At 35.0% G+C, this 144,179-nt stretch overlaps 1 pseudogene; it reads left to right on the forward strand.

The window, feature by feature from the left end:
* The first annotated feature begins 6,345 nt into the window (after positions 1-6,345).
* Positions 6,346-108,421, forward strand: LOC111187971 (glucosaminyl-phosphatidylinositol-acyltransferase PIGW-like; annotated as a pseudogene).
* The last annotated feature ends 35,758 nt before the right edge of the window (positions 108,422-144,179 follow it).

Here is a 144,179-nt window from a genome sequence, read left to right on the forward strand (position 1 = left end):
TTTCCTCAAACTGTAAACGTTGGAATCAACCTTGGGTGCTCTTCCTCCCTTATACCTACTATGATGGACTCAGAGATGTTCCACCTCCCAAATCTCCCTGCAAAGATGCTCTTGTTTCCCAGATACTAACAAAGGCTGTCACCAGACAGTCTTTGGCAGTTGGCCCCTTCAGGGGTTGCCTTGGCTTCAATGAACTGCCTCAGTCAAAGTCATGCTGTTGGGAGTGTGGCCTACATCCAATGATTAATTTTACAGGGAGTATAGAAACCGACTAATTTTAGCCCAAAGCAGGACATCTCTGACGAGGAATTTCAGCCTCAGGATCCCCGTTAGGTCTGCTGAGACTGTTTGGACTATATCACAGCTGGATTTCTCTCTCTGCCCATCCCTTACTTCTTCTTTCCCCTTTCTAAAGGTATTGATAACATCATCAACCCTTATAAACACCCTGAACACTAAACTGTCTCAAAGTCTGCTCAGAAAAACCTATATGCTATCCTTCCATGCATCACCCCTTAAATATTTTCAGTTGTACCTCTAATTATATAAAAAATGCATCTAGTTTTATCATCTTCATTGATTCTGCCTCACTATAGTCTATCATTTCTACATGAGGTCAAAGAGAGACCTCCTAAGGGAGGTCATCTTTTCTAGTCCTGTACCTTCAAGTACATACCCCACACAACCGGAAAGAGCTTTAGTGCAAAATAGATTGTCTCTTTCTTTATTCCCTTAGTGATCACCCAACAATTACAGAATAAGGTTTATATCCTTTACACTGCATGCCAAGTCTTCTATTTTTAAGTCATGGTGTACTTTTTCAATCGCAACACATTTTATTCAATCTTGTATACACTGGACTTCAGCCTGGCTCACTGTTTCTTCTTCCCTAAATGTCTGCTTCCCCTCAACCTTGTATGTTTGCATTGATTTCTCTTCCTGAAACATTATTCTTTGTCTTGTAAATTTTTCTTCCCAGATTCAGCTAAAACCACACTTTCTCTCTGATGCCTTTTTGAATTAAATCCTCTCCGATTTCCAAAACTGAGTTGAGTGCTCCCACTCTCTGCTGCCACAACTCTCTGTGCATATGTCAAAAGACATTGTTGGAATTGCCTGGTGGCGCAGTGGTTAAGAATCCGCCTGCCAATGCAGGGGACACGGGTTCGAGCCCTGGTCCGCGAAGATCCCACACGCCGTGGAGCAACTAAGCCCGTGTGCCACAACTACTGAGACTGTGCTCTAGAGCCCATGAGCCACAGCTACTGCAGCCCGCATGCCTAGAGCCTGTACTCCGCAACAAGAGAAGCCACCGCAATGAGAAGCCCGGGCACCGCAACGAAGAGTAGCTCCCGCTCGCCGCAGCTAGAGGAAGTCTGTGCACAGCAACAAAGACCCAACAACAGCCAAAAATAAAATAAATAAATTATATAATTAAAAAAAATGTCATGTTGTATAATTTTACTTTATCAATCCATTGCTTTTATTAGAATTTAGTTTCCTGATGGTTGTGAATGCCTTTACATCTCTATCAAAGGCACTGGCACATAGGTGTTCTATAACTTACATAGGCTCTGAATAACAAATGAACACATTAAATAAGTACTTTAAAATTCTTTTCTCAGTTGAAAATAACTATGGTTAGTAGAGAAACAAACAATATTGATATAGATGGGCTTTGATTTGTCTGATAAATTTTACATTCATCTGACAAACTTCACTTCTGAGGAGCCCTATAAGTGGATAATTTTCTATATAGGATTTTTATCTTTCAAGTATTGATTAAAAGAGCTTTGATGAAGATAACATTTAGTCGGATATGATTTAAAATTACTGCTTAAGTCCTTTTATAAACATTTGGCATTAATAATAAAGAAAATAAATTTTGTAACCAAAGGTTTCCTCTCTTAAAATATGAACTAATTTAACAAAGAGGCTATAAAATGACATATACTGTGTGCTCAACATGTGTGGGTTGTTTGCATATTTACATTTATCTTACATGTATACAATTTAAAGAGATAAATCACATTTATTTTCATATTTTATATATATGTGTACAGATATAGATTTTAATGCTCTACAGTTTTAAATTCAGAAGGACAAATAAAGGTCAAACTACAATTTCTCTGGTTTATCTTATTTTTTCAAGTTCTCTTTTTTATCAATCTTACCTTTAAATTAATGTGTAGGGTCTAAATCAATATCCTTCCAGGGCTTTTGTTACCTTATCTTGATGTGGTGTTTCTGAACTAATGATAAAAATGCAGCTTATGTTTAGGTTTAGCTCTTCAATTTGAATCTACTGAAGGGCGAACGTACTTCTTTGAACTATCACAACATTTTAGATTAAAAATAATTATTTTCTGTTTTAATAGAACAGCAATATTGTTGTTCTTTTTCTTCTCCTTCTTCTTTAGAAACTTTTAAATTTGTTTTAAAATTCTTTCCAGTGTTATTACTCTTCTTTGTAGATTCTCCCTGCAGGAAATTTAAACATTCAAAAATAATTTTCCAAAAATTATTGAGGGATCTACAAATGTCATTCAGCATGATTTTCTGTGATTACTTGCATCAGACTCACTGAGAGTATGTCTGTGGGGTTCCTTTTATTCATTCAAAGTCACACATCCTTTAAAAAAGAATATATAATTTTCTTTAAATAATATAATTCTGCCTTCAGAAAAATACTTATAATAATAATAATAATTATTATAACAAGATTTTCTTCACTGAAAGAATAGACATTTTAGATTTCAGAGAACTTGTGTTCCATTTAACTACTTTTTAGACTAAATATTCATCTCTTTTTAACAGTTTTTCATACATTATTTAATCTAGATCCTACCTTCTCTGGGTCACACTAACCATTCACGTGCATTTTTACCTAGGTGAATACTAAAAGATGGTATGCAGAACTTAACACTAATGTTCCAGTAGGCTGATAGTGCAGAGTTGCAATGAAACTACCATTATTTAGGTAGGCTAAATCACTTTAGCTTTTGAACAAATCATGCTGGAACATATGATTCATCTGCCCATCAGAAACTGCAGAAATGAAATGTTTCATTCTTTTTCAAACACTAGTGATTTTCTTTCAGTATTTTTCCCCTTTTTCTGCCTCCTAAGTCTCCTTCATGCTTCTCTTACAATATTTTGTTCTCCATTTTCTTTGTAAATATTTGAAATTGTTTTTATGATACCCATAGCATGCTTTTAGGTTTTTTGTTGTTCTTTTTTTGTTTTTAATAAAAGAACTTTTGTGAAAGATCTCATTAGGTCCATTCTCTTATCCCAAATACCCACACTTGATACAATTGAATTGAGTGTTGTTTTTTACTGTTTCATTAATTTTTTGTAGTATTTAGATGAATGTCAGTCACATAATAGATGCTCGATTCATTTTTGCTATAAATGTCTGCAATAAAAGAAAATAGATTGCAGCATGATTTTATCAATTGCAACCCAATTTAAAAAATTAAAAATCAGATAAAACACAATCATCCAAAATTTTCAGGACTGAAAGTTAAAAATATCATAAATACCCAACCTAATTAAACAAAAATATATAAACCACTTTAAATATCGGTTTTTTAGATGATATTATTATTGAGCTACATAAGGAAAAATTCAAATCATATATTACATATAAAAGTAAGATAAAACTGTGTCTTAAGGCAGATTAGAGCTACATATAAAGCAATTTGGAGGAATACTTTCAAATCTCATTAACTCATACCCTTGGGGTTATTTGAGGTTATTTTCAAAGCTAAAGCTCCAAAAGAGAAACAGTTGACAGCCTCAGGAGGTTCTTAGACATTTGAGTGCTTTAGGAAAAAGAAATCTTATTTTAATATATATATATTTTTTGCGGTACGCGGGCCTCTCCCTGTTGTGGCCTCTCCCGTTGCACAGCACAGGCTCCGGACGCGCAGGCTCAGCGGCCATGGCTCATGGGTCCAGCCACTCCGCAGCATGTGGGATCTTCGTGGACCGGGGCACGAACCCGTGTCCCCTGCATCGGCAGGCGGACTCTCAACCACTGCGCCACCAGCGAAGCCCAAAATCTTATTTTAAACAAATGTTTTATTAGTCAAAATTTTAAGGAGCACCGAATAAGTGAAGTAAATACACCAATATTTAAAAGTGATTGTAACTAGTTGAGGAACTGATGGATATTTCTTTGTTTTGCTGTATGTCTACATTTGCTAAATTTTATTTGATAAGGAGATTATGCTTTTTAAGCTCAGCAGCAATTTATTTGCAAGCACATGAAAGATAATACTTTAAATATAAATCATAAAACCTTTTAAAATTAGTCCAGTGATAGTTATGTATCAATTTTAGATACAGTAGTATAGTAAATGGCATTAATGAAACATAAAGTGCATATTTTAAATATTATAACTTATAATATACACAAGTTTTATCAAAATCCGTATATAATCAAAATGTATACTAAATGAAAAACATGAGTACATAAACAGTGAAAATAGAAAATATTAATGTAATTAAATTCATAGGTACAACAAATATAGTAGATATTATTGGGAATATGAAGGTAAAAGTATATAACCTTAAGTTAATTATCTGTATATTCTTAACATGACCAAAATTGGGCCAAACAGAGAAAGATACTGGGTGGGCCTAAAAGTGCCTTCAATTTTTTAAGTAAAAATAAAAGACACATTTTTCATTTTCACCAAGAACTTTATTGAACAATATATTTACCTTTTTGTTCCACTACCTTCTGCCATTTTTCAGGCAACTTCATAATTCCATCTTCCCAAAACTTTTTATCTTTTTGAGCAAAGAACTGTTCCATGTGCCTTTTATAGTCTTCCAAGGAATTGAAATTTTTTCCATTAAGAGAATTTTGTAAAGACTGAGATGAATGGAAATCTGAAGGTGCAATGTCTGGTGAACATGGCAGATGAATCAGAACTTCCCAGACAAGCTGTAACAGTTTTTGCCTGGTCATCAAATAAACATGCTGTTTTGTGTTATCCTGATGGAAGGTTTTGCATTTTCTGTTGACTAATTCTGGGCACTTTTTATCGAGTGACGCTTTCAGTTGGTCTAATTGGGAGCAGTATTTGTTGGAATTAATCATTTGTTTTCTGGAAGGAGCTCATAATAGAGGACTTCTTTCCAATCCCACCATATACACAACATCACCTTCTTTGGATGAATATCAGCCTTTGGTGTGGTTGGTGGAGGTTTTTTTTGCTTGCCCCATGATCTGTTCTGTTCCACATTGCTGGACAGTATCCACTTTTCATAGGTCATCACAATTTGTTTTAAAAATGGAACATTTTCATTACGTTTCAGTAGAGAATTGCATGTGGAAGTATGGTCAAGGTTTTTGTTGCTTAACTTATGTGGAACCCAAACATAGAAGCAATGAACATAACCAAGCTGGTGCAAATGATTTTCAGCACTTGATTTGGATATTTTGAGTATGTCATCTATCTCCTGTGTGGTACAATGTTGATTGTTCTCAATTAATGTCTTGATTTGATCATTATCAACTTCAACTGGTCTACCCAACCATGGAGTATTGTCCAGCGAGAAAACTCCAGCACAAAACTTCACAAACTACTTTTGACACATTCGATCAGTCACAGCATCTTCTCCATACACTGCACAAATCTTTTTTTGCATTTCAGGTGCGTTGTTACCTTTCTTGAGATAATAAAGCATAATATGCCAAAAAATGTTATTTTTCTTCCGTCTTCAATATTAAAATGGCTACCCCCAAATTCACCAATTTTGATGTCTTTCTTTTAAATGCACGCTGATATGACAGCTATCACATACAATCTAACAAAACTGTCTCGAATGAAGTTAAAGACAACTAAGTGCTACTAGAGCCATCTTATGGAAGAAAACGAACGAACCTTTTGGCCCACCCAATACTTTAAAGTCCAAATATATAAAATAGAGCCTCAATCTGCCTTTTAAAGTATCTTTTATATTATTTTGCATTTGTTCATTGTGTATTAGAATGTAAAATTAAGTTGGTGAAAACATCAGATGAATTAGCAAAATTACTTGAGATGCTCAAAAACTGAAAATAATGTTTATGAATGAAATATTAATATAAAGATTTGGAAACTATTATACAATTGATCCAATAGGGCACATATATACACAAACACACAAAAACATATATAAATATTATGGTGAGCCATTAGCACTTGATCATTGGGATTATTTATTTAAAATATTTAGGTTGTAGGTAAAGACACTTGAGGAAAACTGGCTCAAAATGTTGGAGGAAAAAGAATCTCTAGATCTGAGAAACAAGCTAATATAAGTGAAAAATTATAAAGATAAGAAAATATGGAGGGGCAGAGTCAAGATGGTGGCGGGGGAGGACGCAGAGTTCACGTATCCCCACAGCTAGGGCGCCTGCTGGATGATGGTGTGGGACCTCGATGCCCAAGGAGATGGGAGGAACACCCAAGCGACCGAGTAGGATGTGGGGGGCATGAGGGAGAGGAGAAGTGGAGGCTGGACAGGACTGGCGCCCCTGAGGGGTGTCTTGGAGGGGGGATGGTTTCCCACAACTGGAGGGACCCTCAGGGGCTCAGAGGTACAGGGGGGAGCATGCTGAGAGTTTTCCCTGCCAAATCAGGCCCGGGAAGGCTGTGGGGCTCCCGGGCCTGGTCCTCCACCCTCCGAAGTCCCCTCTGGGCCATGATGGTCCTAGGGGCATAGGAGGGAGGTGGGGGGAGAATAGGAGAGGCAGACAGGGAGGGGCTCTCCAGGATCAGAGGATCAGGGGAGGCATGGTGGGAGTTTCCCCTTAACACTCAGCCCTGGGAAGCCTGCTGGGCTCCCAGGCCAGGTCTCCCGCCTTCCAAGGCCAAAGGCATGCCTGGGCCCCTTTTTGCTCCTGTTGAGCCTAAGCCCCACCACCCAACCCAACCCCCCAGGGCCTTTTCCAGACCCGTGGGTCCTAAGCATAGGCCTTGCCCACCATCTAAACCCCGGCCCAGCCTAAGCCCTGACCCCCACAGCCAAGGCCTTTTTCAGCATTTTTTTTTTTCCTCTTCTGTTTCACTATTGTGGTTCTGTTCTACCTCCTGGTTGTTTTTTCATCTATATTTTTATTTTTTTAATTCTTTCTAACATATCTCTTAGTTTTCTAATTTTATTTTATACTCTTTGTTATTGCACTGCCCCTTTTTTATTTCTTCTCTTTTTCCTTTTTTTTTCTTGCTACCCACGTGGCTTATGGGATCTTGGTTCACGAGCCAGGGGTCAGGCCAGAACTCCTGGGGTGGGAGCTCCAAGTCTGAACCATTGGACTAACAGAGGACCTCAGACCCCAGGGAATATTCATCAGAGTGAGGCCTCCTGCAGGTCCTCATCTTGGCACCAAGACCCAACAGCCTACTCAACAGCTTACAAACTCCTGTGCTGGAAGCTTCAGGCCAAAAAACCAGTAAGACAGGAACACAATCTCACCCATCAAAAAAAAAAATGATGACGAAAAAATGTCATAGATGAAGGAGCAAGGTAAAAACCTACAAGACGAAATAAAAGAGGAATTAGGTGGTCTACCTGAAAAAGAATTCACAGTAATGATAGTAAAGATGATCCAGAATCTCAGAAATAGAATGGAGGCATGGATTGAGAAAATACGAGAAATGTTTAACAAAGATCTAGAAGAACTAAAGAACAAACAAACAGAGATGAATAACACAATAACTGAACTAAAAAATACACTAGAAGGAATCAATAACAGAATAACTGAGGCAGAAGAAGAAATAAGTAAGCTGGAAGACAGAATGGTAGAAATAACTGCCAAGGAGCAGAATAAAGGAAAAAGAATGAAAAGAATTAAAGGCAACCTCAGAGACCTCTGGGACAACACTAAACGCACCAACATTCAAATTATAGGGGTCCCAGAAGAAGAAGAGAAAAAGAAAGGGTCTGAGAAAATATTTGAAGAGATTATAGAGGGAAACTTACCTAACATGGGAAAGGAAATAATCACCCTAGTCCAGGAAGCACAGAGAGTCCCATACAGTATAAACCCTAGGAGAAACACACCAAGACACACATTAATCAAACTAACAAAAATTAAATTCAAAGAAAAAATATTAAAAGCAGCAAGGGAAAAGCAAAAAATAATATACAAAGGAATCCCCACAAGGTTATTGGCTGATTTTTCAGCAGAAACTCTGCAGGCCAGAAGGGAGTGGCAAGATATACTTAAAGTGATGAAAGAGAAAAAGCTACAACCAAGATTACTCTACCCAGCAAGGATCTCATTCAGATTTGACAAAGAAATCAAAAGCTTTTCAGACAGCAAAAGCTAAGAGAATTCAGCACCACCAAACCAGCTTTACAACAAACACTAAAGGAACTTCTTTAGGCAGGAAACACAAGAGAAGAAAACGATCCACAAAAACAAACCCAAAACAATTAAGAAAATGGTAATAGGAACATACATATTGATAATAAACTTGAATGTAAATGGATTAAATGCTCCAACTAAAAGACACAGACTGGCCAAATGGATACAGAAACAAGACCCATATATCTGCTGTCTGCAAGAGACCCACTTCAGACCCAGGAACACATGCAGACTGAAAGTGAACAGATGGAAAAAGGTATTCCATGCAAATGGAAATCAAAAGAAAGCTGGAGTAGCAATACTCATATCAGACAAAATAGACTTTAAAATAAAGACTATTACAAGAGATAAGGCAGGACAGTATGTAATGATCAAGGGATCAGTCTAAGAAGAATATATAACAATTATAAATATTTATGCACCCAATATAGGAGCACCTCAATACATAAGGCAAATGCTAACAGCCATAAAAGGGGAACTCAACAGTAACACAATAATAGTTGGGAACTTTAACACCCTACTTACACCAATGGACAGATCATCCAAAATGAAAATAAATAAGGAAACACAAGCTTTAAAGGACACAATAGACCAGATAGATTTAATTGATACTTATAGGACATTCCACCTGGAAGTGGCAGAATACACTTTCTTCTCAAGTGCACACAGAACATTCTCCAGGATAGATCACATCTTGGGTCACAAATCAAGCCTCAGAAAATTTAAGAAAACTGAAATTGTATCAGGCATCTTTTCTGACAACAATTCTATGAGAGTGGAAAACAATTACAGGAAAAAAACTGTATAAAACACAAATACACGGAGACTAAACAGTGCACTACTAAATAACCAAGAGATAACTGAAGAAATCATAGAAGAAATTAAAAAATACATGGAAACAAATGATAATGAAAACACGTCCCAAAAGCTATGGGACACAGAAAAAGTAGTTCTAGGAGGGAAGTTAATAGCAATCCAAACTCACCTCAAGAAACAGGAAAAATCACAATCTAACCTTACACCTAAAGCAACTAGAGAAAGAAGAACAAAGAAAACCCAAAGTCAGTAGAAGGAAAGGAATCATAAAGATCAGAGCAGAAATAAGTGAAACAGAAATGAAGAAAACAATAGCAAAATCAATAAAACTAAAAGTTGATTCTTTAGGAAATAAAATTGATAACGCTTTCGTCAGATTCATCAAGAAAAAAAGGGAGAAGATGCAAATCAATATAATCAGAAATGAAAAGAGAGAAATCACAACTGACATCGCAGAAATACATAGGATTATGAGACTACTACAAACAACTTATGCCAATAAAATGGACAACCATGAAGAAATGGACAAATTCTTGGAAAGGTACAATTTTCCAAGACTGAACCAAGAAGATTTAGAAAATATAAAAGACCTATCACAAGTAATGAAATTGAAGCTGTAATTAAAAATCTTCCAACAAACAAAAGTCCAGGACCAGAGGGCTTCACAGGCAGATTCTATCCAACATTTAGAAAAGAGCTAAAATTGATCCTTCTCAAACTCTTCCAAAAAGTTGCAGAGGGAGGAACACTGCCAAATTCATTCTATGAAGCCACCATCACCCTGATACCAAAACCAGAAAAAGATATCACAAAAAAAGAAAATTATAGACCAATATCGCTGATGAACATAGATGCAAAAATCCTGAACAAAATACTAGCAAACAGACTCCAACAACACCTTAAAAGGGTCATACACCATGATCAAGTGGGATTTATTCCAGGAATACAAGGATTCTTCAATATACACAAGTCAATCAATGTGATGCACCATATTAACAAATTAAGGAATAAAAACCATATGATCGGGGCTTCCCTGGTGGCGGAGTGGTTGAGAGTCTGCCTGCTGATGCAGGGGACATGGGTTTGTGCCCCGGTCCGGGAAGATCCCACATGCCACAGAGCGGCTGGGCCCATGAGCCACGGCCGCTAAGCCTGTGCATCCAGAGCCTGTGCTCCGCAATGGGAGAGGCCACAACAGTGAGAGGCCCACATACCACAAAACAAAAAAACAAAAAAACAAAACCTTATGATCATCTCAATAGATGCAGAAAAAGCTTTAGACAAAATTCAACACCCATTTATGATAAAAACTCTCCAGAAAGTGGGCATAGAGGGAACCTACCTCAACATAATAAAGGCCATATATGACAAACCCACAGCAAACATCATACTCAATGGTGAAGAACTGAAAGCATTTCCACTATGATCAGGAACAATACAAGGATGTCCACTCTCGCCACTCTTATTCAACATAGTTTTGGAAGTCCTAGCTATGGCAATCAGAGAAGAAAAGGAAATAAAAGGAATACAAATTGGAAAAGAAGTAAAACAGTCATTGTTTGCAGATGACATGATACTATACATAGAAAATCCTAAAGATGCCACCAGAAAACTACTAGAACTAATCAATTAATTTAGTAAGGCTGCAGTATACAAAATTAATGCACAGAAATCTCTGGCATTCCTATATACTAACAACAAAAAGTCAGAAAGAGAAATTAAGGAAACAATCCCATTTACCATAGCAACATAAAGAATAAAATACCTAGGAATAAACCTACCTAAGGAGGCAAGACTTTTACTCAGAAAACTATAAAACGCTAATGAAAGAAATCAAAGATGACATAAATAGATGGAGAATTAAACCATGTTCTTGGATTGGAAGAATCAATATTGTGAAAATAACTATACCACCCAAAGCAATCCACAGATTCAATGCAATCCCTATCCAACTACCAATGGCATTCCTCACAGAATTAGAACAAAAAATTTTACAATTTGTATGGAAACACAAAAGACCTTGAATAGCCAAAGCAATCTTGAGAAAGAAAAATGGAGCTGGAGGAATCAGGCTCCCTGACTTCAAACTATACTACAAAGCTACAGTAATCAAGGCAGTATGGTACTGGCACAAAAACAGAAATAGAGATCAATGGTACAGGATAGAAAGCCCAAAGGTCAACCCACACACATATGGTCATCTAATTTATGACAAAGGAGGCAAGAACATAAAATGGAGAAAAGACAGCCTCTTCAATAAGTGATGCTGGGAAAACTGGACAGCTACATGTAAAAGAATGAAATTAGAACACGTCCTAACACCATATACAAAAATAAACTCAAAATGGATTAAAGACCTAAATGTAAGACCAGACACTATAAAACTCTTAGAGGAAAATGTAGGAAAAACACTCTTTGACATAAATCACAGCAAGATCTTTTTCGACCCACCTCCTAGAGCAATGAAAATAAAACAAAAATAAACAAATGGGATCTAATTAAACTTAACAGCTTTTGCACAGCAAAGGAAACCATAAATAAGATGAAAAGACAACCCTCAGAATGGGAGAAAATATTTGCAAGTGAAGCAACTGACAAAGGATTAATCTCCAAAATATACAAACAGCTCATGGAGCTTAATATCAAAAAACCCCAAACAACCCAATTAAAAAATAGGCAGAAGCCCTAAATAGACATTTCACCAAAGAAGACATAAAGATGGCCAAGAGGCACATGAAAAGATGTTCAACATCACTAAATATTAGAGAAATGCAAATCAAAACTCTGAGGTATCACCTCACACTGGTCAGAATGGTCATCATCAAAAAAATCTACAAATAATAAACGGTGGAGAGGGTGTGGAGAAAAGGGAACCCTCTTGTACTACTGGTGGGAATGTAAATTGATACAACCACTATGGAAAACAGTATGGAGGTTCCTTAGCAAGCTAAAAATAGAACTACCATATGACCCAGCAATCCCACTACTGGGCATATATTCTGAGAAAACCATAAGTCAAAAGGACACATGTACCCCAGCGTTCATTGTAATAGCCAGGACATGGAAATAACCTAAATGTCCAATGACAGATGAATGGATAAAGAAGATGTGGTATATATATACAATGGAATATTACTCAGCCATAAAAAAGGAACGAAATTTGGTCATTTGTAGAGACATGGATGGCCCTAGAGACTGTCATACAGAGTGAAGTAAGCCAGAAAGTGAAAAACAAATACCATATATTAAAGCATATATGCGGAATCTAGAAAAATGTTACAGATGAACATATTTGTAGGGCAGGAATAGAGACATAGACGTAGAGAATGGACATGAGGACACAGGGCAGGAAGGGAAGGGTGGGACTAATTGGGAAATTAGGTTTGACATAAATACACTACCATGTGTAAACTAGATAGCTAGTGGGAACCTGCTGTATAGCACAGGGAACTCAGCTCAGTACTCTGTGACGACCTAGATGGGTGGGATAGGGGGGTGAGAGGGAGGCCCAAGAAGGAGGGGTTATAGCTATACATATAGCTGATTAACTTCATTGTACAGCAGAAAGTAACACAACATTGTTAAGCAATTTTACTTCAATAAAAAAAAAAGAAAATATGATGTAGACATCTTAGCCATATTTTACATTAAAGTCTGAATTAAATATTACAGAGCAGATACATCTGAGTTTTTCTTAGTCTGAAAATGCTAACAAGACAAAAGGAAAATTCAAAGATTTCAGTTTCAGCAGAAAGAATATTCTCATTTTCTTCCTGGTCCAATTAATGGGTGTATTAGGAGTGATATTTATCTAATTTTAAGAGCACAATAAATATTTGACATATGAAGCCTGCTGGAATCATATCCAAGTTAAAGCAACTAGGCTTTGCTTTAGTGAAGTTATATAAAATTTCCAAAGCAACTCAGTGGTCACATGAGACAGTATAACACACCCACCAGAATGATGAAAATTTTTAAAAATTAACAATGTCAAGCAGAGTGATTTAAGTAACATTGTTATACTAAGGGAATGGAATTATGTACATTAATAAGAATAAATGAGTGGACTTTTTCACAATCAACGAGTGACATAGGTGAATCTCACAAAAATAAGTTTAACTAAAAACAGCCAGACAGATAAATGATGTAAAACTGGTAAATCTAAACAATGGTGATAGAATTCAGGATGTTGGGTTCTTAGGGAAGAGGGTTGACTGGAAGGATGCAAGAAAGGAGCATCTGGGTACAGTAACTATCTATTTCTTATCAAGCTTGTGGTTCCAGGGTACATTCATTTTGAGAAAACCCATTGAGCTGACCATTTGTGATTTGTGTATTTTTCTGTATGTGTTCCATAGAATTTTACTTTAAAAAAAAGAATTATGTTAGATGGAATAAAAAACTATATTCATATTCTACAGATTGGAAAAGGAGCCACATTGAAATCTTTGTTTAGGATGTAGGGTTTGAAAGCAGTAGAATCAGCTCTTAGACAATGATTCCTAGAAAAGCATCACGTTTGCTATAGAGAAAAGAGTGGGGGTAAAAATTCACATGACTTAAAAGGTTGAATTCAAGATCTTTGTGACTGTATTTTAAATGCATGCTTAAAAATAAATACCTCATTTCTAAACATAAGTGGAAATTGAATGCATTCGATTCAGAATAACTGAGAACTATATATTGAAGTTGGAGTGACCTCCTCTTGGATTGGGAACACATTTACTCAGTCTTTCCCGGTTCATGGACCAAGAACATCAGGAGAGAGAAAAATGCAATATCTTTTTAATTACAATGCTACTTTTTAACAGATATAATAAAATTAGAGTTTTTATTCATGACAAAGCCATGGATCTGATAAATTAATGCCCTCTGGTTTTGTCCTAAATAAAATGTCTGATTTAGGAAACTGCTTTAATCCAGGTTATATTTTCATTCACATGAGTCTAAAATTCAAAGGCAAATGAATGGGGAATAAATAACTAGTTAATTAAGCCTAGCACAAAAGTGGAAGTGATTCTTTGTCCACAAAATGGGGAAGTGAAAAAGAAATGATATTGCATTACAAAGGAAATGATTTCATGCAATAAAACATCCACTATTACTTGTTTTTGTGTTTTGGTGGGGTTTTTTTCTTTTTCCCATTAATTTACAGGGACAGGATATAACTTTTAGAGTGGACCAGAGAAGCAAAGTTTTCTCTTATTTCACTTGATCTGAAGTTGACTCAGATAATCAAGTCCCTGGAGAGTGTGAAAGGACAAGAGTTTAAAATGCAAGGAGTGGAGGAGACAAACTGAAGCTACACAGGGGTTACAGTAACTTAAGTGGAACAAAAGGCATTCCTAAACTCAGACTTAGGTACAGATTTTCAGCTTCCCTGTATCATTTAGTAGCTTTCAGTTTACTTATGGCAAACACTATCAAACTTTTATTGCTACATTCTTAAGGGTCAGGGAGTTTTCAGAAATCTTCATCTTAGACATTTCCAAGAGTCTGGGCATAAAACTGACAGATGTCGTTTCGGGGGGCTCTGAGGAGCTCGGGTCCTTTATGTCTCAATGCAGAAAGAATTCAGTGAGAGGAAAGGTGATAGATAAGAAGTGATTTATTAGAGTAGGGTGCTTGTGAGGCTTACAAGTGGGCAGGAGAGAAGGTGCCAGGCTGAGAACTTAGCGGGCTACAGATTTATAATCAAAGGAAAAGTGGGGAGGGGGAGAAGACCACCTTCTTCCTCATTCTTGAGTAGACGTCACGCTTCCATCATCAGCTCCTCCTCCAGGTTGGGCAGGGGAGTTTTCTTTCCCCTGCATGGTCAAGCTAGGACTGTCATGGCACTGTGGAAAAATTATTTTAGGTCTCAGTACAGTGAGGATCTTTCACTTTGAAATGTCACCTTTCCATAAATTATTGGTTTTTATGTGTACAGAGAACATGTCCTAGGGGTCATTAACTTACTGAGCTTACTGGGCAGGATGTGGGTCTTATGCCACCATTGTTTTATTGTTTTGGGGCACATCTCCTGCTTCTATGGCATGGTTTTGCTGCTAAGCAGGCCTGCTTGGTTTTGTGGTTAAGCCAACCTGCTTTCTTGAGTGATCATTAACTTACAGGGGTCTCCCATACTTTTTTCTTTACTTACAATCCCCTAGTGGGATTAACTATTTAATCACCTACTTTGTCCCTTTACTCTGTCCCTATCAGGTAGAGGGAAATATAATGGGCCACCAAAGATGGCATTTTCTACTTCTAGTTAACCATGGAACTCATGGGAATGTGAGCATTTGGGGGTTTTGAAAACTGACTTCTATTATGGCTTATTATACAAGCATGAATGCAGAGAAAACAGAATAGTTTTAAATGAATGACAGTAGGCATCAATTTCATGCTGATGCTATATAGCTGACCTTATTTATAAATTTTAATACATTTAATTCTGTTTTGGAATTAAATATATGGCTTTCATGCAAATGTCCGCAGCTTATGAAAGGCGATAAGTTCATAAACTGTGCCTGTTAATAAAATTATTTGTTATAGAAAATATTCTCAGTTTAAAAAAAAAAACTCAATACTTGCTAATGTGGAAAGTACACATATTATGTACAGTTATTTTAAAAACTACAATATAGAATTACTTATGCAATGAAATAATATTTCTCAATGGCCTGACATATATTTCTCTGGTCCTGCAGTGTTTACAGATTCTTGAAACATACTCTCTACACATCTGAGACACCTGGCCTTTAACTTGCAGTAGCCTCTGTCCACTACCTCTAAACTCAGCTATGAAGAGAGGCAAAATAAATTTTGAGCCAACACAATGTAATTTGTTACCTAGTGCAATTGTTGCTGGTCTAGAAATCCAGTTGTGGTATTTGGAACTCAACAAAAGAAGCAGAACAGCAGGGTGACAGAGATTCTGGACTCTACAGCTAAATAGCCAGATTTCAGACCCCAGTTCCTCCTGTCACTAGCTGTGTGGCTCTGAACAAGTCACTTAATCCCCTCTACCCAGGCTTTCTCATTTGTAATCTAGGGATACTAATAATAATGCTAACCTTACAGGGTTATATAAAAATGAAATGGATTCTTAGTTGTAAACTGCTTAGAATCAAGTCTGGCACATTCATATTCATAAATTTAAAACATAAATATATAACTCTAGTCTCCACTTGGTTCGTTTCAATTCACTCTGGGCCAAAATCACTGCCCAGGTGATGGCCTACTTTCTTGAGAGATGTAATATTTTCCTTTAACTCTAAATGGGTAGGCCAGGCTCCACTATGGTGCTAATGATATGCACGATTGCTCACTAAATGCTTCCTGAATCTGTATTACACTGTCATCAAGTTCTTCCTGTCTTTTAGAAATTCTATTACCCCTATTTTAATCTCCCACATGTTTTCTGATTTGCATGATTTACTGATCTATCAAGTATTTTATGCTGCCAAGTAAACCTATCGATCTATCTACAGTCTTTTTTTGAGCACTCTCCCCATGACAACCACTGTGCTAAGTGCTTTTCTCTCTTATTTAATCCTCATGGTAGCGTTTAGGGGGTAGGACCTATCATTATCCTTATTTTGCAACCGAGAAAAGTAAGGCTTATAGAAGTTAAGAAATGTGCCCAAAGTTATATAGCATGGGTCAGGCAGAGCTCACATATGAACATATTTGGTGACTATGATATCAAGTTTTCCTTGGAAGAGGGAAGTGGGTAAGTCTGAAACAGAGACAGACACCTTAAGGGTCTATTATTCCTCTTATAGAAAAGCTCTCCCCCACTGCTTATTTGTTCTGTTCCTCCTATTCCTCCTCCTACTCCTCTTCAGTTCAGCATGGATATTTCAGCCACGTTAGTTTGGGGAAACTAAGCTAGTACCTCCTGTTTTGCTACCATCAAACTTGATTTTCCTATTCCCCTAACTATAGCTGAAGAATGCTAGCAGATAGCCATGGTTAGTTCAATAATTGATTCAGTATCCATTAATACAACATATTATTGAATGCTAGGAATTGTTTATAATGTGGGAATATAGCAGGGAATAAAACAATAACAATAAAAAGCCCAATTTCCTTAGAAGAAAAGGAATAAAGACTGTGCATCTATATCTATCTATCTACCTATATTTACATATGTATGTATGTACATATGTATACATATGTACACAGTGTAATACCAGCTAGAGGCATTATTTAAAAAAAAACTCTTACATAGCAATTGATAGTTTTATATGCTTTTAAAAAATATTAATTGCCTTAATGTCATGTAAAATAATTACAAGGTAATTAGAGTATACTTTAAACTGAAACTTCAAAACATTGCTCATGATACACTGGGTCTACTATTATATGCAGACACAAGAAATAATCTTATCAGAATCACTAAACAGAGGTGGTTAGATGTAATCATACTCATAATCCACAGAGAAATTTCATGGATATTTAAAGTATGAAAAACCCATCAAATAGAAACAGAGGAAGAAAATGTAGTGAACTAGTTTCAGATCTAACCTAAATTATGTTGATATCCTTAGATGGTGGCACAGAAAGTCACCTAGCCAAAATAATTAATGTGTTTATATAAAGATCTGTCAAATGGATGAGTTTACTCTTCTATTCCTGGGGCAACATGCCTTAAATGATTCCAAAGAAATATAAAAAAACATTTTTCTTCCCATAGGTGTGTTTAAGATCCTCAAGTACTTGTATCCTAGTCCTATTGAAAAGTTAAAATATTCATCTATTAACTGAAGATCTAGGCTAAAGCTTGATGATTAGCAATTCAATTTATTTTCTTAAGACCCATAATAAAAATTCCTAAAAATATATGACCAAAACTACAAATTAAGCATCACTGTCTTTTTGGCATAAAGGAGAATTGTTTTTTCAAATAACTTTTTATTCACATTTGAACAATCAAATGTTTTAAATTATTGTTGCTGAAATAATAGTTTTATACATATATAGATATGTAAAGTCCATCTTTGTCAGTTCATGTGAAAGAGGGAAAAGTAATGTTTGTAGAGTGTGGACTGTAACATGTTATTCAGAAAACAGAAATAACCTCTATGTCAAGGTTTAGAGGAGGCAATGTAATCTTAATGTCCAAAAAGAAAGGGAATGAACGAAAGTAGTAGGAGTACCAATAGGATATCAAAGACACTTAAGGGAAAAGAGAATTCTTAACCTTCTCATGCTTCCCTCTTAAATCTGAAAATGGGTTAAAATATGTGTTATAAATTCAATGTTTTGTATTTATGCCCAGAAAGGAAATTACATTAAAATACATACATCCAAGTAAAACTGCCCAAGAAGGGAGGAGAAATTTGTCTAGTTTGCCACCTCAGCTCAGAATCTGTAGCCTCAAATCAAGGTGAATCAAAATATCATTCCCCATAACTTGAATTTTGGATAAAAATTCATAGAAATTCACTATTCTCTGCAGATTTCAGATTGTCATTTAGGTATTCCTGTTAGTCTCAAATCCAGTCACTTACATCTGTTAGTTTTAATCAAGCAAGATTGGGTGCATCTAAAACAAATATTTGCCTGAACACAAAAATAAGTGACCTATAACAACCTAATATATATAATAATATAACTGACTTGTTCTAAAACCATTTTACTATAGTATAATAGCAACTTGGAAATGGCACAGTTTAAGGTATTTAGATTTCTCAAATGTCCTTATCAAATATCCCACTTTATTTGAGTTATATGTTTTAAGTGAATATTTATAAAGGAATTTGCTTAATTTTTACAACAGGAATTTTGTGTTACTAAGTCTTGTTCACACCTAAGTACTCTGTGCTCTCTGATCTCTCTCAATGATAATTTTACACAAATCAGCTCTCAAAACTTTCATACATTTTGAAGTCTTTAGGGTACTGTTGCTTGCAAGGAAACAGATTTAGTGCATGCATTTCACAGCATATTTACTAACCATTTAACAACTTGAGTGAGACAAGCCCAACACTCTGGCTTATATTCCTTTTTATAATTTTCCCATACTCCACATTATATTTTAGCTAAATTTTCAGGGAAACTCAGCAAAGACAGACATTGTTTCTTAACTCCACTATCACCCTCCCCCACTACCATCCTCCTTCTACTTCTAAAGCCTTTGGCATCTATTCCACATTCTTTGTTTTTGTAGATATCACTGACAATACACAAGATTTTACATTCAGCAAAATTCCCAAAGGAGAGAGTCTTTTGTAAAGAAGCTGGTCCTTTATCCTCGTTTTCAAGGAGGTTGTAGGGAAGGAGGTGAAAAGAGGAACACTCTGCCAGAAGTTGTGAAAGCCCCATGCTGCCGACCATTACTGTTCCTGTACAGCTCAGTTTTGTCCCTTGGGATTTCACTAAGACTATTCAATGGTAGCTGTGACACAGTAAATAGAAAAATCTACATCCAATTGTTAGAGTTCTCACATAACTCAAGTTCAACCAGCCAATGGGAAAAGACAAAGAGCCCTTTCTCCTGTTTCCTCGGGCCTTTTTGCAAGCTTGACACAACTCAACTGAGTCAGAAGTCTTACCTGGCTCTTGTTAATTTCCCTACTCTCCTGGCAGTCAGTAGGAGGGAAACTTCAGAAAGACCTTTTTTTTCTGGATTCCCCACCTTTCTTGATCTGTATCCCCTTCTCTAGGGACAATTCTTGTTTGAAACAAAAAAAGATTCTTGTTTTAATATCAAGATTTCCTCTCCTGCATCTGGATCTTCAGTAAAAGAAATGTGTATTGGACTGGGTGTAGGAATATTTTGAAAAATTCCAGCATGGATCATTAATCTCATTAATGGTAACTGTAGAAGACCCTGTCTGATCCTAGCATGTTTCCCTAGCAGAGGGTCGACTGAGCTATTCGAGGAAGTCCCCTTAGGGACTACACTCTACTTACTGCTCCAAGCTGTGAGCTCACCTGCCCTGCCAATCCTGGGGTTTTCAAGCAACCAGAAAATGACATGGGATACCAGTGAAACACGGCCAGTCCACAATCAACTTATTTATAATGGCTATGACCAAATCTGTAATATCTCAGTAGTTCCTGAACATGCAGTGGCAATAATTTATTGTGTTTTAATTATTATTTTTTATTTTAAAAAGCCCTATTTATTAAGGAAGATTTTCAAACAAATACAAATAGAATAGTATAATGAACTCCCAGGTACCCATCACCACTCAGCTTCAACCCATGAACACTCTTATTTCATCTAAATCCTCCATTCCCCCCTCCCATATTATTTTGAAGCAAATCTCAGGCCTCATACTATTTCATCCATAAATAATTAAGCATGTATCTCAGAAAAATAAAGCCTCTAAATAAAAGTACACAGTACTATTGTCATATCTTAAAAAATTAAAAATAATTCTTTAATATCATCAAATACCTAGTCAGTATTTTAATTTGCAATTGCCGACAAACTTCCTATTTTATTTTGTTTTTTTTAAAATTCCATATTGGAGTAGAGTTGATTAACAATGTTGTGATAGTTTCGGGTGTACAGCAAAGTAATTCAGTTACACATATACAGGTATCTAGTTTGGGACTGACATGTACACACGGCTATATTTAAAATGGATAACCAGCAAGGACCTACTGTATAGCACAGGGAACTCTGCTCAGTATTATGTAACAACCTAAATGGGAAAAGAATTTGAAAAAGAATGGATACATGTCTATGTTTTAATTATTATTTTTTAATGTACCTATAAAGGATTGACTTAATTATATAGTTCATGGAATATTATAATTATTAATCTGTTCAAGACCTACGTCATTTTTGTGTTTTCAATTTCATTTATCTATTCATCTTTTTTTTTTTTTTTTTTTTTGCGGTACGCGGGCCTCTCACTGTTGTGGCCTCTCCCGTTGCGGAGCACAGGCTCCAGACGCACAGGCTCAGCGGCCATGGCTCACGGGCCCAGCTGCTCCGTGGCATGTGGGATCTTCCTGGACCGGGGCACGAACCCACGTCCCCTGCATCGGCAGGTGGACTCTCAACCACTGCGCCACCAGGGAGCACTTTTCTCTCCATTTACGACTTCCCTGATCTCTAACCACCCCCAAAGGCAACCATCTAATGTGTTGATTGTGTATCCTTCTGTTGGTATGTGTCATGCTAAAACAGGTCCTTTTTTAGTTTAATAAATTTTTTACTAACACAAATGGTCCTGTATAATAATTTGCAAAATTTTTTGTTTACTTGTTTCAGTCTACACTGTATTGCTAAGTTCACCTTGTCTGTGGCTTTGGTTTTACTTTGTTTCACTTCATTCTATATTAACATATGTCCAGTTGTCATGTGGTATTCAATTCAGTGCATCAGCCACAGTTTCCTAAGTAACGCCACACTGAGGGTCCCCTGCGTTACATCCAACTTTCTGTCACAACATACATCACTGCAATCAGTATTCTTGTTCATATCCTCCTATGTTATCTGTGGCGACTTATTTGGGATGTATACCTAGCAGAGGAGTTGCTCTGTTATGAGGAGTATGTGCACTTTATTTAATGAAGAACTACCAGTTTTTGCTCCAGAAAAGAGCAGTGCATGAGACTTACTATGTCCCTGGTTCCAAAACAAAAGTTTGCATTATTCAGCTTTCTAACTTTTTGTCAGGCTAGTAGGCATAAGGTGATACTTAAATGTTTTTCAGCAGTTTTATTGATATCTAACTGACATACAAGAAACAGAATATATTTAAATTGCATACCCCAACCAAGGATCAAACCCAGGCCCTCAGCAGTGAAAGTGCAGAATCCTGACCGCTGGACTGCCGGGGAATTCCCCCCACCCACCACCTTTTTTTAAAAAACTAAGGTGGGGACAGAGTGGGATTCTGGGGAACAGCAATGTCCCCTCCACTTCCTTCTGGGAGGTGCAGGGCTGGGTGCCTACGTGCCATGCTCAGGGTGGGCAGGGTGCTGTGGCTCCTCCATGGGTTCATTTATTTTATAGTTTATTGTTTTTTAATGGCTTATGTGATAGGTTTTGACACATGAAACTATCATCACAATTAAGATAGTGAAAATAGCCATCACACCTAAAAGTTTTTTTCATGTCCTTTTTGAAATTTTCCCTTTCTTAGCTGGTTGCTTTCATTTAGTTATTTTTTCACTTATTAGAATGGCTAGAAACTCCACCACAATGGCAAACAGAAGCAGTGAGTACTGGCATTCTTTCGTTGTTCCTGATCTCAGGAGAAAGCCTGCAGATGCCTTTACCAGTCTGAAGAAATTCCCTTCACTTTCTAGTTTACTGAGGCTTTACCAAGAATAGATGTTGGGTTTTATCCATGCTTTTTCTGCATTTGTCATTTATATGATCATATGACTATTCTCTTTTTTAGTCTGTAAATATGATGAATTATATTACTTGATTTTTTAAATGTTAACCAACCTTACATTCCTGGGATAGATGCCGATAAATCATTATGTATTGCCCTTTGTATATATTGCAGGATTTTGTTAAAATTTTAAGATAATATTTGCATCTATGCTTATAGAGATACTAAGATTTAGTGTTCTCTTTAGTATCTTTGTGTATAGGTGTTTCACTATTATTTCTTCCTTAAATATTGATGAATGCTTAAGTGAAGACATATATGGTCTTGAGTTTCCTTGGGGGAAGGCTTTTAACTAAAACATCAACTCCTTTGTAAGATATAGGGTTACTATATCAGTAGACACAGTTATCTGTGTCTTCTTGAGTAAGTTTTGATAGTTTGTTTCTTTCAACGAATAGGTCCATTTCATCTAGGTTATGAAATGTATTGCAGTAATTTTTAGGGGCTTGAGGTTTATCAATTTTAGTGTGGTCTGCAAATAATTTGCTGTTTATTTCATTGGGTTTCTCTATTGTTTTCTGATTTCTATTTCACTGATTTCCAAACTTTGATCTTTCTTGTCTTCCGTACTTTGCATTTCATTTTGCTCTTCTTTTTCTAGGTTCTTAAGATAGAAATTGAGGTCAATAATTCCACACCTTTCTGTCTCGAAATACAGGCACTTAGAGCTATAAATTTTCTCTTAAGTACTGTCTTAGCAGCATCCCATACATTCTGATAAGTTGTGTTTCCATTTTCATTCAGATTAATATGTATTCTAATTTCCCTTTTGGTTTCCAGTTTCATTCAGATTAATATGTATTTCTAATTTCCCTTTTGGTTTCTTCTTTGACACATGACTTATTTAGAAATGTGTACTCTAGTTTGCAAATACTCAACAAATTTTCTAAAGATCTTACTGTTATTAATTCCTAATGCAATTCTATTGTGGTCAGTAAACATACTTCATGTGTGACTCTATTTTTAATTTATTGAAGCTTCTTTTTTTTTTTGAAGCTTCTTTTGATTCCCAGAATATAGTTTTTCTTAGTAAAATTTTCATGTGCATTTGAAAAGAATGGGTGTTCTGCTATTTTTGGTGAAGTGGTCTATGAGTCAAAAAGTTAATTGATAGTATTATACAAGTCTTCCATATCCCTGCTGATTTTCAGTCTACTTGCAATGCCTCTTGCCAACTATCCAGATCATTGTACATATTATTTATTCATTTTAAATTGTTCTCCTGTTCGCATTGCAAATTGTGTATCATTTGATTTTTTTAGTTGGTTATTGCTGACATATAAAAATACTATTTTTATTTGATCATGTATTTGTCAATATTCCTGAATGACATAATTATTTCAAGTAGCTTTTACTATTAATTTTACTGGGTTTCTTTTTTTCAGGTAGTTGATTATATCACTTGTAAATAATGAGAAACTGATCTCTACCTTTCAATCATTATAGCTCCTTTTTCTCTCTTTTCTCATGGAAATGTTGACAGTGAGTTCTTAGAGACATTTTCTTTTATCATTCTTTACTAGATCTAGTTTTGTCATCCATAAAACACATTAAAAGTAAACTGCTACTAAGTATACATAATGTATATAATTATCTTTACTTAATTTCTGCTACCCTCTTCTTGAATTTATTTCTCTTCTTCTTTGAATAGCTCCTCCAGGAGTATTTTCAAACTATGATTGTATGACAATCTAAGGCATTCCTTGTCTGAGAATATTCTTATATTACTCTAGAATTTTAATAATATCTTGGCTGAATGCAAAATTGTAGTTCTAAAATATTTCTAATTGTCTGTTTTTAGATTTTCTTTAAATATTTAAAAATATTAATCCATTGTCTTCCTTCCTCCAGGAGGCTCATATCGATTTTGTTTTTAGGCTATCTGTTATGTCCAGTGTGTTGTTTTTGCTTTATTATATTTGCATTCTTCAGTTGATTATAATTTTTTACCTGTGAGTTCATTGTCAGAGGCAGTAACCTGGTAAGCCAGAAGTCTTTTTTAAAAAAAGTATGATTTGAAGTGTTTTCTGATTTTTTTTCTTAAATATTTCTACCATGTCCAGTAACAAACTACCAAAGTGTTGTCACTGAATTCAGAGTTGGGAAGAGAGGTTCACAGTTGGCTATCCGTAATAGGTACAAACTGATTCCAACACACCACCAGATCAGCTACTCTTACATATAGAATATATTGAGGAAGGGATAAAGCTAGGAACACATCTTACCCTTCCAGTTGAGTTGGAGGGGAGAGGAAATCAGTCTTAGGATGAGGATCCCAACCACCACAGATTCAGTGAGGATCATATTCCTTTGCTTTTACTCCAATAGACAATTTCTCTGTTCATTATTAAATTCTTAGAAATATGAAGAATTGGAAGGAAACAGTTATCTTAGATTCTAAACCAGTGTCCCTGAAGGTGAAGGAGAGATAATGCATTTGTGGAATAAGAACTCAAGTCAGTTTGATCAGTCTTCAAATGGTTTTAAAAATTGTGCATTCCAATGTGGTTTTACCCTGCCTGGTAAGTTCTACATGGGAGAACTGGACTGCTGTTACCAATTTCTGTGGTGAAGAGGGGAAAAATTATTATTAGATGACAATGATGGAATGGGGACATGGCCAGAACCAATCTTTAAAAATTACCTTCACTCGGTACTCTCAGTGCTGCCCCTAGGTGTCTTTCACCCCAGGCTGCAACCATGAACATTCCCCTCTCTCCCCTGCACACACACACACAGAAGTTCACAAGAACATTTAGTTCCCCAACAGTTTCTAATATTTTGTCCTTTTTGTTAATTACCTCTTGCATACTTTCTCTCTCATTTACTTAGTTTCATCAAGGTCGATCTTGAGGAAGGGAACTTGCAACCCTTCAAAACTTCTCCCCAGAACATCCTATAATTTAGACTACTGTAAATTGCACTATGATATGAATTTAAATCAGGCTATCTGTGAAGAGTCTAGATAATTAATTTATCACTTTTTCATACTGATTGTTTTCTATTCTAGGGATATTAAGTTTAAATTCAATTGGAAGATAAATAAGGAATTAAATCCAATTCAGCTGTTATATAACATTTTAGAACAAACAAATAAACCAAAAATGAGTAAGTCTTGACTGTCACAAGTAAGGAAAATACAGAGAAAATGTCTCCTTTTTCTTTTCCCAACACTCTTACACCCTAAAGCTGCCTGTGTATTGAAAAGGAAATAATTTATTCTAGACTGAAATATAAATCTAAGAAAGTTTTACAGCAGAGGTCTACCAAGAGCTCCTGTATGTAAATTCCTTTAGCAGTTTAATTGGGCATCTAGAGGTATGTGGCCATTGGGAACAACTGAAAGTATTTATAAAAACTGAAACATATGAGGAAGATAATTATGAAGCCTACATGCATGAAGAATCAAGCTTCATCTTTTACTTGAAGGACAATTTACTAGAACTTGAAAGAATCTTGAGACTAAGTGCTAACAATGTGTTAACACTGGATCATTATATGCAAGGTTGGATTTTAGAGCTCTCCTCTGAAATTCCTCACGAATTTGAAAGAGGAATAAGTTACTTCCTGCAGTAACAAAATGATTCAACTCCTTGACGACAGGTGCCAAGTAAAATTGCTGAAATTGGTAACTTTGAATATCAGACTATTCTGCTTAATTTCTTTGAAATAAAAAGTATATTTTTTATAAATTTCATTACTTGAATTACGTGTTTCCTTTAAAATAATGAAGTAGCAATATTTGCTATTTATTAAAAATTTCTTACGTGGACAGGGAATATTGCCTGCCATTCCAGAAAACAAAAAATGTTGCCTACCATCCCAGTTCTACAAGGATCAAGTCATTAGCCACTGCAGCTGCCTACTTACAGTGGACCCTGAGTGTGGAGAAAAACAGGAAGCATTCTGTGCACTGGATACTGGCCCTAGATAGTTGCGATGCATATCTAAGGAATAATTTCAATGAACCCAGATCCTCGCCTCTTCCCATACACAGAAAAACACTAAAATCATTAACTTAAGATGTCTGTTCATGGTGAGTAGCAGTAACCTTTTGATGTTCAACTAGGTTCCCCCCCACCCCGGGCTACAGCTGTCAAGAAGATCCCCAAATAAAACTTAACTAGCAACTTTCAGGTTGTGCATTTTTCTTCAGTAAGCACTTATGAACATCAATTGATACATTTGATATAAGAGGAAAGAATTATACAGCTACATAAAATTAGGCAAAGTGATGTGTTCAGGAATGAGAGGGTACCCAAAGGTATGTTTGCATTCCCTTGTCTTTGCATCCATAACACCAAACACAAATCTCCATTGACCTAATTGTAACTTTGACTGACAGCAAGTGATTAAGCAGTTTCCCCTCACTGATGAGATCTACCCACTCACTTTTATATCTTCAATATTTCAGATAGCTGGTCGGATAGGAGGATCTCATTAACTATTGCCTAAAATGTATTTAGCACCTAATACTAGGGAAAGAAATCAGTGATCAACAAATTGAAGCGGATACCTGAAAGAAAAGCTCACCATTTATAATTTTTCTTTCAGAATGAAGTCAAAATTAACAAAAATAGGTTTTACATTTCAAAAACAAAACCATTAATTAATATGATTCATATTCTGTAAGAATTCAAAAGTTGCCAAATCTAACCACTTATAAATAATTATACTTTTATATTTAATTCCTTAAAAGTTTTAAGTGCATTAGCTTGCTAAAGCATATATAAGTTAAATGATCCTTTCAAAAGTATAGAATTTCCATTTTTTAAAATGATTCATTTGGTCACAGATTGATAGCACTTTAAGATTAATGACTATGGCCACACATGTTTCATAATTCAATAATTTTCTAATCTTGTTAAAAGCATCATTTTAGACACCACTTCATTCAGGTACTACTTCATTTTTCTTCTTTATAATCTAAAGTGAATGTAACTTTCTTGTTCATAAATTTTAAACTACCCCAATTTATTTTCACAAACCTAAATATTCATACCTGCTACATGTCATTGTTTAATAAACTTGAAATTGCTTTAAAGAATCCCACCCACAAAAATAAACTCCTCACATTGTTTATTTTTTATATGTAAAGAATGTCAGAATATCATAATTTCATATTTTAGTCAAATTTTTACATTAAGAAAAGTACACTAATAAATCCGTTCTTCTGCAGAAAAAAAAATCCTTCTATTTGGAATATCTACACCTCCTACGTGGGGGTGGATCTCAGTTTATTTTCATGCCATAGAGGAAATAATGCTTTATGTAAACTAGGGAATTCTTCTCCGGCAAAGTACAGATTTAGTTTGTTAGAGTTACCTTCACTCATAAAATATATTTTAGAAAAACAGAAACTATTTTGTCTAAAAGTAGGAAGAAATCAAACCAGTAACAATGACAAACAGGCTGATTAACTTTATCCAAGGGTAATGCCCAAACTTGTTCTTATCTCAAGGAAGAAGTGTTTATTATCAAATCCGCAGCCCCATAGAAGTGACAATTTTTTGAGAATGAGTAATATCCACATAAAGATGGAAAAATATTTAATATTCTCCCAGGTTCTTTTTTCCCTTCACTATAGAGATTCTATTCAGATTTTTATACCATTAAGTAATGTTCACAAAATGATGGAAGCATCACCAGAACTATCTTTTCCCACTGCAACACATTAAATCATATATTTTCAAAGTGGTCTAGCATCTATTGCATCATGGAAAAAGCTTCCTGGGAAAGAGTCAGACCCTCCTGCTTAGTAGCAGAAACACCAGAATTTAAACGCATAATGTGTCATATGTATTAATGAATAATATTGGAATTAATGAAGGAAAATTATAATCATTTCTTGGACTATCATGAGTTTATGCTCTTGCTTATAAATCTAATATCAGTAATTCCTAGTTGTTTAATGACCAAAAATGTCCATATTTACACCAAAATGTTTAAATGATTAAAATTTATAAAATAAAATTAAGTTAAAGATAAGACAACTTACTTTAAAATGTAATAAATAGAAGACTTATAAGGTGGTGGCATGAATTGCAATCAAGCACAACAGAGTGATTTTCTATGACTTCAAAAGATTGGTTAAGCACACCATAAACATATGAATTATCATCATAGTGTTATAAGATCTCAAATTGAAAGTTTTGATTGATGCCTGAGACGCATTATATATGAGGTATCAGTGAGACGGGAGGTAAACCAATATGCACATTTATAAAGGAAATAAATTAGAACTCTTTAGATGGCTCTTGAAATCTCTCACTAACTTTAAGCATATACAAAGCATTAAAAAGAGATTTGGTGGGAGAAAATGAATGGAAAATGTATTTTAAGGAAGAGTTGCTACTTTGTTTTGAGTTTCAACATTCACAAGAAGGAGAGAGAGGGGTGTGTGGCCCTCGCCTCAAACCTGAGAACAGCAACAGTGAGACAACTCAGAAAGAGTGGTACTTGTCTCTATTTAATGGGTCCCTTTGGGCTTGTGTTTGATATACATGCCTGAAGAATTTAAGACTAGATTCTATCCCTATTGGCATGTGGTAATATGGAAGCAGGTGAGGAGAAGGAGAGAGAGGGAGAGAGAGACAGAGAGGGAGACAGAAAGAGAGAGGAAGAGAGAGAAAGACAGAGACAGAGAATGTTTTAGGAAGTAGTATTGTCAACAGCATGACAAACTGTATTTCCCAAGGACTGAGATGGGTCATTTAAGAAAGATATTATATTTAGTCCCCTAAGATCTTCAGATGACAAGGAAGAATGTGGAAACTCCTAAGGAACTGAGGAAAGAGCAGCAGCTAGAGTAACAAAATCTTTATTGCCTGTGAAATGGAAGTTGTAAGGAGTTTACAAACCCATAAAATGCCCTACATGAGAATCAGGTTTAAACCCTTGCCTAGACCAGAGTGTTTGAGGCCATCTTAAGTTATTATAAAGTCAAAGAAGTCTTTACTTCCCCTTATTTTCTACCCATATTCTTAACCCTACAGGGGTCAAAATTCATGATAAGTAAGCCAGAGGAAGAGGAAACTGTCTACACCCTTCATCACAACACACTTTAGCAGAAAATATGTCCTCCATAAATATGACCCATTAGTGAACGTGGAGAAGATTTAACTCTCAACCAAGATTGTAGTTATGATTAGTTGATGAAATTAGGAATTTAATTACTTAATTGCAACTTGTTTTCATTACTTGAGAGTAACCATAAAGTCATGATTCTGTACAGTATGGTGACAATAGTTAATAATACTACATTTTATGTTTGAACGCTGCTAAGAAAGTAGATCTTAAAAGGTCTAATGATGAGGGGATTCAAGATGGTGGAAGAATAAGATATGGAGATGACCTTCCTTCACATAAATACATCAGAAATACATCTACATGTGGAACAACCCCTACAGAACACCTACTGAACGCTGGCAGAAGACCTCAGACCTCCCAAAACTCCCCACAAACCTGGGTACGACAAAAGAAAAAAGAAAAAAACAGAGACAAAAGAATAGGGATGGAACTTGCACCAGTGGGAGGGACTTGTGAAGGAGGAAAGGTTTCCACACACTAGGAAGCCCCTTTGCGGGCAGAGACTGCGGGGGGTGGAGGGGGGAAGCTTCAGAGCCACAGAGGAGAGCATAGCAACAGGGGTGCGGAGGGCAAAGTGTGGGGATTCCCACATGGAGGATCGGTGCCGACCACCACTCACCAGCCCGAGAGGCTTGCTGCTCATCCACCGGGATGGGAGGGGCTGGGAGCTGAGGCTCGGGCTTTGGTCGGTTGTGAACACAGCCTGAAGGAGGCTAGTGCGCCATAGCTAGTCAGGAGGGAGTCTGGGAAAAGGTCTGGAGCTGCCAAAGAGGGAAGAGACTTTTTCTTGCCTCTTTGTTTTCTGGTGCACGAGGAGAGGGAATTCAGAGCACCGCTTAAAGGAGCCCCAGAGACGGGCGCAAGCAGCGGCTATCAGCACGGACCCCAGAGACGGGCATGAGACACTAAGGCTGCTGCTGTCACCACCAAGAAGCCTGTGTGCAAGCACAGGTCACTATCCACACCTCCCCTCCTGGAAGCCTGTGCAGCCCGCCACTGCCAGGGTCCCGTGATCCAGAGACAGTTTCCCCAGGAGAATACACGGCATGCCTCAGGCTGGTGCAACATCATGCTGGCCCCTGCCACTGAAGGCTCACCCCTCATCCGTACCCCTCCCTCGCCCTGGCCTGAGTGAGCCAGAGCCCCCTAATCAGGTTCTCCTTTAACCCCATCCTGTCTGAGTGAAGAATGGACGCCCTCAGGCAACCTACATGCAGAAGCGGGTCCAAATCCAAAGCTGAACCCCAGGAGATGTGCAAACAAAGAAGAGAAAGGGAAATCTCTCCCAGCAGCCTCAGGAGCAGTGGATTAAATCTCCACAATCAACTTGATGCACCCTGCATCTGTGGAATACCTGAATAGACAACGAATCATCTCAAATTGAGGAGGTGGACTATAGGAGCAATGATATATATATATTTTTCCCTTTTCTCTTTTTGTGAGTGTGTATGTGTATGCTTCTGTGTGATTTTGTCTGTATACCTTTGCTTTTACCATTAGTCCTAGGGTTCTCTCTGTACGTTTGTTTGTTTTTCTTTTAGTATAGTTTTTAGCACTTGCTATCATTGGTGGATTTGTTTTTTGGTTTGGTTCTTCTTGTCTTTCTTTCTTTCTTTTTCTGTTTATTACTTAATTATTTTTGATCTTTTATTTTAATAACATTTTATTTTATCTTTTCCTTTCTTTCTTTCCTTTTTTCACCCATTTATTCTGAGTTGTGTGGAAAACAGGCTCTTTGTGCTCCAGCCAAGATTCAGGGCTGTGCCTCTGAGGTAGGAGAGCCAATTTCAGGACATTGGTCCACCACAGGCCCCATAGCACCATGTACTATCAAATGTTGAAAATCTCCCAGATATCTCCATCTCAATGCCAAGACCCAGCTCCACCCAACGACTAGCAAGCTACAGTTCTGGACACCCTATGCCAAACAACTAGCAAGACAGGAACACAAAACCACCCATTAGCAGAGACGCTGCCTAAAATCATAGTAAGGCCACAGACACCCCAAAACACACCACCAGACGTGGACCTGCCCACCAGAAAGACAAGATCCAGCCTCATCCAGCAGAACATAGGCATTAGTCCTGTCCAGCAGGAAGCCTACACAACCCACAGAACCAACCTTAGCCACTTGGGAGAGACACGGAAAACAACAGGAAGTACAAACCTGCAGCTTGCGAAAAGGAGACCCCAAACACAGTAAGTTAAGCAAAATGAGAAGACAGAGAAACACACAGCACATGAAGGAGCAAGGTAAAAACCAACCAGGCCTAACAAATGAAGAGGAAATAGGCAGTCTACCTGAAAAAGAATTCAAAATAATGATAGTAAAAATGATCAAAAATATTGGAAATACAATGGAGAAAATAAAAGAAATGTTTAACAAGGACCTAGAAGAACTAAAGAGCAAACAACAATAATGAACAACACAATAAATGAAATTAAAAATTCTCTAGAAGAGATCAATAGCAGAATAATTAAGGCAGAAGAATGGATAAGTGACCTGGAATATAAAATAGTGGAAATAACTACGGCAGAGCAGAATAAAGAAAAAAGAATGAAAAGAATTGAGAACAGTCTCAGAGACCTCTGGGACAACATTAAACACACCAACATTCGAAATATAGGGGTCCCAGAAGAAGAAGAGAAACAGAAAGGGACTGAGAAAATATTTGAAGAGATTACAGGTGAAAACTTCCCTAATATGGGAATGGAAATAGTTAATCAAGTCCAGGAAGGACAGAGAGTCCCATAGAGGATAAATTCAAGGAGAAACATGCCAAGACACATATTAATCAAACTGTCAAAAAGTAAATACAAAGAAAAAATTTTAAAAGCAGCAAGGGAAAAACAACAAATAACATACAAGGGAATCCCCATAAGGTTAACAGCTGATCTTTCAGCAGAAACTGCAAGCCAGAAGGGAGTGGCAGGACATATTTAAAGTGATGAAAGGGAAAAACCTACAACCAAAATTACTCTACCCAGTAAGGAACTCATTCAGATTCGACAGAGAAATTAAAACCTTTACAGAAAAGCAAAAGCTAAGAAAATTAAGCACCAACACACCAGATTTATAACAAACGCTAAGAAACTTCTCTAGGCAGGAAACACAAGAGTAGGAAAAGACCTACAATAACAAACCCAAAGCAATTAAGAAAATGGTAATAGGAACATACATATCGATAATTACCTTCGATGTAAATGGATTAAATACTCCAACCAAAAGACATAGACTGGCAGAATGGATACAAAAAAAAGATCCATATATATGCTGTCTACAAGAGACCAAATTCAGACCTAGGGACACATACAGACTGAAAGTGAGGAGATGGAAAAAGATATTCCATGAAATGGAAATCAAAAGAAAGCTGGAGTAGCAATTCTCATATCAGACAAAATAGACTTTAAAACAAAGACTATTACAGCAGACAAAGAAGGACACTATATAGTGGTCAAGGGATCAATACAAGACGAAGATCTAACAATTGTAAATATTTATACACGCAACATAGGAGCACCTCAATACATAAGGCAAATACTAAGAGCCATAAAAGGGGAAATTGACAGTAACAAAATCATAGTAGGGGGCTTTAACACCCCACTTTCACTAATGGACAGATCATCCAAACTGAAAATAAATAAGGAAATGCAAGCTTTAAATGATACATTAAACAAGATGGATTAATTGATATTTATAGGACATTCCATCCAAAAACAACAGAATACGTTTTTTTCTCAAGTGCTCATAGAACAATCTCCAGTGTAGATCATATCTTGGGTCACAAATCAAGCCTTGAAAAATTTAAGAAAATTGAAATTGTAACAACTATCTTTTCTGACCACAACACTATGAGAATAGATATCAATTACAGGAAAAAATCTGTAAGAAATACAAACACATGGAGGCTAAAGAATACAATCCTTAATAACCAAGAGATCACTGAAGAAATCAAAGAGGAAATCAAAAAATACCTAGAAACAAATGACAATGAAAACATGACGACCCAAAACATATGGGATGCAGCAAAAGCAGTTCTAAGAGGCAAGTTTATAGCAAAAAAATCCTACTTTAAGAAACAAGAAACATCTCAAATAAACAACCTAACCTTACACCTAAAGCAATTAGAGAAAGAACAAAAAAACCCCAAAGTTAGCAGAAGGAAAGAAATCATAAAGAGCAGATCAGAAACAAATTAAAAAGAAATGAAGGAAACAATAGCAAAGATCAATAAAACTAAAAGCTGGTTCTTTGAGAAGATAAACAAAATTGATAAACCATTAGCCAGACTCATCAAGAAAAAAAAGGGAGAAGACTTAAATGAGTAGAATTAGAAATGAAAAAGGAGAAGTAACAACTGACTGTGCAGAAATACAAAGGATCATGAGAGATTACTAGAAGCAACTATATGCCAATAAAATGGACAACTTGGAAAAAAAAAAAAAAACCTGGAAGAAATGAACAATTTCTTAGAAAAGCACAACCTTCCGAAATGGAACCAGGAAGAAATAGAAAATATAAACAGACTAATCACAAGCACTGAAACTGAGACTGTGATTAAAAATCTTCCAACAAACAAAAGCCCAGGACTAACTGGGTTCACAGATGAACTCTATCAAATATTGAGAGAACAGCTAACACCTATCCTTCTCAAACTCTTCCAAATATAGCAGACAGAGGAACACTCCCAAAGTCATTCTACGAGACCAGCATCACATTGAGGCCAAAACTAGAAAAAATGTCACAAAGAAAGAAAATGACAGGCCAACATCACTGATGAACATAGATGCAAAAATCCTCAACAAAATATTAGCAAACAGAATCCAACAGCACATTAAAAAGATCATACACCATGATCAAGTGGGATTTATCCCAGGAATGCAATGAATTTTCAGCATACGCAAATCAATCAATGTGATACACCATAATAAGAAATTAAAGGATAAAAACCATATGATCATATCAATAGATGCAGAAAAAGCTTTAGACAAAATTCAACATGGATTTATGACAAAAACCCTCCAGAAAGTAGGCATAGAGGGAACTTACCTCAACATAATAAAGGCCATATATGACAAACCCACAGCCAACGTTGTCCTCAACTTTGAAAAACTGAAACCATTTCCACTAAGATCAGGAACAAGACAAGATTGCCCACTCTCACCACTATTATTCAACATAGTTTTGGAAGTTTTAGCCACAGCAATCAGAAAAGAAAAAGAAATAAAAGGAATCCAAATCAGAAAAGGAGAAGTAAAGCTGTCACTGTTTGCAGATGACATGATACTATACATACAGAATCCTAAAGATGTTACCAGCAAACTACTAGAGCTAATCAAGGAATCTGGTGAAGTAGCAGGATTCAAAATTAATGCACAGAAATCTCTGGCATTCCTATGCACTAATGATGAAAAATGTGAAAGTGAAATCAAGAAAACACTCCCATTTACCACTGCAACAAAAAGAATAAAATACCTAGGAATAAACCTACCTAAGGGGACAACAGACCTGTATGTAGAAAACTGTAAGACAGTGATGAAAGAAATTAAAGATGATACAAACATATGGAGAGATATACCATGTTCTTGGATTAGAAGAATCAACATTGTGAAAATGACTATACTACCCAAAGCAATCTACAGATTCAGTGCAATCCCTATCAAACTACCACTGGTATTTTCAACAGAACTAGAACAAAAAATTTCACAATTTGTATGGAAACACAAAAGACCATGAATAGCCAAAGCAATCTTGAGAAAGAAAAAGGGAGCTGAAAGAATCAGGCTCCCTGACTTCAGAGGATACTGCAAAGCTACAGTAATCAAGACAGTATGGTACTGGCACAAAAACAGAAATATAGATCAATGGAACAGGATAGAAAGCCCAGAGATAAACCCACGTACATATGGTCACCTTATCTTTGATAAAGGAGGCAAGAATATACAATGGAGAAAAGGCAGCCTGTTCAATAAGTGGTGCTGGAAAAACTGGACAGCTACATGTAAAAGAATGAAATTAGAACACTTCCTAACACCATACACAAAAATAAACTCAAAATGGATTAAAGACCTAAATGTAAGGCCAGATACTATCAAACTCTTAGGGGAAAACATAGGCAGAACACTCCATGACATAAAACACAGCAAGATCCTTTTTGACCCACCTCCTAGAGAAATGGAAATAAAAACAAAAATAAACAAATGGGACCTAATGACACTTTAAAGCTTTTGCGCAGCAAAGGAGACTATAAACAAGACAAAAAGACAAACCTCAGAATGGGAGAAAATCTTTGCAAATGAAGCAACTGACAAAGGATTATTCTCCAAAATTTACAAGCAGCTCATGCAGCTCAACATCAAAAAAACAAACAACCCAATCCAAAAATGGCCAGAAGACCTAAATAGACATTTCTCCAAAGAAGATATACAGATTCCCAACAAACACATGAAAGAACGCTCAACATCATTAATCATTAGAGAAATGTAAATCAAAACTACAATGAAATATCATCTCACACTGGTCAGAATGGTCATTATCAAAAAATCTACAAACAATAAATGCTGGAGAGGGTGTGGAGAAAAGGGAACTCTCTTGCACTGTTGGTGGGAATGTAAATTGATATAGTCACTATGAAGAACAGTATGGAGGTTCCTTAAAAAACTATAAATAGAACTACCATATGACCCAGCAATCCCACTACTGGGCATATACCCTGAGAAAACCATAATGCAAAAAGAGTCATGTACCACAATGTTCATTTCAGCTCTATATAAAATAGCCAGGACATGGAAGCAATCTTAGTGTCCATCAACAGATGAATGGATAAAGAAGATGTGGCACATATATACAATGGAATATTATTCAGCCATAAAAAGAAACAAAATTGAGTTATTTGTAGTGAGGTGGATGGACCTAGAGTCTGTCACACAGAGTGAAGTAATTCAAAAAGAGAAAAACAAATACCGTATGCTAACACATGTATATGGAATATAAAAAGAAAAAAGAAAAAAATATGGTCATGAAGAACCTGGGGGCAAGACGGGAATAAAGACTCAGACCTACTAGAGAATGGACTTGAGGACACGGGGAGGGGGATGGGTAAGCTGGGACAAAGTGAGAGAGAGGCATGGACATATATACACTACCAAATGTAAATAGATAGCAGTGGGAAGCAGCCGCATAGCACAGGGAGATCAGCTCGGTGCTCTGTGACCACCTAGAGGGGTGGGAGGGAGGGATACCCAAGAGGGAAGTGATATGAGGACATATGTATATGTATAACTGATTCACTTTGTTATAAAGCAGAAACTAACACACCACTGTAAAGCAATTATACTCCAATAAAGATATTAAAAAATAAAAAGTTCTAATGACAAGAGAAAAATTTGTAACTATGTATAATTATGGATGTTCAGTAGGCTTATTGTGGTGATGATTTCATAATACATACAAATATCAAATCATTATGTTGGACTCCTGAAACTAATATAATATTGTATGTCAATTATATTTCAATTAAAAAATTTTTGAAAATCATGATTCTTCTCACAATTTTCATGCACTGTCACAACAAAAACTTTCTCTACTACATGAATTTTATGTCACTGGGAAATAATGATAAGTTGTTTTTTATTGATATCCCATGATTCATGCTTGTCCAATATGCTGGTTACAGTAGAAAAGAAAACTCCATCTGTGTATTAAAATACATACAAATATCCTTGAAGGTAAATGTATTTTTAACAACACAATAGATAGGTTTTCTCTCCCAACTTGAATTTTTAAATCTGGCTGACAACATTGATGGCAGAAATCCTGAATTCTTCAAAACAAAACAAAATAAAAAATCCAAATCTGCCAAATATATCCATGATGTCAGGAAATCTCTAAGCAGGTGACGTGTTCAGTGCAGAAGGAATGTAATTTAGAGGGGAACAGAATCAAAGCAGATGCTCTTTTATCTGTAGAAGTCAGAGGGATTTTTGTTTTTAGGCATGCATGTATTTTCTGTTCAGTTTCACAACTATCACAAGAGTCTAAGCAGTGTAATATAATGGATTTCACATGTAATTGTGAAACTGAAACTTTATAAGAGCACTGACTGCAGTCCTGTTAATCAGTTCTTTCCTATATTAGAGGTTATAAAAACCAACCCACTCTTTTGACATCTCATTTCAAAAATAACAAATTGTCATTAAACCAGAGCTATAAATTCAAGTTTATTGATATCTCTATTGACACAGTGGCAAGAGAAGCTATAAATATTACTTACATTCTTATTACTAACTTGAAATTCCAATTGAGAAGGAAGATAAATCACTCTTAGTTCTTAGAAGATACTCAAGAAATGGACAAGGAGATTATATAGTTTCCTATATAGTGGAAAATTGGATTTAAAATGAAGTTGTTCAAATTTTTACTTAATTCAAACTTAACAACTTTCCTGATATTCTAATTTCTCAATCAATAAAAGGCACTTAAGGAACTTACACCGATAGTCTTCTCAATTTCATGCAACATTTATGTAACTGGTAAAATTCTAGGAAATAGAAATACAGTAGTGAACAACATTAGATACAGATGCCATTTCCATAAAGAAAACATCCTAGTGAATACAAGCCAGTATATTTTTTAGGATGGCACAAAATGATTTTCTTGTGGGGAATTCTCTAGTGGTCCAGTGGTTAGGACTCTGTGCTTCCACTCTGGGGGATATGGGTTCAGTCCCTGGTCAGGGAACCAATGTCCCACATGCTGCGCAGTGCAGCCAAAAAAGAAAAGAAGATCCCTTGCGGTGCAGGAAGAAACTACAACTTTAAATTCTATTCTCAACTAAAAAATACTCCAAATTTTTATGCCCCAAATTCTTCTGAACTGTCCTTGACAAGATCATTGATGATCCCACAGTGCCAGACTCCACAGATCAACTCGCAATCTGCATTATATTCAAGTTCTCAGTGGTCATTATTATAGCTGGCTACTGACTAATTCTTTAAACACTTTCTGCACTTGATCTCTGGGCCACCTCACTGTCCTGGTTCCCCACCCAATTCTGCTCCTGTTCAGTCTCATTTACCAGGTCTTCTTCTTTCCCATTTCTAAATGTTGCTGTGCCTTTTTTTCTCTGTTCTCGATAACTTCTCTCTTTACATCTCTCCCTAGGTTATCTCATTCATTCCTTTAAGTTTAAATACCATCCACACTTTGATAACTTTCAATTTTATTTACAGTTCTGATCACTCTCCTGAAATCCTGAATCATATATCCTAGTACCTGCTTGACATCACCATGTAGATGACACAAGTATCCAAGAATTACTAGGCGAGAGCTAAAATACACATTTGTACCTACACATCTGCTCTTCTCTACATGACGCCTCCTCTTATCCAGATGCTCACCCAAAAAACTTTACAGCAAGCTTGAATCATCTCTTTGTCTCATAGCAAATGCATCAGCAGTTCCTCTTGCTTTTCAGTCACAGGTTCCAGTCAATATCCTTTGCTGCCTGGACACTGTTACAGTCAACTTATCTCCTGTTTCCACTTTTTCCCATACATAGTCTCCTTCTCCACAGATTCTGAATGACCTTTTGAATATATCATTCTTACCATACCATTTCTCCATCAAACACTTCCATTAGTTTTCTGTAACACATAAGATAATATATGACAACCTTACAATGGCTACAACATATGAACTTGTACCCCTCAAACTCCCTGGCTTATCTCTTTCCCTTGCTCTTGTCATTTCAGTCAAGACTGCTTTCCCTATGATTCTTTGAATCCACCAAGCAAATACCTACTTCAGAGTTTTGAGCTTGCTCTTTCTTCCACTCTTTTCCCAAATATTGGCATGGCACCAAGTCACAGTTAATTCAGATGTCACTTCATAAGTCCTTCCCTGACCTATCTTATTAAAGATACCTAACACATATCTCATCCTGTGCTCATTATCTGTATTTTACTTCACAGCATTTATCACTAGCTTATATTATATTATATATGTTTGTTGTCTATGTACTACTAAAATGTTGTCTATGTACTACTAAAATGTAAGCTTCATTAGGGAAGGGACATTGTATTTTACTCACTGCAATACAGAATCTAGCAGAGCGTAAGTACTAAAAAATGCATTAAGCAAAGGAATGATTGCTACATATGTTACCATGATGGAAGAGTGTTAATTCCATAATGTGAAATTGGTGCAAATATTCATCTTCAGGGTGATCCAACTGTAGTGCTCTGCAGTGTACCTGTTCCCAAATAACTGAAGTTAAAAATGTGTGTTATGTGTATGTGTGTGTGTATATATATATATATACATATATATATATAAAATATGTGGATTATTATATGTATTTGAAGTTAGAAATATTCATTAGTTTCAATAGGTATTAGATATATATTAGTTTAATTGAAGTTAAAATTTATACTTATTATATATTATATATCTAAAACATATTTAGTATATAAATATAATTATTTTATATATATATTTACTATATCTTATACAATACATTTTAACTTTATATGTAATATATATTCAATATATAATTATTCATATCATTATATTTTATACAAATAATAATTCTATACTTAATGTATAATATATAATTATTAATATATGTCTAGCTTCAATTAAACTAATACTAAAAAATAGGAAATAGTTTTTTTAATATTTCTTCGAAAAGCATATATTGAAATATTACTAATAATAAACCTCCAGGAGAATGAAAAACTGGCAAACCAGATATTTAATCCTATCAAGAGTATACCATAAGTCACATTAAGGAGTCAAAAAAATGATAATAAAATCAGATATGACAAAAAGTCAGAAAATTTATTTAAAATCAGTACAGTGACTATTTGAAGTAATTATTTTGATCCACTATCATTAATAATAAATTTTATCCCAATAGTAGTATATTATGCTTTGAGATAAGTGCTAATGGTTAGTAACTAGAATGTGAAGCCACATGTCTACCATTTGGTTCATTGATATTTAAAGAAATATAATCCTCATTCCAATATTTCACAAATTTCACTAAATTTAACAATATTTGAAAAATTCATACTTGAAAAACTCCATTGTCATTTATAACCTAATAACCACAAACCATTGAGAAAAATTTCCCATTCCAACTACACAAATGAATAAAATGATATATACAAAACAATACGGGAATAAACTAAAATGCATCCCTCTCTTACCGAATGATGTTAAGAGAGATAAAGAAGACAAACATCAGGAAAATGATGGAAATCTCTCAAATCTGTTTAAAAAATAAATGCCCCAAAGCTATAATTTTTATAAGTCAAAAGAAGGTAATTCATAAAAGATACGTACTCAACAATAAATTATTTTTAAAAAACTAATAGGATGCTTTATGAAAAAACTGGGAGAATGTAACCATTGATGTGTTGGTTGATTTGACTGGCACTATAATGGCTCAGCGATAAATTTACTGAATTTATACTACGTGCTTCATTCACTAAATGATTCACAAATGAAATGATGCTTCTGAGAAACTGAGCCAGCATTCTCAGAGTATTATACATTGTCATCGGTGTTACTGATTTTACATACTCAAAACATTTAGAATGGAATATAATCGTGAAAATACTTTCCCTGAAATGGGGATGAACCATAAAACAGTTGCACTGCACAGCACCTGTTCAGTATTCCATTCAAAACAGTTGTTCCAAATTTGCTGATATAGTTGGTGATGAAAAGTGACTGACTGTAGGTAAATGGTGCCAAGCACCTTTTTAGTAGAAAAAATAATATACATATAATCAGTTTACAGCACTGTCAAGTTAAAATCACTGTTTTAAAAATGAGTGAAAATGTTTTAAATGAAAATTGTACTACAATAAGAACATTTGAAAAGGAATAGCTGAAAATATTTTTACCATCATATAATTGTTACAAGACATGAGGTCCTCCACATCCTTGCCAATGCTTGGTACAGTCAGTCTTTTTAACTTTACCTGCTCTAATATATATGTAGTAGTTTCTTATTGTGAAACTAATTTACATTTCCGTAATGACTGATGATGCTGAGCATGTCTACATATGTTTATTTGTTATCCATATATCTTCTTTGATGAAGTGACTGTTCAAATCCTTTGCTTATTTTTTGATTGAATTGTTTATTATTGAGTTTTGAGAATTACTTATATATTCTGGATACAATTCCTTTAATAGAAAGATGACTTGCAAAAAGATGATTTTTCAGAAGTCTGTGACTTCTCTTTTGATTGTCTTAACAGTTTTGACCAAAGAGAAGACATTCAGAATTTTGACAATTTTGACAATTTTGACAATTTGTCCTTTTCTTTCATTTATGGTTAGTGCTTTTGGCATCCTATATTTAAAAAGTCTGTCCCTAACTTAAGTTTACAAAAACTGTCTCCTATATTTTCTTTTAGAAGTTTTATAATTTAGGTTGTCCTTTTTGTTCTACAATAGATTTTGAGTTAACTTTTGTGTCTAGTGCAAGATATGGACTAAGGTATTTTTTGTTTGTTTATTTGTTTTATATAAAGATATACAAAGGTCATGGTAACCTTTTTTGAAAAGACTAACCCTGTTTTTCACTGAATTGTCTTTGCACCTTTGTCAAAAATCAGTGGTCCCTTATGTGTGGATTTATGGACTTTGTTTCATTCATCTACTTTTTTTAAAAAATAATTTTTAATACATTTTTAAAAATATTTTTTTAATTTATTTATTTTTGGCTGTGTTGGGTCTTCATTGCTGTGCACTGGCTCTCTCTAGTTGCAGCAAGCAGGGGCTACTCTTCCTCATGGTGTGCATGCTTCTCATTACTGTGACTTCTCTTGTTGCAAAGCACGGGCTCTAGGCGTGCAGGCTTCAGTAGTTGTGGCATGCAGGCTCAGTAGTTGTGGCTCGTGGGCTTAGTTGCTCCACAGCATGTGGGATCTTCCCGGACCAGGGATTGAACCCGTGTCCCTGGCATTGGCAGGTGGATTCCCCACCTGGGAAGGCCCTCATTTGTCTGCTTTTGTATTTTTACCCCAATACCGCTCTCTCTTTATTATTATAGTTTTAGTTACATAATAATGTTGATATCAAATAGTGTTACTCCTTCACTTTTGTTTTTTTTTCAATGTTGTATTCGCTATTGTACGTAATCTTTTGGACTTCCAAATAAATATTATAATCACTTTGCAAACTTCTACTAAAAAAAAACTTCTACTAAAAAAAAAAAGCCTGCTGTATTTTTTCATTGAGATCGTACTGCATCTGTAGGCAATTTGGTGGAGAATTAACATCTTAACAATATTGACTTTTCTGACACATAAACACAGTATATATCACCATTTATCTAGACATTATTTTATTCATTAATTTCTCCCAGCAGTGTTTATAGTTTTTAGTGTTTGGGTCTTAGAAATATGTTATCAGATTTATCTCTCTTGTGAAGTAAGTCAGAAAGAGAAAAACAAATACCGTATTCTAACACATATATATGGAATCTAAAAAGGTTCTGAAGAACCTAGGGGCAGGACAGGTATAAAAATGTCGATGTAGAGAATGGACTTGAGGACACGGGAAGGGGGAAGGGTAAACTGGGACAAAGTGAGAGAGTGGCATGGACATATATGCACTACCAAATGTAAAATAGATAGCTAGTGGGAAGCAGCCGCATAGCACAGGGAGATCAGCTCGATGCTTTGTGACCACCTAGAGGGGTGGGATAGGGAGGGTGGGATGGAGATGCAAGAGGGAGGGGATATGGGGATATCTGTATATGTATAGCTGATTCACTTTGTTATAAAGCCGAAACTAACACACCACTGTAAAACAATTATACTCCAATAAAGATGTAAAAAAAAAAAAAAAAAGACCAACACAAGGAATAGTTTACACATCATGAAAGGAGAAGTCTCTCTCTTCAAAAATGTAAGTTCTAAAGATTTGATGATCCTAATGTTGGAAGAGGTATGTTGCTAAATTTTTTGATGCCTTTTCACCCTGATCAAATATGTTCAAACCAGGGTCCTTATTTAACATAAACCTTGTAAACGCGTTAAATAAGCAATCCACTCATGGTTACTTGAACACTGAATCAGTAAATTGCTTCGTTTAAGAAAAAAGATTTATCTCTCTTTCACATTTTGATGCTAATATAAATATTGAAATGTTACCACTTAAAAAAGCTTCAAAATTGAAAACTAAAAAAGAAACAAATCTAACAAAGGATATGGAACAACTTTCTGGAAAAGTATAAAACCTTATTAAAACTTCATATAATAAAGAATGCCAAGCAAATAAAGATATATTCATAATTAGAAGTTCCAATACCTAAAGTCCTCATCTTTGCCCAAATTGATCTATAGATTCAATGAAAACAGATAAAATCCTAGCAAATAATGGTGTGGGTTTGTGTGTGTGTGTGCATGACTAAAACTTCAAAAACATGTTCTAAAATTTTATGGAATGGTAAAGATTAAGGAATAATCAAGGCACCAATGAAAACAATATGTGAGAACAAGACTGAATTTGTGTAAACTTATAATAATTTAGAAAGCACAATATTAGAATAAGAATAGATTAAGGATCAATAGAACTTAATGGAAATTTTACCATACAAATAGCATTGCAGTTTAATGGAGGAGGTTTTTAATATTTAATAAATAATGCTGAGACATCCAAGAGAAACTGGAAGCCAAACACACATACACCAAAATCCTTTCCACCATTACCAACCTATATGAGAAAGATAAAGACATAAAACTTTTAAAAACTTTTATTCCTCAGAACATACAATAAAGCAAGCGGAACAGCAAGATAAAACTGGAGGAAGACATCTGTAACACATAATACTCCTAATGGATTTAAGTCCATAAAAATAAACGATGGCTACAAACACTAGTGGTAGCATTAAAATATATAAACAACCTAATAGAAAAAAGTAAATGTTTTGAAAAAGTACCACATAGAAGAGAAAATGCAAGTAACTAAGTGAAAGAATATGCACAGCTTGACAACCAGAAAAATCATAAGTTTATACAATCTTAAGATATAATTTATACCCATGACATTGTTAGAAATTTTAAAAAAACAAAAAACTTGACAATATCAATTGGTGGTAAGGGTTTAAAGCAAACTGGACACTTAGATTGATGAGAGTATTAAACACTTTCACAAAAACTCGGCATCCCTCATCTATTACAGTTTAAAAAACTCATTCCCTATAGCCCTAGGAATTCTACTTCTGTATATGCTCAGGGAAACGCTAAACAAGTGTATTAAGAGGTATTTGCAAAATTATGTATAGCAATAATGGCCATCAACAACACTACCCTCCGTTGCATATCTTCATAAATTTTCTCATATTTGACTTTTCATTTAACTTCTGTTAGCACCTACTCAAATGGCATATATTAAAGACTAACGTGTGGGCTCCTATAATGGGGATAATATTCTTAATGTCTGAAACAAATGTATTTTAATATCCTCTTACTTTATTCCATCTGTAAACTGAGCCATGATGCATATGTACCTAGGATAATTTTTAAAAATTGAAAGATAAACATGGAATTCATTAAACATGGGATTCTAGGTTGATGTTGCATCATGAAGTTGTCATTATGTTTATTTTGTCATCCTCTGTTTATGATAAGAAGCAGATATCATTGTTCCCCTGAATGTGAATTGTCTTTTACTCTGCCAACTTTACAGAATTTTTTTTCTTTAGTTTTTAGCTGTATGACTATGATGGGCCAAGGTATACATTTTTATACTGTTTATCCTGACTGAGGTTCCTGAACTTTTTTCACCTCTGCTTCCTTTGTGTTCGGCTGTTTATTTATTTATTCCTATTTGGAACAATTTCTCCACTATCTCTGCAAATATTCCTCCTTCCTTGGTCTCTTTCTTCTTCTGGAACTCTAACTGCACATATGTTAATCATATGGTATTTTCCTTCAAGTTGCTAAATCTCTGTTTAGTTATTGGTATCTTTCTCCTTCTTGCTGTACTTCAGTTTGGATATTTTCTATTGACCTGTCTTTGCATTCAATGGCCTAGACACAGAAAAATGCTGTATCCAATCTGCTATTAAGTTTGTCTGATGAATTCTTCAATTCAGATACTGTCTTTTTCAATTCTACAATTTCCCTTTGGAAATTGTAAAGATACAAGTTGCTGAGTTGAATCTACATAGCCAGAAACTGAGCTGTGCTTTAGTTCTGCTCTGCTTACACTTACTCTCAGTGCATGATAAGCTTTGAATTCTTCTCATACCACCTTGAGCCTGGAATGTGGGCTGGGGGGATTTTCTCAGTCGGCTCCCTCTTAACTAAAAGACTTCCCTTTACACTTGTGCCTCAAAGAGGTCTCTCCACGCTCTTATCCCTACTCCCGTAGTATTCTGATGTCAACTGTTACTCAGAGTGCTAGCCTGACTTGTGGCTGAGAGAGCAAACTGGTCTGGCTCACCTCAGCGGTAGGGAGGCACTGTGTTCCTGGCTCTCAAAGAGGGTGGTTCAGTTATCCTGCTCTCCTCCAAGTAGTAGGCGATCTTTAATGGTCTGGAAACATGACGTTTTCCTATCTCTCCCCCAGGCATACAGGATTTTTTTGTTGCTGTTGTTCGATTCTGTTCCTCTAGCTGCAAGTAGTCTTCATTTGTGCCCTATCCCAGAAAATAAAAAGCCAACTAAGAGCACTGGATACAGTGCTGTAGGGGAGACAGAACTGGGTGGGGCAGTATGCCTTTCCAATAGTGGCTGAGTCACACCGCCCTCTCCTGGGGGAAGCCTTTTCCAAGCTCTCACATGACCCTATCTCCTGAGGACCCAGACAGTCTGTGGAGAAGAGCCTGCTAATGCAAACACCCCTTGCTCGTGCCTGTTGCATACCCATATGCTACCCTGCAATTGCCTTCAGCAATATGTTACAGCATTACTGAATTCTTATCAATTAGTAATTTTCCCAATGCCTGTCCCAGGGAAGAAAGCATTCACGGTCCATCTCTCCATGGAAGCACCTGCCTTTCCTTGGATTTCAGATGAGTTGGTTGTCCTGTGATCTCAGCTCTGTGAAGTGTTCAGGAAATGTCGTATTTTATAGAGCATGTGGATTTTACATTACAATAAAAGCAGCATTCTTTCCAGTTTGATATATCCTAAGCTGAAGCTGAGAATCTATTATTATTTTAACTGTATTACAGGGTCACACTTTCTTGTATCTTTACATGCATTTTTATTTTTAATATGTTCAATTTTTTTTATACAGGTGCGATAAATATTGAAGCATTTAGTATGTTTGCCTTTATTCTGTTTTGGTTTTCCCAGTAGGGGCTTGTCCTTTCCTCGTGCAGGGAGCTAAGATGAAGCTAATCATAAGTCGAGCTGAGCTGGGACTGGGTTGAAGCTTTATTTAATTTCAATTCAACTCTGAATTGAATTCCAGCTGCACCCTTGAACCTAAATTTCTGATAGCATTGCAATATCTATGTTTTCTACTCTATACCCACAGATGCTTACTTAGCAAATTCTTATGGGTTATAACTGTCTGGCCAAGAGATTTAGTTTTACACTGGGGCTCTTCCAGATTCCAAACAGTCATACCTGGGCTTTTTTTAATGAAAGTCCAAGCTTTCCTTAAAATTTAGTCTTGTTTCTCCTTATTCCAGAAAAAGTCTCTCTTTCTATGGCATGCCTCCTCCTTTACTCTCTCTTATCTTGTAGCACGCAGTCATTTCTCATTTAGGAAAAGATCACTTCTCTTTGGAATTGTGTCATTTAGATATTGTTGCATCCAATACACTCGGAAGGCTTTAAAGTTAAGTGTTATTTTGTTTGCTTATCCAGTGTTTTCTTGTATGATGAGCACAATCTCACATCATAGCTGGAAATTAGTATATCAGGCCCTAATTTTTAATTTCATAAAAATCAAGCTCAAGAGTTTCTATTTCAGTTTTACCTTAGAGGGTTCATGTCTGTGTTTAAAGTACAATTGAAAGATTTTTTCCTTTATTGTCAATGGAAATAATAATTCCCCACTACGCCTAAGTCAAAATGTTGATGAACCAACACAACTTTCCTGTCACACTAACATCATTTCCCATTTAACAATCACATATGGCTGGTTGGTAGAAACACGCTGCAGCAGAACAGAGAGAAATTGCAATCTCTATGTTAGAAATTCCTTTATCTCCATAGTAGGATTCAGGAGCCAATTTTTTAGTAAGGTACATTCCCTAGAGCTGATGGGGAGTTCATATTTTGCTATACTTGGTAAAAAATCACTTACAATTTAATATTTTCCAAAATATTTGAGGATGTATTCAACATAATTAGGTTAAAATAAAGCCAGGTTATTTTTGCACTCTTGTGGAACAGCAATTATTCCATCATTTTACAACTCTCTTCATTAAAAAAGATATTTACCCCTTCAAATATGCCCATAAAATATACAGATGATTTTAATATGACTCTATTAATAAGTATGAAATGAAAGAAAATTACTATAATACATGGGTAAAATCACATACCTGTTGAATTTACATTTAATCTTGGATTTTTATCAAACTTCATTTGGTTCCCTATAGGTCACTTCAATAACCTACATTAACAAAAATATTATTTTATAGCATGTTCTTTGTTCTAATAAGAAGCATCCTAAATCAGATTCTTCTTTAAATATTAATTTTCCTAACAGGTAAAGTTTTAATACTTTTAACAATTTAATCCTCTAAATGCCTCTAAATGGCTTAAAGTTAGATTGTAAACATATATTTTTCTATAAATCAATAATCAAAACTCTGTGAGCTGTAATAAGAAATATTCATGTGTACATACTGACTTTCCATTTTTAGTGGAATGATCTTTAAAAGAAAGTACTTTGTTGATCCATTAGTATAGACTAACAATCTTTTCAATATCTGAAAAGTAAAACATTTCATCAGTCAATTAAAATTTAGTTGATGTGATACCATGATTGTACCTACTTTAAAATATCTAAGTGACTAAAATGTTTCAAATTTATCTGAATGTTTGACATAATCACAAAAGATTATTTTACTCAGTCCCTATTAATATTTTAAATAGCTAAACCTATGTGCACTGCAACCCTTTAGGTTGAGAGAAAAATACTGAATATAAAGGTAATTTACTCTTTTAAAAAAGTCTATATTAAATCAATATTTTGCTTCCTTCTAAGAATAATTTAGTTCCTTTGTTCTTTGCACTATGACTAATAATTTAAAACTCCTATATAGAAGTACTAATGTTTTTATTGTCCCTTATTAATTACTCTCTATGAGATGAAAGCTAAAATATTTCGGGTTTAGAAGAGATCTCAGCACATAGTGGGAGACCAGGGTAACAGTCAAAATGAAATTATTACTATAGCATTCCAAACTTTAGAATCAGTCACGTATAATACTATTCATATGAGAATTGCTTACAATTTGTTTATCAATAGATGAGCCTTTAATTTGTGTCATGAATCAGCACTGTTATGATTCACAGATAGTGGAAAAGTAAAAAAGAGAGAGAGAGAGAGCTAAGCTATATGTACCTTCTGCCAGAGTAGGGAAACCTGCTCTAACAGAGAAATTAGGCTCTGCATAATGAAGCCTTTAGGGGAAGGAGATGCTACAATGTGTTTAAACCCAAAACCACAACCAGTCTCATGGCCAAAATAGACTTGGGAGAGCATCTTTGGGCTTGTTGGTATTCTGGTGTTACCATTAAGTCAGAAACTGCCAACATCTTAGCTGTTTTCTTACTGCCCTTGACCATTTTTCCCAGAAGCTGTTACTGTGCATCTCCTTCTGAGGTTCTGGTCATTGTTATCTTTGAATTTCTCATGCTAACCAGAAAAATGAGATTTTCATATAGATTTTTATACTGTGGGGTCATGTAAAATAAGGCCAGGTTATGTCAGTACCAAGGAGATTTGCTGGATAGTTTCCTCTTCCCATTCTCTCCTAGAAAAAGATAATAATTAGACTATAAAGAAAGAAGAAAATCAAGACTTTCATAATATTTAGTCAAATACTGAACATGTGAATGAATACAGCAGTGGTTTTACATTACCAGATTGACCCTATGCTAGCATTAGCTCACTACATGAAGAATTAAACATTTAAAGAAATGTGATTAGTTGCAGAACTCAAGGGGAAAAAGATTACAGATGCTACTTTTTTTCACCCTAATTTTTTTCTTATTACCTTAAACAACAATTCAACTGTTGTGTCAGCGATGATTACTTAGATAACAAATAACTGAAACCCTCCTCCCCCTTGGCAACCACAAGTCTGTTCTCTATGTCTGTGAGGCTGTTTCTGTTACATAGATAGTTTCATTTGTGTCATATTTTAGATTCCACATATAAGTGATATCATATGGTATTTGTCTTTCTCTTTTTTACTTACCTAGCTTAGTATGATAATGTCTAGTTGCATCCATGGCATTATTTCATTTTTTTATGGCTGAGTAATATTCCATTGTACATATGTACCACATCTTATTCATCCATTCCTCTGTCAGTGGCAGGAATGGATAAAGGTTTAGATTACTTTCATGTCCTGGTTACTGTCAATAGTGCTGCAATGAACACTGGGTTGCATGTACCTTTTTGAATTATAGTTTTGTCTGAATAGATGCCCCGGAGTGGGATTGCTGGATCATATGGTAACTCTATTTTTAGTTTTTTGAGGAACCTCCATACTGTTTTCCATAGTTGCTGTATTCCCACGAATAGCATAGGAGGGTTCTGTTTTCTTCACACCCTCTGCAGCATTTGTTATTGCAGACTTTTAAATGATGGCCATCCTGACCAGTGTGAGGTGGTACCTCATTGTAGTTTGGATTTGCATTTCTCTAATAACTAGTGATGATGGCTTCTTTTCCTAATAGCTCAATCATATCATTAAGAACATATGCAATTTCAATCTCCCTTCTTTTCCAATAATCCAAAGCAAACTTTCCTTTAATATCACTGACCCACTTTACATTAGGAGTCCTTTCTATGCAATCTTTGTCAATAAGAAATACCATTTACTCACTGAACTGCATTTGGAGTTGCTATTACTCTCCCAAACAGCATTACTGATCAACAGTTTCAACTCTGAATGTTTCAAAAAAAGGAAAAATTTGCCAAATTATAGTCGATACAGTTATAATGTGGTATGCTCCCTTAATCTGTCATTTAAATTGAATGTTTCTGTCATCAGTTATTTTTACTTGACTTTTATTTGGATTCTTCTAGCTTTTACCCTGAATGGAAACCCCTCACTCCTTCTCCCTCCCTCCCCAATTAATACCTTTTTGGCCAAACAGTATTATGTAGTATTGAATTCTCTCACTGGCATCTCTTTGACAATGGGAATTTCATGACGAATTTGAAAAATCCTCTGGTTATGATTAATGTTTTTCAGATTGAGAATTACATTAATGGTACATATAGAAGATTGGAATGTCCCCATCCAGGGACTGTGTGTTTGGGGAAGAGTGGGTATATCCAAGCATTCTCTCTTTCTTTTTCTCTTTCTTACCTTGGGACTGTAGGTTCTTAAGAGAATTTTTTTCGCTCTGTGAAGGTACATGATCATTAGAGTAATCCCCAAATATTCTAATCAATTTGACTTGTAGATTTTATTGTATTCTGTTCTCAATCTTTAATTGTCAAGCAAAATCTAATTAAGTAATCACAGATTGAATTCTAGCCATACAGTATTACCATCACAAACACACATAAGCACACACACATATGTATACACATGCATTCACACATTCATGCATGCACACACATGCACACACACACATATGGCCACCCACCCACATATATTCTGCCTCATGAAAACCTCTTTGGAGAAAATTATTAACAAATTACTCATTTTATGACACTTTAAAAATATCTTCTCTGCTAGTTATACAGTTTTATAAAGCTTTTCCTGCTTTCTCTCTTCTGCTCCAAGGTTATAGACTTGTTTCTCCTATACTCTTTATCAGCTTTTCTGAACGATGCTCTTATTAACTTTATAGTATTTGTTTCTCCTATACTCTTTATCAGCTTTTCTGAACAATGCTCTTATTAACTTTATAGTATCTTTGCTCTTGTATTTGATACTGCTAACAGTAAAACTACAATTGTGTCTAGAAGAGCAGTGACAACTATGATTCCTTCTATAGAGTTTAAAGATCTACCTGACACTTGATCTGTAGTACAGATGTAAGGCTTAACTAAGGAATGTGATGTGTGTGTGTGTGTGTGTGTGTGTGTGTGTGTGCGCGCCCAAAACTATAAAGGCAAAGAGGCTGCATAACACGTGTAGGGTACAATTTTAGACTTACTTATTTTTACTCAACTCCAGGTCACTCTGTACTTCCCCCCTCCAAAACCTGTCTCAGTGAATAAGCCACTAAAAGTATCAATGAATATTTAGTAAAATATTTGCACTAGGTTGGCAAACAGTGCTTCATACTTTGTCAACACATTTATACTCTAAAATCTAGTAAATTCCTGAACTTGACCTGCTTAAAAATGTATTTCAAAGTTTAGGGCCACCCACAAATTTTTAATACACAGAGATGCTTGCTCAAATCTGCAGTCACATCCCAAAAGCCTTCCATCCGAATTCTGGGGTGCAGATTGTACAAGTAACTCTCAGTGTAAAATCACGAATATAATGACTGCAAGTGAATCATGATGAATTCTATTATATATTACACAATACCAAATGACAGGATACATACAATTTAGTATCAAAACACAGAATGTTAAACTCTGAAGTCCAGATAACAGGCCTTCTACTCTGAAGAAAGTAAATCTCATGCTGGTGTTTAATGATCCCAGTATTTGATATACTGAAGTAGCTGGTTAAAGGTGGTAGAAAATTTTAAGTTTTGACCAGAATTGACTCCCTGATACAAAACAATCCAATATGTATAAAATGAGGATAGTGATAGTCATGAGAATAAAACATTATGTCTAATAAGGTTTGCTATCTCATTATTTCCCTGCTTATCGTTTTCAGATTGAGTATATCTGAATGTCTATTGAAAATACTTGGGAAATACAAAGTGATAAAAAATTGATAGAAAATATATGCTTCATTCATGGATTAAAAATTGAATAATTACATGATGTCAATTTTTTACCAAGTGATTTACAGATTCAATGCAGTTACAATTGTAAAAAACCAGTAGGTCCCAGCAAACTAAAAATAGAGGGGAACTTCCTCAAATTTATTTTTTAAAATCTATAAAAACTCTACAGGTAACATCATACTCCATGGTGAGAAACTAGAAGCTTTCTCACTAAGGTCAAGAACAAGGCAAGGACGCCCCCACTCACCCTCCCTTTTCAATATCATACTGAAAGTCCTCGATAATGAAATAAGAAAGAAAAGGAAAAAAACATACAGACCGGGAAGGAAGAAACAAATCTGTCCTTGTTCACAGGTAACATAGAAAATGCATAAGAATTGAAAAAAACTCTTAGAACTAATAAGTGATTGTAACAAGGTTGCAGGTTAACATCCAGAAGTCAATTGCTTTCCTATACACCAGCAAAGAGCAACTAGAACTTGAAATTTAAAAAATAACGTTTACATTAGCACCCCCAAAATAAAATACTTAGGTGTAAATCTAACAGGATAAGTACAAGATCTATATGAGGAAAATTACAAAACTCTGATGAAAGAAATCAAAGATGAACTATATAAATGGGGTGACATTCCATGTTCATGGTCAGAAAGACTCAATATTATCAAGGTCAGTTCTTCCCAATCTTATCATAATACAGGTTCAATACTATCATAATCCAAACTTTGTGCATTTTGAAAAACTGACCCTAAAATTTATATGGAGAGACAAAAGAATCAAAATAACCAACACAACATTGAAGGAGAACATCAGAGGACTGACACTATCCAACTTCAAGACTTATTGTAAAGCTATAGTAATTAAGATAGTGTGGTATTGAGGAAAGAATATACAAATAGATTAATGGAACAGAATAGAGGGCCTAGAAATAGAACCACACAAATATAGTCAACTGTTCTTTTACAAAGTTGCAAAGACAACAAAGTAGAGGAAAGACAACCTTTTTAACGAATGTTCCTGGAATATTTGGAAAATGAAAAAAATGAATCTACTTATGAATGGATTGTACATGAATGGATCACAGGTATAAATGTAAATCACAAAACTATAAAATTCCTAGAAGATAACATGGGAGAATACGTGGATAATCTTGAATTTGGCAATGACTTTTTAGAAACAACACCAAAGGCATGATCCATAAAAGAAATAATAGATATTAGATTTCATTAAAATTAAAAACCACTGCTCTGTGAAAGATACTGTCAAGACAATGAGAAGACAAGTTAAGGTGGGAGATAATATTTGCAAAAAACCCATTTGATAAAAGATAATTATTCAAAATATATAAAAACTCTTAAAGGTCAACAATAACATTAAAATTTGGTGAAGACATGCAGCAACTAGAACTTGCTTACATTATTGATGGAAGGGTGAAATGATACAACTACTTTAGAGAACTGTTCAGTAGTTTCTTAGGAAGTTAAACATAGATCTTCCCTGGGATCCACCAATTCCACAGCTGGATGTATTTACTTAGTAAAAATACTTATATAGGAATGCTCATAGCATTATTATTCATAATTTAAAAACTGGAAACAAAAGAAATGTTATTAATAAGAGAATAGATTAAGAATTAATTATAATATAATCATAGAATACTAATCAATAATAAAAGATGAATTACTGACACAAAGTAAGCTCAAAGAACATCATATTAAGACTCTCAAAAACATTATATTAAGCAAAAAAGTCAAATACAAAGAGTGCATACTTTATAAGTCCATTTATATGAAATTCAAAAAGAGACAAAACTAATCTATAATGATAAAAATCACAAAGAAGTTACTTCTTGGGAAATAAAGTTGAAGTAGAACTGTCTGGAAAGTGGCACAGAAAAACATTGTGGTGCAATAAAAACACTCTCACTTGATTCAAGAGGTGTTTACCAGGGAATATAAATTGTCACTTAATTTATATTTATGTTATTCTTTCAGCTGAACACTGAGATCTGTGAATTTTTTTGCACATTAATACTGCCTCAATAAAATATATAACCAATATATATAATAAAACTAATAAAATACATCTACATTATTAACATGTTCCTAGGGCTTATAACTACATGAAGTATTTCTTAAGAATGAATAATTCATTTAAATACTATTGTTTAAATACTATATTTTTAAACTACATGTTTAATGTTTATTGTATAAAGTTTTAGCTTTGTGGATAAAGTGGGATACATACAGAGGAGTATTATTATTATTATAAATATCACAGAATGTTTGCTTATATATAAGGTATTCTGTTATAATCATGTCTGTCTGCAACAAAAGTAATGATATGTTTTGTTTGTTTGTTTGTTTTTTTGCGGTACGCGGGCCTCTCACTGTTGCGGCCTCTCCTGTTGCAGAGCACAGGCTCCGGACGCGCAGGCTCAGTGCCCATGGCTCACGGGCCCAGCTGCTCCGCGGCATGTGGGATCTTCCCGGACCGGGGCACGAACCCGTGTCCCCTGCATCGGCAGGCGGACTCTCAACCACTGCGCCACCAGGGAAGCCCAATGATACGTATTTTTAAGATAATTTCCCACTTTAGAAAATTATAAAAATACTATGAAAGGAGGAAAATGTGTACATTAAGAGGTTTTCTTCCAAAAATGTTAAAAACTATTCTTTCTGTTTGATAGCATCTGTATCACTAGGATTATCTCAGTAGTACAGTTCTAGCACATCCCAATCCTGGAAACAAAGATAAACTCAGAGAAAGAACTGGTAGTATATAGTCTCTGGCACTTTGATGCTAAAGGTTGTGATATTCAGGGAAACTTTCATGATAGGGACTGAGGCATTCAAATTTTTTTTAAAGAACCATAAGTAGTTGGAGCACTGTTAACTTGGGAGATTTAACTAGGATTTGGAGAGCAAAGATTCATTTACATGCACAAATCTTGTGAATGTAGAACTCTCAAAAAACCAGGTATTCAATATCTACTCTGCTAGTTCTTCAAATAAGACAAATAATGACTCAACACTACTGAAGTAGCAGCTATAATCAGCAAATAAATAAATAAGATGATAAATATGGTAGTTTTCTCAGGTCACATTTTGTTTTCCTTTGCTGAAACACAAATGTTGACTAACCTTAAATTACTTTTCAAAAAGTGTAATGCTAGTCTACCAGTGGAATCTCAGATATGGTACTACCTTAATAATGCATGCCAATATTTCCAAAAATTCAATTATTTTGTCTTATATATGTTACACATTAGTGTGAGTTAAACATTATTTATGTTATCCATTAATGTATAAGTTAAGCTCATGGTATGTCCTGTTGGTTGAGTGTGTCCTCCCAAAAAGATACATTGAAGTCATAACCCTCAGTACCTATGACTGTGATGTTAATTGGAAATAAGGTTTTTGCAGATGTAATCAAGGTAAGATGAGGTCATACTGGATTAAGATAAGCCCCAAATACAATGACTGATGTCAGAAAGACAGATAGGTGCACAGAGTAGTCAGCTATGTGAAGACAGAAGGCATGGAGTGATGCTACCACAATGCAAGGAGTGCCAAGGACTGCCTGCAAGAACCAGAAGCTAGGAAGAGGCAGGAAATATTCTTCTCTAGAACCAGCAGAGGTAGCACTGGCCCTGATGACACCCTGATTTCAGACTTAGCCTCCAGAACTCTGAGAGAATAAATGTCTTTGCTTTAAACCACTCAATTTGTGGTAATTTGTTATGGCAGTCCTAGCAAAGTAATACAATATGTTTTTTTTAAATTATTATTGCCTAAGGAAGTAAGACATATACATTTGTATAAATAATTTCACTTCTTGAATTTGGCTCTTTTCTTAAGTTTGCCTGATCTTTAGCAACTTTGTGAAATAGTTTCTAAAAATATATTGGTATCACTAAAATAAAATTTGAATGTACTTTTATTTTAAAATATGAAGAAGAAATTAATTATGCCTAACAATGCAATAAAATCATTACAGGACATTTGGTCCTGTCCAAAACATCCATTGAGACATTTGGTCCATGCCAAAAAGCTTCTTGAAATTTGGTCCTGTCCAAAAAATCCACTAAGTCCATGCTGAAAGGTCCTTGAAATTAACTTCATCAAAAAGTCCTTGAAATTAGATCCTGTCCAAAGTGTCCATTGAGACATTTGCGCCATGGTTCATTAAATAACACAAACATTTAACTTTGTTAAAATTTCATTTACATTATTTTTATTGTAATTTATGGAATTTGAATTTCACATTTATTCTTATTCTTCCTCATAATGAAGTTTTACAGGGTTACACTCAAGTCGATGAGCAATTGCTATCAAGTATGTATGACCTGTTATTAGCTTTATATTCATTATATCTGTTAACAATTTTGGTTCTATGAATTTACTTTTGTCAGTATCATTGTGAAGTTGGTGGCTATATTTGAGTGTGACCACCAAGAACCTTAATTTGTTCATTGTTTTGCTATTAATCTTTTAACACTTCAATAAATCTTCAAATTGAAGGATAATGTACTACCACCAGCTTTTGAAATTTGCTATGCCAGCCTTCCACTGCATTGTTCATCCTGTGATTGTCATCCAGTACTGATGTAAAAACATTTCAAATTTCTGGTGAAAATCGTGGAGCTTCTGTTCTGCCTCTGCCACATCTACCATGTACATACATTCTGAAAACATAATCCATCAGATCATCCGAATTTTCTTCTGTATTCTCCACAAGGTACTCAAAAATTTCATTTACATTTTCCAAAGATGCAAATGGAAATCCAAACAATAAGTATGCACACTTATGTGTGTTACTTTCCATTGTCAAATACTCATATGTTAGAACCAAAGAAGATATTTTTAGGCCCAGTGATTGTGAAAAGTGAAACAAATATCCTTTTACTCATGCATTTGGTAGGAGTAGTCGAATCACATTCATATTTGCAATTTTAAAATCCATCATGCACAATGAAGGGTTAATGTTGAGATTTCTTTCCCATGCAAATGCGAGTACTTTCATATATATATCTGTAAGTGTCTTCTTGCTTCTTCATTGTTAGTGCATAAGTCTATGGCATAGTATAACCTCATACTACACCATGCAGAGTAAGTAACTGAGTGAACTGTGTTGGTGCCATCTTGAAGGTGCCATCACTGAATAATGTGGAACTGGTACTTATAAAATCAAATATTTTCATAAGTTGTATAAATAAGAATTCTTCTCTCATCTTGAGCACTGGAATTGTTTATAAGAAATGATTCTCCATATCTGGTTACTTTATATGCCTCTGGAATTTCAACTCCATGTAATGAAGTTGGGTTTGGAGATCAACGTGGGCTTTTAATTCTTTTTACTTGCCTCTTTAATGAGTTTGTTTCTGCTAGCATTAACAGGATCTCTTTATCATGAATATCATGGAATGTTCTTCCAAGTACCTGTGATGATGTTCCATTTGGTTCTTCTTCTGCTATTTTAACCCATTCAGGGTTTTCCTTACTTCCCCTTCAACACCAATGTTGTGCTGATGTTTTCCTGTCCTATCATGAATGACTGTAATCTTATCCAAATCCTGATTAGTTGTACATCAAGCATTGCAGATTCTCCTCTCTCTGTGGTACCAGTACCTTTTACTGCTATCTTTGTTAAAGTAATAAAAATGGTAACAAAAATATTAATAATGTAGCATTGCCTTTTTTGTGTGTGAACATACTATTTCTGACATATTCCACTGAGAATTTTTAAATAAAGATGTATTGCCAAGCAACAGAAGGGTTTTTTTTTTTTTTTTTCTTTTGTAGCCATCAGACCAAATATGCTCCTGGATATTTTGGATAGGAACAAATTTCAAGGACCTTTTGGTGTGGGCTAAGTGTCTCAGTGGACATTTTGGACAGGACCAAATGTCCACTAGTTGATAAAATTTTCTATTTTATCTGTGATTCAAAAATATAACATTTGGATAAATGCTTTTGAGCAAAAAAATCTTATATGCTCATTTCTGTCACATCTACTCTTCTCAGAGTAGTAATTTTCATGTTAAAGTTCAAAAGCCATGCCTTGTAAGATAAAGTTTGCTCTGCATTATTTTGGATGAATTGCACAGAATTTGATTAGCTTCTCAGAATGTGGTTATTGAAATTATTAATTTAATTGACTTAAAGGCCATCAAGAGAAGAGCTAAATAACAAGATATATATATTCACCCATTTCTTATAAAAATAGCTATTTTACTAAATATAATTATCTAGTACCCTATGATATTGCTGGATTATCAAGGCCAAATCGGTCAAGATTATTACTACAAGTCAAGGCCTTGTTAAATTTAGAGGTAAATGCTTATTAACATGCCTCTCGAGCTTTATATTTAGAAGGGATGAATAGAATAAATTACTGTTGATGAGCTAATCTTCAAACGATCTATTTAGCTGCCATGGACACTGTAGCCATAGCTCGTGGCTCTAAGTCTAGCACACTCTGGGCAGATGAGTGCTGGGGTGATAAATGGTGGAATGCAAATTTAAGCTGGGGTTACTGAAAATCAATGAGCAGAGATAAGGAATGTCCAGAGACAAGGACGTTCCAAGCAGAGACAAGGAATATGTCTTTTTATACAAAAGATCAAAAACTTTCACAACTTGAATAAATAGTATTGAGATTTAATCTGAATAAAAACCAGAAATTATGACCAGTTAATTAGTTCCCTGCAATTTATTTATCAAACTATTTTTCATTCATGTTCTTTTAATGAAATGATTTATAATACTATAGTTCAATTTATTTTAATAAATCATTTATGGATTTCAGTATTTTCTGAACATTTGTATCCATGTGTTTTCCTGTTTTACATACTATTCTTATACATGAATTAATGAAGCAAAGTATAATTTCTCAACCATTGAGTACTAGAAATAAAAAATATATTAATTAAAATAGTGGACTTTATGAAACCAAAGTCACTATACAACTATGAAATACTACTATTATCATTCTCATATATTTAAATATGTTTAAGTTCTTATATGTTCATCTCTATTATCATATTAGTTTACTATTATAAATATTAGGAAATTTTTAGTAATTATAATAAAATTCAAATAACAAAGATTATCAAAATATCATGGCCTATAATGAGTACAGATAAAAAGTCATAGTTCTATATACACCCTAGAACTTGTGTTCCAGATATGAATACTAATTAAAAATAAAGAACAACCTACTTTTTATTCTAGGAATCTATGATTTTTGCACCCATTCAGAATTCAATACTTAACTGAGCTACTCATTATATTACCAAGTAATATCTAGCAGAATAAATAATACATGTTCAGTGGCAGCCTTTCCAACATAATGGATTTAAAAATATATAAATATTAATAAAAATATCAACTAACATTTAAAACATATTCATAGAATGTGTACAATGCAAATATGTACATATAAATGCATATGACTTATAATGTTTATAATATGCTGCCAATTTAATACATTAAAAAAGAGCATAATCAGACTACATATTTAATATAATTTGTTATTACCTTTAATTAAGAAAAACCCATTTAAAATTTTTAAAAGTCAGTTAGAATTTATTTAAAAGACGATTCTGATTTAAAAGAAGTTCTCTCCTATTTAAAGTACCTTAAAATATCCTCAAGATCCACTTTAGCTTCTTTAAGAGACAGTTCTACATTTTAGATGTCAGTGTTAGAACCTGATGAAATAATATTTTGTTCAAACTGACATGTGCAATTTGAATTAATTGATGGCTACACCTTATAAATTACTGTTGATGAAGCACAGTTAAGAGAAAATTGGTCTACAATATTTATTAACTACTCAGGTAGTAAATACCTGCTGTCATCTATCTATTTCTCAAGTTACCCTGCCTGAGATTCAAGAGATATGCAATGTTATCCTGCCTGATATTCAAGACAGCCCTGAAGTTCATTTAAGAAAGAAGTGAACCCAAAAACCCACCCCAGAAAATTTTGAATATAACTCCACTCAGTAATACAATATCTGAGTCTGTAAAACTTGATTAACTTTCACATCGCATCTATGACATATTTTGAGAGAATTAAATGAGCTAAAATAGACAAAACAAACAAAAGCAACAAAAGTTAAAATATAAGTACAACCAGTCATGTTTTTCTCTTTGCACCAATTTGTCATATAACTTAATTTGATCTCCAGTGAGTCAGATAATATTCCTCTCTTAATATTCCCTTAACAATTACAATAACTGAGCTTGCCAATATCACCAAATGAAGTGAACCAATAAATTGAATTGCCTCCACAATAGTTTACTCTTAAAGCAATATCTATTATATTACTATTTGGAAACTGTTATCAGAAATAGCATAAGCTGAAGAAATTTCATATTTCAGATAAAGGACCGTACATAAAAACTAGATTTCTTTAGCTTTTTGCACATGAATCATTATTTCTGCTCATTCTCACTAGAACCTTTGCAATTCCTGATGTCCCTGCCTGCAGTGATATTCTCTAAATAGTTGCATGGCTGGATTTTCCTTGGACTTCATGTCTTACAAACATCAAACATCATCACCTAAAAATGTTTTCTTTGACCTAAACTAGCATAATCTTCATAACACTTAGGGTCTAAAATTATCTCTCTGTTGTATTTATTCACCTTTTCCTTTTTAAACTATCTCGTGTAAGCTCCACAGAAGCAGAAATCTTTTTTTTTTTTAATTAAGACAATTTTTTTAGAGCAGTCTTAGGTTCACAGCAAAGTTGAGGGAAGCCTGAAAATAAAGGAAATCTCATTTCCAATGGGGTCAGGAAGCCCTAAGGGGGAGCTCTCATGCAGGACCACTCATCACACAGCTTGCTTACTCCAGCCGGAGAAAGTGTACCTTGCATCCTCCACCAGGAAGAAGTTTACTTTACAAATCCCAACAGGAGGAAGAAGGATTTTCTCTTCACCCAGCAAGAGCTCAGCCAAAGAGAAGCTGCCATAATTCAGCCAATGAGAAGCCACCAGCATCCTGAATTCTCGATCACATCCAACAAACTTTCACTCAGAAAAGCCCCTCCAAGATCCCCTTTCCCCTACAAAAGAACACTCCTCTCCTTTGTAATCTGAACTTGCCTATGCTTTGCCATCGTTTGCTTGTCCCGAATTGTAATTCCTCTACTATTCCCAAATAAACTCATTTCACTGATAGAATAACTGGCTATTTTTACAGAAATTTCTCATGTACTTCCCTGCTCCCACACATGAATAGCCTCCTCTATTATCATCATCCCCCCACCAGAGTGGCACATTTGTTACAATTGATGAACCTACATTGACAAAAAAGAATCACCTAAAGTCCACAGTTTACATTATGGTTCTCTCTTAGTGTTTCACATTCTGTGGGTTTGGATGAATGTATAATGACATATATCCATCATTATGGTAACATACAGAGTATTTTCACTGCTCTAAAAATCCTCTGTGACCGGCTATTTATCTTCCCTTACCACAATGCCTGATCTTTTAACAAACTCTGTTGTTTTGTCTTTTCCAGAATGTCATATAGCTGGAATCATACAATATATAGTCTTTTCAGACTGGCTTAGTTCATTTAGAAATATGCATTAAAGTTTCTTACATGTCTTTTCTTGCCTTCAAAATTAGGCAAAATTTCTTGCCTAATTTTTTTTCTGAATAATAGTAATATGTATTAAAGGTTCCTCCATTTTTTTTTCATGTCATGATAGCTCATTCCCTTTTAGTGCTGAATAATAGTGCACGATCTAGACATATCATTTTCTTTATCCTATTGAAGGACATCTTGGTTGTTTCTAAAATTTGGCAATTATGAATGAAGCTGTAAGAAATATCTGAGTGCACACTTTTGAGTGGACATATATTTTCAACTGGGTAAAAAAATTATTTTATTTAGATAAATACCCAGTAGCATGATTGCTGGTCTATAATAAGAGTATGTTTTGTTTTATATGAAATTGCCAAAATGTCTTCCAAAGTGGCTGTACCATTTTGTATTCCCACCAACAATGAATAAGAGTTTCTGTTGCTGTACAGCCTCACCAGCATTTGGTGTTTGTCAGTGTTTGGGAGTTTGCCATCCTAATAGGTGTGTAGAAGTATCTCACTGTTTTAATTTACAATTGTCTAATTACATATAATATTGAGTGTGTTCTCATATGCTTATTCAGCATCTATATATCTTCTTTGATGTGGTGTCTATTCAGATCTTTGGCTCATTTTCTGAGTGGTTCCTTTTCTTATTGTTCACTTTTAAGAGCTCTTTATATGTTTTGGATAACAGTTCTTTATCAGATGCGTCTTTAGCAAATATTTTCTTCCAGTTTCTGGCTTATCTTCTCATTCTCTTGAAAGTATATTTTTCACAACAGAAGTTTTCAATTTCCATGAAGTCCAATTTATCAATTTTTCCATTCATAGATCATATGTTTATGACTAAATCTGATCATAATTCACATCTCTTCTAAGTGGATTTCTTTTTTCTTATCTGTCACTCCTAAAGCCTTTTAATCTTAATATCACAAGAACTGAGTAAGGAATGAGTTATTGAAAATTTTCAAAATAATTGTAGTGATATCCAGTAGGCAAATAATAGTTGTATGGGTGTTAAATATATTTATTTTTATTAGTCTTATTGAGATGTAAATTAATACTAAAAACTGCACATATATACAATTTGATGGGTTTGAACATATGCAAACACCCATAAAACCACCATCACAATCAAATTAATATATCCATCCCCTCCAAATATTTCCTCTTGTCCCTTTGTTTTACTTTGTTTGTTTGCTTTGTGGTAAGTACACCTGACTTGAGATCTACCCTCCTAACAAAATTTTAAGTGTACGATATGGTTTTGTTAACTACAGGCACTAAGAGATATCTGCACTCCCATGTTCAATGCAGCATTATTTACAACAGCCAAGGTATGGAAGCAACCTAAGTGCCCATCAATAGATGAATAAATAAAGAAGATATGGTGTGTGTGTGTGTGTGTGTGTCTGTGTATAAAATGGAATATTACTCAGCCATGAAAAAAATGTAACCTTGCCATTTGCAACAACATGGGTGAATCTAGAGGGCATTATGCTAAGAGAAATAAGTCAGTCAGAGAAAGACACATACCATATGACTTCATATATACATGGAATCTTAAAAAGAAATGAACAAATGTAACAAAACAGACACAGAGTTAAAGATACAGAAAACAAACAGGTGGCTGCCAAAGGTGAGGGAAGTGGGCAAAGGAAAGAAGTAGGTGAGGGAGATCAAAAGGTATCAATACAATCTTCTAGTAGCAAAATAAATAAGTCACAGATATGAATTGTACAGTGTGGGGAATACAGCCAATAACTATGTAATATCTTTGTATGGTGACATATTTAACTAGACATCATAGTGATCATTTTGAAATGTATAGAAATATAGAATCACTACATTGTATAACAGGAACTAACATAGTGTTGTAGGTCAATTATACTTCAAAAACAAACAAACTCATTGAAAAAGAGATCAGATTTGTGTTCACAAGATGAGGGGTAGGTGGAGGGGGAATTGGATGAAGGCAATCAAAAGGTACAAACTACCAAGTATAAGATAAATAAGTAGTACGGATATGATGTACAACATGATAAATATAATTAACACTGCTGTATCATAAGAGTTCTTATCACAAAGAAAAATATTTTTTCTATTTCTTTAATTTTGTAACTATATAAGAAGATGGATATTCACTAAACTTTTGTGATAATCACTTCATGATGTATTAAGTCAAATCATTAGGCTGTATACCTTAAACTTACATGGTGCTATAGGTCAATTATATCTCAATGAAACTGGAAGAAAAAAGTGTTGGTATATGCATACAGCCTTAAAGAAGGAAATCCTGCCAAATGCCACATATGGATGAAACTGGGGGGCATTATGCTATCTGAAATAAGCCAGTCACAGGAAAAATACTTCAGGATCCCCTTTGTATGAGGTCACTAAAATAGGCAAACTCACAAAAGCAGAGAGTAGAATGATAATTGCCAGAGACTGGGTGGGAAGAGGAAACGAGGAGTTGTCTGAAGGGTATAACTTTTCAGTTATGAAAGATAAAGGCATTCTAAATGCATATATTGAAGCAGCCTTAGAAATTACAGTTTGTTAGTAACCTATCCTTTCTCTAAAAAGAAAACTATATGACTTCTTTAATCCTACATTCCCCAAATCCAGGGGTACAATCCACTTGAGGATACTTTAATTCTTTAATCACAATTATTATTTAATGTTTAAAGTTATCTAGAGCAGTAGAAATGGAGACATGCTTGTAGATATACTAAATATACTAAAAGACCTAAACCATTATATTTCATTTCTTTGTGAATTATATTCTTTAGTAAAAGATAAATCTGTACCAACAAGTAGCAAATTTACTTACATAACTTCAGGGACTTTTCTTTCCCAAAACATGTTTGTTTATATGGTGTTCTATCCCTCTCCCGAGACTGTTTTACAGCCTAGAGGCATGAGAAATGTTCTAGATGAGATGGAAAGATTTGTAATAAGGGAACTAGAGGAGACTGACAATTTTCTTGGCAAGCAGACCCTAAAATCTAAGGCAACTGTATACAGTAATATGACATTACAGTGGGAGGTAAGGAAGAGTTAATGTTTCTTAAGAATGGAATTCTAGGCTATTAATTAAACAATTTTTCAGGATTGTCACTTTTTTATGGATGTGAGTCAAAGTGCAATTTAATGAAAAGGTGTATCCTCTGCCTTCAAATCAATTAAATACATATTTAAAAATCGTACACTAAAGTTCTCAAATTCTTGTCCAGCACTTGCAGCCCTCCATACTGCCTCACTATGCTCTTTTATCTCTGGGTATAATATTTATTTCTAATAATTGCATTCCTTATCTTTGAAATGAGGTAACTGTGGGGGCATAAGTTTATCATGCAAAATATATTAATCACCCTCCTAGGTCTTAGAAGTATTTTAGTGCATGTCAAGCCTCGAAAATATCCTGGGGGTGTAATGGTGTCATTATGTTCACAGTTTGAGTTATATCCCATTGCTTAATATTTGCTTTGAAAAAGACAGCCTCATCAAATCACAGGCTGCTCACTTCACATTGCAGTCCATACTCACAAAATGTAAGGAAAATGGAACAGAGTTGCTGGTTAACTTAGAACAAAATGTTAATTGATCTCTATTTATTTTACCTAAACATACTTGCCTTGTGAATCTACCCAATCAGATGTTTCTATAGCTCCTGAAATAATTGATATTTGAAGTAAGGTCAGTAATGCAACAAGATGAGGGTTACATTTATAGCCTGGCTCCGTTGTTTCTTGTTTCCCTACATTTATATCTTGAACTCCTAAAGAATAAGCTCTAACTTGATGGAACAAAATTATTCTGTGCTTCCACAGCATAAAGTGCTTTCAATTTCCTTCTCCATTTAAGAATTGATAAAACTTCAATTATTTTTCTGCTTTATTTTTTCAGAAAAAGTGATAATTTTTTAAACTGAAATTTTATTTATACATTGCTTTTTGTTATTATTTCTTAGGAAAGTATCAGATCTCCATCCCCAGATGGGGATGAAAAGGCTCACAGCCACGTGCAATTTCTTGAAAGCCTATTTAGAATACAAGGGAAGAACCTGCAAACTCTCATGATTTCTTGCTTTGAGTTAAGAGAGGGATGGTATTTCTGAGAGGTAATATCTTGGGAAGTAACTCCTCCAAGTATTCAGATACATCATCTAGGGACATATGTATCAATCGAAAGTGGATAGGAAAGCAGGGGCCTGGGGTATGAAACCAAAGAAATAAAAACCAAAAATCGATACCAAACAAAATACTCAACAAAGGATTAATATAATGGACAAGACTTCAAAGAGGTCAAAATGACCTGGGCTTTTTCCTTCCCTCCCTCCTTCCCTCCCTCCCTTCCTTCCTTCCTCCCTCCCTCCTTCCCTCCCTTCCCTTCTTGAAGGCCATCTATCTATCTATCAAACAGTATTATACATATTGTGATCTATTTTAATATTTATATAACAACATGCAAAACCAAGCATGCATGCAAACGTGCAGAGCTGGGCCTCATTCAGAAATACTGTCAAAAGTCTGCACTGTAAGCTCTGCATGATTGAGAAGCTAGGCAGGGCAAAATAACCTCTCAGAATTCTCCTGTGATAGTCACTGGCAGGTGATAGTAGTCAGTCCCTGGAGGTACTTTAGGGTTGCAGCTATTCTCTAGAGAATATCTTGTACTCTGAGATGGGTTGGGAAGAATCATCAAGGAAAGAAAGCAAATAGTATAGAATTCTGAGAAAGATGCCTCTTTTATTCTTGTGGTTGAAATAGATTCATGCTTTGTCATAAGCATAAGCCCACAGTATACATAAACACTAATTTTTAAAAGGATGTTATTTATATAGATAAGGTTTTTACAATCAAAAGCAAAAAAGGATTCGTAAATTATATTCCAAAAATAATTTTAGAAGTGCAGATATCAGCATGTAGGCAGGTAAACACGTCTCTTTTTAGAGGATGGACCTGGGTGGTTTCAGAGGCACCGCTGGCAGCCTGTTAATTACTAACAGTTTATGGACGACCTGTACTGCTGGCACCTTCTGAGAAAAATCCATAAACTTTCCTCCCCAAAAAGTGTTAAGGCATGGCAAATAAATAGTTTCTACAAATGTAGTTCTCTTTTACAGGTGTTATAAAGAGTATGTTTTCATTTACAAAGTATTTTTCAACCATAGTATAAATGGTTTTTGCACTGGCAGTTGGTTTTATATTATGTTCATTTATTTCCTTTTTAAAAGAAATCTTTCTCTCTTTTTAAAAAACAAAGTCCAAATCAATATTCACATGAATAAAAGCTGGTTTAATAGAATAATGGATTGGAAACCAAAACAAATGAAATGCTGCCATTATAAAAGGTTTTTCTTTCCCCTTAACAATTCAAAATAAGAAAATTGAATTAATATTTAACCTCTCATTACTATAGCCAGTTCAAATATTAATTGCTTGAAGAGCACCAAATTTGCTCTTTATAAACCTTACGCCATTGCTGAAAACTGCATTGCCAAGCAGTCTGTATTTTTTCTTGGAAGGAAAAAAAATGTTTGCCCTCTAGAGTCAAAGAAAATACAGCTAGTAATTTTTAGTAGGAAATCTCCTGCCAAACGGTTGTGAATGAGGGTACAAGGGACAGCAGGTAGTGTTTAACAGAGAGCCATTTACAACCATATTGTCATGACCATCTTCTGTATAGATGGGACTTTCAGTCTTTACTTCTGAGTTGTGACACACAATTTTGACATTTAAATAAACTATTGGAGCAGAGTTAGGAAAAGAGAGAAATGAAGCCAAAATTACTGAAATCTAAAGAATGCATCTATTTGTTTAAGCCCTGATTTAGGCATCACTGCTCAGAAAAAAATTGTTGAGCCTTACTTTAAACAAGAACAAATTAAGTACTGAATTTACTCTCCAGAATTTTCTTTGATAATTAACAAATTGTTACTCTTTCATATATATTGCTTCTATCAATCAGCTGAGCAGGACGGTAAAATTGTGATGATAAAAGTATTTTAATAACCAAAAGCCATAGGAATCACATTAGCCTGGAATAATAAAGATAGGTAGCAAAACTTCAGGCAAGGTGAGGCAAGGCTCTTCCTTTTTTATTAGCTTTGCTTGTACTGATGGAAGATTAAAATGGTAGAGGGAGGTTTTATTTGCTATACTTAAAGCTTTGGCAAAAATTATCATAGCTCTACAGTACAAGCAAATTTTAACGGCCATAGTCATGATTTAGGACAGTTTTGATTATCTATTCCTTTAAGACCAGTTTTGGAGGTTACCAATCAATGATCTATGACCTAGACATTCACTGAGTCCTCTTTTGTTTGATATGAGGGGTGGTAATTTTTTAAGCTGTTTTTATAATTAAGAAAATCTCATTTAAAAATTCCAAATTTTCAGTTTTTCTTGACAAATTGGAAGGTCTACAGCCAAACCTCCATGTGCAAGGAGATTAATAAAGGTTACACCCTTTAGACAGGGCATTTTCTCTCTTGATTGTCACAGTTTACATCTGTTCCTATCAGTTCGTACCAGTAAGACTGGGTTTTGATTGGCATACACCGTCTTTCTTGTACACTTGCCCCTTGAACAACATAGGTTTGAACTGTGTGGGCCTACATATACGTGGATTTTTTTCAATAAGTATATTGGAAAAGTTTGGGAGATTTGTGATAATTTGAAAAACCTCACAAAGGGCACAGCTTAGACATATCAAAAAATGAATAAAAAGTTAGGTAAGTCATGAATGCATAAAACACATGTAGATACTAGTCTATTTTATCATTTACTAACATAAAAAATACACAAATCTATTATAAAAGTCAAAATTTATCAAAACTTATGCATGTTAGCACTTACAGATGATACCATTTGCAGGTGAGAGAAATGTAAACAAATGTAAAGATACAGTACTAAATCATAACCTCATAATTAACTGCAGTACATACTCTGCTACTGTAATAATTTCGTAGCCACCTCCTGTTGCTCTTGTGCTGAGCTCACATGTTGAGAGTATCAGCTTAAAATGCCAGGTGACAATAACCATCTCCGAGTGAGCAGTTCGTCTCTCCAGTAATTGCATAAAAAATATTTCATGATGGATAAAGAAGATGTGGCACATATATACAATGGAATATTACTCAGCCATAAAAAGAAACGAAATTGAGCTATTTGTAATGAGGTGGATAGACCTAGAGTCTGTCATACAGAGCGAAGTAAGTCAGAAAGAAAAAGACAAATACCGTATGCTAACACATATATATGGAATTTAAGAAAAAAAAATGTCATGAAGAACCTAGGGGTAAGACAGGAATAAAGACACAGACCTACTGGAGAACGGACTTGAGGATATGGGGAGGGGGAAGGGTGAGCTGTGACAGGGCGAGAGAGAGTCATGGACATATACACACAAACAAACGTAAGGTAGATAGCTAGTGGGAAGCAGCCACATGGCACAGGGATATCGGCTCGGTGCTTTGTGTCTGCCTGGAGGGGTGGGATAGGGAGGGTGGGAGGGAGGGAGACGCAAGAGGAGAGAGATATGGGAACATATGTATATGTGTAACTGATTCACTTTGTTATAAAGCAGAAACTAACACACCATTGTAAAGCAATTATACCCCAATAAAGATGTTAAAAAAAAAATGCAAAGGGCCATCTTCCCCCACCTCCTCCAAATTTGTTACTGAGATAGGAAAAAAATGTTGTTGCTTTCTCCCATGTTCAAAACACATTATAGAATTTTACCCTTGCTATAAATATACATTTTACGTTTGATTTTCCTAATGTTTACTGGCAAACTTCTGGGTCACTGGAAGAATTGATTCCATGGCCTCACTGGCAGCAGGGCACCAAAATTTAAAAGCAGCCTGGGGAACTGGATGTCATTGGCATCCTCATCCTAATGTCTCCTCAAACTATAAACTAATCATTTAAAATATTAAAGCAGAGTACGTTCAGATGCACAAGCATAAAGGTTTAAGCTAGATTTTTATTTGATGACTTCTTCCCTACTTTATTTATTAAACATACAGGACATCAGTTTTAAGTACTGGTGATCCAATTTTGCACAGTGAATGAGCATGAGCTTTGGAATCAGACAGGCTGGGGTTCGAGTTTGGGCTCAGCCAATTATTAACTGTGACCTTGGGCACATTTCTTTGTATAGCTCAGAGCCTGAAGCCTGTTAAGCATTGTCAGTAAACTTTGCTTGTACCAGCAATTCAGTACAAGCAAAGTATTTAATCTCTTGTCTATTCTTAGTGATCATAGTCAGAATGAGTTCAAACCACAAAAATCAATAATGATCTTTAACAGGGGAATCTTCTCCCTCTTCCCCTTGGAGAGAGGGGGCAGTAACAAAATTCCAAGTTGATTGAGGCTCCACTACCTATGAGATCATGGAAATGATTTTTCCAAGGGACCCAACAATTTGTCCTGAAAAAGCTAAGAAAATAAAATATAAAAGGTAAAAAAAAAAAAAAATTTCATGGTTCTTACATATTTTTCATTGTGTTTAGTGCAATAGCTTGAATAACACCATGGGACCCATATGAAATGCCACTAGTGATGCTGGAAGTGCTCCCAAGAAGCAGGGAAAAGTAACAACATTACAAGAAAATGTGAATTGCTTGATGTGTACCATGGATTCAGGTTTGCAGCTTCAGTTGCCCGCATTTTAAGATAAATGAATCTAGCATAAAGACCACTGTAAAAAAAGAAAAGGAAATTCATGAATCTGTCACTGCAGCTATGCCAGCAGGCAGGAAAACCTAGCACTTTTTGCAAAATAACTTTTTATCTCATATTGAAAATGCAGCTTTTATGTGGGTGCAGGATTGCTATAAGGCATACATATAGATTCCAATATGATTTGAGAAAAAGCAAAGGCATTATATGACAACTTAAAGCAAAAAGAAGGTGAAGGATCTAAAGCTGGAGAATTTAATGTCAGCAAAGGATGGTTTGATAATCTTAGAAAGAGGTTTGGCTTTAAAAATGTCAAGATAACAGAAGAAGCAACTTCTGCTGACCACAAGTCAGCAGACAAGTTCCCATGCCATTAAGAAAATCATTGAAGAGAAAGAATATTTGCCTGAACAGGTTTTTAATGTAGATGAAAATGCCCTATTCTGAAAAAATAAAGCCACAAAGGACATTTATTAGTAAGGAAGAGAAGTGAGCACCAAGATTTAAGGTAGGAAGGGACAGACTAACACTACAGTTTTGTACAAATGCAGTCAGGTTTATAATCAGGACTGCCCTTATCTGTAGAGCTTCTAGACCCCAAGTCTTGAAGGAAAAAGGTAAACACCAGTCTTTTGGTTGTACAACAAGAAGCCCTGGACAATGTGAACCCATTCCTGGATTGGTTCCATCGTTGCTTTGTCCCTGAAGTAAGGAAGTGCCCTGCCGGTAAGGGATGGACTTTTAAAGTTCTTTTGATATTGGACAATGCCTGTGGCCTTCCAGAACCCCATGAGTTCAACATCAAAGGTGTCAACGTGGTCTACTTGACACAAACACAATGTCTCTAATTCAGCCTCTAGATCAGGGAGTCACAAGGACCTTTAAGGCTCATTGCACACAGTACAAAAGGATTGTCAACAGTATGGAAGAGAAGAGAGAAATGAAAATCTCATAACTGTCCAGCAAGAACTGTTTGAGCCATTTTTGTGTCATCATCATCATTGCCTAAGTATCCATCAGGTGGAACATCATGTGTAAGCCTTGTATTGAAGTGAATAGCCTATCCTTATATAGGCATTAGGTGATAGTTAATAAAAAACTAATAATGTGTCAGTTTTCTTACTATTTTACAACTTTGCTTTCAAAAGACTGTATTACCATATAGTATATGCCTCTCTCTTTCTGGTAACTGAAGAAAATGCATGTTGACCTATTGTCACAGGTAAATTGTTTTTTAAAAATGTAACAATGTTTCCAATACTGTATTATCAGTATGACTGTAATACTATGTACCATAAAAATGTTATAACAATCATTCATTAGTATATAGGCTAGGCTGCAGTGAATCAATCACATTGCTGCTTCTTTGTTATCAATGCATGAGTCATTATACCTGTAAATAAATATGAATTTATTTTTCACATTATTTTTTCATTTTTGATGTCTAGCGTTAGAAATATGTGTAACATCTACAGTGTTTTGAGTTCTATAGGTATAGATTATATAAACTCACCAACAATGCTCTAGGCTTATTCATAAACATATTCATTTATATTCCACTTGTAGTTATTTTACACAGCTAGATAATACTGCAAGTGTTATATTCAATATGCAATACAAGACTTGCTAAGATGCTCAAAAGAATGTAATTCTTAGCCCAAAACCAGATATGAGTTTGAGGATAATATATGATCTTCAGATCAAGTAAGACTTTTCTTGACTAAGAAAAATCAATTTTAAGAATACGTGCTAATAAGGAAAATAATCAGTATGTCCACACATGTCCTTTGAGATTCTTAGTGCTATTTATTAAAAGCTTCAGTTTTTTCCGATTAATATAAAAAACTAAATTATTAAAGCACAAATAAGATGTGAAGATGTTTTGTACATGAAACAAAGCATGGGATGAATTGTACTTGCTTTTAAATTTTTATATATATTAAAAATTGAGAATGACTATTTGCTACCACGATACCAAGGACAGTGAAACAATAAATTCTGTTCTATAAACAATTTAACTTGTGGAAATTTAATCTTCTTTAAATATAATCATAGTGAGTTTTCTCAGAATCATTTCATTCTCTCCCCAGTCTTCTCTCTCTTGCTGTGATCATTATTATTATATTATAATGTTGTGTTGGTTTTCCTCATGACCAAACAGGCTGATGGTCAAATAATATCCCGAATGATATTAACTTTGAGCCCATTGTTGCATTACACCTTGCACTGTCCCAGAATGGAAATAAAATGGACCACAGGGAAATATCTAAGCTGGGAAATGATTGAATTTTAAAGACAGATACAGTTTATGAAAGTGATCCTTTGTTTACAAGTTTTTCCTAATACAAACTGCTTTCCTTACCAGACTAAACTTCTGGGAAGTCCTCATTTATTTGTACTGCAATTGGGTTCATTTTTGAAAAAGCCATAGAGAGATCATTACATCAACAATATCCATTGCCAGTACTAAACTGCCAAATAGACTCAATAAATAATTGTGTTGTTTTTTTCCCCCTCATCTTCCTATGCTGTCCCTATTATGTACTCTTACTCTTTCATCCTAGATTTGCAATGCAGCTTCAAGGCCTCATGTTATACATCAGCCTAAGGTGGGACTATGCTGTACACTCCTCAGGTACTTAACACCCTCCTGCCACCCCCACCTCCATCTGTTATTCCTCAGGCTCACTTTCATTGATCCTAAAACTATGTCTGCTCTCTAACCAGCTCCATAAACATTAAAATGCAAACAACATGTTCTACTGAAATCTCAGAAACCTTCTCCATTTCTTTTTTATAAGCTGCCCATTTCTCTAAGGAAGCATGTTTATAAAATACTCCATGACATACTAAGACAGACTGCTTTAGAGGAAAATCAGAAGTGTATCCAGGTTGTGAGGCTTAGAAAATTTGATGTGTCCTTTGTAAAAGAAAGCATAATTACAACTTTTAAATTAAGTCCAAAAGTGACTATATAAATCACAAAGAATAGCAAATTTCAGAAAATTACAAATAGTGGATCACAAAATCCAGAAAAATATAATATTTTTATCCAATAACTATCTCACCACCTCTATAATACTTTTTTCTTATGTTTTGATTGTATTATTTCTGATCACCATGTCAAATGAAAAGCATTTTGTAATACCATTGTCAATGTAGTAATAAAAAATATTATTCAGTCTTTCTTTAGTATGGTTGATGGAAACTTTTATTATTAGTTATTACCTAGAAAAGTTTCTTTCAACTTCAAACTTACTATTGGAAATGTTATATAAATTCCAGGGTTGTTTCCAAATTTGTTAAAACCTCTTTTGAGTTTCTTTCATGTGTGAACTTTAAGGTTTCAGGAATTTTTTGTTTGTTTTCCTGTGCAGTGTTTATGATAAGAAGCAGATATCATTGTTCCCCTGAATGTGAATTGTCTTTTACTCTGCCAGCTTTACAGAATTTTTTTCTTTAGTTTTTAGCTGTATGACTATGATGGGCCAAGGTATGCGTTTTTGTACTGTTTATCCTGCCTAAGCTTCCTGAACTTCTTTCATCTCTGCTTCCTTTGTGTTGGGCTGTTTATTTATTTTTTAATTTTTTTCCTATTTGGAACAATTTCTCCACTATCTCTTCAAATATTCCTCCCTCCTGGGTCTCCTTCCTCTTCTGGAGCTCTAATTGCACATATGTTAATCATATGGTATTGCCAAATGTGGAGGTTATGAGAATGAGATAGTTCACATAAGCACAATACTTGGCATGTACTATCTAGTCAATAAATAGTGCTACCTTTCTTATCTATCTCACCCCAAAACGTTCCTGTAATGCAGATGCTTATTGTGGAAAGCCATCAAAAAGACGTGATCTCTAGTCTGGCCCACAGGCTGGACCCGACAGTCAGAAGCTACCCCAAGGACACAGTCTTGAGATAACAGTGTAGTGATGAAACGGTCTGGACTGTGTACGTGACTAAACCCAGTTAAGGCCTCTATATAATCTTTCGAGATCCTGAACAGGCAGGTTCAGAAATAAACTTGTCTTTCAATAATTTCTCTTGCTTATTAAACCTACCACCTACCAATCTGGAGAGTTTGCCTGTTTCTTAGATCTCTCCCTGCCCTCCGTGAATGGGGCCAGTTTCAGGTAACAGGCAGGAAGCTCTGGAGGAAACTGCAAATCAACAATGCTATTATCGTCACTTTATAGATGAGGAAATTTAGGAACACAGCTAACAAATGGCAGGACCAGGCTAGGTTTCATATATCTGCCTCCTCACACTGTAGTTTATTTCTTTTCAGTTGGCACAGTGGCAGATTAACTTATCTCTCAAGGTTGACCCACAGGCACAGAGAGGGACAGGGGCCACTGGCCTAGAACTTCTCTAAAAAGTGCCCCTCTAAAGGGAATCTAGAGTTAGCACATGGAAAGAAGCTCTGTCTCACCACCCATATCAGGACTTAGCAATAACCCAATGTCCCTTTGATCCTGGTTTTTCAGAAAACCTGGGAGCACAGGGTCACACATCTATCAGCTAAATTCCAACAGTTATCCTGATGTGATCTTTAACAACAATAAAAAAAGAAAATAACATACATTGCTTTTTTAAACTTTAAGCTATTGACATTTAGCGATATGGAGAGTTACAGAGTGCTATAGCTATGATGTTACACTTATGGAGAGTTGCTTCAGTAACAGCTGTTATTCAGAAATCTACCTGGGAGAACTGATTAGAAACATGAGACAATTTTCTTTGATGCCAAACCTAGTTATATCTCCACATCTTTAGTAAAATTATTTTTTAATGAAATGGAATAAGGTTAAACAGATTACCTGTGTTATGCCTTCCTTTCTTAACAACAAATTCATTCTTTTCCTTGGAATATGAAAATATGGACCCCACATGTATTTATTTTTAAAACCATTTCTAAAAGAATAAATAAAACTAAGCAAAAACTGATCTCTTCTGATAAATTTGACAGCTTTTCTGAAAGAGAAATATCCTTTCTCCATATATGATCCAGATATTCAATTGTAATAAGAAAGTGAATATGACATGACTCAGAGCTTGGTTACTAAGATGTCAGGGAATCCTGGGCTAAAATTCTGACACTATCACTTTTTTAAGCTCACTAGTGCATCTTTAAAATGACAATGATATAATTAGCTCATAAATTTGTTGTGACGAATAAATAGGATAATGCCTTCGTTGAGCAATTAGCATAGAGTGATCACTCAACATTATCTGCTATTAGTTGTAGCACGGGTAATAAGACAGCTAAAACATTTTCATTATAAAATAGTCCTCACAGGTTATGGCTCTAGGTAGCAAAAGATTATGATTTCCCCAAAAAGCTCAGCACAAAAGGATTCCAGATTCATCCTCTTAGAAGCCTGAAACTTGTGTAGCTCACCCCACACTCATCCCCAGGTCTGCATTTTCAATGTAAGGTTGTACTTGGCTCTTTCATTGTTCAATAACCACTGTTCTTAATAAAGAAAAAATTAAATAAAAACAAAACAAAATGCCAGTTTAGAGAATGCTAGCTACATTTTATTGTAAAGAAAGCATTCCAGAGCAATATCCAGGGCATTTCTAGCTTACCAAAACAAAGCATGACAGAAGGCATGGGTTACACCAAAGACACATTCAGTGCTTACAAATTAGGTCAGCAGGAGGGAGTGTCTACACTGTCCTGGGCATGGGACTAGGCTTTTCATATCTGTCACTCACTTTAATCACAGAGAAAGGTTCTGGTGTCCTTTTAACAAATAACAGAGATAACAAGACTCAGAGAGGTCAAGACTATGGAGGACAAAGGTCATACAATGGCAGGGCAAGCATCCTAACATGTCTTTCCCTGACTCCAGAGACCAAGCCCTTTCCTCTACACGAAACTGCCAGTAAATTGTCTGAAAATGGTAAAGGGGTATTTTCTTTATATGGAAGAACTTTCCATCTAAAACTTGGAAAACTTTCACAGCAAAAGAAGATATATGGTATATTTCCCATTGCAATGTTAACATTCATTACACTTTCTGAAAAATGGGAAAAGAAACAACGTTTAAGTCATGATTACTAGGGTCTCTTATTAAAATGGGAAATATTAAGTTTATTATTTCCCCGAACTATAAAGGGTGTGTTTACTTTAAATGAAGTAAACGTGTCAGTTTTGTAAGTCAAAAGTTATCAAATATTGGCAGTTGTATACAACTCAATCAAAAATAGATTGAGAATCACTTTTATCCCTGTTAATTTGACAGACATTTAAAAAATTTTTCAAAATAAATTACTTACTAGATTCATCACTTATTACTACTTGCCATGTGATACACTTGAAAATGTGATTGTATTCCTTTAGCAATTAAAAAATAGAATAAGATTTCTCATAGTTAAAGTTTAATTAAAACATTTACCTGTTTTCCTAAAGGATGTTGTCTTTTTTATACATAGATGTCTCTGCACATGCTGGCTAAGAATTTAAGGGAAATTAAACACAAGTAAAATGATATTTAGGGAAAAGAATCAGGAATGTTCAACAAGGACTTGTTAGTATTTATGACACACAGCAGGGCCCTGTGGGGCTCCTGGGCACAAAGCCTTTCTGTGTCCCCCAATTCTTTGATAACAGGAAATAGCCTTCATTCAGCCTCCATGACCTTCCCTGAGTTCCAATGGGCAGATTCAAGCAGTTGTTAATTAGGGAAGGGAGGGGATGTGAGACAAGGGAAAAACAGTCAAGAGAAACAATAGTGCAGCCTTGGGGCAGGGTCCTGGTTCCCCATCAATGGATACACACAACAATTTGAGCTGTTTTACAGATACTGAAACCCCCTAATTTTATTCGTGTTTATTTTCAATTAAAAAGTGTAGAGTAAATCTGCCTAAATTTAATGTATCTCATATTTGTGAAAAATCTCAAAACAATAACATGCTCTGTGGTACTTTATCCCATGAATTGATCATGTCTTCTGGAAGCAGAAAATGTTTAATTATCCTCAAACTTGATCACTGGTTTCTGCTAGATAGAACACTGTGCTCAGAGCTGGATAAGGAATTAGACATGTAAACAATCTATTTGCATCAGCTCTTCTTAATCTGATGTGTAATTTAATTCTCTTACAGTCTCTCTCTTAAAGTACTGTTGACTTTCTCAAGGGGCTGCTAACGGCAGGAGAAAAGTCCCTGTGCCCAACAAGTAAACCAGTGTTAAGAGTTGCTGGTATTCCAGTAGTTCTCCAAACCCTTTGAGCTCGTGAAAAAACATTCTATCAAGGGCCTGAGTTACCTTTCTCTATTGATTCTTTAACTTTGATACTGATTTTCAAACGTAGCAAGACAGAAACTAGGTGAATTCAGTCATACCTTCAGGATATCCAGATATTTAATTTTGCAAATGACAATATTTAGATACATAACTATAAATATCTAAAGAGGCTAGAAACAAACAAAAAAAACCCCACAGACCTTCTTTTTACCTTTTTTTATTTTTAATTTGGGGCACAACTGAGTTTCAGAATCAATCTGCATCATTTTACAGTAAGTCCCCTACCTATGAACCTTAAAGTTGCTAACTTTCAAAGAAGCTAACATGGGTTCCATCAACATCAGGCATGAGTGAAATTGCAGCTTGCCCTCTGTCTCCTATTGCTGACAATCCTTCAGCTCTATCATCTCCCACCCCAGCTCCCTCCTCCCGTCAGTAACTCTTCTTGCCTTTTCACTCAATGCCAGCCCCATGTATGCCAGCTGTTGTGCTGTACCACTGTACTTATCAAGGTACTGTACTGTAAGATTAAAAATGTTGTCTTTATTTTTTGTATTTGTTTGTTTTTTATGTATTATTTCTGCGAAAAGTATTATAAACCTATTACAGTACAGTACTATATAGCCAATTGTGTTAGTTGGGTACCTAGGCTAACTTTGTTGGACTTATGAATGCACTCTCAGAATAGAACTCGTTCATATGTAGGGGACTAACTGTACTTTGCTCGTTACTTACACTCAAGTGGAAAAAATTAAATCTTGAGAATTAAAATATATTTCTTAGATTTATATTCACAAAAAGCTGAAACTAATTTGTTCATCCTAGCAACTTTTCATTCCTGATCTCTACAAATAGCAGACCATGCAGTCCCTTCATGTTTCTTGGAAGCCTCTACTCAGGTACCTCAGAAAATTACAAAAGCACATCCCATTGACAGAAAATTACAAAAGTACATCCTACAGGGGCCATTTATAGAAACTCATAGTGACAAGTAAAGTTTGAGCCAGCAACTTAATGATGCTATTGAGATACAAAATATGCGGGAAACGTTCCTCAACTCAGGACAGAGTAAGATGTGCCTGGTGCTTATCTGAAGGGTTTATTATAAGAACTGCTAGAAGGTCCTTCTTAAAATAAAAATTAATATCATGATATTAATATGAGACCACCATTCATCTTTAATGACAGTCATGATACCCACAGTATCAACAGAGAGAGTTTTAACTGGGTGGGGCTCATATAATTGTAAATGTAGGCATCTAATTTGAATCATAATTTGATAAAATAAAAAATTATATTCAAAACCTCTCAGGATTAATTCAGTTAGAACTTGTTATAACTCTAAGAAGGTGAATATAAATAATCCACAAATTTCTGTTCTACAAAATGCAGAGGTTATTTCTTAAATTTGATATGGATGAATTAAAACATGATAATGAACTAAATGAAGAACTCATGCTAATGAAAAGCAAACAAAAAATATTGTGCAAAGGATGATAATCCATCAATCGTCCTTATCAATGATCTCTACCTCAAATCTTTATCATAATATGTAATCATTCATTCATTTGGGCAGTCAAAATTAATTTATTGAGTATCATCTCTGAACTCTAAGCACTGGGAATAGAGATGTATATACATATTCCAGGAGCCCACAGGCCATAAGGGTGATAGACATGCAAGACACTCTTTATGATATTTCATGATAAGTAGCTTAGTTATACTATGCATGGGGTGCTGTCATACCACAGAGGCTGATCAGACTGATCATACTCAGTCTGAAAGAGGAATGTTCTAAGAGTTTTTACTAAAACTGAGCCAGGTCAGAAAAATAAGAATAAGATCTAGAGTGGAAGGGAAACATTCTTTTAATAGAGAGCAGGATACATATTATACCTGTTCAAATTTTATATCTTCTAATAGACAACTGAGGTCAGAAATTTTGTCATTTTAATTTTTATGTCTATGATTTTATAAAACTCTTGCATGCAGTTGATGTTAAATTAAGATTATTAAATGAATTAAATGTTAAAAAAATAAATTCATCTGATTAGTCACTGAATACACATGCAAAAACTGAAGATTTATACTTAAAAAGACACACACTGAATGCAAGTAAATTATCAAATAAAGTCAGAAGAGATTGAAGACAGAAAAAAAATAAAGTAATGAAGAAGTGCAGTATGCTAAATAAAACTGACTTACTAGAAGTGATGTTGATATATGCCAGTAATAGGGGTCTGAAGGAGCACCAAAGACATTTGAGTTGAAATAAAAGGAGAGGGAAAGAGAAGTAAAATCACAATATAGGACTAAGCTGTAGGGACTATATACTGCATTCCTGCTATTGATGAGGAATCTGAAATAGCATAATATCAATGATGAAAATTTTGAATACAGAAAGTGATGGTGAGTCTCAGAGGCAAGATAGACCATTGTAATTAACATATAAAAGATTAACTGGAAATTTGAAGCACATGATGAGTTACCCTCTTAGAAAGCAGTAACATAAGGAATTCATCTGCCTGCAGCTTGGGATAAATGTTGTAATAGAAAGGAACAACAGAGAAAACATAATTAATTCCTCAGCTCCCGTTTCATTTCTGACTATTCCGTCCAGATGAATAATCATAAAGCTATAAAGGAGATAACAAGTGGTATTTGGTAGAGCTTAAGACCCAAGAAAAATAGAGGGCCTTAAGAAAAAGACATGTGGATTTAAATACTTGAACTTGGGCACATTACATTCCCACAGGATTATTATAATGTAGAGATAAGATGCCTAAACTGATGGCAGGGAACTAAGAGGACAACAGGGAATGGAAGAGCTGAAGGAAGATTGGAGATAAAAAAAACAATTCCGATGAAAACAAAGTATAGCCTCCAAAATACAAATGTAGAGATTTCCATTATTCTCAAGGAGAATTCTGTAATGGATAAATTAAAATATTCTTCTCTTTAGAAAGGGTTCAGTTATGGAGGGAAGCCAACATGGTTTTATCTGGATGTGGTCATGGAAAACTATTTTTTCATTACTTCACCCATTCACTTCTGCAATGTCTACTGAAGGCTCTCCATGTGCTGGCAAGAGTAAAGATTTGGAGTTCTCAAAAAAGAAAACTTGATTCATGTGAAGTACCATATTTTGGTTTAAGCAATCAACTATAAGCATGCAGTTTTTTACTAGTGGAAGTGGAAAAAAAATTTAGACAATGTATATTGTACCAAAAGGCCACTGATACACGCTGTTACACTGAAAAAGACTCTTTATATTAAAGATACTTGAAGTGGTTGCTGGAGATGTAGCCTAAAGAATAGAAAGAAGTCTTCAGAGGGAACATAACAACTCTTCAAATAGGTAGACGGTTAACAAGTAAAAAAGAGAGTAAAAGCAGAATCTAGGAACCAACAGGCAAAAAGTTTATTTCATTCATTTAGAATTGAGGAAAATACATAATCCTTCATTAAACAATCCACGCAGAAGCTAGAGATTACTTATTGATTGGTTGGTGACAGAACGTTATTCTTAAACCTAGAATTATAATATTTTGTTAAAGTTTTAAAGTCCCTTATTAATCTTGTGTTTAAAGGGTTTTTTGGAGAGAACACTGACAATTAGTAGAATAACAAAGCTCTTTATAGAAAATAATTCAGATTTATATAATCTTGAAAAAACATAATCAAGAGATCAATAATTGTCTATGATTTTCAAAATGGTTTCTTCTGAGAACAAAGACTGGTCATTGATATTTCCTATATGACAATGGGTTCAAACAATATGAAGAGTATTCTGCTAGGACAGACTAATAGACTTCTATTAATTTTTAAGTGCTGGACAGGCTAAGGAGAGAGGTTGTGAAACTTTCATAACAGGGAATCTTTTATGATAGTATAGCATCTCCTTTGGATGTTTTAGAGATTCATCTTGCCATCCATGTTTCAGACAGTATCTAATATGGTATCTCCATGGGTTCCTCTTCCATTCCTATGGTCTGAAAATTTCCTCGTGTGTTCTAATAGTTTCTGTCTCCTACTGCTTTTGGAATAGCTTCTCCATTGGTAAGTAATATTTTGCACAATTTAATTTTATGATGGTAATTAGTGTTCTATCGGTTCTTCTCTGTTAAAGTCACTAACTTATCCTTTTTATATTAGTTATGCTGGATTATTTCAATAAATTAGATATCTATATATTCATTTTAAGTAATACACATCCTATGCTTTTATGAACAATGTTCTCAAAAATACGATATCTTTCCTTATTATCAAGTATCATTAAAAACACAACTGAAAACATTTCTGTCTTTTTAACACTCTCTTTACTGAATCAAGCTGAAATCATTTAGACATATGATTTTCTTTTGAAAATTGTAAAATAAATTTTGCAATTTCTATTTCTATTAAATGCACTATTAACTAAAACTTTTTTTCCTGGTTTATTTTCATGAAATAGAAACATGTTTAATCCAACTGGATTTATTTGGCTTACCAAATAAGTGTATAAAACAGCTCAGGGAAGATATGGCAGCTTTACAATGCAGGCTTTCATCTTCCTACTCAAATATCTTTAACTACAAGAAGCAAAAACCCAAACCAGCTGATTTTATCTTCCTTTAAAGTGATTTCTTGAGCTCTAACTAACAATTCCTGCTTACATGCCAATGTCAAAAATGTAACACAGGCCACCCGTGTTGCACGAAAAGTTGGGAGATCAGGAAACTTATCCAGACACACAGCTGCCCCCCTCTGAATGGGTCCATATTATTAAGAAAGAAGAAAATGAACATCATTTATGCAAATAATTTCTGCCACAGGACTGAAAGGACAGAAATTTCAAGGAAACAAAGAGTATGTGAAGATAGTATCTTGCAAAATAGGCTAGAAGAGTGTTCCCTTATAGGAAAACTGTCTCTTATATATGTACAGCCACTGTAGTCCACTGCTCTCTAATTCACAATATTTTGTTCAATAAGAAACAAAGGCATTCACAGAGAATGAACTTATGGTTACCAGGGGGGAAGGGTGGAGGGAAGGGATAGATTGGGAGTTTGGGATTGACATGTACACACTGCTATATTTAAAATAGATAACCAACAAGGACCTACTGTTTAGCATAGGGAACATTGCTCAATATTCTGTAATAACCTAAATGGGAAAAGAATTTGAAAAAGAGTAGATGCATGTATATGTATAACTGAATCACTTTGCTTACACCTGAAACTAACACAACATTGTTAATCAACTATATTCCAATATAAGATAAAAATTTTTTAAATAATAAAGAAACAAAGGCATCAGTCCATTCAACAAATATTAATTAAGCTCGCTATTATGGGTCAACAATACTTCAGGAAAAGTCCTTGAAAAATGTTCATTGTTTCAGGTACAGTTCACCTTGTAAATGAAATGAATACATGAGCAAAGAATGATAACATAATACCCTTGCCCTCAACAAGTTCACCCTGAAACAAGTGACAAAAGAAGACACACAAATGATTATACCACAGTGACATAAACACAAATAGAAGTATCAATAACATTCCATTGGAATAAAAAATAATTTATTCTCACTGGCATGGGGGAAGATCAAACAAATTGAAGGTAATGCAGGAACAAAGAGTATAAGAATTTTTCAAATGGGTCAAGGTTTTACAGAATATCGTTGGCAGAAACCATTCATTTTTCTAACAGATGTATTTAGACGTGGTTTTATAAACTTTTTAAAAGAAGCTTCAAGAGGGTAATTTAAAAAAATAGATTTTATGGATCAGTGTTCACTGATCCAAAAAATTGCTTAGTCTTCCATGTCCCATGACTTTGTTTGTCATAATTTGAAAAATTTCTTAAAACACATAGAATAATATTATAGTCCTGGAAATGATAACCCTCAAGTAGAAGATTATAGCAGAAGGCTGGCAGATGATTCAGGGGTTGTGAACTTTGCTAATAGAATAAGTCAACTTTCACATCGAAAGACATAAAACACTAAGTGCTATCAAAGGGACATATGAACTCTTTAGCTAATTTTCCACCCTGTAATATTTTACCATTATACACCCTACATCCCAAACTGACATCCCTGAAATCAAATCCCATTATTAATTCATTTACCTATTAACACATAGGAAGCATCAGAACAAAATTCTTCACAGCACCTTGTGACTGGATTCAACTTCAGTGATTAAAGAAGAGACTGTCATTTTTATTAAAAAGGTTTTTTCAGGTATTGCTATCTGCATAGTAAGTTAAAAAAGAAATTAGTGAACTACAATTACCATTCTAAAAATATCCTTAGAGTTGAATATCCATTTCAAAAAGAAAAGAAGGAAAGAATATTTTGCTCAATGTACAAACTAGGTGACATAAAAGTCAAATATGTCCAGATATGACATGATTTTTAATCAAATATAATGGATTTGTTTTTCAAATAATATTCCTGGAGGCCAACAACATAAGGAAGTAAGAGTTACAGTGAACAAAACATGAGGTTACATTGGTTAACATTTCTTTGCCTACATCCCTTCAAAGACTTGAGAAAAATGAAGTTAACCAGACAAGAACAAACTGTGTATAAATAAAACATTCAATGAAAATCAGGAACTAAAATCTCTAAGAAAAGTAAATGTGTTTTCACATTAATAATAACTTATTAATAAGTTATTGATTTACTTAATGTGTCAATGTTTATAATTACAATGCATGTGAAAATAAAAATGATGCAAATGTTTTCCACTGAGGAAAAGAAATCTATTGCTATCTGCATTACACACTCTCATTTTCTTAGATATTTATGAGAGTAGTACAAGATTTAATAAGAGCTATTTGTTTTTAAGCCATTTGTCATGAAATGAAGAAGAATCTCATCAAAAAATATGTTTTCCAAGTTTTATTTATTTATAATAAATAATATATATTATCTATTATATAACAGCTCAACTATTAAGCTAATTTTGAAATTCAGTTTTGAATTAGCTTGAACGTTTTTAAAATTTATATTTAAGTATAGTTGATTTACAATGTGTTAATTTCTGCTATACAGCAAAGTGACTAAGTTATACATATATACATAATTTTTTCATATTCTTTTCCATTATGGTTTGTCATAGGATATTGAATATAGTTCCCTGTGCTATACAATAGGACCCTGTTGTTTATTCATTCTATATATAATAGTTTGCATCTGCTAATCCCAAACTCCCAATCCATCCCTCCCCCTCCCCTACTCCCTCTTGGCAACCACAAGTCTATTCTCTATGTCCGTGAGTCTGTTTCTGTTTTGTAGATAAGTTCATTTGTGTCATATTTTAGATTCCACATATAAGTGATATCATATGATATTTGTCTTTCTCTTTCTGACTTACTTCACTTAGTATGATGATTTCTAGGTTCAACCATGTTGCTGAAAATCACATTATTTCATTCTTTTTTATGGCTGAGTAATATACCAGTGTATATATGTACCACATCTTCTTTATCCATTCCTCTGTTGGTGGACATTTAGGTTGTTTTCATGTCTTGGCTATTGTGAATAGTGCTGCAGTGAACATATGGATGCATGTATCCTTTCGAATTATACTTTTGTCTGGGGTATGTCCAGGAGTGGGACAGCTGGATCAGATGGCAACTCTATTTTTAGTTTTTTGAGGAACCTTCATACTGTGTTCCATGGTGGTTGTACCAATTTACATTCCCACCAACAGTGTAAGAGGGTTCCCTTGTCTCCACACCCTCTCCAGCATTTGTTATCTGTAGACTTTTTAATGATGGCCATTTTGACCAGTGTGAGGTAGCACCTCATTGTAGTTTTGATTTGCATTTCTCTGATAATTAGTGATGTTGAGTGCCTCTTGGCCATCTGTATGCCTTCTTTGGAGAAATGTCTATTCATGTTTAGCTTGAAGTTTTAGTTGAAAATGAGCAACTAACATTTATCTTTGTGAAGGTTTCTTTTAATACTAACCTTCATTCATTTTATCTTTATTTGAAAACTTTGTGTATTTAACCATTCTTACAAAGGCTCTGGAAAACTGAATAGACCTCCTGGTCTCTGCCGCTGGCCTTGTGCTCCTAACCTCAACTCCATCTTCTTCAGTTTAAGAAACAGGATATTCTATTTCATATACAAGAGACAATAAGGGTGAGACACTTTAAAAAGCACCTTTTCTTTTATTATTTTTCCACTGTACCCAAAAGAAATGGAACAGATTATCTTGCCTTTCATAAAGCTTTGGGTAGCTTCATAAGTTACCTACAAATATGATTTTTTAAGCTGAGTTTGTATAAATCTATTTGCTGTTTTAATGCCCTTTGAATGTTAGTTGTTAACTATCATAACCGTATTTGGAAAGTATGGCTTCAAGTAACCCATTGTTCAAGAAACAATCCTATCACTCCCAGTTATAGATACATCCTTTTGAACAAGTGACTTAAGTTTTCTAAGTCTTCATTTGTTATCTGTAAAGTGAGGATGACATTTATTTCACAAGATTTTTTAAAGAGCCAAATAAGATAATAAATGTAAAGCATCATAATGACTGACCCACTAAATATTAAAATGTTATTCACTTTCTCTCTTGGCAGCTAATATGTAAGTTGTTCTATTTGTTAGGCATCATTTTGAATTAGAAATTAACAAAAGTATATTTTAGTGATTTCAAGAAATCAACTATATATATCGTTTTTTGCAGAAAGTTAAAGGTAGCATCTTGACGTTATAACTCTAATAAGTAAGCAAATCTAAGAATCAGATGATGCCTTATTGACTGTGTGATTATACTTAGTCACTTTCTGGGGTTCACTGTTAGCTTTCTTAACTCTAAAAGTTAGCACAATTTATATAGCTTTCTAAAAAATATTTTCTTCAAAAAAATGAATCTGATGGAAAATAAAATAGTAGGAGAATTATGAATAGAGCTGAAAGAAGATAAAACTCACTTAGATAAATAGCTATTTGTTTTGGTGTAAGAGGAAATGTATTTTTTTGTTGTTGTTTTAAATATTTCAAATTTTATTCTCTTTTGATATAAAACTATGGAACACTCATAGTTTTTGTCTAAAACTATGGATCATCTATACCTTGTTAGTAAGTACAAAAGAAAATGTATTAAACAGTATTTAGAAAGCAGTACCAGCAAACTTTATTAGAAGCATTAGATGTGTTATTAAAGTTGATATTAATTCATAATCTGCAATTGTTAAATGTGCATAACTTAATGTTAAAATCACACCTTTATAATCTACAATTATAAACACAGATTTTCTGTAGGCTTCATAAACCAGAGAAGTAGCTCAAATGTGCAAGAGCCAAGGGATAAATAATATTATAAATATACGTATCTATACATATATATGCATTATATTTATGTGTAAATATTATACACGTAATTATAGGCATAATGTTATATTATATGTGCATGTGTATATATGTGTATATCAGTTATATTACCTAATTAAAACCATAACCTATAAATAGTTACAAATTTATTTCAAATATTCAATCAAATATATTACTAACAGTGTAGTCATTGTGTTTTCAATGTTGGTAAAGTTATTCAAATTTTCCACTTTCATAAAGTCCAAATTGAGCTGCCAGATGCTGAAACTCTCCTTCTAAGTTAAAAGCTTGTTTCACATCCAAACCTTTCAAGTGCTAAATATTTGCTGAAAATTGGTTGAATCCATAACTGCTTAGGAGTTGGAAGAGTTTTAGGTATTATATGCAGTCATTCATTAACTTAGCTTGTAGACACTATGTCACCCTGCATCTTCCTTATTTATATCTTTTATCAGTAAAGTAACTAATTTAGTTATCATGCTATCAGCCTATTCAGTCAGTGCTGAACTGAACCATTTCATGATTTCTTTTCCAGAGCACCTTTAGTGGAGGCACAGGTGAGATCTGGCATTCTAGCTTCACTGAGTCTCCCTCAGAAACTTCTTTGCTCTGTGGTTTGTAGATAAATATCAGTGTTCTTCTATGTTCTTTTGCAAGGAGCTACCTTTCCTGAATGTTGATTTAGTATAAACAATTCTAGGTGCATGCATACATATTATCTTATTAATGAATATGTATAATACCATGAAGTAGCTATTTTTAATTCCCATTTTCACAAATAAAAGGAAACTAAGAAAAATTTACTTTTCTTACAACAAATGCACATTTGTATATAGGAAAGTTAGGGGAGTTCATCTGATTTTTGTATCATCATCTTGAGTTGAATACTGACTCTTCATCATTTTTATAATGCATGCATTTTTTAATTTAACCATACCAGAAAAATAGGTGTGTTTCTTACTCATATTTCACAGATGAGAAAACAGGGCACTAAAGAGCTTAAGTATCTTATTATCAAAAACAATATTTAATTGATAAAATAAGGATTTATCCCCAAGATCATGTGACACAAGAGCTTCCACTCCTAACAACTACTCTTATTAGTATAGCTCAAGGTGGCAAGGTTCACAGATTAAGTGTGATCAGAAATATGTAACTACAAATCATCAGGATAAACAAAGGGCTCCTTTCTAATCTTAAAACAAATGAATTAATCTCCCTGATATTCAAAGGAATTCAGGATTTTGACTCCTATTGCATTGAAGTATAATAAAGTCATGACTATTACAATAACTATATTCTGTTATTTACATAGATTCAAAATTAGCCAAAGATATTTTTTCCTGGCATAATCTAGAGGAATATAATTCTAATTCTCATTTATTTTAGGTACTGAATATTAAATTTTTAAAAACTTAAACTAGTACATTTTTGTTCAAGAGTCTTACTACTTTCATTCCACATTTCATTGCCCTTTATTGACTCCTTATTTCAGAGTGTAAATTTTATTGTCACTCTTGCCAAAAATAATTTTTAAAATTTTACCATGGAAACAATTATGCACACACATACAACTGATTATTGTTCATCAGGAATATATCATGGTATGAAAAGAGGAAAACAGAATGCCTTGATCTATGAATATATTGAAATTTTAAGAATATGTTGATTATTATATCTAACATTCAAATGGGTAATTTAAGTGTCAATATCTATCTTTTCCTATTGATCTAATCTATATAACCATCTGTCTATAAAAACACATTTATACACACAAGCACACATATATATGTGTATGCATATTGTTTATGTGTATTTACATAGGTACATGCATGCACACACACACACACACACACACACATACATATAGACAGAGGAAGAGAGATGACATACATTAATTTAACCCCAATAATAATTAGATACCTAGAGTAGTAAACTGTATAAATGCTGCAAAGGAAACAATGTTATCCTATCCTTACCCTACAGAGTATTATAATGGCGATAGGAAGATTAGGAAGATAACAAAATCCTTACTATCAACACATAAAACACATGTGATATAGGCAATTTCTAAATTCAAATGAATGTAAAGATTAAGTGTAGTTAATTAGAGAATACATTTTCAAGGCAATGAGTCTTATGCATGGAAGACCTCAGATGTAGAGAATATATCTAAACACATGAAGTAAATTTGAGAATAATACTACAGAGTGATAAGCACAGAACACAGTTGGCCCTCAATATCTGCAGGTACTGCATACATGGTTTCAAGCAACCATGGATTAAAAATATTTTTTTAGGGCTTCCCTGGTGGCACAGTGGTTGAGAGTCCACCTGCCGATGCAAGGGGCATGGGTTCGTGCCCTGGCCCGGGAAGATTCCACATGCCGTGGAGCGGCTAGGCCCGTGAGCCATGGCTGCTGGGCCTGCGCATCTGGAGTCTGTGCTCTGCAATGGGAGAGGCCACAACAGTGAGAGGCCCGCGTACCACAAAAAAATATATATATATATTTTTTAAAAATCCATAAACTTCAGTAAAGCAACTATACTCCAAAAATATTTTTTAATTAAAAAAATTAAAAATATATATACAGTTGGGATTCAAAAAGTGACAGTTATCAATGACCAAAAAAAAAAATCCATAAACTTCCAAAAAGCAAAATTTGAATTTGCCACACAACAGCAACTACTTATGTAGCATTTATGTTGTATTTACCACTCTTTACACAGCACTTACATTGTTTTAGATATTATAAGTAATCCAGAGATGATTTTAAGAATATGGGAGGATTTGTGTAGGTTATACGCAAATACTATGCCATGTTCTGTAAGGGATGGCGCATCCACAGATTTTGGTATCCAAGGGGTGGGTGGGATGAGGGGGGTCCTTGAGCCAATCCCCTGTGGGTACCAAGGAACGACTGTACTACATGAAAACACTATATGAAAAACACAGAAAAACCTGGGTTTTATAAGAGATTCTCAGGGAATCTACTTTTGGAAAGCAGAAAGGCCACACTTAGAAATATTTATGTAGAAGACTTGGATGTTAAAATAACTTAAACTGATAGAAGTAGAACTGCTGAACATCAGTGTATGGTGCTCAGAATGAATCTCGCTAAGGAGACACAAGAGATACTTATGTTGAGCCAGAGGTGACAATGAAGAAGTTTTGGGAAGACTGGAAGAGCACTATACATACATCCATCCTCTGAAGCCTACTTTTGTTCGTAGGACACTTCATTTTCAAGGAACAACCTCACCAACAAAATTTGTTTCCCAATGTGGAATAGTAGATTGAAAAACTGGCTACAATCCCTCAGTCTTCCTTATGTTCACACCTTTTAAATGTTGCTTTACATTTATTTCTATCAAGGAGTGAAGTTTCTTTTTCCATCTCTTGAATATGGGCTGTCTGTGTGACATGGTTGGCCATTAGAATGTAGTATAAGTGACAGCATGCCAATTCTGAGTGTAGGGATCAAGTCCAGAGTCACTTCCTCTCTCTTCCTTGAAATCCTTCTCAGTTGTCATGTAAATAAGTTCCAGCTTGCCTGCTGAAGAATGAGAAAGAACAGGGAACAGAGACAACCTCCTGGCTACAGTAATTCTACTTAACCACTTCCCAGTTGACCATCCTGTTGAGCTCAGACACATGTGTGAGCCCCACCAAGACAAGAACAACTGCCCAGATAAGGCCAGCCCAACTGCCAAGTCATAGACTCAGCAGTTAAACCACTAAGATTTAGAGTCATTTGCTATACAGCAAAAGCTAACTGATACACATGGTCAATATCCTCCTGATGAAGGAATAAGGTTACTGTAGTTTATCACACAGGCAATCTAAATGCATTCCTATGTATATTAAAAAGTTTAATTGACACTTCACTCAATTATAAGATAAACTTCTTTTTCATCAAAATATATTAGACAGGGCTTCCCTGGTGGCGCAGTGGTTGAGAGTCTGCCTGCTGATGCAGGGGACACGGGTTCGTGCCCCGGTCCGGGAAGATCCCACATGCCGTGGAGCGGCTGGGCCCGTGAGACATGGCCATTGAGCCTGCGCATCTGGAGCCTGTGCTCCGCAACGGGAGAGGCCACAACAGTGAGAGGCCTGCACACCGCAAAAAAAAAAAAAAAAAAAAAAAAAATGTATTAGACAAGTCAGAGGTATCAGTCCTGCTTCTTTAAGTTATAATTTGAAATGAATATGCATTGTGATTTTTTTTTAATTTTATTTATTTTTGGCTGCGTTGGGTCTTCATTGCTGCGCGCGGACTTTCTCTACTTGCGGCAAGCAGGGGTTACTCTTCCTTGAGGTGCACGGGCTTCTCATTATGGTGGCTTCTTTTGTTGCAGAGCACGGGCTCTAGGCATGCGGGCTTCAGTAGTCGTGGTGCGTGGGCTCTAGAGAGCAGGCTCAGTAGTTGTGGCGCACGGGCTCAGTTGCTCCGTGGAAAGCGCGATCTTCCCAGACCACAGATCGAACCAGCGTCCCCTGCATTAGCAGGCAGGTTCTTATTGCCTGCCATTGCGCCACCAGGAAGTCCCTGCATTGTGATTTTAGTCTCCGGTGAGTTCTGCATTACTGCTCTTGCCATATGAACACCAGGAGCTTTGTTGATTGTCCAGTTCACTTCTGGAATAATCACTATATAACCAACTTCTGGCTTTAAATCATTTTACATTAGAATGCCACACAACTGTCTAAAACATCAAAGAGAAGAAAGGAATTATTCTGCAAAAACATTTTGTATATTTTTAGTTAGGCTTAGTGTAACTCCAGATTGAGAAGCTTTCTAACATTTCACATAGTTGCCTTTCTTTGCAGACTCTGTATGTATGTATGTGTATGTGTGCATCAAATAACGAATGGTAATATAAAGTAAATTGCCCTTCTTATGGTCCAATGTTAATTAAAACCAAACATCCCTTCCACAATGAGCTAATGTACATTAATTATTCTGTCTTGTGCAGATGTGACATGAGGGAACATGTAATTATTAAGGGGAAAAAAAGTACACATTGTAACAATAATTGTCCGCAATGTGAAATACTATTGCTTTTCCCCTATGAGTAACTTGAATACTTGCCAAATAATCCTCTCTCCACCATTTAAATAATGTAAATTGTTCTTTCACAATAATATATACTTAGAATTACCTTTTTATAGAGTTTAACTGGAACATGTTTATTTCCATTTACCTTCCTTCCACAGTTTTAAACAATGCAAAAATCACAATAAGTTTTTAACGTTTTCTACTGGCATAAATTTAAACATAAAAAATGAGTGTTATTTTATAGAAGAAAGAGCATTGATGGCAGTCATAATTAACTTTGAATGCTACCCTTTTCTCTTTAAACTTGAGAAAATCTTTTTACTTTTCAGAGATTATTAAGTTGAAATACGAATACCTACAAGGGTAGTAGATGGAAAGTGCTTGAAAAGATTATGAGATAACATGTATAAAGTGGCCAAATCACAAATGATCTTTCCCAAATTGCTCTGTTATTAGGAACAGAAATTAAATCCATTGAGATAAATTTAGATTTTCAGATATCTAAACTCTCAATCTCAAATTATCTTTATCTGTCTTTTAAATCCTTTACCAAAGGACATTTTCTCTGCTTCTAAATAAAATTATATGATAAACATTTGAGGACCTCAATCAAATGCTGATACATCAGAAAAAGAAACTTTCTGAAGGACAACCACTGTCTCCCAGAAACTTTGTATTCCCTCCCCAAAGGAGAAACTGGTGTTCCCCAAAGTGATGATGAAAAACATGACTGAAAGGCAGAAATACAGCAGAGACCATTTTCGGCCCAGCACTGGTGGTACTTTCTCTGCAGCTCTGTTCCATATAGCCCATTTTTCAGTTTTCTGAAAGTCAGGTGTCATTTCTGGTAGGGACTTTTGATTCTGACATTAGCTTCTGTGGTGGCTTCAGAGGAAGAGGCTGCCCTAGTGAATCATCTCTTCATTGTGGAAATTATTCCTGGACCCTGAGTTAGAATCTGGTTTTTGGCCTTCAGCATTTCCATCAGTTTTGGAGTCACTTAATTTCCTGTACTGAATATCTTTCTTGTTAGAAAACCTAGAGATTTTTCTATCTCTTGGATTAATCCCTGACTGATACAGCTTCAAAATATTTTTGATAAGGAATAAATTTGTCCAACATAGAGTGATTGTAAGAGAGAAATAATGATCAAGGGCTAGGTTAGATTTAGATTATAGAGATTCTTAAATGGATTGGTAAGGAAGTGGAATTTATTCTAAAATTCATGAGAAACCATTTGAGCAGAGAGATAGAATGATCAATATGTATTTTAAGAAGATGATTCTGGAACCTATGCATGGAGTAAATGGAAGGATGATAGGCTGGAAGCAAGTGCTTTGATCCAATGAAAGCTGTTGGAGCTGACATCAATCACTGCATAGAATAAAAGACAATCCTCTGAAATAACAGCTCTTTCACAAACAACAGGCATACAACTGTTTTTAGCACTATCAGAAAAAGAACCAAGAACAACCCTTATAATTTTTTCTTCGTATTACAGCTAACAGCTGTCATTTTGTTTAATGCTTTAAAGTTACACTTACAATAGGTTTCCCAGCTGACATGGGCATGGCAACATGCAAATGAGTGGATATGAGATGCACACGTCAAATATCATTTTCTCTGACAGGTGGTTCCTGGCAATATATATTGTTCTGGCAATATATATAAAGTTCTTAAAGCTTAAATATACCGGTTGTTTTCATTAAAACTATGAAACACTGGAAGAATAAAAAACAACTTGAGGACTTCCCTGGTGGCGCAGTGGTTGAGAGTCCGCCTTCGTGCCCCGGTCCGGGAAGATCCCACATGCCGCGGAGCGGCTGGGCCCGTGAGCCATGGCCGCTGAGCCTGCGCGTCCGGAGCCTGTGCTCCGCAACGGGAGAGGCCACAACAGTGAGAGGCCCGCGTACCGCAAAAACAAACAAACAAAAAACAACTTGAATATTTCTCAGTGATAAAACCAAACACCCAGCTTTGAATAAGTACTCAACAACATTAGTTCTCTTACTTTCCATCATACCTACAACACTGAAAACACCCTGATATTCCAAGCCAAAGCCAGGTATGCTCTGAGACTAAAATGTCCCCTTTGTCTATGGAATACCCAAGCAATTCTGTGAGCATTGAACAAAATGACTTAAGTGTCACTTGAGAAGGTAAATATCCCCTGGTGCTTCAGGAAAAAGGAAAGATAAAATCCAAATATAGGGTCAGGGGGAAAAACAGCTTTCTGAAGAATAAAACACTTGAGATGGGTCTTGAAACAAACATGGAAGAGTAGATGAAAGTGGTATGATGAAAGGTACTTGCAAACATGGGAAAAGAAGGATATAAGGATTTAATGGAGGTTGTACCTATATTGTGGAGGAGAGAAAATGGCTTGCTGAGAAATCAGTATTTAATTGGTGGACTACAGAAAAACTTTAAAAGATTTTAAGTGGAGAATTGATCAAATCAATAATTTATAATAAAATGTTGGTATCAACACATTTACTGATGGAATTCCTCTGAAAGATATGTCTAACTTTGCCTCCATAGAGTTAGTCTATACAAAGGTTTTCCAAAAAAATTTTTTGCCAACATTTACAAAATTGGACATATCACAATTACAAAGTGCAGACTTATGACTTTTTCAGGGTTTATTTGAAATCAGAAGATACATAAGCAGAAAGCATAAATTCCTACTCAGCAATTGTAGTAGGTTTACAGATAAAGACTTAGTATCATATTTTGAGACACTGGAATTAGCAGCTGTGGCTCCCTCTGCTCTGCATTTATGCCTTCCACCAGTACATTTCATTTATCCATGGCTTTGGTATATCTGAGACAGCTGAAATCTAATAGCTGTATCCCCATTCCTAGAATACATCCTACCCCATATAAGTCCACAAAGTACCTTCAACAGTCCAATACGTTTGTCCATCACAGGATTTTCAGTACAGGCATACTTTGTTTTACTACACTTAAACTCATTGAAGACTAGATGACGGTTAGCATTTTTCAGCAATAAAGTTTTTTTTTTTTTGCGGTACGTGGGCCTCTCACTGTTGTGGCCTCTCCCGTTGCAGAGCACAGGCTCCAGACGTGCAGGCTCAGCAGCCATGGCTCACGGGCCCAGCCGCTCCGTGGCATGTGGGATCTTCCCGGACCGGGGCACAAACCCGTGTCCCCTGCATTGGCAGGCGGACTCTCAACCACTGCGCCACCAGGGAAGCCCAATAAAGTATTTTTTAATTAAGGTGTGTACATTGATTTTTTTAGACATAATGTTCTTGCACACTTAATAGACTATGGTACAGTGTAAACCTAACTTTCATATGCACTGGGAAACCAAAACATTTGTGTGACTTTCTTTAACTCGATGTTTGCTTTATTGTGATGGTCTGGAACCAAACCTGCAATACATCTGAGGTATGCCTGTTCTATTATCCACATAAGTTGATAAAATGTTTATTTCAAGTCTATTTTCTCAGGCAATTGTTCTGGTTAACAATAAGCGAGCATGTTTATGGATTAAAAAATTTAAGTTTAGAAGTCAAACTTTATATTTGATTATGCCTTCATATTTATTATTTTAAAGAAAGTTTAAATTCATTTCTTGTATTATCAAAGGAGAGGGAAAGACTCTCATTTAAAAGTTGTATACTCAAAGGATGCTAATTTATTACATTGATGAGTTATAATAAATTGTGTCTACATGTTTATTTAATTTCACTTCATATTTAAATATTATATGAATATTTATTTTATCACTATAGTAAAAAATTTTGCATTAAAATAATTACTTTTTGATTATAATACATAATAATTTAGCTAAATGAGTGTCTCTGTATGAACGCACTTGATTAGGCATATATATGTCCTTGATCATAAAAATAGGGGGTTTTTGGAAGTTTGGAGGTGCATAGCTGAGACATTTAGAATACTACAGTTTTGACACTGTTGGGGTTATGTGATTGATTTCTGACTAACTATAAGGTAAAGTCAAGGGAAAGGCAAAAATGAAAAGGGACACAGATGGGCATGATGCTCCTGCTGGCTGGAAAATCAATTCCTGGCACTTGAAGGGAACAAAGGAGGAGAAGGGACTTCCATATCTTAGAGACATGCTGTGTCAACCAGAAGCTCAAGAAAACACAGGTGGTATAAAAGTAAATCTTTCTGGATTTTGTAACTTTCAAGTTCTAATTTGGTAGGTTTGCACCAACTGTTTACATAGCCATTGAGTCAGGCCCACAAGCTTAAAAATAATTATTTGCTCTCCGAAATAATTTCATAAAATAAACCAAGTCTTCAGCCTTTAAATCAAAAAATAATATAGTGTTAAAATTATGCCATTGCTAAGTGTTCATGTACAGTCTGTAGAATTAAGGCTTTCTGCTGGTAGTTTTGTTATTTTGACCCAGGATACCAGGAACATCTCACCAATCACCTCTGATGGTCCTCACTTGAACACACACACACACGAAGAGATGGATATACAAAAGAAACAATATACAAATTAAAATTCCAGGGTATTAGCATATAAGTTAAAGTCACACCATGAAACAGGTCTGGTAAAGGCTGTGATGCAGAACATAGTTTAATGGAAGCCCTTACTTTCCTTGTTTCTTAAACTTGGGCTTTATTTGCTTCATCTGCCTCCCTAACAGGAATCAAAGTAGCAGGGCAAGTGAGATCATCAGATATGCACAGCCAACAGCCCACCTAGGCAAACCTTAACCATACCAAAGTGGATGGTACACAAAGCAAATGGAAAATATGAAAGAATGGAGGAAGCACCACAGCTTTAGCACAATGATCTCACCTTCTAAAATGTATCACCCTATCAATGCCTTGGACTCAAGCAATTTGATCTGTAGCTTCTCCTCTACAGGAAGTGCTGGGGGGCGGGGGCAGAAAGAAGGAAGTAAAAGCCTTATTCTAAGCCTTCTTTTTGCCCCTCTACCCTCATACTGCCTGTTTCTATTCATTTTATAAGTTCTGTTTATGTCTTAATAGATAAAATTAACTTCCTAGAATCATCAGCACACAGACTATTTGTATCCAGGTTTATAGATATTAAGTATATCCTCTGAAAGTGTTCTGTTTCTAGAGAAAAGGAAAATGCATTTCAGAAAAAGGCCATTAGTGAAAAGATACAAAACTTTAGCATTTTGCCATCTCATTTTGAGATGCAGTTCTGAACTTTAGGAATTTCAAATTATTCCTCTGATTCGCAGACAAAGCAAAGTTCAGTGAGGCAGTATTTTCATTAAGAAACAGTTAACTCAGTAATGGTCTGGGCCAACTGGAGAATGAAGAAAAGCAATTTAAAAGAGCACAGGATCTGTTTTAAGAATAATCACTTGTTCACCATATAAAATGAATAATTTAGATGGCCATTAGGCACAATTATTATAGGTGGGCAAAGGCAAATGGAAAATTGTATATTTTCATGGTTGCTAATTGCATCTTGATTGAGGAAGAGAAATTCATGCATTTGCTGAATTGAACTACCATATTAAGACAAAACAACTATTTGGTTGCTTGTGAACTCATCAGAGTTTTAAATTACACATCGATCTATCTTTTTTCTAGTTTTTAACATTTTATTATGTAAAATTATATAAATACACCAAGCATCCAGATTCAACAATTAATAAGTCACAGCAAATACTGTTTCACCTAAATCCCCACCCAATTTCTCTAATTACCCCACTCAGATTATTCTGATTAAGATTTATACATCCAATCATTTACTCTGTAAATTTTTATATTGATTTATCCTTATGTTCAGTTTTGATACCAATTCTGAGTTCTCTTTTTTTTCCCAAATGACTGAAGCAAAGGAAGTGAGCCACATTTACCAACATATATCACCACACAGCTTTTCTTTTATGAACACACTGTTGTGGCTGATTCATGAGATAAAGGTATTGAACATATTTCAGGCTGCCTCAAGTGTTTGTCATCATTATTTCTGTATACTACTTATAAAGGGGCTCAATGAATGTTTGTAGAATGAGTTCAGAGAATCTATGATTTATGACCAATTACTCTCATAAAATTCATGTCAATATTACATAAGAAAAAACACTCATAATATAAAAGCTATAACAGTGTCTACCACATATTGTCAGAATTAAATTTGACTGTGCCTATACAGCACTTAACAAGTCCTGACCTATGATGTACTATTAAATATTTGACCTTAATATTCATGTTGTTTGTTATTAAAAGTGATTTTGTAATAGTAAGCACAAAGGAATGAGGATCTGCAAACTTTTCTGGGGCAGACTTGCCCACCTCATCATTCATGGAAAAAGAACTCTTCAAAACCTTAAAAACACTTTAGAGCTTAGATTTATTTCTTCTGTGCCAATGGTACCAAAAATAGCCTATTACCCACTATATTGATACTTCAACCACAGTGGTAGAACTTTAGCTTTTTTTTCTCAGTGCAGGACCTTCAAATACTCTGGATATCAACTATGTAAATATTCTAAGAGTGATGATCAATAGCTATTGCTCTCTTCCCCTTGAAAATTTGCCTAGAATCCCACTAATTAGTGAGGCAGTATGCTCTTGCTCTAGAGCTCTAATCTCTACATATAAGAGTGTCACCTTGGGAGAGAAATTGGACAGAGAAGCGGGAGGGTGAATATAGTTCATTACTACGAAAAGTACGTCAATCGATCTAGAAAAATTATTAAGGGAAAACAGAATTGAAATTTTGGTTAGATATTTCAGTAGCATAAACTATGCTCTCCCCTGCAAGATACTAGCAGTCTAGTTGTGTAATGGACTCTAACACACATGAAATAATTTGACAACTATGTTACACTAACTACTTTAGTTCCAAAATATAAATGTGGTATTAAAGTGCATAATTAAAATTTAACTTATGGAGAGTTCTCCAAAGAAGACATACAGATGACCGAAAAGCACATGAAAAGATTCTCAACATCACTAATTATCAGAGAAATGCAAATCATAACTACAATGAGGTGCCACCTCACACTGGTCAAAATGGCCATCATTAAAAAGTCTACAAACCAATAAATGCTGGAGAGGGTGTGGAGAAAAGGGAACTCTCCTACACTGTTGGTGGAAATGTAAATTGGTACAAACACTATGGAGAACAGTATGGAAGTTCCTTAAAAACTAAAATAGAACTACCATATGATCCAGCAATCCCACTCCAGGGCATATATCTTGAGAAAACCATACTCCAAAAGGATACATGCACCCCAATGTTCACTGCAGCACTATTTACAATAGCCAAGACATGGAAGCAATCTAAATGTCCATCGATGGATGAATGGATGAAGAAGATGTGGTACATATATACAATGGAATACTACTCAGCCATAAAAAGAATGAAATAATGCCATCTGCAGCAACATGGACAGACCTAGAGATTATCATACTAAGTGAAGTAAGTCAGACAAAGACAAATATCATATGATATCACTCATATGTGGAATCTAATTTAAAAAAATGATACAAATGAACTTATTTACAAAACAGAAGCAGACTTACAGATATCAAAAACAAACTTATGGTTACCAAAGGGGAAACACTGTGGGGAGAGATAAATCAGGAGCTTGGGATGAACACACATACACTATTGCATATAGGATAGATGACCGACAGGGAACTACTGTATAGCACAGGGAAATAATCTAAAAAAGAATGACTATATGTATATGAATACCGGAATCACTTTGTTGTACACCTGAACCTAACACAACATTGTAAATCAACTATACTGTAATAAATTTTTTAAAAACTTTATCTATAAAAAATATATAATACACACAAGAAATATATAAGAATATATGTGATTATAAATGGGGCCACAATAAAAATTAGTGGTCCTTAACTGAAGTATGGTCAGAAATGATCCCCAGAAATTGTGATTATGTAACTCTGAACTAGATCCTCAAGAATTCATACGTTAAAAAATGTCTAGAGGAAATTTTGATAAAGACTCCTTATTGAATGACACTGGTATGAAGACTATGATGTGAGCTGTACATGTTTACAATGTACAACACAGTATATCTGCAAAAATCATCTCCAGAAGAGGTAGCATGTCACTGTATGCCTCCATGGTTTCCCTGACTGGCCTGTCAAAACTATGTATGTGACTAGCACATAACAAGCACTAAATTAATATTTGATTAACTTTTTATTTATTTATTTTGATTAACTTTTTATTTATGAAGCAATGAAAGAGAAGTTAGATTTTATTGAGTCCGTCAAATAGAATATCAGTGAGAAAACTGACCAAATATCATAATTCACAGTGAATTAAAGAAAAAAATTCATTAAGCAAATGAGAGAGCAAAAATCTAAGGCTCAGGTTTATTGCGTGAGATGTACTGAGTGTAGGTGAAATCTAGAGCATGGAGACTCAAGGTAGGGCCAGAAAAGATACATAAATGTTTTCCATGGATGTATATATATTATTTTAAGAGGTCTTTCTGGAAACATTGTTAAAAATTAATCTAAAAAGTGACTTCTGCTATTCAGATCAGAATAAAATCTTCATTGTACATTAGAAGCTCAACATTTCTCTCAAACTATTATGCAAGTTGCATTAAGTATTTTAGAAGGCCAACATATATGTCAGAGATTTTCTCTTAGTATATTTGTTCATTATATGCTTGGTTTGTGTGCCTTTTTCATCAAATGACCACAATAACTGTCAATATAGTACCTAAATATATTACCTGCCACGTTAATCAGAATATGCTAAACTTTATCATATAACATTTTCACCTAATATTCAATACACTTAAAAAAATTTTTTTAATTATAGCTAACTTGAATAGCTTACATCTTGCAGCACGTTAGGTTCTGTATTGCTTCAGTACTAAATTTTGGTGTGCCCTAAGTGCTCAATTTTACAACGAAATGAAAACACCATAGAAAAACAGTCCTATTACTGTGGGAAATGTGCCAACTACTGTATGTGTAGTTTCTGCCTAATACTCTAAGGGACAAGATTTATCTCCTGGTCTGAGACCTTTTCCAAATACGGAGATAGAAGCAAGAACCAATTAAATATCAGGCAAATATTTGATCATATTCTGAACCATGTTATTAATAAGCTGAACTGATTTCATTCCACTCTCTTGCTGAGTTGCCTGCATGCCTTAGTCCACTTGGGCATGGTGGAGGTTAGGGTTCATTTTTTAGAGAAATGTATATAATGTTCTTTACTTTCTGTGTTAGTTAACCAATGATAGCCAATGGCAACCCTGAACAGACTTTGTAATTACAGTGGAGCCCATTTTCTGATATCGTCTAATAAATTAGTGAAGAAACCTCAATAAATGTTCAGAGTTCATCCATATTCTTTCAGATATTTGTCTCTAAAGCCTCAGGCAATAAACCAATCACATTTAAATAATTTTTTAAAAAGCCATTCCAGATATTGCTATGTCCTGACATGCTTTTTTTTTTTTTTACCTAAAATGCTCCAGGTGTCCATATCTTGAGAACTGTATAAGCCAGTCTTTAATAGAAAGTTTCACTTAGGGGGAAAACAGCATAGGGTAGAAGTGGCAATTTTTTTTTTCCACCAAGGTCTCAGTGAAGAGTGAAAACTCACTTAAGTGAAAATGAATGTATCATCTGCAAAGACTTTTTTGAGACATAAATATTTTTATTTTTATTTATTTACTTTTTTGCGGTACGCAGGCCTCTCACTGTTGTGGCCTCTCCCGTTGCGGAGCACAGGCTCCGGACGCACAGGCTCAGTGGCCATGGCTCACGGGACCAGCCGCTCGGCGGCATGTGGGATCCTTCCCGGACCGGGGCACGAACCTGTGTCCCCTGCATCGGCAGGCGGATTCTCAACCACTGTGCCACCAGGGAAGCCCTCATAAATATTTTTATTAACAAGGCATCAAGGAAGTCAATTTACTGATGATTTATGGATGATCATTTCACATATTTAAGTTAAAGAGACATTTATTAAACACCTACTAGGGCTGAAGCACTATATTCAGTACTTTAGACCTGCCCCAGGAAAGACTATTATTACAGTGAGAAAACAGAAAAAATATGTAAGCATAGAGGAGGGACTCTTAGCATACCCTGGAAGGTTTTAGAATGTTTTTTATATGACCTTTGCCATTAATAAAACCTATCACAAGTATAAACGTATAATTACTTGTATAAGTTCATTATTTCTAGACTGCAAGGTCCATGAGGATGGTGAAAAAGTCTATTTTTGACAGCTTTACCTCCAGAGTCCAGCATAGTATTTAGCACACAGTAGGTACTCTGTTTGTTAACTAAAATAGCAAGTAATATGAGCTCTGTGTAAGCTGTGATCAAAAGATAAGTTAACATGTCAATCTAAAACTCCCTAACTATCCCTCCCCACCACCATTTCCCCCAGATAACCGTAAGTTCTTTCTCTAAGTCAGTGAGTCTGTTTCTGTTTTGTAAATAAGTTCATTTGTGTCCATTTTTTTAGATTCTGCATATAAGCGATATCATACAATATTATTTAAAATGGATAACCAACAAGGACCTACTGTATAGCACAGGGAACTCTGCTCAATATTATGTAACAACCTAAATGGGAAAAGAATCTGAAAAAGAATAGATACACGTATATGTATAACTGAATCACTTTGCTGTACACCTGAAACTAGGACAACATTGTTAATCAACTCTACTCCAATACAAAATAAAAAGTTAAAAAAAAAAAGATAAGTTGAATTAGCTGGGCAAAAATGTTTGCTGGGAAGGGCGAAGTTGAAGTGAAAGAAAGATGGGTTAGGATATTTGTGATAAGGCTATGTTACACTGAGTGCAGATCACAAGCCAAGGTATGAAGCCTGATAGGTGTGGGGTGCCACATGTGATATAGTTCCAAACAGGGCATTCCTGGAGATGGAAGCTTGAAAGTTAACTAGGGTTTATCCAAAACATGATAGGCTATGTTTCCCTTGGTAAGGAGCTAAAATCCATGCCTGAAGGACAAAGACGGCATAAACTTGCACTAATACTATCACTACCTTCTCAAATAAACCAAACAGGCTTAATTATTTTGTCACTGATCAAAGCACACTTTCATGCTGAGCCAATATGGTCTCTGAACAATGGATTTAAGCCAAAAATAGAAACCTTTTTTGCTGAGCCTGTTCAGGACAAAGAGAGACTGTACAAGTTTTTCACGAGGGAGTAACAGCATCAAATGTGTGGTTTAGCTTACATTTTGTGTAAGGTTGACAAGAGATACTGCATGCAGTGAGATAATTTATGAAGTAAATCTAATAATTTATATGAAATATAAATAAAATATTCTATATTAAGGAAAAATGTCATGTGGAGCCTTGTTTTGTAACTGTTGATTAATTTATCCATTGCCATTTTGTCAATTTTCTAACATATTTTGTTCAGTTTTTATTATTTCTTCCTTCTCCTTTTTACTCCTTTGTAGTAGAACTTATAGTTTATTTTAATTCCATAAGAAATTGTTTTTACTGTTTATATACTCAGTAAGATTTCAAGGTACTGGACTTCCCCTCTGGAAATTGGGTTAAATATTTTAATATCTACAGTCTTTTATATATGGCTTATTCCTTTAAGTCTTCTGTTAGAACATTCTCATACTACATGAGCTGCCCTAGATTAAAACAGAGCTTACTTTGGGTATAACTCATTGATTAGTATTTTCTTATGGAAACAAATAAAATACATCCTTTTAAACAAATTCCCTATGATAATTTTCATTTTACTTGTCTGGAGAGAATGAAATATGTTTATTAATATTACCTCCATTTTTAATTATTTTTCTTTATTAAATATAAATCTGCATATATTCTAAAGAAAGGTTTACTATGTATTTTAACTCTCAGATATAATTAATTAATTTTATTCCAATGCATTTTTCTTTCAGATAGTTTTGATGAAAGGGAGAGCAACTCCCTGCATACATTATTTTTTTCATTTGCAATGTTTAAAAAATGGAGGTGATAGAAAGATATTGTCTTACAAAAATATATCGCACAGAAAACTAGAACCAAATGCCCAAAAACTGTCAAACAAAAGCTGTAAATCAGAGGTTGAAAGTTTGATTTCACAATTTTCTAATATTTACCACTTCACAATCCATCACGAAGTTGTTGATCTAAAAAAACCTAGGATCAGGCATCTAACAGATTGCAGTTTTGTTCACAGTATTTCCATAGCAGTGAGTTTTCATTTTTCTACTTAAAGATTTCCAAATATTCATGCCTAATTATACTAGTACAGTACCATATCATTGATCAAATTTTTTTTCCCATAATCATTTTAACAATAACATCTAAATACTTCAATTTAAGCCTTATTCATTCTTTCCTCAACAAATTTTTCAGTGTCCTTGAATACAATAAGACGCAAATAGTCTGTTTCTTATGACACTTTCACCCACTAACTTTAGCATCATCAATGGATCTTGTATACAATATTTCTTTCTCTGGTATTTGCCTAATGGAAATTTCCTATTTCCATTGTTCCTTCTACATTCTACTTTAAGAAAGACCTGCTCTTCTCCATTATTTTTTTCAATTATTCATTTTTATAAGGAGGATCATGAATATTTATATTAGTCCACAGTTTATCCATAATTTGTATATCCATAATTTATCATAAACTGTTCAAAAATGAATATCGTTATTTATTTTGTTGTTCAAATTGTCCCAGATTTGGCCACTGAGATCTTCACGTTGGTGCTAGTGTCTTTTTTTATGACTTTACCATATTTTTGAGCACTTCATTAATTAGCATCCTGATGTTCTAGGCTTACCTTGTAATTCACCTAACCTCACAAGATTTTTCCAAGGAGCCCTGATTTTTTTTATTGGAAAATAGTATTTAGAAAGCAAGGTTTGGATGGTAGTTGTGCTCACTGCCATTAGATACTGTTCCTACATACGAACATGTACATCTATATATTTCTATGTCTACCCATTTGTGTGAGTGTGTGTGTGTAATCACATTGATAACTCTCATTCCAACCTATCACTACAGGGATCACTCTAGGCTTCCTCCTTTCCTTATTTGTAATTGTTTTCTGTAATAGTGTGAAACCTGACTGTCATGCACAATATTTTTACTTACTGTAGTGACACACGTAAGTAAAAATGAAGATGTTTCAGAATCACAAATTCTCCTGTAAGAAACAAATTTATTAACTAGAGTTAATAATCAACTATAGGGCTTCCCTGGTGGCGCAGTGGTTGAGAGTCCGCCTGCCGATGCAGGGGACACGGGTTCGTGCCCCGGTCTGGGAAGATCCCACATGCCGCTGCGGAGCGGCTGGGCCCGTGAGCCATGGCCATTGAGCCTGCGCGTCCAGAGCCTGTGCTCCGCAACGGGAGAGGTCACATCAGTGAGAGGCCCACATACCGCAAAATAATAATAATAATAATAATAATAAACTATATTTCAATAAAAATTTTTTGAAAAAAAGATTAATATGGAGTAAGGCCAATAATTTGTCAAACCACTGACAGAACGAATTAGTACTCAGTTACAAAATATGTCAATTATGTCTTCAAATTAATGATTCCTAATAGTATTTTTAATTTAAATAAATATGTGAAGCAAAGGACTTTGAGCCTGTGATTACTTACACATCCTACTCATCTTTAAGAATTTAGCTGAAAAAAATTGGGATGAAAAAACAATAGAGATAAATAAATGTAGACACAGGCATACATCATTTTCTTGTGCTTTGCTTCATTGTGTTTTGCAGATATTGCTTTTTTTACAAATTGAAGCTTTGTGGCAACCCTGTGTCGAGCAAGTCAATTGGCACCATTTCTCCAACAGCATGTGCTGACTGCAAGTCTCTCACATTTTGGTAATTATCATAATATTTCAAACATTTTCATTATTATTACTTTTGTTATGGTGAGCAGTGATCAGTGAGCTTTGATGATACTATTACAATTGTTTTGGGGCACCACCAATCACACCTATATAAAATGGCAAACAATCAACAAATGTTGTGTGTGTTCTGATTGCTCCACCAACAGGCAGTTCCCCCATCTCTCTCCCTCTCCTCAGGCCTCCCTATTCCCTGGGACACAATATTGAAATTAGGCCAATTAATAACCCTACAAATGTTTCTAAATATTCAGGTGAAAGCAAGAGTCACACATCTCTCACTTTAAATCCAAAGCTAGTACTGATTAAGCTTGGTGAGGAAGGCATGTCAAAAGCTGAGATAGCTGCACCAGCTGGAAGCACTGCTTGGAAGGCAGAAGCTTACATGGCTCTCTACAGCGGGGCACCGAGACCACCAGGAGCACGTGAGGAAGAAGAAAAAATGTCTTCTGTCCTCTACTCTGTATCGTAGAAGGCTCCTGATCATTCTCTCACAGCATTTATGTTCTTCTTCACATACCTGGAGAACTCTATTCTTCATTCACTTTGCTTTCCTAATAGTTCCTCTAGTGATCACTTTGACCATTTTCTCTTCATTTGTCCTCCTCGAGGGCCTCGTTGTAATTATCTTGGGGGCAGGGCTGCTCTATGAAATATACTGCGGGAGAACTTTCTATGCCAGAATGCCTGTTTAGAAAATCCTTGAAAAATTCTTGGAAGTCAGTCCCAGCCATCTCTGTTTCCGTGTAATTAACAGTGCATTTATTGCTGTTGCCATTTTGGCTGTGGACTTCCCACTTTTTTCCAGAAGATTTGCCAAAACTGAGCTCTATGTGATAGGAGCAATGGATTTTGGAGTAGGAGGTTTTATTTTAGGGACTGCAATGGTTTGTCCAAAGGTTAGGAGAAAATATACAAAAGGGTCCAGACTTTGTTATCTTACAAAGTCATTGTACTCTGTTTGGCCATTACTTTTCCTAGGAATGGGACGATTAGTCATTATAAAATCCATAGGCTATCAGGAATATTTAACTGAGTATGGAGTTCACTGGAACTTTTTCTTTACCTTAATAGTTGTGAAATTGATAATATTAATGCTATTGATTATTTTTTCCCTAAATAAATCCTGGATTGTGACCATCAGCATTACTGTATTATACCAGCTAGCCTTTGATTTTACCCCACTGAAACAGTTAATTTTATATAGCACTGATGGCAGTGGCACAAGGGTTGGTTTATTAAATGCCAACCAAGAAGGAATAATTTCTACCTTGGGGTACATGGCAATACACATGGCTGGTGTTCAAACAGAGTCATACATGCTTAGAAAAAGATCACACATCAAAGACTGGATAAAAGTAGCATATTGTATTCTACTGACAGCCACTGGCCTCTTCATATCTCTTTACATAGTTTAGGTAAATGTAGAAGTAGCATCTGGAAGAAAGGCCTATTTAGCCTTTTGTATTCGGATAGTTGCTTCTTGCCTGATCCTTCTTAGTAGTTTATTACTGGGTGATATAATTTTGAGTTTTGCCAAATTTCTAATTTAAGGGGCAGCAGTACCATGTTCTTAGAAACTTATCCAGTCACCTACTGCAAATAAAAAGCATTCAGAATCTCTAGTCTCTGAAGATGAAAGAAAGGAACCCATTCTTTGTTTAATCACAGCAATGAACAGAAACCAGTTAATTTTCTTCTTGCAGTCAAATGTAACAACTGCCCTAGTCAACCTGTTGGTAGATACATTACACAGCAGTACCTTGTGGGCCTTATTTGTGCTCAATCTCTACAGGTTTACCAACTGCTTAATTATATATGTGCTACACTTGTAAGATAAGACAATAAAATTTTGGTGATCAATACGGGTAGTATATGCTTTGAGCAATATTATATTTTTTTCTGTCTAAACGTATACTTTTATTATGTTTTTTGAATTTTATTTTTTTTTTTATACAGCAGGTTCTTACTAATAAAAACCTAACTGAGAAATATTATTTTAATGAGGGAGAATAAATATAAAATATGAAGAAAATGGGCTTTTGGCAACCCAGGGTTAACTGTATTTCATTATAAAATTTTCACTCCTACTCTAACAGTAGTGATGCTTAATATTTTAAATGTATCTCAACACTATGTAAAACAAACCAATACCAAAGAAATATAGCCTTGTGACTTGTTAGAATATTTATAAATTTCAGTATATTTTTCTTTTTTAAAAAAATTTTTGTGGAAGTCTAGTTGATTTACAATGTTGTGTTGGTTTCAGGTGTGCAGCAAAGAATCAGCTATACATGTACATATATCCACTCTTTAAATTTCAGTATTTTAAAGAAACTGTTGTGTTTACAGTTGCACCACTGGAAGACTGGAGGGTGGGGAGGAGGGTTTTTACTTTCTATCTTATATCATGTATTATCATTCTGTATATTTTATTGTATGTATTTTATAATATTTACATTAAAATATCTCAGTTGTGGAATTGTCACACACACAAAAAAAAAAAAGCCGAGATAGGCTGAAAGTTAGGCCACTTGTACCAGTTAGCCAAGTTGTTGATGCAAAGGAAAAGTTCTTGAAGGAAATTAAAACTGCTACTCCAGTGAAAATACAAATGAAAAGAAAGTGAAACAGCCTTATGCTGATATGTAGAAAGTTTTAGTGGTCTGGATAGAATATCAAACCAGCCACAACATTCCCTTAAGCCAAAACCTAGTCCAGAGCAAGGCCCTAACTCTCTTCAATTCTATGAAGGCTGGGAGAGGTGGGGAAGCTACAGAAGTAGTTTGAAGCTCATTTTGCTTCATAAGGTTGAAGGAAAGAAGCCGCCTCCATAACATAAAAGTACAAGGTGAAGCAGCAAGTGCTGACGTAGAAACTGCAGTGGGTTATCTAGAAGATCTAAGATAATGAATGAAAGTGGCTACGCTAAACAAACAGACTTTCAATGTTAATGAAACAGGTTTATATTGGAAGATGACATCTGGGACTTTCATTGCTAGAGAGGAGTCAATGCCTGGCTTCAAAGCTTCAAAGGACAGTCTGATTTTCTTGTTAGAAGCTAGTGCAGCCCAAGACTTAAAATCGAAGCCAGTGCTCATTTACCATTCTGAAAATCCTAGGGCCCTTAAGTATTATGCTAAATCTACTCTGCCTGTGCTCTGAATGCAACAACAATGCCTGGATGACAACATCTGTTTACAACATGGCTTACTGAATATTTTAAGCCCACTGTTGAGACCTATTCTTAGAAAAAAAAAAAGGATTCCCTTTCAAAAATATTACTGCTCATTGACAATACACCTGGTAGTCACCCAAAAGCTCTGATGGAGATGGACAAGGAGATTCATGTTGTTTTCATGCCTGCAAACATAACATCCATTCTGCAGCCCATGGATCAGGAGTAATTTAGAATTTCAGTTCTTATTCTTTAAGAAATACATTTCGTAAGGCTATAGCTGCCATAGATAGTGATTCCTCTGATGGATCTGGGCAAAGTCAGTTGAAAACCTGAAAAGGATTCACCCTTCTAGACGCCATGAAGAACATTTGTGATTCATGGGAAGGGGTCAAAAAATCAACTCCTGTTCATAGAACAGGAGTTTGGAAGAAAGTGATTCTAATGCACATGGATGACTTGAAGGGGTTCAAAATTTCAGCAGAAGAAATAACTGCAGATGTGGTAGAAACAGCAAGTGAACTAGAATTAGAAATGGAGGCTGAAGATTCGACTGAATTGCTGCAATCTCATGATAAAACTTAAATGGATGAGGAGTTGCTTCTTACGGATGAGCAAAAAAAATGGTTTTTGAGATGGAAATTACTCCTGGTGAAGATGCTGTGAAGATTGTTGAAATAAAAGGATTTAGAATATTACATACACTTAGTTGCTAAAGCAGTGGCAGCATTTAAGAGGATTAACTCCAATTTTGAAAGAAGTTCTACTGTGGGTAAAATGCCATCAAACAGCACTGCATTCTACAGAGAAAGTGCTCATGGAAGGAAGAGTCAATCAATGCAGCAAACTTCATTGTTGTCTTATTTTAAGAAACTGCCACAGCCACTCCAACCCTCAGTCAGCAGCCATCAATATCTAGGTAAGACTCTCCACCAGTAAAAATATTACAACTCCCTGAAGGCTCAGATGATGGTTAGCATTTTTTAGCAATAAAGAGTTTTTTTTAATTAAAATGTGTACATTATATTTTTAGATATAATGCTACTGTCCACTTAATAGACTATAGTATAGTGTAAACTTAACTTTTATATGCACTGGGAAATCAAAAAATCTGTGTGACTTGCTTTACTGTGATATTGACTTTCTTGTAGTGGTCTGGAACCAAACTGGTAATATCTCCGAGGTATGTCTGTATAGAGACAAATGGGCTAGAGATAGGGACAACTGGACAGACAGACAGACAGACACACACACACACACTGGGAAAGACGCATTACAGGTTAAGGGCCATGTTACCTTAAAAGAGCCATCACCGTAATAGAATACCTCAGAACAAATGGACATAAAATTTTCAAGAGCAGTCTTTGGTTGTCATGGACATACTCTTTATTGCTTTTCCTCCCTCTATCCCTTCCAGTTTGCTTCCTTCCTACCTCACATTTTTTTTTAAAGACATTCTTTCTGAAAACACACTTACATGAGGCTGATGCTAGAAAAAAAACCCTTGTCTGTTCTCAGGCATATCACAGTCTAACTAGAGTACAGATAAGTAAACAGACAATTTCAATAAATAATTATGGAAGGTATTATGGCAGTGATATGCACTGGTTGCTTCGGAATAACATAGGACCTTTGGAAGCACGATATCCTCCTTCAAGTTACTGGCCGGCACCACCCTTATCACTCTATTCACTGATTACATATGATTCTATTACTAGTTTAGAAATCATTTGTATTCATCTGTTCTGACTACTATAACAAAATACCACAGACTGAGTAGCTTAAAAACAACAGAAATGTATTTCTCACAGTTTTGGAGGCTGAAAGTCTGAGATTAGGGTGCCAGCATGGTCTGGTGAGGGTCTTCTGGATTTTGACTTCTTGTATCCTCAGATGGCAAAAGAGGGTAAAGGGTGATATCTTGGGCCTCTTTTATAAGGGCATGAATTCAAATAAATGGAAAGATATCCTGTGTTTATAGATTGGAAGAACTAACATTGTTAAAATGTCCATACTATCCAAAGCCATCTACAGATTTACCATAATCCCTATCAAAACACCCATGACATTTTTTCCCCAGAACTAGAATAATCCTAAAATTTGTATAGAACCACAAAACACCCTGAATAGTCAAAGTAATCTTAAGAAAAACAAAACAAAACACAAAGCTGGAGGTATCACACTCCCTGATTTCAAACTATGCTACAGAGCTACAGTTATTAAAACAGTATGGTACTGGCACAAAAACAGACATAGATCAATGGAACAGAAGACAAAGCCCAGAAATAAACCCTATGCATTTATGGTCAATTAATTTACAACAAAGGAGGCAAGAATATACAATGGGGAAAAGACATTCTCTTCAATAAGTGGTGCTGGGAAAACTGGACAGTACATGCAAAAGAAGGAAATTAGAATATTTTCTCACACCATATACAAAAATAAACTTAAAAAGGATTAAAGACCTAAATGGAAGACCTAAAATCATAAAACTTCTAGAAGAAAATATAGGCAGTATGCTTTTTGACACTGGTCTTAGCAATACTTTTTTGGATATGTCTCCTCAGGCAAAGGAAACAAAAGCAAAAATAAATGGGACCTAACCAAACTTAAAAGCTTTAGCACAGCAAAGGAAACTATCAACAAAACAAAAGGCTGCCTACTGAATGGAAGAAGACATTTGCAAATGACATGTATGATAACTGGTTAATATCCAAAATATATGAAGAACTCATAGAATTCAATATCAAAAAATAAACAGTCTAATTAGAAAAATGGTCAGAGGAACTCAACAGTCATTTTTTCAAAGAAGACAAACAGATGGCCAACAAGTACATGAGAAGATGCTCAACATCACTAATCACCAGAGAAATGCAAATCAAAAACCACAATGAGATACCACCTCATAACGGTCAGAATGGCTATTATCAAAAAGACAACAACTAGAAAGTGTTGAAGAGGATGTAGAGAAAAGGGGCCCTGGTATACTGTTTGCGGCAATGTAAACTGGTGCAGCCACTATGAAAAGACAGTATGTGGAGGCTCCTCAAAAAATTAAAACTACCATACAATCCGGAAATTCCACTCCTGGATATTTATCCAAAGTAAATGTAAACACTAATTCCAAAAGATATATGCATCCCAATGTCCACTGCAGCATTATTCACAATAGCCAAGATATGGATGCAACATAAGTGTCCATCAATGGATAAATGGATAAAGATGTGCCATATATATATATATATATATATATATATATATATATAAATGGAATATTGCTCAGTCATAAAAAAGAATAATATTTTGTCATTTGCAACAACATGGATGGACCTGGAGGATATTATGCTTAGTTAAATAAGTCAGACAGAAAAATACAAATACTGTATGTTTTCACTTATTTGTGGAATCTAAAAAATAAAATGAACGAATATAACAAAACAAAACCAGGCTCACAGATACAGAGAACAAACTAGCAGTTACCAGAGGTGGTTGGGGTAGGGGCGAAATAGGTGAAGGGGATTAAGAGATACAAATAACTAGGTTTTAAATAAATAAGTTACAAGGAATTAATGTACAAAACAGTGAATACAGCCAATATGTTAAAATAATTTTATATGTTGTATAATCTATAAAAATATTGAATCATTATGTTGTACACCTGAAACCAATGTAATATTGTAAATCAACTAAACTTCAATAAAAAATAAAAGTGTAAAGTTTCTTACCCAGAGGAGGTGCTTGATACAGTATGGTTTTCAACTTCTCTTTTATGTTTTTCTAAATATTATTAAATTTTTATTAAGAGATTTAACAATTTTTTGTTAAACTCAACTAAATACTATACAATATTCTAGGAAGCAGGAAAGGAATCAATTATGCCTCTTGGATTTTAAGTTCAGTTAATAGATTGGTTTGATGATGCATGCTACTGAACTGAGGAAGAAAGGCACAGATTAGAATCAAAATTATATATTGCCTCATTATGCTTGAGATACCTTGACAACAAAGTAAAAAAGTTAAGAGGCTAATGGACATTTTGTTATGTATTTTAAGCAAAATGGAAAAAACACTGCTAAAGATATAAATAAGTATATACATAGGAATAATATGATATGTGAGAAGGTAGAGACTGAAAACATGAACTATACATATACGAAGTCTTGCTGTAATGAAAAGCAAAGAAACAGAGCAATACCTGGATATTTAATTGATGTCAATGGGAGATTTAAAGTTTTACATACTAAAAAAAAGTTTGTCCCAAATGGCTTTCAGAGAACTTCCTATGCATCTGCTTACTGTTGTTAGTGTTGTTTTCCCTTGTTAACATAGTGGAAGCAATATATAAAATGCTTGCTAGCTAATGCTCATCAATAATGCAAAGTATTTGACTACAAATATTGTATGGTTCAATCAATATTCCAGCTGAAACAAATTATCCTAGATTAGCATCTAATTGTCTTGGGTTTTCCTAAATTGCTACCTTAAAATTTAATGAACTCTAGAAATTAAATAGGAGTTTAGAGATAAACAGAAAAAGGGTAGATTTCAACTCTGTGGTTTTTTTTATTACTTCTTTCTTCCTTTATTATTTGTGACCACCATCTGCTCAGTTTCATATCACAGTTATTTGTTTTCCTGTTTAATCTGACTTAAAATTCAATTATGATCTCACCTTAATTAAAATAGCAAGAACTTTGTGAATATTATCATTAATACTAAATGGTGAGTTCCTTGGTGCATATATATTTCATTTGAATATGACCATAGATACTCCAAAAGTAGTTGTTCTTTATACAAATATATTTGTTAAGATAAATAGAATGTATTGAATCCTTTCTAAGAATCTGAACTAATTTCTGTTGGCTGAATTTGAAATGTGAATATATGACAAATGCAGGCCATATAGGAGATGTTCATCTATTTTTTTATACACTACCTGTTTTTCTGTGTGATACATTTTGGGTAACAGCAACCATCCAAGTTTGCCTAGGACTGTCTGGTTTGAGCACTAAAAGGCCAGTCCAGGAAACCTCTCAGTTCTAGGCAAATTGGTGCAGTTGGTCACCACACATTCTAGAAACCACTTTATTTTAAAGATAAAATACAAATTGCTAAAAAATATTTTAAATAATCTACTTAAACATTAGTAGTCTATTCAGTGTAATACAGTGTGTCTTCATTTTGAGAAAGAGTCTATGAAGTCTGTATTAAGAATTATTTCAAACCTGTTTTAGAAAGTGCATTGGTTCAAAGAAAGAAATTACCACTTTATAAGAGAGATGTACAATACAACCATATGATTTTATTTTTCTAAACTACTGTCTCTAAACCTAGGTTGAATCAATACTTCTCAATTTGCTTTCAACTTTAAGGCTTTTGCAGCTAATGTAACACAAAAGTGCAAACCAAAGAGAAACAAACTTCTCAAGTTTTTAAATCTGGAGTTTAGAGAAAGGGTACATGATACATACTATAACTATTGCTCTGAAGAAACAAAAAAGCTTTTTTCATATAACTAAAGAAGCAGAAAGTCTCATGGTAATTATTAAAATGTTGCTTACATTTTTTTTCTCAACAGTGTCTATCATCGCTGATGAGATTATAAATATCCAAGAATTTGCCAACACTCAGCATTTTGTTCTTGATTCTCACTGCTGACAAAGATCACCTTTCACAACATAATGAACTTCAATAAAACCCCAGGACATGTCTTGGAAGAGTTTCAAGAAGACAGAAAAATAAATAATGGTAAGAAAAATCTTAAATGTGACCTCTTCCTTAATTTGGGGCGTGGTCAATAGTGTAAAGAAAAATAGCCTGTTTGGGGAGACAGCATCAGATTTCACGTTATTAAAGAAAAGAAAAATCTGATTGTTTCAACAACTGGAGAACTTTTTCATCTATCTTTCAGGACAAAGAACATTATTAAATATGCTACAAGATATTCCAGCTGGTCCCAAATAAAATTTCAAGATTGTCAGGATACATACAATTATTATATTCAAAACTTAATGTATCTCAAACAATCAAGTAAGCTACAAAACCAAAGCGCTCTACATACTCATTCTTCTACAATCACAGTATGTTAAAATTGGTCTCTGTGGCACTGTCCAGCTTGTACTTCTGCTTCCACATTCTGTTTCTTCTGTTATCACTTCCATCTACCCTGTCTAGACAGCCTTCCTCCAATATATGCAAACCATCTCATTATCTCCCTCACTCCTGTGTTAGGTGGAATATCCTGAAATTTTAGCATGACCCACTTTATAATTTTATTATATATCTCTATATTTATATATATGCATATCATCACCTTATAATAACAGCTAACTTTCATTGAGTATTATTTGCATGCCAGGTACTGTGCTAAACACATATTTATTATTTTATTAAAAACAACAATTCAAGGCAGTTTTTATTATATGTTCTCTTTTACATATGAGGAAACCAGAAGCTCAGAGGAGTGAAGTTACTTGCCTCATTCAGGCAACTAAAAATGGTGGATTAGAGGCAGTAACCACATTAGACTAAAAATAATAATTACACACACACACACACACACACACAGGTTTTCACTTTCTTACTCAAAGAAGGCACTCAATACAGGTTTCTATGGATGATAAAGATCTATTATCATGAAATTAGAAAGTGTAGTGTGACCAGGAAATCAGCCTATCTACTTGATAGTCCTCTAAACAAGTTTATCCATTTTGTGGACAAACACTACAAAGACAGTGGTAAATTTGAGTAAGGTTTCATTCACAAGGTAACTTAAGGCAACCCAGAAACTTCCCAAATCTTGTCCTTAAATTTTTTACAGAAAGAGCTTAGAAGCCTCTCAGCCTGTCCTAGAGCAGATAAAATTTCAAAATAATAAATAAATATCTATGTATGTATATGTATTTTGTGTTCACAGAATTAGAAAAGTGATAGGTAGAATTGAAAGCAGCTCTTTTTCCCCTTTCCTGCTTGCCCATTTTTGTCCCTTTCCAACCTTGAAAGAACCTAATTATAGGAACAAGATCACTAGGCAATTTAAACTAACTTCTGACATGCTCTCCTGAATACACACTGTGCCTTGCCTAACCTGCTGATTCTTCTCCTAGATAAAAAGAAGTAGTAAGAATGAAGAATTAAAAAAAAAAGAAGAAGAATTAAGTAGTTAAATAATGACCAGCTCTTCACCCCCAACAGCTCCCTTAGCAATCCTGCAGGCAAATCCTGTGGGCAAGATAACATCCAAACAGAGAGTTGGCCAGTCTGCAAGTAATAGAGAATGATGCAGAACCCACCTCCTGCCTAGATGATTCACTGAGATTCTCCCCCACACCTCACCTTTTTTTCCTTTAAAAACTGTCATGGCTGAGAAGAATCTTTGGAGTTGGTCTCTGGACATGAGTCCAACTTCTCCCCAGATTGCTGGCTTTTCTGATTAAGGCATCTTTCCTTTCTACTGACAGTTGCCTCTCGATTATTGGCTTTTGAGTGGCAAGCAGCTGAACCTGAGTTCGGTAACAGAATTAGAAAATTGATAGATAAATAAATACATGGATAGATGACAGACAGAGAGATAGAAAGCTGAGTATCATGGAAAAGCAGCACTGGTTGTGATGTTACACAGAGTGGGGAAATTGGTCACAGGTAAATGGCAAGGAAGGAAGGAAGGAAGGAAGGGAGGGAGGAAGGAAGGAAGGAAGGGAGGAAGGAAGGAAGGGAGGAAGGAAGGAAGGAAGGGAGGGAGAGAAGGAGAGAGAGAGAAAGAAAGAGGGAGGGAAGCAGGGAAGAAAAGAAATATTCACAGTCACAGGAAAAGAAAAATTACAGTGTGCATTTAGGAGGCACTAAAAGTGCAGCATTATTAAAAGCATGCTTAGGGCATTGGTTCTTTTTACTGCCTAACCTGGACCAAGAATACTAATATAATTTAACTTCAGTTTGTATTCTGTAAGGCAATCAATTGCGTATAAAACGTAAGTACAATATACTTTCTTAAATGAAAGTTATAGCCACAGGAAGAGTATGTGTTTCTCTTAGTTCTATTTTCTCGCTACCCTCTGAGTATTTCCAAATCAGCTTATATTTTGTTATACTGATACTCCAGTTATTTATTTTTCTGTCAAATTTAAATTACTCTCACAATCTCACACTTGTAACAAAGTGCATGTGATTCCAAACTTTACATATTTTACTGCCTTATTTTGTTTTGTATACATACTCAATAATTAACTTTCTCAAATTTATTTCCTATTGCAGTTCTGGCCAGATATATGAGCAATATTTTCTTTTAGACAGCTAGTGCTGCACTTGTTTCTTATTTTAGTATGCACACTTTCATAATATTCCTTCTTAAAGGCATTTCATATACACCTCTTTGTCATTTTCATTCTCTGTGTACTTGTCCCTTCTCCCAGCATTCTCCTTATACTTTACACTCATTCTCTCTACCTGCAAGTTCTTCTCAGAGGACATTTATTTCCTATCTGTGTAAAATCCATCTATGCTAAAGCAATTTCTAATTCTTTACAAAACTGAAATCCATTCTGTCTGTGCCTCAAGCTAAGTTTTTAGTTTTATGTTCCTCCACGCCTCGGCCCAAATGAGGCACAGGCAGCATAACGAGCTCTGACCAAATTTCAAGGATGGCTTATGTGGCAAAGCAAATGGATTATGCTTCCATTTCACAAGATGACAGTAGCCAGGAGACTCTTCACTAAAGTAATATAAAGCAAGGGGTGAGAGAGTCGTTGGTATCAAAGCATTTCTCATAAAAGATGAAGAGAACTCTTCCTGAGACAGTTTCTCCTCTCTGGGGAACTATGCTAATTACAAAGCATCATAAACAAATTTTAAAACCTATTCTCAGAGAGGGAAAGACTCCAAAAACACCTCTCAAAGGGAAATAGCAACGTGATTATCACAACTTATTTCCTTCTATTTATTCTTTTTGTTTTCAATTTCATAACTTACCTTTTAATCTTGCTTCATATATCACACAGATATATAAAACAAGATTAGAAACACAATTACAAAGATAGTCATCAGAGTATCAGAGTACTCCTCCTGGTATTCTCCCTGCACTGGCAAATAAAAACTGCACTGGCATATAAATAGTGAATCACTGCCACATTCTAAGTCTGTATTTAAAGTTTGATAAATTGATATTTGTGAGGATTACTAGGGATAGTTAATCTTGTTAGAATGAAAATGCCATGAAAAATAATAAAGTTATTACAGATTTATAATATTATTACAGTATGTAGAAAGCTTGATATCATTTAGCATTGACTATGTGAAAATTCATGCAAATTCACAAATAATCATTGAGCACTATTCTAGACTTGCTCCTGAACCCACGAGAAACTCATACCACTTTGTACTTATTTTATGTTATGCAGTTTGTGATAGATAGCAAAATTTTAAAGAGTTCACTATAAATTGTAGAAAATATTAAAGGACTCTCAAAGCTTCTATATATTTTACTTTTAACCCATACTCCCACAGCCTTATATAAGATTAATCTAGATCATCACATTGCACACTGACCCTATATAAAGGACCTTATACAGCCACATGAGGGAATCCTTTGTCAGGTTTCTGTATCATTGTTCTCATTCAGAACTATATTTTTGCTCCTGGTTTTAACCAATATTTACTCCCCTCATACATGGCTTCCATGTATGCTGTAGTGTGATACCTGTGCCCTTCAGAAAGATCTGCAAGGCATGAAAGGAGAATTGTCCATGCTGAGACTTTAGGACCGAAAGACTTCTCTGGTGGCAGTTCTAATCACGTTTCCCTGCTGCAAGTTCAGGTTGGCAGAGAGATGCTTTGTCATATCATTAAAGAGCCATGAGGCTATATAAAACTATGTAAAATAATGTTGCGTTTCTGAGTTAACAGTGTAGTTTTTGTCCCTGTCAAGAGGAGGGTCAGATTCAAAAAGAACATTTTGAATATCAGTAAAAATTATTACTAACATAAACAGGTTATATCTTGAAAACTGGAAATCGTGGTAACAAATTGTCAAATAATTTTGAAAATCTCTTTTAAATTATACTGGTTTTGCTTTTTTTAAGTTTGGATAACGAAACAGTGAAGTACACATACAAAAATGGTTTAAACTCACCTAAAATAGCATGTCTTTTCTGAATAGAATAGAGAAAATAAAAGGCTGTTTTTTCTCCTGTAGCCATAAATACTTGGTTTATAAATAAATACTGGACCAGATTACACATATTATGAAAAACTTAAAAGGTAGGCAGAATTATTATATCACATTCTTATTATTTATTATCCTGGAATTCCAAATAATTAATATAACTTTCTAACTATTAAACCCACTAATAAAACAGTTACTCAGAGTGAGGTTATGTCATTACCATGAGTTCTCAAAATGTCCATACTTTTTCTTTTGTCATACTTATTGGAGTATAATAGACTTACAATGTTGTGTTAGTTTTTGTCCTATAACAAAGTGAATCAGCTATATGTATACATATATCCCAATATCCTCTCCCTCTTGCATCTCTCTCCGACCCTCCCTATCCCACCCCTCTAGGTGGTCACAAAGCACCCAGCTGATCTCCCTGTGCTATGCAGCTGCTTCCCACTAGCTATCTATTTTACATTTGATAGTGTATATATGTCCATGAGACTCTCTCACTTCGTCCCAGTTTACCCTTCCCCGTCCCTGTGTCCTCAAGTCCATTCTCTACATCTGCGTCATTATTCCTGCCCTGCCCCCTAGGTTCTTCAGAACCATTTTTTTTTCTTTTTTTAGATTTCATATATATGTGTTAGCATATGGTATTTGTTTTTCTTTTTCTGACTTACTTCACTCTGTATGACAGACTCTAGGTCCATCCACCTCACTACAAACAACTCAATTTTGTTTCCTTTTATGGATGAATAATATTCCACTGTATATATGTGACACATCACATCTTCTTTATCCATTCATCTGTCGATGGACATTTAGGTTGCTTCCATGTCCTGACTATTGTAAATAGTGCTGCAATGAACATTGTGGTACATGACTCTTTTTGAATTATGGTTTTCTCAGAGTATATGCCCAGTAGTGGGATTGCTGGGTCATATGGTAGTTCTATTTGTAGTTTTTTAAGGAACCTCCATACTGTTCTCCATAGTGGCTGTATCAATTTACATTCCCAGCAAAAGTGCAAGAGGGTTCCCTTTTCTCCACACCCTCTCCAGCATTTATTGTTTCTAGAATTTTTGATGATGGCGATTCTGACTGGTGTGAGATGATATCTCATTGTAGTTTTGATTTGCATTTCTCTAATGATTAGTGATGTTGAGCATCCTTTCCTGTGTTTGTTGGCAATCTGTATAACTCCTTTGGAGAAATGTCTACTTAGGTCTTATGACCATTATTGGATTGGGTTGTTTGTTTTTTTGATACTGAACTGCATGAGCTGCTTCTACATTTTGTAGATTAATCCTTTGTCAGTTGCTTCATTTGCAAATATTTTCACCCATTCTGAGGGTTGTCTTTTCGTCTTATTTATGGTTCCCTTGGCTACACAAAAGCTTTTAAGTTTCATTAGGTCCCATTTGTTTATTTTTGTTTTTATTTCCATTTCTCTAGGAGGTGGGTCAAAAAGGATCTTGCTGTGATTTATGTCATAGAGTGTTCTGCCTATGTTTTCCTCTAAGAGTTTGATGGTGTCTGGCCTTACATTTAGGTCTTTAATCCATTTGGAGTTTGTTCTTGTGTATGGTGTTAGGGAGTGTTCTAATATCATTCTTTTACATGTAGCTGTCCAGTTTTCCCAGCACCCCTTATTGAAGAGGCTATCTTTTCTCCATTGTATGCTCTTGCCTCCTTTATGAAAGATAAGGTGACCATACGTGCGTGGGTTTATCTCTGGGCTTTCTATCTCATTCCATTGATCTATATTTCTGTTTTTGTGCCAATACCATAGATTTCTGTACTTTGTAGTATAGTCTGAAGTCAGGGAGCCTGATTCCTCCAGCTCTGTTATTCTTTCTCAAGATTGCTTTGGCTATTCAGGGTCTATTGTGTTTCCATACAAATTGTGGAATCTTTTGTTCTACTTCTGTGAAACATACCATTGGTAGTTTGATAGGGATTGTGCTGAATCTGTAGATTGCTTTGGGTAGTATAGTCATTTTCACAGTGTTGATTCTTCCAATCCAAAAACATGGTGTATCTCTCCATCTGTTGGTATCATCTTTAATTTCTTTCATCAGTGTCTTATAGTTTTCTACATACAGTTTATGGTCCCCTTAGGTAGGTTTATTCCTAGGTATTTTATTCTTTTTGTTGCAATTGTTAATGGGAGTGTTTCCTTAATTTCTATTTCATATTTTTCATCATTAGTGTATAGGAATGCAAGAGATTTCTGTGCATTAATTTTGTATCCTTCAACTCTACCAAATTCATTGATTAGTTCTACTAGTTTTCTGGTAGCATCTTTTGGATTCTCTATGTATAGTATCATGTCATCTGCAAACAGTGACAGCTTCACTTCTTCTTTTCTGATTTGGATTCATTTCTTTTTCTTCTCTGATTGCTGTGGCTAAAACTTCCAAAACTATGTTGAATAATAGCGGTGAGAGTGGGCAACCTTGTCTTGTTCCTGATCTTAGAGGAAATGGTTTCAGTTTTTCACCATTGAGAATGATGTTGGCTGTGGGTTTGTCATATATGGCCTTTATTATGGTGAGGTAGGTTCCCTTTATGTCTACTTTCTGGAGAGTTTTTATCATAAATGGGTGTTGGATTTTATTGAAAGCTTCTTCTGCATCTGTTGAGATTGTCAGATGTTTTTTATCCTTCAGTTTGTTAATATGGTGTATCACATTGATTGATTTGCATATACCTAATAATCCTTGCATTCCTGGGATAAACCCCACTTGATCATGGTGTATGATCCTTTTAATGTGCTGTTGGATTCTGTTTGCTAATATTTTGTTGAGGATTTTTGCATCTACGTTCATCACTGATATTGGCCAGTAGTTTTCTTTTTTTGTGACATCTTAGTCGGGTTTTGGTTTCAGGGTGATGGTGGCCTTATAGAATGAGTTTGGAAGCATTCCTCCCTCTCATATTTTGGAAGAGTTTGAGAAGGATAGGTGTTAGCTCTTCTCTAAATGTTTGATAGAACTTGCCTGTGAAGCCATCTGGTCCTAGGTTTTTGTTTGTTGTAAGATTTTTAATCAGTTTCAATTTCAGTGCTTCTGATTGGTCTGTTTATATTTCCGATTTCTTCCTGGTTCAGTCTTGGAAGTTTGGGCTCTTCTAAGGATTTGTCCATTTCTTCCAGATTGTCCATTTTATTGGCATACAGTTGCTTGTAGTAATCTCTTATGATCCTTTGTATTTCTGCAGTGTCAATTTTTCCTTCTTTTTCATTTCTAATTCTGTTGATTTGAGTCTTCTCCCTTTTTTGTCTTGATGAGTCTGGCTAATAGTTTATCAATTTTGTTTATCTTCTCAACGAACCACATTTTAGTTTTATTGACCTTTGCTATTGTTTCCTTCATTTCTTTTTCACTTATTTCTGATCTTATCTTTATGATTTCTTTCCTTCTGCTAACTTTGGGGTTTTTTTGTTCTTCTTTCTCTAATTGTTTTAGGTGTAAGTTTAGGTTGTTTATTTGAGATGTTTCTTGTTTCTTGAGGTAGGATAGTATTGCTATAAACTTCACTCTTAGACCTGCTTTTGCTGCATCCCATAGGTTTTGGGCCTTAGTGTTTTCATTGTCATTTGTCTCTACATATTTTTTTATTTCCTCTTTGGTTTCTACAGTGATCGCTTGGTTATTTAGTAGTGTATTGTTTAGTCTCCATGTGTTTGCATTTTTTACAGTTTTTTTGCTGTAACTGGTATCTAGTCTCATAGCGTTTTGGTCAGAAAAGATACTTGATACCATTTCAATTTTTAAAAATTTACCAAGGCTTGATTTGTGACCCAAGATATGGTCTATCCTGGAGAATGTTCCATGAGCACTTGAGAAGAAAGTGTATTCTGTTGTTTTTGGATGGAATGTCCTATAAATATCTATTAAGCCCATTTGTTTTATGTGTCCTTTAAAGTTTGTATTTCCTTATTTATTTTCATTTGAGATGATCTGTCCATTTGTAAAAGTGGGATGTTAAAGTTCCCTACAATTATTATGTTACTGTCAATTTCCCCTTTTATGGTTGTTAGCATTTGCCTTATGTATTGAGGTGCACCTATGTTGGGTGCATAAATATTTACAATTGTTCTATCTTCTTCTTGGATCGATCCCTTGATCAATATGTCATGTCCTTCTTTGTCTCTTGTAATAGACTTTATTTTAAAGTCTATTTTGTCTGATATGAGAATTGCTACTCTAGCTTTCTTCTGATTTCCATTTGCATGGAATATATTTTTCATTCCCCTCACTTTTAATCTGTATGTGTCCCTAGGTCTGAAGTGGGTCTCTTGTAGACAGAATATATATGGGTCTTGTTTTGTATCCATTCAGCCAGTCTATGTGTTTTGGTTGGAACATTTAATCCATTTACATTTAAGATCAATACGTATGTTCCTATTACCATTTTCTTAATTGTTTTGGGTTTGTTATTGTAGGTATTTTCCTTCTCTTGTGTTTCATGCCTAGAGAATTTCCTTTAGCATTTGTTGTAAAGCTGGTTTGGTGGTGCTGAATTCTGTTAGCTTTTGCTTGTCTCTAAAGATTTTAAGTTGTCCATTCAATCTGAATGAGATCCTTGCTGGGTAGAGTAATCCTGATTGTAGGTTTTTCTCTTTCATCACCTTAAATATGTCCTGTCACTCCCTTCTGGCTTGCAGAGTTTCTGATGAAAGATCAGCTGTTAACCTTATGGGTATTCCCTTGTATGTTATTTGTTGCTTCTCCCTTGCTGCTTTTAATATTTTTTCTTTGTATTTAATTTTTGATCATTTGATTAATATATGTCTCAGTGTGTCTTTCTTTGGGTTTATCCTGTATGGTACTCTCTGTGCTTCCTGGACTTGATTGACTATTTCCTTTCCCATGTTAGGGAATTTTTTGACTATAATCTCTTCAAATATTTTCTCAGTCCCTTTCTTTTTCTCTTCGTCTTCTGAGACCCCTATAATTTGAATGTTGGTGCGTTTAATGTTGTTGCAGAGGTTTCTGAGTCTGTCTTCAATTATTTTCATTCTTTTCTCTTTATTTTGCTCCCTGGCAGTTATTTCCACTATTTTATCTTCCAGCTCACTTATCCGTTCTTCTGCCTCAGCTATTCTGCTATTGATTCCTTGTAGAGTATTTTTAATTTCAGTTATTGTGTTGTTCATCACTTTTTGTTTGCTGTTTAATTCTTCTAGATCCTTGTTAAATGTCTCTTGTATTTTCTCCATTCTGTTTCTGACATTTTGGATCATCTTTACTGTCATTACTCTGAATTCTTTTTCAGGTAGACTGCCTATTTCCTCTTCATTTATTTGGTCTTCAGGTTTTTACCTTGCTCCTTCGTCTGTAACATATTTTTTTGCCATTTCTTTTTTTTTTTTTTGATGGGTGCAGCCACATTCCTGTCTTACTGGTTGTTTTGCCTGAGGCATCCAGCACTGGATTTTGCAGGCAGTTGGATAGACATGAGTCTTGGTCCTGAGATTAGGACCTCTGGGAGGTCTCACTCCAATTATTATTCCCTGGGATCTGAGGTTCTCTGTTAGTCCAGGGGTTTGAACTCAGAGCTCCCACTCAGGAGCTCGGGCCCGACCTCCATCCTGCGAACCAAGATCCCACAAGCTGCGTGGCATGGCAAAAAAAAAAAAAAAAAAAAGAAGGAAAAAAAGGAGTAATACAATATCAAAGAATAAAAAACAAAATAAAATTAGAAAGATAAAAAATATATTAGGAAAAATAAAACTATATTTGAAACAACTGCAACAAAGTAAAATGAAACCACAACAGAAAAAAGGAAAAAGGAACAAAAGGGGTGTGAGGGGAACAAGCCAAAGGAGAGAACAATAACAAAGTACATAGAATAAAATAAAATTAGAAAAATAAAAGATTTATTAGGAAAAATAAAAATATAAATGAATGAACAACAATGAATCAACAAGGTAAAACAGAGCCCTAATCTCAAAGAGGAAAAAAGGAAAAGCAAAAAAAAGCCTTGGCTATGGGGGTGGAGTTTAGGCTGGGGTGGAACTTAAGCAGGGGCAGGGTTTAGGGTGGGGCAGGACCTAGGCCAGTGGGGGCATGACGTTTGAGCGTGTGCCTAGGCTCAGGATGCACGCAGTCAGCAGGAGAAGGCCTTGGGGGCGGGGCCTAGGCAGGGTGACACTGAAGCATGGGGCAGGGCCTCTGCTTAGGACCTGTGCAGAAGGGGAAAGGCAGCACCTCCAAAGGAGGGCCTCTGGAGTGTGGAGTTCTGGAGTTTGGAGGTAAGGCCCTGGGTGGGAGTGTAGGGGTGGGGCTTGGGCTCTGCGTGGCAGCAGGGAGGCTCCGAGGGCAGAGGATTAGGTCTGGGAGTCCAACAGGCTCCCTGGTGCCTAAGTGGACAGGGAAAGAGCTGGCTGCGTTCCCTTCTGTTCCTCCGCACCCCCCCCAACATCTCCCCCATCCCTGCTGGACCCCTAAATGTGGGTGGGTCCTGCTGGGTGTAGGAACTCCTTCCCTCCCCTAGCCTCACCTCAGAGGTGCTAGTCTCAGAGGTCCGGGCTTTACTTTTGCTCCCCCTTCCCTCCCTTCCATTCCCTCTGGACCCACGTGGCTGGAGGGGGGCCTTGGTGGGCAGAGGATTAGTACTGGGATCTCACCAGGCTTCCAGGGCCCACGTAGGTAAGGGAAACCTGGCCATGCTCCCTTTCAATCATCTGTCCTCCCAATGGTTCCCCAATTTCCCCCTTCAGGCGTGGGATCCCTTCCCCTCCCCCAACTACCCCTCAGGGGCGCCAGTCCTGTCTGGCCACCACTTCTCCTCCCGCTTCACTCCCCCCACTCCCCACGTCCTACCTGGTTGCTGGGGGTTTCTCCCATTCCCTTAGGTGTCTGCGGTCCCCCACCAGTGCCTGGTAGGTGCCCTAGCTGTGCAGAGACATGAATTCTGCATCCTATACCCTTATTTTTTAGAGCTAAAAATGTATAGTATTTTTAATGTAGTTTTTTCCTTCTTTATGTTAGAACGAACTCGGAAAATTAGCAACTACAGTAAGAGAGGACAGAGAAGGTGACCTAAGCATATAAATGTGTCTCTTTTCCCCCAACTTTCCTAAGAGCAACCAAATGGAAAGGGAAGTATCAACCCCACCTAGAAATTCAAGAGGTGCTGATGAAAGAGTTATGAAGGACTATGCTCTGTTGCCAGGCCTAAAATCTCTACATCCACTTCCTCATTCTAAGGAGGCTTATTGACTTTTACTCTAGTTAATGTTCTCAGAAAAATACTCACCACAAATTTTAAAGTTATTAATTAACCACCTTCTTGCTGTCAGAAGAGGATTACTGAGGGTTCTACCTGCCTATCAAATCCTGAAACCTCCAGCTGAACTGAAGAGTAGGCTGCCTTTAAGGTCATTCTTTTTCATCCCACTTAAGGTGAGGCAACTTTATACTGACCTACAGAAGATGCCCAACAGTCCATCACTGGACCTTGCTTGGAGTTCAAAAGTGAGCATGACTTACCAGGGAAAATCAAATTGTGAAAAAAATATTTGATGTCAAGAGTCCATACCAGCTACTAATACCAAATAGTATATATTATGATATATAAATATAAGTAGGCAATTTAAACAAATTAAAGTCAACTGACAAATAAAGAGAATGAATAACTGAAAAATAGAGACCTAGGGAAATAGAGCAAATGCACTGCAGTGAAGGCAAAAATAGTGAAAAAAATATAAAAGGAGAATTTTAAAAAAATGTGTTCATTGTACTTCCATACAAGTTTTAAAATAAAAGCACTTTAATGGGAGCACTTACACTTTCAATAAAATGAATTCAAATTATCATGAAAAATTTTGAAATAAGGAAAATTTTGTGTGGCAAGAGAAACATAATTGCTTAAAGTAAAAAAAATATTGATAGAGGATGTGAATAGTAAAATAACTCAGTGTAACAGGAGGTAAGTTATAGGTATACAAACAGAAAGCAGATGAAAAAGATAAAAAGCATAACTTAGGAAGAGAGAGAGAAGAGAGAAAGCAAAGATAAAAAGATAAATCAAACCCAGAATGTCCCATATCCCTGTGTGTCAGATAACATTCTATACATTAAAAGGAACGGAAGTCTACACTAATCAATCAAAATTTAAATTTATAGTAAATGTATTGTTCCTATATGAACAGAGGTTCATTTTATTTCTGTACCTAGAACTGTATCTGGGACATGGTAGATTTCAGCAAATATTTCTTGGATAGATGTATGGATGAATGATGGACAGATGGATAATGGATGAACAAACAGATAGATACTTTTAAAAAGAAAATTATACATGTTCTGATATTACTCTTTGGAAAACACACATTTCCATAATTTTCCTTGCTAACTTAGCTAAAGAATGACAAACTCTTGTTCCTTTTTTTTTAATGTTGTGCTAACTTCTGCTGTACAACAAAGTGATTCAGATATATAGATATATAGATATAGATAGATATAGATATAGATATACACACACACATATATATATTCTTTTATATATTCTTTTCCATTATGGTTTATCAAAGGGTATGGAATATAGTTCCCTGTGCTATACAGTAGGACCTTGTTGTTTATCCATTCTATATATAATAGTTTGCATCTGCTAATCCCAAACTCTCAATCCATCCCTCCCCCTCCCCCTCTCCCTTGGCAAGGACAAGTCTGTTCGTGTTTTGTAGATAGGTTCATTTGTATCATATTTTAGATTCCACATATAAGGGATATCATATGGTATTTGTCCTTTCTGACTTACTTCATTTAGCATAATAATCTCTAGGTCCATCCATGTTGCTGCAAATGGCATTATTTCATTCTTTTTTATGGCTGAGTAATATTCCATTGTATATATGTACCACATCTTCATTATCCATTCATCTGTTGATGGACATTTAGGTTGTTTCCATGTCTTGGCTATTGTGGCTAATGCTGCTATGAACATAGGGTTGCATGTATCTTTTTGAATTATAGTTCTCTCCAGATATATGCCGAGGAGTGGGATTGCAGGAGCATATGACAACTCTATTTTTAGTCTTTTGAGGAACCTCCATACTGTTCTCCACAGTGGCTGCACCAATTTACATTCCCACCTACAGTGCAGGAAGGGTCCCTTTTCTCCACACTCTCTCCAGCACAAAATCTTGTTCCTTGAATGAAATAATATTCAAAAATGTTACTATATTAACAATTTTGTTTTTAATCTGGAGATAAAAACAAATCTCTGAGTGCTGACAGATGGTTAAGTACTCTTATATGATAAGATTTATTTTGGGAGAATCACAATTATAATGTAAGTAGTTTTTGTTTATTCTGATGATAAATATTTAATATATATTCTCCTGGAAACAAGAGAGGGACTAGAGTTACTTAGCAGTATGTGCTTAAGAGCACTAATGTATCTTTAAATAACAGTATTCAGGCATGCACATAATAACAAAACACAAATGGGAAGAAAGAAGACTCAGGGGATTGATTTATAATGGGATGTTAAACCTTTTAGCTCAAGGTCATCAGTTCAGATATAATCTAAGTCATCAGTCAGTGACATATTTACAATTTGCAGAAATAAGATGAAATAATTTATTCTTTCAAAAGGCAGTTTTATTAAAAATCAGGATGGAACAGGGCTCAGATGAGAGAGTTTTATAGTTATGATTACTCAAATAAGATAAAGAATACCTACTGAGTGTCTATCTATAAGCCCAGCATTCTGCACCCCAAATATATCCATGTGAAACTCTCTCCTATATTTATGCACCAGAGGTCAATTACAGAATTCTGAGAATAATAAACTAAACATAATTAGGGATTAGAACTTTCAAAATGACTTAAGGGATTTTAACTTGTTAGCTGAAAAAAGAATCCTCTGAATCTTTAAATATGCATTTCTTCATTCTTAAGGAAAATGATTTTATGCATGAGAAGCTGCCTTTAATTAAACAAATTCCCCTATAAAACTCACAGCATATTTTATTTGAATAGGCTATATTAAATAGAGAAAAGTTTACACATAAAGCAATTTTCAACTAAGAGAAAGAGACTTCAAATTTTTTCTGAAAATATTTTTTCATGTTTATCCCTTTCATCACTTTATATTACTTTCTCTTTATTTTGCTATTGCTTATTTAGATTTCACCACATCTTTTCTTTTTATTCTTTATTTTTTCAGTGGTAGTCTCTTGAGCCTTAATGACTTATTAAGAGATTACTAGCTGTACTTTCAGTGCAGTGCCAGGCTTGACTTTTCTATCACCTCTCCAACCTATGATTAACTTGTAGAATTTGTCTGGCAGAGAGGCAAACACTTTCTTTCCAGGGGAAGAAATAGATTACATGGTAGGGCCTTGTAGGATATTAGCCAGTTTTGTATCTAACTGAGAAATCTTACCCTAACACTACATATAAATGCCTAGTTTTTCAAATGATCTTTGAAGCCATCATAAATCTTACTAGTTCTCCATAAATGAATTTCTGGAATAAGGTATTTGTCATTTTAATGTTATGTTTGCATGATACTCATGATTTTTCACTCAGAATACTGTACTTTAACATTAAGAACATTTTCCTTAACATTAGCTAACGTCCATTTATGAGGCCTTAGAGGATAAAATTCTTCCAAGCATTTATTTGCTTTTCCTAATCAAACCATATGTTTTCATCTTATGGGCATTGAATTAACATATTCCATTGACCCCTTTGCTTTATCTACTCAAAAACTAGAAACCAAATATTAGCAGCCTGTCCTCAGGCATGCGCAAATTATTAGCACATAAGGTACTAAAATCTCTTCCTTAACAGGATAGAAAGCCCAGAGATAAACCCATGCACCTATGGTCACCTAATCTATGACAAAGGAGACAAGAATATACAATGGAGAAAAGACAGCCTCTTCAATAAGTGGTGCTAGGAAAACTGGACAGCTACACATAAAAGAATGAAATTAGAACGCTCCCTAACACCATACACAAAAATAAACACCAAAATGGCTTAAAGACCTGAATGTAAGACCGGACACTATAAAACTCTTAGAGGAAAACATAGGCAAAACAGTCTTTGACATATATCTCAGCAAGATCTTTTTTGACCCTCCTCCTAAAGTAATGAAAATAAAAACAAAAATAAACAAATGGGACCTAATGAAACTTAAAAGCTTTTGCACAGCAGAGGAAACCATAAACAAGACAAAAAAACAACCCTCAGAATAGGAGAAAATATTTGTAAATGAAGCAACTGACAAAGGATTAATCTCTAAAATATATAAACAGCTCATGCAGCTCAATATCAAAAAACCAAACAACCCCATCCACAATGGGCAGAAGACCTAAATAGATGTTTCTCCAAAGAATACATACAGATGGCCAACAAACACATGAAAAGATGCTCAACATCACTAATTATTAGAGAAATGCAAATCAAAACTACAATGAGGTATCACGTCACACTGGTCAGAATGGCCATAATAAAAATCTACAAACAATAAATCCTGGAGAGGGTGTGGAGAAAAGGGAACCTTCTTGCACTGTATGTGGGAATGTAAATTGATACAGCCACTATGGAGAACAGTATGAAGGTTCCTCAAAAAACTAAAAATAGAACTACCATATGACCCAGCAATCCCACCACTGGGCATTTACCCAGAGAAAACCATAATTCAAAAAGACACATGCATCCCAATGTTCAGTTCCCCAGCTCCCTGAGTCTTATAAGTGATTGACTGGAAGCATCCAATGCCGATATTTTGTGTATTTCTATTACTAGTTCATGCTATGGATCATCGGTGTCATTAAGATCTTTACATCTAATCAGATTAAAGAACCAGTTCCAGAAACCTTAAAACCAATTCATAAAACTCATCCTTAAAATTCTCTTCCTCTAGAACCACTCTCATTACCATAATCTCTAGAGAAACAGAACCAAAAGGATACATATATTAATATAGATATAGATATGTATATATCTATACTTACATCTGTCTACCTATCAGCTATGCCTTTCTTAAAGTTAAAGCCAACATATAATTTTATTCATGGAAATTAAGGTTATATTTATAGCATATTCCTATTCTGACACCAATTACTATTTGTTAGTGGGGGTGATGGTGGTAATGGTGGTGGTGTTAATGGTGGTAATGTGTGTGTATATGGTATAGATATGAGAGTTTTTAAATATTAAAACAGACAGTAGAGAAGTGTATAGTATATATTCAGGAAATCTAATTATCTTAAACCTCATGCTGGGCAAAAGTAATCCACATACATTAAAACCAATACCCCAGTGGAGAAAAATCCATAGTGTTTTACATATTTATATGAACATCTGTTCCATACTGTTTTACACATTTATAGGAACAGGGTCCGTACTGTTTTACATTTTATAGGAACAAGATGGGGGAGGGAGATCTATGTGAATTGTGATAATGCAAGTTTGCTTGTTAAGAAATTGGTCAGGTTAGAATGGGTTAGTCTCTAGACCACAGCTGCTGGTATCAGCCTATTTTTTTCTGGAGCTAACTCAGATCTATTGAGCATGTTCTCCTCCACTAAACTCTCCAAGTGAGAAAGGAAATGAGCCCCTAGGGCCATTCAAATCTTTCCTCTACCCACCTCCCAGGACTTGGGGATTGGTAAATATTATTCCCATCAGTTTTACTGACCCTGGGTTACAGGATTTCCATAATCAATAAGTAGCAATCAATAGATTTTGAGTCAAAAAATTAGAATTTGTGATTATTATTATATTACTATTCAAACAAAGGTATAGTTAGGTTTTTTGTTTCCTCTTAAATGCCTTCTGATTCTAATCAATACATAAGAATGTGGCTTAAGAAACCCAAATTTAGTCCAATATAACAAATGTCAGAATAATTCTCCATACAACATACAGGTTCCTTTGGCAGGGTTCTGCTGTTGAGATTTATATTGCTTTAAAGGGAAGGTCAATTTAAATATTGGTGATGAAATGTTACCACTTTTTAAGAAAAATAAATCTTTTTTTTTTTTTTTTTTGCGGTACGTGGGCCTCTCACTGTTGTGGCCTCTCCCGTTGCGGAGCACAGGCTCCGGACGCGCAGGCTCAGCGGCCATGGCTCACGGGCCCAGCCTCTCCGTGGCATGTGGGATCTTCCTGGACCGGGGCATGAACCTGTGTCCCCTGCATCGGCAGGCGGACTCTCAACCACTGCACCACCAGGGAAGCCCAAGAAAAATAAATTTTAAAGTTAACATTTGCCAGACAAAGATCAAGTATCTCTGGGTCTGCCACTAAGAAGTCATCACTGCTGTGGTGTAAGTTACATTAACATAAGTCATGGATTAAATTTCAAAATGTAAAGTCAATTTAAAATACGTATAACTTTAAAATATATTCATTTTTACATAACTTAAGCCTCATTTACTTTATTCTGTCATCTCATAATTATAATAATGATAAAAGGTAAGAAGAGCACAACAGATAACATGAGAAGTGGTCTGAAGATAAATAGCTTGTATCACAAAGAATGAGCATAGCAGAACTAACACTATACATGATAAATAACAATTTAAATAAATAAGCCAAAGAAGAAAATGTACCAATTTTACTAGAAGGTGGGATTATATCCAAAATGATCACTGTTAACTTGAAATATTTTGAATGCTCGAGAAGAGGGGAGAATATTATGTGTTTAAGTTATGATCTTGTAAGAAAATGAAGGGATTGTATAACATTTAGCTAAATGTTGATTTTCACAAATTTGCATTCAAGTGCATTGCAATATAGAATCAATAATAATATGGCAGTGATTTATATTTTACCATATCCTTTTGTCAATGGAACTTCAAACATTTCAATCACAACTATCAGATCATTTGCTAGCTTTGAAACTAAATAACTTAGGTTCTGAAATTGTTTCACTTCATCAATGTTTAAATGACAAGAGGGAAATTTTTCTGTTGTTCTTCTTTTGAGAAATAGTAAATAATAAGGAGATAAAAATGACACAATGGAAAGATCTTGGCTTTAAAGTAATCTATGTTTTGTCTATGGCTTGGAGCAGTTTCTGAAATGTCAGTTGAGGCACCTGTACAGATTTCTTTAGAAAACTTAATTATGTATTTTCCCTGTTAATTTAGATTATTAGAATATAATATTACTTATAATATTTCTTATATTTATATTATATAAAAATATAACTATAGATATATCATGTTCATAGTTCATACAAATTTAAAAAACAAAATTACCAATTGAATATGATCATAATTTTAACATCAATAAAACTTAAATCAATAGCATTGATTTAATGTGTTGGATAATATAGATTTGCCAAAATGTGTACGATTATCTTACCATGGACCATGTGAAAAATTAATTCTTTCACTTTTTTCCTAATTAAACTATGAAAAAATTGGACTCATCAAGAATTCATTATGTATATATTGTCTTCCTTTTTCATTTCTCATTACTGCCAGTCTGCTTGTAAATGCAAAAAACAAACACTACATCACATGGCAAAATGTTTTTATAGTTATATTCTACATGATCATAAAATTCCTTAGATATTCTAAATAAAGCAAAACGATAAAGTTTATAATTACCCATGGACTAAATGTTCACAAAAGTACGTTTTAACCATCACCTTGGAGAATAAGTCATTTAACTTATTTGAACCTCAGATTCCTCATGTGTTAAATGGGTGAAGAGAAATGTAGACTAGATGACTGAGTTTTATTTTTTTCCTTTTGTCATCCATAATTCAGTGAAAAACATTTAACATACATCCATTGAGTACCTAAATGTCCATAAATGTGCAGGGTCTGAGATTCTACTCTTCTTGAATGCTAAGAAGTTAGCCTGACATAGTTTCATGGATGTTGTCAGAAGTGACAAAAGAGTCTCAGGACAGAGCCAAGAGACGTTATTACTCATGGGTACAAAGAACTGTATGAACCTCACATTTGTATCATTATTTTCCTTTAACCACCAAATCCCGTGGGGAGGACATTACGTGGTCCAAATAGGTACTGTGCATGCAGTGGGTTTGAAACATAGCTGAGGAACTATAAAGGACTGCAAGCAAATCTGTCCTTTGCCTGGGAGGGAGACAATATCCTTATTATCTTGAACAGTAAGAAAAGAAAAGAAAAATACATGTCCTTGCTCTGGAAGTAGATACTACCTCTATTTTCCAAGGTTGTTTGCTACAAACGTATCTTTAAGAAGGCAGTCTAGAACAAAAGGGTGTCAGATGCATCAGGAATTGCACTAAGCAGGTGGGAAAATGAACACGAATAATTCACAGTCTTTATTCTCAGGGAGCTAACCAACTAGTGATGGAGAATCAATACTTAAGTAGTTTTACTGCAGTAAAGTAAGTGTTAAACAGAACACTATGAACCCCTTGTTAGTTTACTCTATTAACAATGTAATTCACAAAGGAAAAGTGCATACAAAAGCTCAGGCACTGCAAGATCTCATTCTTGATTTAACTCATCACCAACTGCGTTCAGCATCACACTGAATGGTCAATGTTATAAACTAAATGTTTGTGTTCCCTGAAAATCTATATGTTGAGGCTCTAATGCCCAGTGTGATAGTATTTGGAGATGGAATTAGGCTTAGATTAGGTTTCAAGAGTGGGAATGCATGATGGGATTAATACCCTTATAAGAAAAGGAAGGCAGAGATCTCTCTCTCTCTCCCCAAATGCAAGCACTGAGGAAAGCCACATGAGCACACAACAAGAAGGTACCCCTCTATAAACCAGGAAAAGGGCCCTCACCAAGAACGGAATATATTGGCACCTTGTTCTTGGACTTTCCAGCCTCTAGAACTAGGAGAAACAAATGTCTGTTGTTTAAACTACAGACCAGTCTATGGTATTTTGTTACAGCAGCCTGAGCTGACCAAGACAGTCAATAAGGTTGCATAGTAAGGGTACTGAAACAATATGTGAATCCTGAATAACCTCCTGAAAACGTTATATGGTTTATTTAATGCAATGGTTTTCATACTTGGTTCCATATTTATTCATAAAATACATTTAACACTTTTCCTTATTTAATTATTTTATCTTGGCCATTTTCCCTTGATTCAATTTTGAAAAATAAATTATATACTTCACCTCACATGAGACCAGTTTGCAATGCACTGTAACTGCTTTTAAATTTCTAGTGAATTCTACCACAAAGGTGAAGCACTTAATCTGTAAAATATCCTTTGATGTTCTAACACTGAAGTTACTAGATAAGTATAAGGTACTCTTCTTGTTATTAACATTTATACTATTATACTAAGTAGGAAAAAGTATCATTTAAAAAATTCATTGTAAGCCTGCTATCATTGAGATTAAGAATGATAGTTCAAAGTAATAATTCATGGCTCATTTCTATCTGCAAATAGAAAATTTGAAAGTCAAGTCTAATTAGAAAATAGCATCATCATTCTTACAAACGATCCATAAACTGAGTTGTGATTCTTTTTTCCTTTCTTTGCAATTCTGTTCTGTTACAGCTTTATTTCCCTTATGACATTTTGATTTCACTTATGGAAGTTTTCTCCGAAAAGTGTCAATCCTAATCAGGTCTAAATTCTCCTTGGTAACATATTTTGTGTTAAATTTGAGGTGGACAGAGGAGGAGCAATCTCATTTTTAACTGAACTGACACCTGCCAGTCAGTTATCTAAATAAAACTTTCACATGGTTTTAAGCCCTAGAGAAATTCTTCTGTATATTTTAGAAATTCAAAAAATTTTAGTAAGAAAAGCGATTTTCAAATAAGTTTTTAGTAATAACACTGAAATCACTGTAAATGACACATTTACCACTGAAGGTTTTCTTTTCTTTTCTTTCTTTCCTTTTTTTAAAATAAATTTCCAGTGCTAATGATTTTCCCCAAACATTATTCCATTTCATCTATTTTGTAAAAGGCTTATGTAAATACAGAGATTGCTTAGGTTCCCCTTCTACCTTTAGGGAAAAGCTTCTGTGCTTTTAAAAATCTTTAATCATTCTATCATCTTCTTTTCAACAAAACCCATTAAATATACATAAATCAGTTTGAGGGTAGAAAGGAATTTTGAATACATAAGATGCAATATGACATTTTACAGTTAATTTGGGTTTTAATTTACCTTCATTATGTAGAAAATGACACTCTTAAAAAAGAAAGAGAGAGAAAAGAAAATGACACTCTAGGCTTGATATTCAATTCAGAAGCAATAAGACAATTATTGGATCTCATTCTTACAGCATTCTGAGCAGATATATAAACTCTGTGACACCATAGCAATCTATTATAATATTAAACACATGACTCATGATACACTTTAGCAATTATATATTTTTTCCCTTTTTTGAAGAAGCAGAAAAAATCTCTTTCTTATATTAAATCAAAGGAAAGCAAGGAATATTTACACATAATGAAAGGAAAAGTTGTCATCTGTAAGAAAATTACTAGATTCTCTTTTTTTGAAAGAAGAATAGATTCATAAGAAGTTACAAAACAGTACAAATAGGTCCTATGTACCCTTTAAACCCTTTTCCCCCAATGGTTACATCTTCCATAGTTATAATAGATTATCAAAACCAGAAAATTGATATTGGTAGAATCAGTGCTTAAAGTATATGCCATTTATCAAATGTAGACTCATGGAACCTAAATACAGTCTAGATACAGCTCTATTCCACCTCCATTAAGATCTTCCTAGTTCTACCCCCCTCTAGTCACATTCACCCCCTTCCCCCTCACCATCTGTGGTGAGTTGAATAGCACTCCTCAAAAATTTGTTTCCTCCCAGAACCTGAGAATATGACCTTATCTGGATATAGGATTTTTGAAGAAAGAATTAGTTAAGGATCATGAGATGAATTCATCCTACATTTAGGATGAAATCTAAAGCCAATGACTTGTATCCTTAGGAGAAGAGGAGAGGACACACAAAAACACAGAGAAGTCACAGAGGCATAGACTGGAGTTATGCAACAAGCCAAGGAATGCCAAGAGTGGTCAGCAGCCACCAGAAGCTAGGAGAGGCATGGAACAATGTTTCTCAGGGGCTCCAAAGGAAACCCTGCTGACACTTTGATTTCAGACCTCTAGCCTCCAGAACTGTGAGGATAAATTTGTTTTAAGCACCTGGTTTGTGGGACTTTGTTACATCAGCCCTTGGAAACTAAATAAACTATTCTTAAATCCTGACTACTACTAATATGTTCTCTACCTCTTACAATTTTGTCATTTAGAGAATGCTATATAAATGAAGTCAAACAGTATGTGACCTTTTGAAATGAGCTACCTCACTCAGAATAATACTCTTGAGATCCATCCAAGTTGCTGCATGTATCAATAGTTCATTCCCTTTTATCATGGAATAGTAGTCCCCAATGTAGCTGTAGCAGAGGTTTAATCATTCATTCACCTACCCAGGGACATTTTGATTACAAACAGAGCTTCTATGAACATTTATGGACAGGCTTTTATGTTCTTAAATTTGTCAGGAATAAGTGTCCAGGAGTGTGATTGCTGGGTCATATGATAAGTATATGTTTATTTATTTTTTAAAGAAACTGAAAATTATTTTTCAAAGTGACTATACCATTTTACATTCAAACCAGCCAGTTTCTCTGCATCCTTGCCAGCATTTGGTACTGTCATTCTGTCATTATGTTTTATTTTAGTTGATGCAATAGATGTGTAATGATCTCTCTTCATGGTCCTTAGTTTGTATTTCCCTAATGGATACTGATGTCGAACATCCTTCCATGTGCTTAATTTCCATGTGCTTATTTTCCATCTGTATATCCTCTTCAGTAAAATCTCATGTCCTTTGCCCATTATCTAATTGAACTGACTCTGTTTTTTATGTTTTTTGGTTTTTTCCTATTTTTGTTTGTATGTTTGTTTGTTTGTTCCTTAAGAGTCATAACGAAAGTGGAGAGAAAAGGGTAGACCAGGTCCTCAGGACCTGAGGACAGTGGCGATCTCTCTGGACTTCCTTCTGCCTCATATATATCAGACTGAGTGGTTGGGTTCTGGTCAAGGCGCCAAACCAGAAATATCAATAGGTGCAGACCAAAAAACAAAACAAAAGCAAAACAATAACAACAAAAGAACAAAAGCTTTTCTTTCTAGTACAAGGGCCAGAAAAAGGGCAGGCTAGCAACACAGAAAAACTTTTAACAATAACCATTCTACTTCAGGGATGTACCAAAGAAAAAACTGTGATCCTACCATCAGCCCTCCAGAAATTCCAAGTGCAGAGCCTAGACGTGAACACTAATCAAACAGTAATGATTCACTCCAAATTTCTGCCAGGGTGGTATCAGAGTATGGAGCTGGGACTTTCATCCCAAATGAGTGACAATGAGCCCCCAGTGTGACCTCAGTGGAGATCACCTAGGGAGCCCATACTTCTATCCCGATGCATCAGCAAGGAGGTGTCCTTCCTCACTCCAAAGGGGCAGTTTCAGAGGAGGCCTAGGTAAAAATCAGGATTTCCACCACTGCTCAGCAGTAATGAGGTAACCTCCTCTTCTCACACAGGATACTATTAACAGCTGTCTAGTAGGGAGCCTGAATTAGCAAACCAGCACAGCAACCTATCCAGCCACCTGCCCGGCCGTGAGGAGGAATCCTTCTCTGCCCAATCCTGGATGTCAAGAAAGGAAAACCGAAAACCTAGATTCTAACCACTTCCAGCCGTGAGGAATTGTCCTCATCTCCCATAACTTGGAATTGTATCACAAGAAGCCTGCTAAAACACAAGATTTAAATAATAGCTACAGTTTCATGCACAATGCCCCAAATGTAGAAGTTTTGACAGAAAATCGCCAAGAATAAGGGAGATCCCAACTTCAGTGAGGAAAGACAATCAACAGCTTGTCAACAAGAAGATGACACCAATATGAGAATTGTCTGACAAGGATTTAAAAACAGCCTTCATGAAAATGCTTCAACAGCAATTACAAATATCCTTGAAAGAAATAAAAAATAGAAAGTCTCAGCAAAAAATAGTAGAAACAAGATTCAAGTAGAAACTTTATAGTGAAAATTACAATGACCAAAATTTTAAAACTAGTTGAATGGGCTAAGCAGCAGAATGGTGAAGAAAGATGAAAAAAATCAGTGAACTTGAGATGAAACAATAAAAATTTTCCAACCTGAACAACAGAGAAAATCGACTGGAAAAAAAAAAAAGGTGAACAGAGACTCGGGGACATGTAGGAATATAACAAAAGGTCTATCATTCATGTTACGGGAGTTTCAGAAGAGTAGGAAAAAAGATATTGGGCCTGAAAAATATTTGAGGAAATAATGGATAACAGGAAAATCTCAAATTGCTTGGAAAGTAAACAGCACACCTACATAATGAAAGGGTCAAAGATAAAGTCTAAAGAAAAAAAAATTTTTAAATACATGGCACTCAATGAAAATGAAAATATAACAATATTTCATGGAGAAAGCTAAAATAATTCTGAGAGAGAAATGTATAGCATGAAATGTTTTTTTAGAAAACAAGAAAATATCAAAATCTAAGCCACTCAATGTACTAGATAAAGAAGAGCAAATTAAAAATACAAAGCAAGCAGAAAGAAGGTAACAATAACAGTAAGAGCAGGAAGCAATGAAAATGAAAAGGCAAAGGCAATAAAGAAAATCAGTGAAACAGAGGATACCACTACAGACCCTACACACAACAAAAGTATAAGGTAATTTACAAACAAATACTCACATTTGACAACTTAGATGTAATGGACCAATTTCTGGAAAAGTACAAACTCCCACAATGCACCCAATTTAAAATAGATAATTTGATGAACACTATAACTATTCAGGAAATTGAAATTTTTCTTTAAAAACTCTCAAGAAAGAAACCTCCAGGCCCATATGATTTCACTCACAAGTTTCACCAAACATTTAAAGAATTAACATCAATTCTACACAATCTTTTCAAAAACAAGAGGAAACACTTTCCTATTTATTCTATGAATCCAATTTTATTTATCAAAACCAGAAAAAGGCAACATAAAAAGAAAAGTACAGACCATATCTCTCATTAATCAAGATGTAAAAATTCTCAAAATATTAGTAAATATAATTCAGAAATACATTTTTAAAGTATAAATCATGACCAAGTGGTTTTTATTTCAGGTATACAAGCTAGTCCGAAACTGTAAAATTAATTAATGTAATCCATTTTATCAACAAGCAAAAGGAGAAGAATAACATGACAATATCAAGTGATGCAGACAAAGCATTTGGAAAAAATCAACACCCATTCATGATAAAACTCAGAGAAATAAGGATATAGAGGGACTTCCGCACATTGATAACAAATATCTACCAAAACAAACAAACTCATAGCACATATCACACTTATAAAAGACTTAAAATTTTCCACCAATGATTAGGAACAAGGCAAGGGTGCCCACAATCACCACTGGTGTTTGAGTTAGTTGTGGAAGTTCTAACCAGCAAATAAGCCAAGAAAAGGAAATAACATGCAAACATGAGAGGAGATGAAATAAACCCTGTCTTCTATTTGCAGATGATATGATCTATGTAGAAAATTCCGAAGAATCTATAAGCAAACTGCTAGAACTAATAAGTTATTCAGCAAAGCTGTAGTATACGAGATCAACATACAAAATCTGTTGAATTTCTAGATCCTATAAATGAATACTTAGTAAATGAAATAAAAAACACAATACCGTCATTGTTGGGCGCAAGGGTACGAGTGAGAAGCGGACGGAAGCAACGTGAGCGTAGAAGGCAGTGCCAGCACGCTGAAGGTCCCAGGAAGGGGCTCCCCAGAGACTTCATCGTGAGCGCCAGCGTCAGAACTGGAGAGCCCTCCCACAGCTCCCGCACCTGCCCAGGAGGTGCTCCAGTGCGCATGCGTAGCAAGGGTCTCTCTGCACCTGCTCTCACTAGCTGGTGACCTCTCGGGGCAGCCAGGTGGAGCCTGTTGTGGTGCTGCTGTGTGAGCTGAGGAGTGTTGGGCACTCCTCGCCATGTTGTTACTGCTTCTCCCCGCCCAGGCTGAGGCAACTCACGGAAAACATGGCAACCACGATTTAGTAAAAAAAATATATATACCATTTTACAGTAATTCAAAAAATATGAAATACTTTTGTGTAAATTTAATGAAACATGTATAGGACTTTATATTGATAATGATGAAACACTAATAAGATCTACATAAATTGAGAGAAACACCATTTAAATGGATTGAAAGATTCAACATAGTAAAAGTCAGTTCTCAAATTTATAGAGTTTTAATGCAATTTCTATCAAAATTCCATCGAAATTTTTTGTAGATATAGCCAAGATCATTCTAAAATTCATATGGAAATATAAGGGAAGTAGAATAGCAACAAAATTTTGAAAAACAAGAATAATTAGCAAGATTATTCTACCTGATCTGATGACTTATAAAGCCACAATAATCAAGACCATGGTAATGGCAGAGGTATAGACAGGTAGATTGGGGGAACAGAATAGAGAATCCAGAAATAGTCCCATGTAAGTGTGGTCAGCTGATTTTTGACAAAGATACATTTGCAATTTAATGAAAAAAACAAAAGCATTTTACAGCAAATGGTGCTGAAGTAATTAGCCAAAAAACAAAAAGTACCTCAAAATGCATTATAGATTCAAATGTGTATCATAAAACTATAAAAATTCTGGAAGATAACACAGGAGAAAATCTCCTGCATCTAGGGCTTGGTGAAGAGTTCCTAGACAGTCATCAAAGGAGTGATCAGTAAAAGAAAAAAAAAATCAATAAATTGGACTTCATCAAAGCATTTTTTTTCTGCAAAAGACCCAATTAGGAGATGAAAAAAGCTACAAACCTGGAGAAAATACTTGCAAACCTTATATGTAACAAAGGACTCATCTCAAACATACAAATAAATTTAGACCCTAGTTTATATCTTTTTACAGTATACTATTTTCTAAATCTTTGTTGAAATTAATCAGCTAATTAGATCATGCCTGATGCAAATGTACTATTTTTACAAGTGCAATGGGAAGTGAACTCCATGAAGAAGCACAGTCCAGAAAATGGATATTTTTTATCTTTTAGCAAATAGGCAAAAAAAATCATTTATGTAACTAAAATGTTAAAAAATATTTTATGCCCAACAGTTTGGGCATGTTGTAGCTCGATATGCCTGGCAAGTCACTGCCTATAAAGGCTGCACACACATTTACTGTTCATTGTTTAACAATGCCTAAACTAATAGAATCTTTGTCCTGTACATTTCATTTTCCACCATGCAAGTCTTTGAGACAATGGCTTGCTGTACATTTTATGATTTCTTTTGATTAAGAATCTAGCAGGCTTCTATTATATAAAGTTTTAGAATAGGCAGAAATAATCTGTGGTTACAGAAACCAGATCTTTAGCAGTTTAGGGCCATAGCGTAGGAAGGATTGATTGTAAAGGCCAGTGAAGGAACTTTCGGGGATGACTGAAAGTTTCTGTATCTTAAATAGCGGTGGTTACATGACTATGTATTTGTCAACATTTACCAAATGTTTACAGCTGATGCTCTATCAAGTTTTGGGCTTTCAAGTAATTTTGAAGACCAGTTCACCTACATTCAACACTGGGAAACATCCACCAGCAGTTCTTTTGATCTTGGGTAATTTATCAATAGGAAGTCACTTACATTTCTGATCTCTAGGCCCTGCTGAGCTTCCACTCCCACCACATCTGACCCATATTCTTTGCTGATATCTCTGGTGATATCTCTATGCTCCAAACAGGCCCTTTATCTAAATACTTTTAGGCAATTAGAGAGAATGCCAAAGGCTATTCCTGAGACTTTCGGACCTTGATTGTTTTCAGCTTGAAATAATCTTCATGTTTGATGAAATAAAATTCATATTTTATGGCAAGAGGAGAAAAATTTTAACGTAAAATTTTTCTTTGCCCTTTTGGGCCTCCTCCCTTCCCTTTAGTGTGTATTGTGCATCTGCATTAACCAGACCTCCTTAGGAGATAACATTCTTTCTTAATCTCATCAAAGATCATAACTCCTTAGGAGATAACCTTCCTTCTTAATCTTGTAAGTGGCCACAATTACCCATGATCCACTACAGCTTTGTAGGTATAGAACTAGATTGTGTAAACTGTCAATAACCTGTGATTTGACACATAATCCTTTTGTCTCAAAAATTTATATAACTGTTCTTTGACTTCTAACTGGCAGAACGGTCCTCAAAGCTTTGTGGAAGACTGTCTCTTGGGTTATAATCCTCAAGTTGGCTTAAATAAAGTTTCCC

This window comes from Delphinapterus leucas, chromosome 3 (assembly GCF_059928025.1).
Source record: "Delphinapterus leucas isolate spDelLeu-1000000601 "Yukka" chromosome 3, BTC_Dleu_Yukka2, whole genome shotgun sequence".
NCBI lineage: Eukaryota > Metazoa > Chordata > Mammalia > Artiodactyla > Monodontidae > Delphinapterus > Delphinapterus leucas.